At 43.9% G+C, this 144,179-nt stretch overlaps 2 protein-coding genes across 2 annotated transcripts; one reads left to right on the forward strand and one right to left on the reverse strand.

The window, feature by feature from the left end:
- Positions 1-310: 310 nt before the first annotated feature.
- On the forward strand, positions 311-75,332 carry LOC131294864 (neurogenic protein mastermind). The gene is made up of 16 exons (XM_058322916.1): positions 311-370; positions 60,597-60,978; positions 61,056-61,214; positions 62,435-62,842; positions 62,921-63,209; positions 63,285-64,873; positions 66,146-66,355; positions 67,097-67,186; positions 67,648-68,494; positions 68,863-69,456; positions 69,546-69,674; positions 69,866-70,230; positions 70,333-70,603; positions 71,103-71,252; positions 73,020-73,538; positions 75,115-75,332. The coding sequence occupies exons 1-16, from the start codon at positions 342-344 to the stop codon at positions 75,141-75,143; spliced, it is 6,060 nt and encodes a 2,019-aa protein (XP_058178899.1). The 5' UTR covers positions 311-341; the 3' UTR covers positions 75,144-75,332.
- A 12,732-nt stretch (positions 75,333-88,064) lies between these two features.
- On the reverse strand, positions 88,065-96,560 carry LOC131292994 (Krueppel homolog 1-like). Its single transcript, XM_058321074.1, has 4 exons — positions 96,398-96,560; positions 90,677-91,642; positions 88,863-90,024; positions 88,065-88,779 (listed from the first exon to the last, which is right to left on the reverse strand). Exons 1-4 carry the CDS (start codon positions 96,558-96,560, stop codon positions 88,065-88,067), a joined length of 3,006 nt encoding a protein of 1,001 aa, XP_058177057.1.
- Positions 96,561-144,179: the final 47,619 nt, after the last annotated feature.

Consider the following 144,179-nt stretch of genomic DNA (forward strand, 5'->3'; position numbering starts at 1 on the left):
TTTTTAGAAGTTTGCAATTGTTAGTTATGATCAGAAAGTCTTGTGGAAGGTGTTTAACTTTAGATATATTTTTACCATTTGTGCCAAGGCCTTAATATTTAAAAACATTCCAAGAAAATCCTGTTTGGAACTGGTTTCTTTTTTCTTAAATAAATACTTTTGAATTTGTTGGTCTCGAATTTTACTTCACATTTAAATTGTTTACGAAAACCACCACCCTCCACCGTTTCGCTTTTCCCTACTTCCAGGTGGCTGGCGTATCAGCGACCACGGAGCGACTCACAGCTCCCCCCGCGCCTCAACAGGGCCCCTCGCCCCTTCAGCTCTTAGATGAGTCTCACATGTCAATTGCTGCGGCTGAAAATGCAGGGTAAGTTAGAAAACCTCAATTTACGATCCGCAAACGGTCTTTTGGGGAAACTCTTTTCCATCGCCCCACGATACAATGTTATTTCACGCGGGGTGGTCGCCTACACACACACACACACTTTAGGTCGCGAACCAATTGTGATTGCTTCCGGTAGATACCTACATGGGAACTACTGTATGCCTCTTGAATATCCGTTCTATCGATCAAACAAATCGGCCGCCGAAAGAGCGATGGGCATTTTGGTTCGACACCCATCGAAAGGTGGGGCATCGGAATGCAACATCATAAACTACCCCCAAACGGCGGGATGGAAAGAAGTGCATCAAGGTTTATCCCTCCACCTCCAAGGGGTTGGGAAAATACCCGGAGTTCCCGGCGAAACAGCAGTCCTTCAGTCCAGAATACAATGTGTTTGTGGTACGCATTCGCCTGGTGGAAATTGAACGACATGTTGCACACACTTCCCATCAGGATCAATTTATCCAATTCCGGCCCGCAATTCCGGGCGCCGTAGCAATGGAAGAGCAGAGTGTTTTGTGGCGCGGATTAGATCAACAAGAACGATTAGATTAATCCGTTTTGCTCGCGAGCAGCAGGCAAGGCCGGGATGGATATGAAATTATAGGCAGTTTGCATACGAGAGCTGCAGGTCCATTTTCACCATTTGCGCTTCCGTTGTTTGCGCCTCGAATCGATACGCCTGCTCCATTCTTTGCGTTTGCACGACGGGTTGATTGCAAATCGGTTTATGGATCCGGGCGTCAATACCCATCAAGTACGGTTGCTGCTTGCTAATGCTTTTCCTAGGATGCTTCCGGGGGTGTTCGATAGCCTGTGAAAAGTGCTGTCAGTGCAACACCCACCACCACCTCGACAGCTGAGGGTATCGATTCGAAGATGACGCCATCATGCGCATTTCCATTGCGTTTGTGCTGCAGAGTGGTGCAAATTGTATGTCTATATTATTCATGTTTCTCTTTGCCCCAACACTGCTCTGCTTGGGGCACATTATGTGAGTATTAATTTAATTCCGGTAGACAAGAGGAACGAGCTTTGTATTTGTCAACGAATTGGATACGATGTTCGATGTCGATTCGGTGTCATCCTGTTTCAAGATGGAAAGCCGTCGTTGCACGCCGGATTACGAGTGATCTGATCGAGGCGCAACAAAGAGACACCCAATTCCCCCCCTCCAGGGGCCCTCCAATCTTCCGTAAACAGTATTGAGTCACATGCAAACTATTTATCGAAGCAAATTTGTCGTTGCGCCATGGCCCCGGACAAACAACTGGGGGTGGGCGTTTGAGAACGGGTTCGCTAGACGGGGAGACACTTGCATCCCCGGTGTGCATCTTTTGCCGACTATTGAGTTTGCGAACACCGGTGGGTGACTCGTTGGTTGGACGAGGGTGGAAAAGGGTAAACACACACACACGCAACAAAACCCAGTTGTTGCGATCCATTGCGGTGATGTGTGTCGCTGTCCGTCAACCGAACAGCAACCAAACCAATCAACCCCGAAGGAGGAGGGGCCCCAGTGTGAACGATAATTGAGTTGAGGCAGGTCATCTTCAAACATAAATTGATTTGTTGGCATTTATTGTTAGCAAATACCCACACGGACCACGGACCGTTTTTGTGTGTGTATGTGCGCGCGCGCACGATGGGGTGTGGATGGTGGTTTCCTTCCTCTCCGTCCTCACCGTTTTTATAGTCCCGGCCTGGAAAATGGCGAGGTGTATTTTATTAGTTTTGCATACACATCGGAACGATACGATGGGTGTGTGTGCGCAGGCCGTGGTTTCGTACCTTTATGCTGCTGGTTTTACCGTCTTGCGTTTGAGCGACAGTTCATCTGTGCACCACTGTGTTAAACTGCTGGTGTACAATCCCGTTAGAGATACTTAAACGTTTTGCCTAGACGAAACATTAGATTGTGCTTCAAACGAAATAAAAAAACACTTCATTTTACGTCTTTTCAACGGCATTTTAAGCCAAATGTTGTTTAGTATTTTACTTGCCATATAAGCGGATCCATATAGGCGGATTAATTTGAAATTAAATTTTCAACAATTGTTTTTAAAAATCAATCCCGTTAGAGTAACTTAAACGTGTTACCTAGACGAAACGTAAGATTGACTACGAACGAAAAAGAAAACACTTCATTTTACGTCTTTTCAACAATATTTTAAGCTTAATGTCGTTTAGTTTTGTTTTACTTACTATTAATATGGATTTACAAATTTGAAATTAAACTTTCATCTAGTGCTTTCAAAAAGCTGATTGCATTTTTGTCTTTTCTTCTATCGATATATACTATATTCAAAATACTCTACGATTGCCACCGAAAGCGAATAGTATAATATTCCTTATTCAAGTTAAAAACAATGGTAAAATGTTTGACTTCCAACCATTTCGGTCGGCATTGCATTTTTAATATGCTAAATGTTTGTGGTACCTCTCAAAATTATACTAAATAACAGTTTTGAAAATGATATAACATATGTTCAAAAGATCCATTCTATCAAATCAAAACAATTTAATAATTAATTGGCGATGTCCCTGTGATTGGATAAGAATCTTCGTTAAAAAATATTTTGCATCATAAAATGCAACACCAGCTGCGAGTGCTTCAATTTTTCGTTCCTCAGTACATCCAGGATGTACCCTGGTGGCACCAAAATGTCCACATTGTTTGCGTAGATGGTTTGCGTCGGATGCGTTTGTTGCCGGGGAGGGCGTTGATGTGGTAAGGTGGTGGTTAAATAGACCGTGTGTTTCCCAGTGACGGCCCAAAAATTACCACGATGGCACCATCGGCCGAAATCGGTAGATCGAAAGGCCTCCCCACCAGCTGCTTCTGTTGATTCAAGTTGCCTTTAAAAAAAAAGCGGTGTGTTTTTCTTCCATCACTGGCTTACTTTGTCGCGTAGCACGAATGCCCTCCGGAGGAAGCGGTATTGCGCTGACGAAAGCAGCTTTTTATTCCATCGTGCGGTTTTGAGGAACACCGTCGACACGGCACTGCCCGCGTTTGCTTGGGTTAATTATAGTTTTATTAAGTTTGTTATCAGCTTTATTAGGTCTTAATCGTAAGCTGGATGAGAGTTCACATATGTTACAAGCGCACTGGATCGGTTTTGCAATCGACGGGTAATAATCGAATCTGTCGAGAGCTTATCTACAAGCTCTAGCACATCGAAGGCATGAAGGGAGCGTAAAAACAAGAAAATGCCAATCCGATTAAGCGCAATAATTTTCTTATGCTCTTTCTGAATCGCCAAGAAACACAAAACCGCGCATGGCTTCCGCCGGTGGTAACTCATAAACCCGTGGAAAGAGAGAAGCATAGAGCAAGCCTTCCCTGAGGTGCTGCCTAACGGTACCGGTCCCAGTGCGCTATTGGACAAATGAAGATGAAGCAAGAGCCGGCGAATGCCATCGTGTGTTCCAAGCAGAAGCAAGTGGTTTAACATTACCGTCGTTGGCACAAAACCAACCACATTCGCCATCGCGTTTCTTCTTCTGCGTCCCCCACCCAAAGACTGAAGACACCATAGCCCGGGTGTCGTCTCCGTTGGTTGTCCCGGAAATGGAGCCTATCTCCGTGCGCGATCGCGCGTTCGCTCTGGTGTTGGGTTTTATTGTTCGTTTATTTCCCTCCTCTTCGACACAGGCCGGGTTGTTTCATTTATTGGAGTTGCCTTTTCCTAGTCGAACGATGTTACAACTAACAGAACACGGGCATTTCTGTCCAGCGGACAGCGAATATATTATTTAAAGTTTTTCCTTTTGTTTTTTTGTTTCGATCGACACATTTATCTAGTCGGACGATCGTTCTGTGTCACAGAAGTGTAAATTAGAAGATTTTTCCGGTTCGTATCGGCCCCAAAGTTGAAAGGAAACGAGATGATCTCAGCTTGATATAACTTCGATAGATAGTAGATTTAAAAAATAGCTCAATCAAAGGTTTTCATTGGTAGAAGATGGTTTCTTGTTTTTTGTTTTTCTTTTGCTTTTGTCATGTCCAATTTAATACACTTGTCAATGCCATTCTTGCTCTTCCCCGTTTTCCAATTCCAATCTCTTTCCGGCACCATGCAGACGATTTGCTTTGGATGATCCTTCTGTCGCTTGCCTCTTTTTTTGTGGTGGCTCATTTCGCTTCAGGGCAACAGACCAAGGCGTTTGCCGTCGATTTAAAACGGCATGGAGGCTGAAGATGTAAATGTTTAATTACACGCAATCATGTCGGCAAGTCGATGTGTCGCCGTGGCTAGTGTCGCCTTCGGGCAGAACTTCTCGAACCGGCACGATCATCATCATCGCGCCATCATCATTGTCATAATCGCACACACGCCAGGAGACAAGGAGAAGCAAAAACAAATATCAAACGGCAAGCGAAGGAGTTGGTTGCTCGGTTTCGGTGTGCTTCTCAGGTTGGTGAGCGTAAGACACCCGTAATCCGTGCCCCGAAGTACCATTTTATTACGCACCGTGCTGACAACCGACCCGGGTGAGGGGGTAGTGGACAAGTGCAGCAATTATTTCGTCATTGGGCTTGATTAAACCGTAGACAGTTTCGCGCGACAAAGTTCATCGCAGATTAGTGCACGAGAAGAGCGACACGCAGCGTCGAAGTGACGATTGGTTCTGTGTCGGCCACTTACGTTGGACGTGCTGAGCTGCGGATGCATTATTTTTCCTGCTGCACACCGCTCGCTTGATGCGCTCGATGACATCTGTCACAATATTTGACGGCTTATTATAGATTCGTTGTCTTCTTGTCTTTCTGTCTTCATTTGTATTAACCTATGCTGTACGGTTTATTTTACATCAAGAACTATCATCTTAATACATTGTTGACGGATGCTTGTTACCAAAAACTCGCTGCTGTCAGTACGTCTCTCGTCAACAAAGTTCAGACGAATGAGATATCAACAAAGTGTTAAGAAGATTTTTGTCTCAGCTTTAACAACTTACCATTTCTATTAGTTTTGTTATTCTTGTATGACCTTTTGTATTTGTTTATCATTTCGTTGAATAAGTTCTCACACTTCAGATACAGGGTGAAGTTTAATGGTTCTGCAGAGTTTTTTTAATTTTGAGAACGTCTGTCGTTGGTATTATCTCAACAGTGAGATAAAGTATGTGCTGCAAGAGAGATGCATAACAGTTACGACACTTTCCACCCCGTTACCGTAGAATGTTTTGCGGCAAAGGTTAACATGTCCTCCAAGTGTCGAGATTACAAGGAAACGAAAGAAAAGCACACACCAGCCGAGAGAAAGGCCTCGCTTAGGACGGTTGGTTACATCAAGCCGAAAAGTGCTGCCCACGACCGAGTGTGGTGCACTCCGCAGGATGATGAAAGTAAAGTGAATCATAACCGACGTAAGCTGCCCACAAAAACACGTGCCCAGCGCGGCCAGAATGGAAAGGCGGCTTTCTTTTCCGGCCTCCGGCTGGGAAACGTTCTTTCCCGTACTTTCACAGCCGTCCGTGTGAGTGTGCGAGAATGTTTGTGTTTATGTGCACCTGAAGCGCGGGCGGGGAGGGGCAAAGGTATTATGGTTGTCAGTTTCCGTTTGAAGGCTTCGGGATGGATGGACAGCTTTTTCCATCAAGCAGTTATTGCCAGCTCATGGCTTTCCGCACCACCATGGGGGAGGAAAGGCAGAACTGGGGGCTGCCAAGGGGAAAAAAAGTTTTGGCAACCCGCGCGGCGACGCCCGGTGCTGATGGCGACTGCTGTCTTCGCCCGTTTGTTGCATGTTGGGGCGGTCCTGCTTGAGCTTAGATGACTGCTCCGACGAACGAAAGTTTCCTCCGTTTGGCGTCGGCTCGGGTTGTAGTCTGGAAACCACCCGGGGCGGGTTTTAGTGGATAGTGTTGGTGTGTATTGGTGCGCATCGTGTTGCTACGCAAGCACTTTTCGATGGCAGAATAACCGCCTGTGGCCTCCCTGTTTTGCTCTGGCAGAATGTTATGCAAACGCTGATGAAAATTGAAGCAAATTATGAGAAATGCTATTTGCTCAAATAACTGCCGCATGATAACTTTTTTTTGCACTGAAATAAGAAATGGGTTTTATTTTTAGGCCCTGGAATGGTAACGGTTTAATCAAATTGCGAATTTTCCTCCAGTCCTCTTAAAATGTTGTACTTAAAAAAATTACCCTATGGTCTTCCCCTCAAAACGCTCAGCCGTTACTCGTTGAAGTTTTTAACGATATGTTCGAAACCAAACACCTTCAACGTTTCGTTTTGAATTTGAACGAATGAAAACTGGTATCGATTACATGCAGCTTTTCGCGGATTTTCCTGCTACTTAGGGTAACAATTTAATTCAGGTTGAATTTCAATGTTGTTTTACAAACCCCCGCCAATCCCTCGCATAGAAAAAAAGAGAATAGCTCAGAATAGGGCAATGACAATGATAAAAGATGATGGTAACAGTCATGATCGTGTGCGTGACATTACAATAAAAGCATGACTGTTGACTAATGCAACGGATCGATGCAATTTTAACATTCCCCTCAACCTGAGGTACCGTAACCGCACATTTCTTCTGCTCTTACCGTTCCACCGCGTTGTCGAGGTCATCGGTCTGTGTGCTTAGTCTAAAGCAGCTTTCGGATATTGATTTTAGATGGCTGTACTTACCATTCAGCAGGGTTTTGGTTGCCCTTTACAGTTTTTAGGATAGGGGAAAAAAGTTATTGAATTTGTTTTATCGCTTCTCAAACTCTTTTGCAAAGATTCGTTGGTTACTCTTTCTTTTTTTTGTATTTTTCTGTTAAATAAATCAATTGCCAAATTTGGTTGCATATGCTTGCTTTTTAGTTCTATACAATTTGGTACCAGGCACATCTAATGTACATTAGCATGAATTTAACTTACTGCCGGTTGCCTTGTGTTGTTACTTTCTTTGCTACTAATTCTCACACCAAATCTGCCAGAGATTACCATTTTTCACTTTTTTTTTTTGTATGTCATGCATATCGCGAGTCCAACAACTCTCCTATCGTTCAAATCCGACATGCATTCTCCATGTTTGCCGCGCTTCAGTTCCTTTGGTCATTTGTTTCATTTCTTTCTTACTCCTCTTACCACTCCTATTTCTATCGCCTGTTTGAGAGCTTACGTTTTTTTCCTGTTTTTGTTTTTCATTTTTGTGATACCCTCTTGTCTTCGTGTTTTCGCGTTTTGTTATCGAAGCGGAAAACCCGTCGTGAGTGTTGAAGATGAAACATTTTGATTGAACAACTGGTGCGCTGCCGTGAAGCCCTGGCCAATGCTTGTCCAACGAATCCCTTCTTAGTTTTCAAAATTTGGAAAATTTAATAATAATGTTCTAGTTTAGTGCTGCATTGTACTGATGTTTTTTTCTAACTTGTGCTTGTTAACTTAAACTTTAAAGTATCTATTTGGGTCGAAACTTTCTAGCAATAATTTTGTTAAATTTTTACTTTGTTTATACGATCTATTCCAGTAACTGTTCAGTCCTTTTGCACCTTCCAAAAGCGAGCGGGATTGGGAGCTTACCTTAACATTTTCCGTCGCTATTCGCGCTCGGGGCTCGGCTGTTACCGTTTGCGAATCTCTTCGCGGTTTGTTTCATTTTACAGATTACTGTTATTTGCGTTTACCAGCTTGCCATCATCTTCGCTAATTGATCATGAGCTCTTGTATCTCGGTCCTTTTGTTTTGTTTTTTGTTTTACTTTTCAAAGCTTTCAGCGTTGCTTTTCGTTTTTCCTTTGTGTGCAAGCTTGGCAGAACCACTTAAGTGAAATCCATCCACACTCTCGAGCCGTGGCTGTGGGTTTTCTCGTCAGTCGAACGCCTTCAAAATTTGCTGCTTTATGTTTCTGCGCGAAACCGAACGTCTTGTGAAGGTGTGTTGACTGGGGGGGCTCCCTTCACTCCCACAGTAGTGTGCGATGGCCGCCGCCGCCACCGCGTCCAAACTGTCAAGATGTTTCGGAGTGAGCAACCACGAGAGCCTGGCTTTGCCTTTACGGTATTGACTTTTCGCCGTCGCTAATTATCAAATTATGATTAGCGCGTTTTTAATCGTGCACATACTTTTACTCCTCCAGAGCATTGCGCTTCGGAGGGAGTTCGTACAGAGGGCTTTCGCGGTAACTTTCACAGCACTACCCCTCCGGTCCCTTCCCCCACCCGGTGGCTGTTGATTTTAAACTGTGCAAACCACTTTCATCTGTTTGCCCAATAACTCATGCGAATACTACTCTCCTCCGACCTGCCCTGCGATAATCGATTGTCGCTGACGGAGAAATGTTGAGAGGCAGAAGGAAAAAAATCCCTTAGCAACACACGATGGGAGGATATCGCGCTGGCTTGATTATACTCCGGCTCCAGACCGGTAGGCTCCCTGGGGTGGAAAGTGCTGCTCATGTGCAGTAAAATTTACTCCTCTTCTGGAAACTCCCGGTTGTTGGAACGTTATAAAAAAGGAGGCACCTCAGCTGACCGTGCTGTTTCTAGGCAGGCAAGTTCCTCAGATCAGTTTCCACCTAATTTTCCCGTTTTCTCCTTGCTACCCATCTTCCTCAGTGTGCGTCGTGTGCGTGTGCGGATGACTGCGACGTGAACTGGGAAGAACTTTTCTCGAGCGCTTTCTCCGAGAAGAGCAGCGGAACGAGGTTTTCAGGAAGGCCTGATAGTTCCGTACGGCCTAAGGCTCGTGTAAATATACGCATCATTGGGTGGTGTCAATTATCGGTAATTAAAATTTATGCTCAACCTTTTTTTTTTACCTCTCGGCTTTTGGGAACGTGCGCGTAGAAGGCCCCGCATCTTAATTTACTGCTCGTGCGGTGTTAATGTGCGGCGGCAAATGCTTCATTTTAATTTGAAGTTTGCCTTCGACGTTCGCCAGGCTATAATTCTTCCGAACTATGCCCGACGAAGAAGGGTTGGTAAGATTTAGAGCGATGGTGAGCAGCACGGTTGTTTGAGAGTAGGACAATGTTCACAACTAATGCCGTAGTAGGGCGTGGCAGGTTTGGTTTAAAAATTGATTATTTCCTACTGTTGATTGCTTACAAATTTATTATCAATTGCCAACAATTTGGAGATCTTGTTTAAAGTCGCGCTTTGTGTTATATTTGTTTTTTTATATGTACAACTAATTTTTCAAACATTATTAATGTTTGATTTTAAGTTATATTGAAGAAACGCTACTTCTTTTATCGGTGCAATATATTCCTTCATCTTCGCCTTCTTGAGGAGTTTATTGAACGTGATTGTAACATAAAAAAATAACCTCGACGTGTCGCAAAGGATGGATGAATAGCAGATTGTATCCTAGGGTTTCCTGCATTGGGGTTTGCTACCGGGTGTGATTGAGTTTTCCCGCTGCTGCTGCAGTCTGTCTCTACAGGTATTGCGAACGAGCGTGATGAGAAAAATAAGGTGTAACGTGTGTGACGATGGATGCGAGAACGTCGCGTCGCCGCCAATCATGGGTGACAGTTTTGACGAGGTCTTCCCGGGGCAAATTGATTTTCCATTCTCCACCGGTGGCAAGTGTGCGTTTCTATGCGTTACGATGTTATGAGATTTTCGTTCACTTTTTTTATCGTTCAATCATAAATGCTTTCATTGAACATAGGGGGGAATATGTTCAAATCCATTGTGTCGAACCTTTTCTAGGTGTTGTTCAAAATATTATCTACAAAAGAATTGTGTGTAGCGTGTACTTTTGCGGTTATATGAGCAACACCTTCGTTTTCGTAGCGTGGTAAATCCTTTTGTAAGGTGCTAAAATGCCATTACTCCCTTATTTTGCTGCCATCATAAAACGAAACCTCCAAATCATCCCTATTGATTTTTGTGTCGTAGTCTGTCCTTATAAGAAACTCTTCAAAATCAGGAAAAACCTCAAACCGTACTTGATTTGCGTTAAGATCAAGCTATAAAACACAGCCATCAGTGGAGTATCGGAGAGAACAAGGAATTAACCACCACCTCGCACCAGTTCAGTAACGAACGTCTCAACCACAGCATCGCACGTTTAGGGTTTTTTGGAACCCCGAAAAATCTGTTTTCCAGCAATCAACTGAGCAACAGCCCGACCAGAAGACAACCCAACCTGCCCCTGCGACGAGACCGCTAGCGAGAGTGTGAAAGAGAGATGACGAATGAAACATGAGACGAAAATTGAAACGAATGACTGACTTTAACTAATTATAATTGTGTTTTATGATGTGGTACGCTGACATTTTTATGTGCTTTTAAACGCTTGCTCCGGCGCTGAAGCAGGAGCGATGTGTTTATTTCCCTACTTCGCGAAGCATCTGGCCCAGCTGGAGCATATCTCTTCTTGGGATTCCGTTGCGCGTGTGCGCGTGTGGACGCGTACGGTCCGTGAGAGTGGCTTAGTTCGAGACGTCAGTCGTCTTTTCGCCCATCATCATCATCATCATCATCAACGCCGGCCCAGCGCACCCCATGGGAAGGGCACGCAGGGCAACATACACATAGAGGCACACATACACGCGGCCAGAACCGTACCGCCCATGGCGCCGCTTTTTGTTTCCGGTGTGTTTTCTTTTCCTACTCCTGCTTCGCCACTGACGATGCCACTAGGCTTATCTTGTCAAACGAGAAGTTACGCATGAAGCTTCGGCCGGCCGCTTCTTCTGGATACCAGTCGTGCGCCGACTGTCCGGGGTCCGGTGGGTGGGTAGCTGGTTTTTCGGCGATGGGTAACATTTTCATTAAAGCGAAAATTATTAATGATTGAGACTGCTGCCGGTGTTGTACTGTTGTCGTGGGCATTTTATTCGCAAGGAACATAACGCCAAGTTGGTGTGCGAGAAACCACACAGCGTTTGGTTGTGTAAACCAGTAGCCCAAAGTTATGTGCAATCGGAGGTGTTGTAATTAGTGCTGTAATTTCATTATAATTAATGGATCTATGATGCTGATGCACAACTTCATTTATTAACAATTAATGAGGCACGTTTGATTGTATTTATTAAATAACATTCCCCAAAATATGCGATGAAAACATGCGCCAAAACAATAAACACTGGTTTTTGGTAAGATGTTTAAGATTAATTATTGTTTACTGACGCCTACCACAACATAAAACTGAAAAATGAAATCTTACTCTTTTTTGGTTTTACAGTTTCTTTTGAAAAAAAAAGCTGAATAGATCAAATGAAATATACCCACCGAATGTCAAACCCCGCTCTAACGTTATCATCGAAGCGGAAACTATGCCAGTCTCGCACTTCTTCTCCTTCATCATCAGAAGTCGCTCTCTGGTTGACCACGAACCTTATCGGTTTTTGAGTTTAAGATAAGGAATAGCTAATCTCTTCAACGTTGTGCACCGCACATTCAAATCGTGCATGCCTGAGGAGGCCTGAATGATGATTGCATAGAACTTTTTTTCTTCGAGAGAAAACTGTTTCATTTTCCATTCCGGGGTTTTTGTCACTGACTGCATCTGGAGTTATTATGTTGACTAATTTGGACCGATCGTGACTCGAATCGGACCTTATGTAATGGATGACCACACTATCAATCACTATTCATTATCACTAATGTTCTACGTAAATAAGATATGCTAAAGGAAACATCGATCGTTCTCTCACTAGCATCGAATAGATACATCATTAGGGAAAGCGAAAATAATCATCTAAGAAATCTACGATCTGTACGATGGACAGGTCATGCCAAAAAAGACTGCTACGAAAATGTACATCACGTGAACCACGACGGGCTTACGGTTTGACCACCCAGCGATGCTAGGTATTTATGGGTGTAAAATGGTGTGCGCGGATACCCCCTTTCTGACATTGAACATATGCGCGCGCAATCCCGCGCTGGTGTGTGGTTTATTTTGCATATCTCTCTCGCGGAGAGCAGAGCTGAGAACATCTCGACCAACATACGCGCAATCGCAATCTGTTTTCGCAACAATCGGCGCAACCCTCTCATCGGCTTTTCATTGTGGTTTATTGTTAAACCTGTTGTGTTTCAATGTTGCCAGTTTATGTCAACACGATTTGCGGTTGTGATCTTTTTCCTAAAGTCCTTTAGCAATGTATTATTTGTATATTTGTTGGTGCCAGTTGAAAACAAGATCGTATGTTTGTGTTATTTCTTTTTTTTTACATCTTTAATAAGGGTTTTTGCGGATTCACTTGTTTTTCTATGTATTTTACTAGCAAACATTAAGCTTTTTCGATACTAAAAAAGTACTCATATTTATTATATTTTTATCTATTTTAAATATAAAAATATTGAAATACATAAATTTTCAACATAGTTGGAGTTTGCTTTGTTTTATTAGATTTCACGGGCGAAAAGCATAACAATTCGTAAAATTCAACCTCCCCTGCTGTATTATGCGCCGTGCACCGTTTAGTCGCAGTTCGCAAAAGTTTGCTTTGGAGGGACACCAAAGCAAACTTAAGCTGCATCGTGCACTTCCCCTCCTTTAACATTCTCTTCCTCCGCAACGATCTCGGCGATCTCACTGGCAGCGTGTGTGTGTATGGTATGCTGTACGAACCAGCATCAGCCAGCATCACCACGACCAACAGCCGTGCGAACCCTGGATCCGATTCGAGTGATTGGTTAATCAGGTCAATGTTGTAACATTGAACGAAAACGAAATTTATGTACGCGCGCCCGTTGCCGTCTGTCGCTTCGTGCCCATCGCAACACGAACTCACGCTGTCCCACTCGATTTCTATACACCTTTCTGTTTTCGTGATCATCTCAACTGTATCAAACCAACTCGATTCTTTCGTTGTTTGGACGAAAAAGGCTGTAATTGAAACAAAAAGGTGCAACAAATCACATTATTTTGACGCTTTTTTAATGGCTCAAAATGCTTTTTGTTTAGGTGTTATAAGCAATTAATTTTCATACTTTACTCTCCAGGTTTCTTATGCAGATTTCATAGAACCTTTATATTAAAATTGTAGGTAATGATCACTCAGTTATGTTAGGATGAATATAAGAATTATTTTATCAATTTCTTACATCGAAATGTATAATTGATTTGTTTCAAAATCTTGTTCAGAATTTGTTACATTTTTTAAAATTTATTCTATTACTACCAGTCGAGGAGAAAACAAGAAACGAAACATTTCTAGATAAGCGTCTATCGCAGTTCCAACGTTGTTCAGTTTCTATGCCTCGCGTACACGCCAAGGCGGTTAGGTTTGATTTAAAGCTCATCTAGTAGCACCCTGCTTCGTAAAATTATCGCCATTTATTTGGTTTTGTTTTACTACAACTTCCCGCACTGGGCATCACATCAATTAAAGCGAGACGATAGCCTGCGGGGGGAGTGGTGAGATTGGGAGTGATACATGGATGACTGATTTTAGATGACCATTAATTACTTTCAAACCGAACGACCTATTGATTTACGACCAACGTGTTAAGTGTGTGTTATGTTTTATGTTGACTGCTGCACCGCCGCCCGCATCGGTTCGTGTCGTAGAGATTGCATCGCTCCGAAGAGCAAGCGCCCGAGGGAGGTGAAAATGCATTCGGTCAACTTCGGTGGCTGGGGTCTAGCCAGTTTTATTTGCAACTTTATCACCTCCGTTTGACGGTGGAGTTTTGTCCGACAAGGCGATTTATTATTGTGTGCCGATGTTTGCTGACGATGATTTAAGTTAAACTCACGCAGCCCGACTGACCTGCGCCTCCCTAATGCGATGGGCGACTGATTTACTGCGCTTATCATGTTTGTTTTGTTGTGTAAGCAACAATAATGAACCCATAGGATCGACGGAACGGTTCCAAATTAGCTCTTCTTCTCGGGTTTGCGTGGAGAGGAGGGGATATATTTTGAAAGCAAACCACGTGGAAAAAGGTATTTTTCGCACCGCAAGAAAAATCACACCTCGGCCAAAGGGATCCCACCTGGGAGGTGGAATAAATTACTCGGCCCGTGATTGCAACACGATCTCCCTCCACACGGTAACTTTGGCTGGCCATCGACGCTTTCCTTGCACAAAATGTATCCTAACGAAACACCACACACACAGTGGCAATTTTACAATTAATTAGAAAGGATACCGAAGGGTCCGGTGGGTACCGCACGAGAAGGTTACATTGTGCCCTTTTTCATCCGGGGCACCATTAGACATAAATAATTGTGCCCACAGTTTATTACACTTTTAGTCTTTATGTGACAGTTAACTTCACTCCTATTGGACAGCGTTAACTGTAATGTTTTGCTGCTTTATTGCTATTGGGTTTTCGTCGCCACGGGGGGGGGTTGAGATCCGGTCGGTTTTCTCTAACGACCGACCGATAAATGGATTGTTTTCTAATTTTGGACAGCCCCCAGCTTTGGGAAGCGGTTGTCGTAGGTGGTTGTTAGCTGTTGATATTAATTGTCATATTAAGGAAACATGCACTCTAGACTAAGCGGTACAGGTCGTTGGAAATGGAACCATTTATTACTCATCATCTGCTAGAAAGTAGGAAAAACAAATAACAATTTCCATTCCTAGAACGAGCAATGAGTCGCTCTCTTAGAACAACGGCCTAGAAGGATACCAAACACTTACAAGAACGAAATTAAAGTGCACCTACGATGGAAAACCTAAGCTTTGCTTCGTGTGTTTTTTTCCCATGGACACACAACTTCGAAGAACTAGTCGCGGTATGTTTTGCTTTCGTTATGTCGAAGAAATGCTGAGTTTACAAAACAGTTTCATTGATGGTCAATGGTGGACGTACAACGTAAAGCGGTTTTATATGAGCCGTTAACGCTGTGTAACAAAGAGATAACAGGTCAACATGATTGAAGCTCTAAATTATATTCCTGAAACTATCATACTTTAGTGGTTTTTCCCATTGTCTGTACAATAAACAGTAACTTAATGTTACTTGTTACTTGTTATAATGTATCGTTATGTTCTCTCGAAGATTGTTGGACGGTTAACATTATTGAAACTTTAAATTATATTCTTGAATCTATCATATTTTACTTCTTTTTCCCATTGTCTGAACAATAAACAATAACTTAATGTTACTTATTATAATGTAGCGTTATGTTCATTCAAAGATGGTTGAACTGTTAATACTACTTTAATCATATAATATTCTTATTACAAATTGCCAAGCGTGGGAATTCAAATGTTGGACATGATTCTTCTATTAAAGATCCATGCTACCAGTTCCTTCAGCCCAAGACCGCTATTCCGATTTTAAATAATTTGACGCTCGCCAACATCATGCTGAGCTTTGCCACGTGGTCTATGCTATCTTCCATTCGTGGTTGATTTGATGTGCTGCACTGCACACTATTTGGTTCCGTTTGCCGAGCCGGATTATCGAAGATTGATACCCGGAGGTGTTCGGTGCGTCCGGCGGCGTTCTTCCACGTCGACCGAAGTCCATTCGATCGCGCCTCAAACACCCAACAATGATGGCCGGGCCTGGGTGATGGTGCTGGCGCCTAAAGCCAATGCTGTTCGATCGATAAGGAAAAAACATTGAATCGCGTGAGAATAGGAGAGTTAGCGAAGGGAGGAACGAGATAGAGAGTGTGCGCTGTACTTTGTGGCAGCCCAGTGTCGAATCGAAACAATCGATAGAGACCTGTTCGAGGAGGAGAAGATGGAAGGCAAGCGCTTACTGACTCTCGGGGCCGGCCGAAAAGCACAACATTATGTTCTCTTCCGAGCGTCTCTAATTGCTGCGGATGATTTGCACTTTCTGTTGCCAGCATTATTGCCGCTGACCACCACCACCACCACCACTACCATCGCCAGCACCACCACAGTCAGCACCGGCCGCCATTAGTTTCTGCAATCATCGCGCACCATCGCGCGCGGCCGTTGAGTTGTTAGAAAAGCAGCATAACGGCAGTGTCCAGAGTCCGGGGACTCCGGGAGAGGGTAGGGTGTGCGCGAGCGAAACAGCCTGCCAGGCCGCGAGCCGGTAACTGTGATTTTGTGCCAAGGTGGAAGGTAGCGATAGGAAAACCATTTGTTCGATTCTGTTCGACGGGTTCCGATTGTTTCCGACGAGTGGTGATTTTGAAGAACGGAATGTTCAATTTCGGTTTGCGCGCCGTCAAGAAGCAAACGCCGAGGAACTGTGGATGCCTTCCCGTCTTGCGGCCGGTTCATCGCACACACCTTCACTCTAGCTGCCTGTGGATCTCGTAGGCAGTTCGTTTTTTTTTTTATCTTTGAAAAGCTGATGATTATTTTTAATATTAGACACACCTCAGATATCGGTAGCTATATCTCGCCTTATCATTTTTATTTGAAACATTCTTTTTCAAAATCAGTTTTTAAAATTTATTTCTCACTTATTTGAAGAAATAATTTAGACCTTTACAATTTTCAATCTCTTTATTCGTATTTGATTTTGTTTTTAATATTTGTTATTGTTAAATAACTGCGTACTCTAGATGGAATATATAGCCAAAATTTTGATATTTGCTTCATCGTCTTTCGGAAACAATCTATTGCGTATCTTGTTCAATAAGGCACGATCTGCTGAACATGAAATTGTACTTGTCTGAAACAGTTGAAGGTTTCGATGTTCTATTTTACATTTCCTTCGAAACAAACCATTTACGAATTTCCGGTTTGGCCATGATGCCCGCTATAGAACTTTCTTTAAATTTTGTTATATTATTTTAAACGAAGCTTCTTCAAATGGAAAATCGTCCCGGTAGCGTGTCATTTTCTTTTATTACGGTGTTTAATTTAGTTTGATACACTTTGACCATGATCCTTGAAACAACTATCGGAAACACTTTTTTGGTAGGATGCGAGAGCCCCACGGTGACACACCGTACAATCCAAAACCCCCTCCCCGTGACCATGCAACAACTGTAAAAGTAATCAATTTTAACAGCTATTACGTGTACGGCACCAACCCTCGCAACCCTCTCACGCCCGGTTTCGCTCGGCAGTAGTCTTTGTTGTCTAAACCACGCCAACAGGTTGGTACGAAACCGATCTAAACCGGGGTAAAATGGATGAAACGGGACTTAATGTGCGGGTGTGACGGGGGAGGAGTGAAACACGCTTACATACCAGCACGGCAAGGAGGAACTTTTTTCCATAATTTTGCTTTAATCCTTGAAAGTTTCCGAGCTGGGGACCGAAATTCCTCCCGGGTCCGGGACGACGATGACTGGTCGAAAAGGGGAAGGGCGTGTAGCAAAGGAAAAGGGAATGAAAACATAGTTTTTCCGGCGACGACCGAAGACACCCTACTGTCAGCCGAGCAGTCGGTTAGTTGGTTGGTGGTTCGGTTGCTCCGGGAGTCAGACAGAAGTGAGCAACAAAGCGAACATGCAACAAGGCGTCCAAACGCTGCCGCGCGCACCCATATAATTTCCCGACCGGGTGAAGGCTGTGCAAGGAGAGAGTGGTCGTGTGAAAATGCGGCGGAACGCGCGCCGTCGGGGGAAAATTAAAAATCGATAAGGAACAACCCCCTGATGATGGTGGGGAACAAACGCCTTCTTTTTCGGGTGTTAATATATTTATGCTTCCAACCGCTTTGTGGAAGTACCAAGCTGGGTGCAGCGAAATTGTTTAAGTGAATGTGAACATAACTTAAATTAAACGAGTCCTTCGGTGTAAAACTCGTGTGCCTGGGAAAATAAATCAGCCCCTTTTGCAGTACGCCCGAAAACCCACTACGCTCTACAAGGATTTTCACTTACCGGCGGAGCGCGGTGCAGACACCGAGTCTGCACCATGCCGGGGAAAACTTTTTTCGACATGAAAATGCATGCAAGACACAACAGAAAAATAAAAAAGGAAAAGCGCAGTGCAAATGTACCTTCACTTCGTGGCCTGACGGTTGAACAGGTCGAAGGAGGCCTGAGGAAGGTGAGATTGAAGGAAGCTTTGGAGCTGGAGCACTGTGTCGGTTGTTCGATGTCGATATGAAGAGCTCCATTCAATGCGGGGAAGGGAAGGGCACGGTAGTGAAAGAAAGAAAATAATGAAACACTCCCCAACGATGGGAAAGGTCATGTTTCGATGTTGTCGATATCTGTTGGCGTTTCATGTTTTTCCTCCGTTTTGTAAATACATATATACATTGCACTGCACCACATCTGCTTGGCCGTCTGCTGCGTGTTGGTGAAGTTTTTCCTTGTTCCGCTGGTCCGTGTCGAGCCATGTTCGACTGGAAAATTATTATGAAGTAGCATAGCTTTGGTTGGTTATGGATGGGAATACCTTCATGTGCCCCAGAGAGAGAAAGAACCGAAGGATTGCGGTGTATTTGTTCGAATGAGCATGTTTCATCTGTTTTGTTGCAATGAAATATGTAACCACACCTACCAATGCACCACGTAGTAAGATAAATTAGAACCAATCAGGCTAGATGCTGAAAATGACATAATGTCCCCAGCTCAGGCAAAACTTTGGGACGGGTGTGAGGTCGGTATCGAAAGCCACCGTCTAGACGAGCGTGGAAAAAATATCGAACGGTCGTTCGTTCTGCGCTTCGTCGATCCTTTTCGGCTACCATTTTGCGATGCCGACGCTCACCGATGAGAGAGTTTTCCCGATTGTCGCACAACTTGCTCCTCATATTGTCCGAGGGCATGACCATTAGAATTAAGGGATGAATCAAACAGTTTTTGTGGATTTTTTTCACGAATCAGAAAACAACTCGAACCACTCTTTTTTAACTTTAAAACCTCAGTCAACATTGATTACGTTTCGTTATTTTCTTCTCTATAGAAATGACTTTATCTTTCAAATTTATTTTGAATGGTTAGAAACATTGTTATAAACTTATGGAACAAGTGTTTCGGTGTTTAGCTTTACTTTATGAATATAATTGTTAAGAAACATTATCTGCATCGAACGGAAATCCCATGAGTTCCATTTTCAAACCCGGAGATCCGGCAAACGCTGAACAGAGCGGAAAGGAACCCACCTAAAGCTCGCCCCTTTCTCGATGGTAAAAGCGTCGCCGAATGCGAACGCATGAGTGTCCCGAACAGAGCAACCTCTGCCTCCTTATGGATTGCGGATCATGGGTGTCATGTACCCCGCCCTCTGCTGCCCACCACCACCACCACCACCACCGTAACCTTCAATCGGCCGTCATTTTCCCGACACTTGACTCTACCGACGCCGAACGCAACCGCGAGCGTGAGCGTTTTAGTTTTGTTATTGTTGATGTTTGCAGTTGATGGCTGCAAGTAAAACAAATATCATATGGCAAACGACGACGCGGATGCGACGGTGTGATATGAGGAGGTGGAGGGAGGGTTGAAAGGAGGGTTGAATGTTGGGAGAGTGGAAAAATGACGGGTTGTCCCGTGGTGTTACGGTGTGTCCGGTGCAGACACCATAACACAGACAGTCGATCTGACGCGTTGTGCGCACACACTCCCACTTCAAACCGAGCGCGAACTTGCAGTATCCCTCCCACCCCCTTGAGTGATATCAACCCTTGCGTCTTGGTCGGGCTTTTACTTGCCCGTTCGTCCTTCGACAATCTTGGTGACTGTTGTCTGCTTGAAGCGGTGGGAGCTGAAGTTCCTTTCTTCCAGCACTCCATATTTTGTGACGTCACCGTTTCGATTCTTCGTAGATACTCAGTAGAACAATTTGTCTCTTTTGTCATTAAGTTATAAGTCTCCTTTTTTATCAACTTTCAATACGATTAATAATTTGTTTCCAGTTAATTATTACACTGGACTTCTATTTGTTGAAGTTATTGATCAACCAATCTTTTCTTATCATACTAATAAGATATATTTTCTTTTTCGTTTTAGGTATGTACACCATACATCATATTTCTATAATGTGTGTTTAGAACACTTCTATGTAAGTAGAACATAATTTTATTTCAAAATAAAGGCACAAAGTTCCAATTGATTGTGTTAAATAACAGTTTTGATTCGTTTCTGCTAAAGTTAGATTGTCTGCAAAATGAAAGGACGATAGTGTGTTGCATTGTCACGGCGATTTTCTTTGCCAGTTTTTTTTTTCAAACCTCGAAGGCAACAAGCTTATCCAGTCTGCGCTCCGAACGAGAATGTATATTACGGATGAATGCAGATTCATCATTTGCCTTTCATTATGCAAATGGCGCATGTGAAAAGCAAGCGGTTTGCTTCCCAAGATGATTTGCAGCATTACCATCCTCGTTGCTGCTCGGAAGGGAAATGACCTTTAATGACAAGAATATTTTAAATTGTTTAATCATTAAAGTGACTCTTCCAAAGCCAATACACTTTCTGTTTGTTGAGGAAAAATAAAATTATGCAAAAGCATCCTGCTCGAAGATAAATGAAAAACTAAAACAGGAAAAAGTTTTCCATTCGCCCTCGCTTTGGCAGCCTACGTTGTGGGTGAAGTTTCGACATTGTTCGTCGCATTTTGTCTCCAACAAACGCGTGAACGGTGCTTAAAAATAAATTCCAAACTCAGTGTTTGCAGCACGGGACAGGCCCCGGGGGGCAAGGGTGGCTGGGTGGGAGGATGCAGCCATCTGACGCGCTCGAATGTGTGTACCTCGTTGTCGTGTCGAAAAATCGACCAAAAGCGTTACCGTTGCCGACGTTGGCGTAGGTCATGATCAGGCTCCACACCATCGGCGTGGGGATCAATAAATACCAACAACCTTCCCGACGAAGTAGAGAGGAGGGCTATAGCAATGGGCAGGATGCTTTCCTGCACATATTTCGCTCTCCCTTACGCACAAACAATTCTCTCGCACCAAACAATCGCTCCCCAAACAGCATCATCGGGGTTGGTTTTCTGATTGTGAAAACGTAAAACATCGTTTTGCCCAGTTTTTTTTGTCCCAAAACTTTGGCTTTGTATGAGAGAGTGAGAGCGAGAAAATGAGCGACGAAAAACATTTCATTCTAATTTTAAAAAAGAGCTCCGGAGAGAATACACCGCTTTGGATCATATCAAAACATTTTGAAATGCTTTATAATTTGAATAAAGGAGATTAAAAAAATCATGAAACCCAAATATTTGCAAATGGAGACGCCTGGTTGTTTGAGTGGCGATGAGGGCGACGGTCGTGAGTGACTGGTCCGAAAGTTCTAGACGAATTTTGAGGATAGAAAAATCGTTTCGTAGAGAAACTCCGGCCCGCATGAATCATGGTAGTTGTCTTTTGCAGATCCGAAAAATATTACGAGATGGATGATGAAAGCTTTGGGCGTATCAAAAAGTATCTTTTTTTTGAGTGGCACCCCGGTGACATCGTTCACGTTGAGTTTGTCGTTCTGCTCATTCCTGCAATCTCTCCAAAGCAAAGTGAGCGTTTTCCCCTCATAACTAATGACACTTTGCCTTTCCAGTTGCACCAGGGGGTGGAAGGCTGGAGGAAGCCAAGATGACGGTTTGTGCACAAGATGTAGCTTTGATACATCCTCGCGTGGCGAGGTTATTGAACTTGCTCGTGTTTTGGGGAAAGAAGAACAAGGCAAACACTTCCACCATGTAAGGATAACTTTTCTTCAGTTTCGAATTTATTTCCTCTGAAACGGAAGCGAGATTGGAATGTTTTGTGCAAAAGCGATGGCGGAAACGAATGTTGCTGGGAAACGAGAAACGATCGGCTAGATTGAATCATCGACCGGAAAGTACGCTCGCTGGGTTTTGCGACCCGAAGCGAAGGCGATAATGAAATGGTAAATGATGGAAAGATAAAAAAGAAGCGAAAGGGGGGAAACATCAAGTGGAGTATGGAACGATAAGTATTTCTGCTCGAATTCCCGACGAACGAAAGACGTTCCTTCTCAGCTGTGCTGCAAATCGATACGTGACACAACCGAGTACACAGCGACACATTGAAGCTTGGCACAATACTACCAACTTCGGTAGAGTGTGCAGACGGGTTTGAACGCCCTTACCGGTCGGTCTCGCACAGTGTGACGTAAGCGTTGATGAAAAATTAAAAACCAAATGTCGGGAGACTTTAAATAATTGTTCCAATCACGTATTTCATCAACTAAAAATATAATTAAGAGTATTTAAGGAAGCTTTTCTTAGCATGAGAAAAATGATAGATTATCTCAATACAGCCAAACGTTGGTTAGAGATACCTGGGTCGGCGTTAATTGAGTCAATTTATTGCTCCTGCTATTTTATTATTAATTTTCAAAGGTCATTATTTGTCAATTCTTCAACACATATAGATTAAGCTTAAGACATCGATCGATTATCAGTATCAGCCTTTGTATCATTTTGATGAACAAACAGCGAAATGCTGAATATCTCCGCAATGATCTCCACACATTCATTCCCGCAGTCACTCACTGGAGATTTGTGTCATAAAAAAAAACCGGATTAACTTGTGAACGTTCACGAATGTATAGAGCGCCCGACCGAACACCGTGGAAGACCCGCTTGGCACTGCCAAGTGGAGGCAGTCAATAAAGCTGTGAGAAACACAATCTACATACGATTATCGTTCCGCTTAGTTGCCTCATCGGATCGCCGCTCGGTTCCATTTCGGTCGGCTGGAGTCGTCGTTTCCTTCGGCTAGTTTTTCGCTAATAGCGCCGCTATTGTCTAGTGTTTAAGATTAATCCGCGGGCCGGGCGCGCGGAGCAATGAACGGTGTGTATTATGGTGCAAGGATTTATTTCGGCGAACGCGCGACCTGGAGTCCGTCGGCCGGGACAGAGGGCTACCGAAAGCGATAAATTACTCCACGAGTCCCTCTCCGAGGTTCACTCCGACCGGCGTGATGGTGGGATGGGTGAATGAAGATATAGCGTCAGGATTTTATGGTCTTATCTCTTCGATTCGTTCGCGCTTGCCTGCCCTCGGGCATCGTTAGCTGTCAGCATCGGTGCTATCTTCGGCATCAGCTTCATTCTTGCAATTTTTCCGTTCCACCGTAAGCTCCTGGGACGACAAGCAAAATGTCGAGCAAATAACTTGTTAAGTTCGAACTACTAAATAATTATTTCATAAACACTTGAATATCTGGACTTGAAAATTGAGTGACAGCATTCTCTTAGGAAATAAATTCCTAAGGTGTGATTATTCCTCGGATGCATCACGATGTGTGTTAGTGTCGACGAACCAGCAAGACAGGCAAGAAAGGTTGGAATTAATTAACGTGCGGAAATTGAGCAATAATCACGCGACGATAGGGAGAACCGACCGCTCGCCCGGAGCTCACGCTGTTCGGTGGATTATTTCTTATGCTTTTTCCTTAAGCTTCGAAACGTTCCATCCTATCTGATGCCATCGTTTGACTGGTCTGAGAAAGTTTTTGAGGAGTCTTCTGGTTCCTTTCGGGAAGCGGCAATGGTTTGTGCGGTTATTATTTTCATTTCGTTTCTTTTCTTCAGTTTAAAGACTGCATTGGGTGTGTGAAGCGTTAGCCCCGGGGACGTTGGGGAAGACCAGTACGGCAGAAAGAGATCGGAATGAAATTTAACATGTTACGTATTAGTTTTACGAAAGGGCTGATCTAACATTATGTCAAATTAAAATATTCATCATCATAAATTCATACCGGCTAAAAGCGGGTCCCACTTGATTCGGGGAATACGACCAGGAATGTATTCCATTTAAATTGGCATCATTTCCAAGAAACATGCTGTTTCGGGACCGTAGCAAAAGGCGGAATAAAAAATCAGCCAAAGGAAAGATGAATACACGACAAAAAAAGGAACATAATACTACTCGAACGTCCAATCCCAGGTCTCCGTCTTATGTACCGTTAGTTTCTTTTCCTCGAGGCATAAAAATCTCTACCTTTTGTCGAACCTAAGAGGCGGCTCTAAATTGTACCTGCTAAGAACATGGATTAATCCTGTTGTTTCGCACGGCGTTAGAGATTACGGAGTTGACGTGCTTTTTGGGAGATGCTGTTTAATTTTGTTCTATTGTATGTTGTTTCAACCACTTCGATCTAAGCGCAAATTCCTTATTCAATGTATAGAATAGCCCAATCAAAATTGTATCATAATATTATGATTAAGAAGAGCAACATTATAAGTTTTTTTTAAATTATATAATAATAGTAGCAACATTATTTCTAACGGCAGCACATGCTATTCCAATAAGTTCAGTATATTTTTTAAAGCGATCATGTTTATTTTATTGCGTTGTCAGTAGAAATTATAATCACAGCAGTTGGTACCATAAATCCAGTACAGTAGCTTGAGCGATATCCATAACTAGCAAGCGTAAACATATATAACACAAATGACAGCTCAAGGTTGATCAACTTCTCAAGTGGGTTTATCTCAGATGAAGCTCTTTGATTTATTATTAGGGAGAATAATTATCTTGCGTTGTTGTGAGACTTGCAATGCATCAATCGTAGGATAAGTTTTAATTCAAACTATGATAGTAATTATTCTCATTCCGATTTGATTATACAGTTACCGAAGATAACAAGGAACAATATTCAATACAAGTTGACTGCAATAGTGTTTAGTTTGATAGTCCTTGTTTTGTGGTACCAAAGCAAAACAATTTTGAATGTTATTATTAAGTTTAGTTTGGATGACTAGGACGTATTAATGGAAACAATTTTGAATAATTGAATATAGGAGCTGCGAAATTAAGCTTGCCTTTGTAGAAGTGAACTGCAACCATATTCATACGTCAGTAAACTATTACCAACGTTCCAATATTGTTTTATCCATTTGGATAAACCTACAATTATCTAGTGTTGTGAAATGTCTACTCAGCTCCAATCCCGCAAACATTTTAAAACAATTTTATTGACAACCATTCGAACGTGGTGACGAACAAGACACAAAATATATGTTCCGGTGCTAAGAAACAGCGCCGTATGATTGATTGATATCTTATCGATCGCTTGACTGGCAAGTATAGATAAATGGCTACTCCAGGTACCGCCACCGAAAAACGCGTTCACACTTTGAGACTTCCACGCTGCCGGGGTTGTTGTCATGGTTTGATTTAATTTTCATGCCCGTGTCCCCTTCGCTTTGGCGGATGCATAAATTGAGCTTGAGAGTTCTTCAAACGCACACCCGAACGGTAGCCCCATGAGGTTGCAGCGCGTCGCGGCCATTCGGTTTGTCCCGGAAAGCGGCGAACCGTTTTGATATTTGCATTTTATTCTCGTCGTCGTCGTCGTCGACCGTTGCCGCCAGATGATACGGCGTCCGATGTCCGTTAGCACGAGCTTCCCTGTCGTCCCTCTTGTCAACCGTGCGCGTCCTGGGCGCGGGCTGTGGCCGAATCGCAGCCCGGAAGAGTCAGCCTTGAACTCGCATCTCGCCGAGCAATGCCCTTTTGGCTTCGATTGCCCATCCCGCTGACGCATCCATAATCGATACACACAACACTCCGGGCAGGATCGTAACCTCCGCAACAACGGGGCGTTCCTAAACTGGGCTAAACGCAAAAGTCACTGACCTGTCCGGGATGTTGGGGGAGGGAGTGGTGGTGGATTTTTTTTCTCTCTACTCATTTCGAGCAAAGGGACAGAAGTTATTGGCTTATGGCGATGGCGCCAAATATTTGTCGTATTTTAGTTTTTACGACTCACTTTGGAACATGCGTGTGTGTGTGTGTGTACGCGTGTGCATGGGTAGAAATTATGATTTTTCGCCCCACCCCTATCCCCGCCTCTCAATGAGCAGCGCTGCGTACGATGTTCAATGACCCTCCGTTGGGAGAGAACAACTCCCCCCGGGGGGTTAAAACCCACACACTCAATTTTGTGAAGTGTGCGGCCACGGCCGGTGATGCAGCGTCATGATGAAGTAGTACTACTTGCCCCGAACGCCCTGTGATAAGATACGGCACATTGACACAATCCTCCTCGCACAGGTGTGGCCCCAAAGTTGGTACACCCGGAGAAGAAAAAACGCACTAGAACGCCGGTTTTCTTTCCTTGTGTTTCTTCTCAATTAGCTCGTAGATAATGACGAGAGGTTCTTCGCTTTTGAAACTGATAAGATACTCAACCCCCGAAGGCCGGCGTGTGGGTCGAGGTGTTCCACCTCGTCAACCAACGGTATTTCACTACACCTTGGATAAATACGATTGAAAGCAAACAGTGAGTTTTTTTTGCTAGGATCAAAGTTGCCGTGGGACTGTTGCGAAAACGCACACGCGTTTAGTGTCGTCGTGATTGTTACATCATAAGAACCATTGGCTTTGTCAATCGTAAAAAATGCGTACTTCTTTTAAGATAATAAAAGAAACCCCGCCGAAGAAAAACGCTAACAAAAAATGGATAAACATATCGCTATCGAAGCACATTTTAAGTAAACTTTTCCAACTACATTATCATCCAGCGAACCGATACGGGTCGGTTTATGGGCGTGTGTAAACGGCAAGTTTACTAACTGTTTTATTGTTGTACTCCATTTTGAGTGCGCTCGCTTTTATGTACCATTCCGCCAGCCCGGTCCCGCTTATGGTAAGGGACTCTGCCCACGACGTCGTCGACGACGATGGAAAAGAATGGGCATTTTCATGGTTTTCCAACGATGTTATATCAGTCGTTAAAAAAACGGCAACAACCAACTTGTCGACGGCCACTGTCCGGCGCGGGGATTAATTTCATACTCCATGCTCGTCGAAGGTGCCTACTGTTATGTTGGAAAAGACTCGGATTTTGTCACAATATTAAAAGCGGTACCGTTGTGGATGCTGGGAGTTATCGTTGCATAACGTAACGCTGTGGTTTTCTTTACGCACGGGCCCCGGGCTGCATGCTTTGACTTCCTGTTGCTCATTGACCCCCAGGGGGGGATCGTGGTCGTCAGGCGCTCGGGGGTACGGGATTGCTTCAGCGCATCGGTCACGTTCCGGGTGGATTAACCTTGAAGCGTGCATTGTGCAAATAGTGCAACATAGTATGCTGCAATGCAACCCTCCCGGTGTGTGTGTCCAGTGGAACCGATACTCAAAAACAGCCGGACAAGATCCCGTAACGCTAACGGGGCGAGAGTACGTCCGGTGCAGGCTCCAGCTGGTTTCGTTAGTATCACGCAAATAGCGTTGGTGTTTTCCAATCAGGGAGACGAGTTTTCCATTAAAATGATCCTTCGGAATGACGGAAACAACGGCTATTTACTGGTCGAAGGAGTGATGAACCTGCTCGAGTTCATCGAAGAGTCCCTGACCTAGGCTATCTTTGCTGCGCTTTTCTGTTCCCCTTGACCCGCACCCCCGCGGATGGAGAGGAAGCAGGTGGTTAGACTAATCCAATCATACAATGTGTCCCTGCTCCCAGGACAATCAATCATTTGAATGTATTTCGAGTTAGAGGTTTGTATTGCAGAATAAATCAATTCTCCGATGACGGGCACTCGTTTTTTTTTTCAAATAATCTTTATAATGGACCTTTAAGACAGTTTATATCTTTTTTATTTCGAAATATATCCCTTATCGTTTCTTAATTCCATTTATTTGATTGTTTCCATGTGTTTCTTGTTGAGCGTCGTTCTTAAGACATACTAAATGGAAACACATAACTATTCTCATTGCTAACGCAAGACGCTGCCCGCTTTATTACAGGGTGTCGGCATTAGCATTCAAATCATACTTCTCGCTGCCGCCGGTTGAACGTGTTGCACATGATGCGAACACAAGCCAAACAGAGCCTTTAAATGACATTTAAAATAGCCCATCGGTATAATCCGCCGACACTGCACGACAGGATCAATTAATGCGAAGGCTAGAAGTTGTTCCCCTCTTCGTCGAAGCCGGCTTCGTAGGAAGGTTGGCTTCGAAGGACCTGTACGCGCTCGTGCCGAAGCAAAACATGCTCGAGTTATGCGTGTCCGCATGTACTTGCCTCGCAAGCTGGTAAGCAAGCTGGCTGGGCTCTGTTACAAACCGCCGCGAACGCGCACAACAATACCGCCTACATCCATCCGACCGGCACGGAAACGTGACCGGAATTGGAAATAAGGGCTACCGATTTGTCGCTACCGCCTGAACCTGGCCTGGTCTGTGGCCGCCTTGGGTCGTAAATCAACGTGAGGATTAAAACCATATTCGGTGCGTCCTGGTGGAAATATCGTGCTCCATGGCACCGCCACCGCCGATCGTGTTTCGGCAAAGGGAAAGATCATCTTGCCCGGCTGGGATGAATGGAGGATTTCCCCGATTTTTTGGTTGTTTTGCGGGTCCTAGGTTCGACACAGAAAACATTCCGACTTGATCGGAACCTAACAGAGCGATTGTTCGTTACACGCACGTCAATGGAAACCCTATGATACGTTACAGCGTGTTCAATTTACATAACAAGCAGTTTGATGTAATCGGATACACGATCGAGTTGATGTAAAATTGTTGTAAAATCCTGAAGTTCCTTGTATCCGTGATTGTTTAATAATGTTATAGAGTAGGAAAGAGAAGACATATAGACCTATAGGCCCTTTACACCTCATAAATAGAGAATTGTCTTATACATCTTTCAACGAGATTCGTGAGTCTACGGGGCATTGATCAATCTTCAAAAATTAATCAGTCCCAGACATCCACGGATCTGGAAACCAATCGATGGTGAATCTTTATTTGGCTATAGATTCAAGAATCCAAAGAATCAATCAGTCCTGTTAGTCATTTACAAGAGCTTTATAAACAAACTCCAGAGAATTTGAAGAACTGAAATTTACATTAATTCTTAAAATCATTCAATCTTTTATTTGGTTCACAATTCTGCAACCTTTTATAGGCACATTTTTATTTGTCTTTATAGATTCAAGAATTCAAAGAATCAATCAGTCCTGTTAGTCATTTACAAGAACTTTATAGACAAACTCCAGAGAATTTGAAGAACTGGAATCTTGCGATATTGAACTGAATTAATTCTTAAAATCATTCAATCTTTTTTATGGTCCACAACTCTGCAACTCTTATTCTGCACATGTGGTCGCGATGCAGCCGGAGGAACCGCTAGCAAAACTTAATCCATCAAGATCCCACCGAATTGGTTTGATGTCTGCCGTTGCGGATCAAGTCTAAACGACCCTTTTGGGGTTCGTTCTCGGCCGGATTAGCTATGACGACTGCAAGACACAAACCGGCCGGTTTCTCACACCATGGTCCTCCCATTCACTCGACCTTCCCACAGACGTCAGCTGACAGAGGTTCACTGTTCCGCTTCTGAGGTCGCCCGTCTCGTTTGCTCTCCATCTGTGTCTGGTCTGGTAGTGTTTTCCTGGTTTAACATTCATTCGTTCGTTCGTTATAAGTGCAAAGTCGAGCAAACGGTAACAATCCGAGACACGGGTGAAGTCTGTTGTTTCTCGAATGTGTGTTTTTGTTTTGGGGCCTTTTTGCTAATATTTCTTCCGCCCGGGCTTGGGTGACTCCGGTTTGAAAAATTCGAAAACCTCTTGCCAACACCGAAACGATCATCAACATTCAGCCAAGGGATCAGCCAGATAGGAGATAAAATTCGCCGGCAGGAGTGAAGCCACGAATTCGAATGAGTGTGCGGCCTCCCCCCAAAAAAAAAGGTTCTTCATTCGCCGGGATGTTCCATTTGTACCTCAAACCCATCCCAAAAGTCTCTGTCTACCGTCGGTCGGGCGAACGTGGGACGGTACCAACTTCTAAAGCAAAACAAAAAAGAAACTCATTTCAGACTTCCGCTGCGATCGAAGCCGTGCAATAAACCGAAGTGAGCGATCGTAGATCGTTCGCCGCTTCTTCCCGTCCTTTCGGACTTCTCAAAACTTCTCAACGCGCAACCCATTCGGTGAGCAGCAGCCAGCCCCCCTTTTTCCATTTCTAAGCTCCACATCCTCCCATCGCTGCTTAGTTGGTCGTCGTTTTCTTTCCGCTCGCCCAGGCAGGAAATTGAAAATACATTCATGCCCCGGCGCCCACACTCGTGCTGCTTGCTTTTCCGTTTGCTCCGGTGCGGTTTGGCGGTTCTCTACACGTTTCGGGGGAACCATTCTGCCGGATACGAGGGTTTTCGCTGGAGTCTAGTTCTCTACTCCCCCCCCGCCCAACTTCTGGGAAGTGAATTGGGGGGAGATGTGGTAACAACAGAAAAACGCGAACGGCCATTCTTTGGGCGCATCGTGGACCGTCTTTTCGTTGCACAGCGGATGTGGCTAATAACCTGGAAACATCCTCCGTTCTAAGCTGCAAGATTGAATCGATTGGTTGCAGTAAAGTGTTTTAAACTGATACTGGCCGCTTGTATATAATAGCTTTATACACAAATATTAGTGGGATGTAATAGAATAGAATAACGAATCTTGGTAGAAATACTCTACTAGAATATAATATTTAGAACAAAATGACGTTGCGTAATAACTTATTTTTAATATAACTATAATTTTTATGTTGCATTTTCTTTTATTTATGGGTCACCCACTTTTTAGAACTAGTTGCTGCTGTCACCCACTTTTGGGTGACGTGGTACGGATCGTGTAAATACAACGTCCAATATGTTTTTGCTCTTACATTTCGAAGAGTTGGACGTATTGTTGACGTACTAATGGACATTTGATTTTTGTTTCTGTTGAACTGTATTCTCCTTTTCCCTTTCAAAGGATTTGTTGGATTGAATTGCTTCTATTATATATATGCATTAATTTATGTTTTCTTGTAATTTTAGTATGATGCTCGAATTGACCGATTCCTAACGCCCGTATTCTGCTGTTGCATTAGAAAAATTGCTTCGCTGATCGGTTCCCAACCATCACAAACGTGCTGCTCGGTAGTGTGTGTGTAAAACAGCGGTGAAGAATCCGCCAAGATGCAAAAAGAGAAGCAACGCATTGGGGAAATCGCGTCTCGCGATTATAGAACGGAGCTCATCTAATGCCGCCGGCTTGCGGCGAACGTATACGGCTTGCTCACTCCGACCTTCTTCTTGCCGTTTCGTTTTCCCCCTTCAACGGGGGGACCAACATCATCCCCAAGGATCTCATCGCGGATATGCTTCGTTTTCATTTTATCCAAACCGGCCGGCAATCAACATCACGCGGATACTAACGATGCACGCGCACCAAAGGCGGCACTCACGAGGTTTGCAACGATGTGTTTTCATCGAGCATGTTGTTATTCGTGGTTCCACCGAGCGTTGCTGGGTGGGCAGAAAATGTTGTTGTTTTCGTTTTAGAAAAACATCATCCCCTTGCGCGCGCGTTCGAGTCGCGTGTGTTGGCGTTTATGCACTCACTCAACCCCCCCCCCCCCCCCCCCCCCCCCTCATCGTCCGAACACCTCCACCGTCACGTCACGGAAATAAAAGAATCCCTTTTGGTGAGATCCCACCTGCCGTCGTAGTGTTTGGCGAAAAGGGACTGATTCGCGCCCTGGTGACGCAGTTCAGTGGACGTCTGCCGCTATTTATCATCGGGCCGCCGTTTCGCGATCAACATTCTTATGCACCATGTCTTCTGTATCTGCATGTGCGCGTGTGTGGCGTACGTGCCTCGCCCACCGTCCACCGGTTCAGGGGTTTCCCTGAAACCCCGGGGATTGGATATAAACCTTCATCATCGGGATATACGGCGTGTGGTCATCGTCGCCGTGTTGCCGTGGTCGTGGTCGTGGTCGTTGCGTCGTCGTCGTCCAACGCAACGATGCAACGCCGAATAATGCAGCGAAACACAGCCGCAGCGCCGGGGAAAGAAAAATATGTGTGACGGTCAATCAACTTTAACCTTACCCAAGTGTACGAGGTGCGCGAGTTTTTGCGCGTCCCCTCCATCGGCTGTACTCGCTCGAGAAGCCGTGTCTCGTCGACGTCCGATGCGCGAAACCGTTCTCTTTCGTAGCGGAGACGAGCGAATCGTCTCTCTCCCGTCTTGGCTCGATTCTTGGATGGAGTCGCCCGCTTTTTCTTCGCCGCTTCGATGCAACTTGGCAGTTTTACTTTCCATCCAACACACGCCGCCGCACACACCAACGTAAAGCCGTGTCCGTGTATCGAACGATATAAAACCAACAGGGGGGGGAGGGGGCGGAGGGGTGGAAGAGCAGATTGGATCAGGTCCCGCGTGCTTGCTGCTCTGGCCAGGTTCGCGGTTCGCGGTTTTCGCACATCTTCGCGATGTAACGCAGGTCCGTACTTACACACGCACGAGCACGGCATGTGTGTTTTGTGTGTGCCTGCCTCCCGTTAGGGCACGTAGTGGTGGTCAACAGTGCAGCAAACTGCAAGCGTTTTGTTGTCGATGGTCGGTTCGGTTGGTTTTCTTCGTCTTTTTTTTTTTGCCATGACGAAATGTATATTTTCTTTTCCCTTTTTTCGAGCTCGAACGTTATCACACTTGGAGCGCTGTGGAGTGTCATCAATTTTATTTGGACTTTTCTTGCAAGTTGGAAAACACACACCCGAATCATAAACACGTAAACACTCACGTCTGCGTTATGCATCATCGCGTCGTATCAGCCGTAGCGAAACATCAAGAATTGGATTTTGGTTTTACGTTCCTCTATGTTTCGTCCAATAAAGCGGATTTACGTACAAACTTTCGAAGGAATGAAGGGTTTCATATTGGAGTTTCAACAAATCATGGAATTTTGAGAGGCGAATACCAATCAGCAACTAGAATTTAGTTGATTGGTACATATCATTGTAGTGTGATAAATACATCATTGAAATGTCAGTAATTGCAACACTCAATTAAATATGTTTAGCAGCTTCCAATAGAAAAGTGGAAGTCTTTTTGATTTGTTTTCGACTTTAAAAGAATATCAAAGACTGGAAATCATATTGAATCTACTTTCTCTGGTGGTTTTAAAATTGATGTAAAGTATATTATTAAAGTGTGATAGCATGAAAAATACTTTGGGGGGATTTTTCCCACTTTCTAATTTTTAAACTTTATAGCGAAACACTCTTTTAAGAGACTTCTTTAACAAGTATGACCCGAATATGTGTATAGCGATAATATTAAAGCCGCTTACGTGAGCATCCCCAATCCAGTGCTTTGTGCTCAAATCTAATAAAACCGATTACTTTTGTGCGGAGCAATGCATTAGCGATTTGCTTTTAACGCGCGTCTCCGCCCGTGGAAAAGAAAAGCTACACACGTGCAATGGCCGCAAATAAATCATGCTACTCATTTGGATTACTGTCAACCGAACGCGAAAATTCAATTCATCCGCGGACGATATATTATCCCCAAGTGCGCCCATGTGTGAGTGTTTGTTTGAACCGTGTATTTCGGCGTCATCTTCAGGTGCACCTTGGGTCCTTCGGAAAGAATCGCCACGTTCTTTTGCTTCGGATTCGAGTGCTGAGCAGATTAACTTGCGTCTTGAGCCGCCCCCCTCGCCTGCTGCCGGGATACGATCCATCATGTTAACGATATAAAAAGGCGATTAGGAAAATGTGCCACCCGATTTCCCCGGAACCGAGCGTCTGTCCGTCCGCGGATCGACGCTAACCTAAAGCAGTCGGGACAGCTGTCTGCCGTAATGGAATTGTTGTGTGGCGATGCCGCTGATGCCTTCGCTCTTTTCCCTTTTGCCTCGCGGTTGCCGAATTAGTCGCATAATCGTTTTCCTTGGTTTTGAACCGTCGCGCTCACCATCGTTCTGCCCAAGAAATGAAGGATGGCAAAGGACCCCAGCTGTGAAAACTTGCCCATCTTGTCTCTCGACGCGGTGTGTGTGTGTCGTCCGCGAATCAAATCGAATCAAATTTGTGCAACCATCGGGATGCTACAACACTCCGGTTTTCCTCCGTTTTGCACCAAGGAAAGGGAAGAGCAATGAGAAGCGAAAGTGAATGGAATGTGTGCTGTGTGTAGTAGCCCCGTTCTCCATGACACTTGGCGCAGTAACACACAGCACCGTTCCAAGCAGCGGGAAAGTGACACGCGTCATCAATTCCTTTTGGAGCACCACTGAAACACGCGGGACCCCGGTCGGAGGGCAGCATCCAGCGTAATCCTCCGCAGACATCTGCAAAAAACGTTCTCTCGAGTCACGCGTCTCGAAGGGGGGAGTGGCACAGAAGGGGCACGGAAGGAAAACAACACCCCACCACGCAAAATGGGTTTCCACTGGCGGCGAGAGCGAAAGTTTTCGCCACACCACTCTCCACTTGTACATGGTCTCTTTCGGAGACGCCTCCTTCGGCGTTGCCTGCTTCCATGGCAATTCGTCATCGCTCTTAACGTTCGTCCTTTTTTTTCCCCCGAAGGAATCAATTTCCACCGTCCACAGAACGGAACCAATGGCTTCTCTTTTCGCATTGGGCATTCGGCTGGGGAAATTCGCCCGCTTGCTTGCTGCTATCATTGCTCAGTCGAAGTGAGTGGCATCACACGGCGATGGAGTCGAGTTTTTCACCACACCACGGGGAGTTCTTATGAAATACTACCACAGATAAAATCTTCCCTTGTCTTAGCTGGGGAGGGCTGTTTTCACGTAGGATTGAATGAAGGTTTTATGTTTTATCTAATTCGTTTATTACTATTAGTAAAACCTCCAATTTTATTGTTCAGAAAGTTTATTTTTCATGTGTTGTAATCATTTCAACATTATTTGATTTGTTTTATGATTTAAATATATTAATTTAGAAATTATTTTCCATAAGAACATCTCTGTTTTTTTAGGACATTGCAAGTATTGCGTCTCCTTGGAATGCATTCCTCACCGTGAGTGGTAGGTTTAGCAGATCCCGAGGATCCCAATGCTTCCTAAGGAGGTAGGGCCCCTAAAAGCCTTAGTGAGAATATTTTCTACATCTCGCATCCCATCATCCGGAGAGCTGTTGCGAGCGAGCATGATGCAAGTTTTTCTTGCCTTGCTATTATTGCGGTCGTCTCCTCCGGTTCTGCGGTTGTGTGCGTTAGTTCGCGCGCGTACCTACGTCAGAAGACGGGCAATGAAGGAGCAATGAACCCGTTCTTCCGTAGCAGCGTTCTGTCGGTCGCTCGGTCGATGGGTTTTTGCGGCGATTGTGTTTTGGTGGAGTTTTTCGCTTTCCTTCCCTCCTGCTTAGTCCACCCTCTTTCCACAGATGGGCACCGTTTTTCCCCCCAGAGTAGCGTTTGTTTCCTCCAGGTCGGTTACTTAGCTTCCTTTGACTGGATCTTGCAAATGGAATATAAAGTTGACTTTCCATAGTTTTATGTTTTGATTAATTTCGACATCTTTACTATTTTTTAATCTCGTTTTAATCATATTAGTTGCCTAAACTTCCGGAACAAAACTAAAAACTATTCATCACTTCATGATAAAACATTTATTAAACATGATTTAAACCACTCTCTTCCATCGTCTACGTCGCTAAGTAAACCTAATTTATCGAACTTGTGTGGACAATCTCTCTTTTAACCTGTTAGTTTTTTTTTCTTTTTCCGGCCACTCAGGGCCAAGGACGGAGGCATAGATTAATTGGTCGTACAATTAATTATTTCCGAAGTGGGTAATTGCGAATCGATAGTAGTACTCTCTCCCCCCCCCCCCCCCCCCACCCCCTCCTTCCCGATCGAACCGAGAGAGGCCGTTCGGTGGCGTGAGCCATGCAAGGATTAAACCTTATTCGCATGTGTGTACCGTGTGCCGTTCTGGTCGCATAATGAGTGCAATTTAAATTTATAACCCTCATTGCGGCCATCGAGAAGCGTCCGGAGAGTGAACTGGATTGAAACTTCAATTAATTCCGGCTCCCCGCACTCCACCGTTTTGCTGTGTGGAACGCGCCTCGGGTGGTGGAATCCGGTGTAAACTTTTTAATTATGGATGTTTTTCTTATTATGATGTATTTTACATTTGAATATTAATTATATTAAATTGAATTTGAACTGTTTCAATAGTTTGGAAAACTATTTTTCGAATGCAACTAAGCCAATAGTTTTTCTTCAGGTTCAATTTACCTCTTTATTAATTTATTTTATTTCCTATTATTTACTCCATCTCTAATAACAGATGTTTTTATTCTGTTTTACAGGTAAGCAGCATTGTACTTACTGGAAACTCCTGACGAAATGCTCTTTTCCCTCGGGACTTACTAAACACAACTTTTCCAAGCCTTCACAGCCGTAAGTAAAACATCCACACCCTTTCACTGCTTGGGCTAACTGATCGAAATTAGCTCGACCCCGCAAAGAAAGCCCAACATTGCTCTACTTTGCCTACGACGACGTCGTCTACCGTAATTGTCTTGGGGATATTCGTTGGCTGGTGTGACTTATTTCAGTGACGACCAGCCGAAAACGCTACCGCGCCGAAAGTCGAACATCTCAAGTACCAATAAAATTGATATTTATCAGCTTTATAGCCACTTGACTATGACTTATTCAGCGGCGTGTTACGCACTCGGTGAGGTATTCGAGGGGTTTTGTTTTTCTTCGTTCCCCTATCCTCGGCTTTATCATGACAATATGGACGCCTACCGGCATTGGTTAATCGAATGACGCCAGGTTGTGGGAGGGAAGCGAGGCTATCGATTTATGGACCCTCGAAACTAAAACGAGGCAAATACGCATTCCAACACCAAAAATACTTGGAATCGTACAGGGAGGGAAAATAAACTCACAATCGACAACCGGCACACTTTCCACGAAGGGCTGAAGGAAAATGTAGGCCAATCGTTTTCGTTGTGTTTATTGAAGAAGAATTAATCAAACTGGTAATGAAGCAATTAATCCATACGTTCAATATTGTTTTGCCTAATATTAAAATTCAGATACAGGTGGAGAATAGCTTAAGCATAAAATACATTCTCTCATAAGAGCAGCATCCCTCGAAGCATGGAGTTTGGCCAGACATTATTTTGGAGCAGTTTTGCCAGGTGAAGCTAACTGGTCCCTTGTTTCGCGAAAGGTAGACATTTGTACAAGACTTGTCAATCTTTGGCCAAATCATTGTCGACTTTCAATCCACGAGTGTCAAAGGCGTCGCTGACACACGGTGTCTTGCGGCAAACGATGCTTATGCGTCCGCTAGAGACATCCCCAATGGTTGCGTCCGCATCTGTCAGTTTTAGGAATGGGTTGGTTTGTCATTATTCCACTACACGTAGCCGCAAAACCAGTAGCACAAGGATGGCAGCATAAAATGCGCACACAATATGCTCACCTCGACGACTGCTTATCACAGGCGAATTTATCACAGACCGATGGTGTGTTTGCTGGGGCGTCTTGTGGTTTGATTGATTACAGTGCGAGCCAAAATCCATCTTTGGTAGGAGCTTCTGTCCTTTCTGCTTTTCAGTAGGGTGATTGTTCGGTTCTCTTTATTCTGTTTTGTCGAAGGATATACATGAACGAAAATACACCATTATCGCGGAAAACCTATATAGACTCTTTTAATTTCGCCTCATTTATATTATAGTTGTTTGATTCTATTGCAAGGAGAATAGAGTCCCTTATTACTATTTTCAAAACGAATATTGATAACATTGAGTAATTTTTATCATTTTCCATTCAATTCGTTTTATGTTATTTTTGTATGTTTGCATGACATCTTCCTGCTTTCCTAACGCACAATTTGTTATGCCATGGAAATGTTTTTCGTTGTGAAAGCGCATACAACTGCAATTTAACATAACGCTCGGCCAAGCAAGTCCCAAGTCTTTCCAACAATTTTCTTTCGACGCCACTGCGCTGCTCCCCGGGAATGTTGCTCTCAAGTGATCATAAAACTAGACTTGCCATTTGGCCTCCGGCCATCCGTTTGTTGTCGGTAACCTTCATCTCGGTTGGCTAAGCCTTTCGCACTGAGTTCAGTCTTTGGGTGGCTAGAGAGTCGATTACTATTGGTACAAGTTTGGTTTTATTTCACGTCCTTTCATCCGGTTTGTAAAATGAAACAGAGACATTTAAGTGCAGCCATGGTGCTGTGATATGTTTGCTGGATACATGTTTCTTACATCCATTTCGTGGCTGTCGTTTTTTTTAATGTCAATAATTCTTCTATTGCAACTGTAGCCCAACAAATTGCCTTCTAATGGCGCTTTTCGGCAGTTTCTTTTGCTTTTTTTTTGCAGGCCGGCAAATTTGCAGTGTTATTTTTTCATCATTAGCACGCACGAGGTTGTGCGAGCTGAGCTGGCTTCATCGGGGGCCAAACGCGCGTTGGATGGACCCATAAATTTTATTGTTTCGCTTGCCGCGCTCCCCGTCCCGGCTTCTGTACCACTTCAGATTTTATTTGCGATTTTTGTGCAATCAGTTTTCCATTCGCGCCATTTTATCTGCCATCTAACGCTAAAGTTTACGCCTGCAGCGCCTGATGCTGCCCGTGAAGCACAACGGTTTTGCTATCGAGAACCAGTTTTTTTTCGCCTTTGGACACATAGCTATCCCTCGGCACTTTTTCCGGCGATTCCAACGGGGTGGACCCGATTACTACGAGGTTCTTAGATTCCATAAATTTTATCACTTTCTCGGAAAGCGCATAGAAAACGGAAGAAAACATATCTATTCATAACGGAAGCTTATAGTTCGTTTATGATGGTTTTGTCTTTTCGGTTTCCTTTTTGCTCCTCCGTCGAGCTTAATGGAATCCGTCATCGTTCGCTTGGTGGACAGAGAGTCGTGCGCGGTTGCTTTGGTCGTCCTCCCCGGTGAAACTTGATCCTGACTGAGGTAAAAAACGAAGGACTCGAAGGGAAAAGCGTGGCAGTGTGCTCTAACAAAAGGCTTAGGAAGGAGAAGCCTAGTCCTGCTGATGGTGATGCTTACTTGCCTAGTCCTTATGAAATCTCTCCAGCTTTTGACGTTGAAGAAAATCCCACCCCTTGTCCGTCTTGGTGCGCAAGTGGGCAACTTGTTTCTTGCGGAAGCAAAAGAAAACACGCCACAACTCCGTGGTGCTGCAGCAAACAATAGCGCTGGGATAGCATTTTATGTCATTCGATATCAGCGTATACAAAACGCACGTCTTGCAGCACCCTTCGGTGGAAGGATAATGATGATGATGACGATGAGAGTGATGGAAGTTCTTTATGTGATTATGTCCTTGTTCTGTCCTTTCATGGTGTCCACTGGGCAGGAATGTTCCGAAATATTAACTCACTTTTTTTCACTTCCCTTCGAGTTCCTTGTCGGTGGTCAGAATTTTGCTGAAAACATCTTAACCCTTGTTTAAACTGGGTTGCATTGAATTTCAAATCCATATTTAAAAGTAAACACGCAACAGTTCTAATTCTGTGTAGTCAATTACGAGCTACAAAAATCGCAAACAGAACACGATCTAGTTTACAGCATGCGATTATTCACATTCGACTGTTCATGAAAGGTCAACAAAGTCTATACTTAACAAACTACCGTTTGCTGGAAAGAATATAAATTACCAAGCAATCTGGTTCAAACGAAATGCAGCACTGCTCCATTACAATCGGGAGCTGTGCAAGCAATTGTTCATTATCTTCTGGCCATCAAATTGGAAACGAACTAAGCAAACCTAAGCTCTAACCCAATCACACACTAACCATTCCTCTGTTGTCCTCGCCGGTCTGTCTGCGTGTTCGCGTGCCGGCTCGTCGATCCGAAGCATCCGAAGGATCCCAGTCAGCGGTGGCTCGTACATGTGTCCTCATTTTCCACCGCAAGTGCTACATACCGCCGTTACGCGCCGTGCTGCCCTGGTAGTGTTTAATTTATTGCCAATGTTTTTAAGTTCCAATAAATCTTGCAAATAAATCTTCCAAGGATTGTTTGTTGCGCTTCGCCCGATAAAGCGTCGCAACTGGTGGACGTAAGAGAGAAAGAGAGGAGAAAAAGGAGGGGACTGCCAAGCTGCCTTTGTAGTGCCCTTTTGCACTATGTTAGGCGACGACGTCTCGGCGCTATTGCTTAATGCTCGAGCCCGTCCTTCCAAGTGTCGCGCAGGCAAAGGATTCAGGACACCCGGCAAACGCCCCGAGCGTGATCAATGGTATGTCTCCACCTAACCCGCCCGATCTGTCTTTGTGCAATATACCATTCATCTTCGAAGTTGGGGCACCTTCGGCGGGATCTCCATTCGGGAGATCGATGAAATTTCGTTACCCTAGTTTCTTCGCTTACGGTTTTGTAATACTGTTCTTTGTTGTTATAACAAAGTTGGTAGCTTTGTTCAAGCTGGTGAATTAACGTGCTTCCAACTTTATTGCAGTTAAGGTAAAGAAAATAAATACATTTTATTTGCTACTCTACATGATAAAAGCAATGGTAAAAAACAAAAGTAATTGAAAGAAAGAATGAAATACATTTTCTATAAATTGTCGATTGTGTTTTTCTAGAAACTGTTTGTGTGGCATTTTTTTAAAACGTGGCATGTCTTTGTTTATCGTTTTGTCCAAATGTATCCTTTCGGTCTAAAAATTCCATGTAAGGGAAATATATACGAAACCAAAGAGTGGAAAATGTTTCTGTGGAAACATTGTAAAGAAAACATCCTCCAGCAGCTTAGAACCATGATCTCGGATACAGCATCCCTCGGTGAGCAACAGTAGCTTATGAAATACATGAAGAATCTTCCAAGAGGTATTCTTTATTTGCCGAAACGGCGGAAAAAACGATCATAAAAGGATAGCGAATCACTGCGTTACGACAAACAAAACGAAAAAATAAAAGAACGAGGGCAAAAGCGTTGTTTTTCAATCCAGGCTCTATCGACAAAGAATGTCCTCTCGAGCAGGCTACGGGTTTTGTGTGCCGGAAGAATGGAATTCAGTCGACATTTTGCGGTCGCTAGACGTTCTCCCGATGCGGTTGTAGCTGAACGTACCTCCTCCGTACACCAACAAAAAGAAACCCAAACCAAAGCCCTGAACGTTGCTTTTAATGGCAATAAGACGCTGATAACCATCTGAAACTACATGTTTTATGACTAGCAGTTGTGTTACGCCGTAAAGTGTCTCCAAGAGATTGGATGTGGGCGAAGGAGGAAGCAGCGCGGTTTAGAGGACGAACTATCGTAAGGGTTACCGTTACTTCGCGGAATTGTCCAACCGTCTGCACGTTGTGAAACCTCTAATGGCAGATAAGCTCCGAGCATAATAATCGAGCGCTATTGCGGTGACTTTCGTGTTCAACTATTCGAGATTTGTCGTTCGATCATTTGTTAGATGTTTGCACTTTCCATTCCACGAATTTATAACATGTGAAACTTGATATTTAATACTGCTGGAGGGGAAGGACTTTATGTTTACACTTTATTTCAACTATTTTTCAATTATATTTCTTGATCGCCAATTATCGTTAACATTAAATCTTATTTGAGCTTTCTTTTACATCAACCAAACATTTGAATCGATAAAATGATTTCATCGACCCCACAACCCAAGTGACGGGAAGTTTGAAAGCAATGACAGTAATAAATGTGGACGAAAAACGCAAGCATCTCTTTGCACCACTTTTGTCGATGATGACACTGGTAACCCGATTTCATCTTAACCGTGCACCATGGGATCTGTGTTTTGTCGAAATGCGTCCCCTCGTACGATGGAGGAAAACACCGGGTGGAGGATCCGGACACGGCGGACTGTGCAAAGCGAGATTAACAAAGAAAACCGATACCGACATACAAGCAGCGGATGCACACGTACACACACACACACACACAGACGTACGCAAACCCTACCGTCACTTGACCTACGCCAAGGAGATTTAGGTTCCGAATCTTCTTCTACAGCATACCACCAGCCCACCCTCCCCCCGTTCCTTCCACCCTCGGGGCAAATGCAAATGAAAATAATTTCCTCGGTTGACTGTGAGTTCTATCAGGGGCAATGGAGGAGAAAGGAAATTCGTTGGCGACACAAAATGGCGTCGAGATTCATATTTTATTCCACGTCGATATAAACGGAGGGTTTCATGTTTCCTTAGTGGGTTGAGAGCACGTTCCTTTTATGCGTTTATACAATGGGAAATTCGGAAGCACGGAAAATTTGCGGAAGGTGGAAGCGTGGGTGGAACTTTGAAACTAATATTTTCCTGCCACAGTTTGAAATCTCTTTGTTTCGCCTTCGTGTGCTCTGGTGGACAAGTTTTCCCTTCGGTGTGTGTCTACGTTCCTTATGTGCTAGATGCATGTACGCTTTGTTCGCTTAAACCACTGACCACCACTCACATTCATTGATGCGATATCCTTCGATCTCATTTTTCTGAATTCTTCATTTGGTTCATCTGTGAACTTGGCAAGGTGCAAATAGTTTTTGGGATGCTTTGAACATCGAATGGCTCTATGGTTGGTGCTCAATGTAATCCATTTTCACCATCCATTCTAATCCAGTGTTTGTTTATTATCGTACATTCTAAGAGGTGAAATATGTATTACAGAAATATTTCTATTTGGAATGTTGTGTTTGCTCCGTTTTTTTTATCTTTAAGTTCCACTTCTCCATGCTCTATCTTGGAACAGTAAATGTTTCGAGTTCCCTATCTCCTTTTGTTCTACCCAAATAGTGTTTTAAATGTGCTTCGAATCACAGGTTTCTTGTTTCCATGTTTGGTAGGTTCGTTTTGGAATTTCGAACCGGGCGGAAACGGAAGTGCGATAGTGTCGGACTTTTGGTGCAATGTAGAATGAAATATGTCACCGAACGGTGGGCCTTGGTTGGGAACAAACCATTGCCCCATTAGGACGTTAGTGTGTATGTGCCCATGAGGGACCAATCAAAGTGATACCAACCTTGCCCTACTGCGCGTGTCAAACGAACGTCAAATATTACTAGGATTATTTATGGGTTTGTCTCAACCGCAGACGCTGCATTCGTATATGTTGTATAAAATGTATGAGATATTTAACTCGTTCGAACTCCACTGTTGTATTCCATTTAAGCTGTATGTTTTGCCCTCGATGATTCATTCCTGTTGGTCGAAGGAAACCCAAAATGCTTCAATTCTGTCAAAAACCGAACCCCTCCGAACGTAACTCCCTCTCCTTGTGGATGCAAAAGTGTTTACAGTTTGTTGAAATCCATTCTGAATTTATTTCGGTGTGCATTAGCATAACCTCTATCGCTCGCTCGCCGTGTCGGCTTGTGTAGTGTTAGTGTCGTATCCAACGTTTTGCCACGCCATACACCGTTCGGCAAGGGTTGGAATTTATTTTAACCAACCGCTCACAACCCCTTCACGTTTTTGGTTTTGCTCCACCTTTGGAGCTAAACCAGCAGCAGAGGCAGAGCCCTTAGCCTCGGAGTGACACACGGACGCGTGGTGATAAGGTTCCAGCCAAAAATGCACGATTTGAGCGACACGCTGCCGAACGAGTGTGTTGGTGTGTTTGGGGTGGAAATTTATATTGTTTTGCATCACTCCCTAAAACGATTGTCAGTGTCAACTGCGTAGTAGCATAATTATTAAACACAGCGCCTTCGCACGTATGTCATGTGCAGCGAGCGGCAAAACAACGAGGATTTTAGCATCTTACTATACGGTAAGACAAAAGTCGAATATTATTACAAGCTTCCTACACGAACACCAACAAGCTTTGTTTTAGCCGGCGGCGTAAGAAGGTTACAGGAGTGGGTTTTCGAAGCAAACATTTTGGCGTACGCCAACCATCTATAAAGATACTGTTTTTTTAAGTCCGGAATTTTTATTTTTTATTTTTGTTCGCATACCGCAGATTGAAAGCGTATTTATGTTTTAAGTGACGCCCGCAGTGCTGCCTCTTCAAAGAAGCGGTCTTTGATACTTCGGCACGTTTTACGTTTTTTTCCATGCTTTCGCTAATTAATTTTGTTTCCATGAAGACTGAAACCGGACACTTAAGAAGGTACAGCAGTTCTTGAAATTTGGGTTATCCTCGAACCTGTCACAATCTGTTGTGTTTATTTTCTATGCTACCAAAATCTATTATCCGTTTGACGTTTGACGTTTTAACGTTCTTCAATGCACACTGGGGAAAATCGTCTCCAGCATGTCATTTAAAAAGCCACGCTGTATGTAGTCTCGGTGACTTTCTTTCCCATGTCGCTACCGCAAGTATTTATGCCAGCAGTGTTAGGTACGTCAACGTAACGCGCGATAATGTGCGCTGGCGGCTCATTGCTATTCCGCACCCATCGGAACGGTGACTAGAAAACGTGTGACTAGAAACTTGTCCGCGCAATTTAGGGAGTGACGGCGAATGGTTGTACACTCTTTTTTTTCACTATTGCGCGAGGCCACCCTTTCGTTTAGTGCCGCAATTTTCTGTAGAGAGGGTGGTTTGTGAGGGTTTCTTTCCGTTTTTTTTTTATTTTTTTTTTGTTTTTGCGCACACAAAGTCACTTTATTACCACCTGCACACGGCCGAGCAAACCCCAACGGAGGAGGGCTGAGCATTTCGCCGCTCGGACAATTATTCTTTACGACAGAAACTGTTCAATCGTTACGCACCGCCACCGGGCGGCACTTTCCTTCGGTTTTTGGTTCCACACCCCCGCCCGAGCCGAACCAGGCGGAAGGTAGTTCCACCCCCCTCATCCAACCCTTTGGAGGCTGAAAAGCTGTGTCCTCTTTTTGCGCGCACTTGAGATTGGTGGGGTGGCAGTGGGAGGCCCGCGCTGGGGGTGGCGGATGTGGAGGTACATAAAAAGCAACGGTGGTTTCTTTCTCGCCACGAATTAGCTGGCTGGAATTCTAATGTCTTGTCTGCGTGTCGTCATGGTGGGGATGGCGATCAATAGGAGTTTGGAGAGTTTGATGAAGCATTGGTAGTTGTTTTGAAAAAGATGTTTAATTATACTTAAATAAATTAACATTTTGGAATAGTTATGGATCAATCGTTCCTTATGGCTAAATTTGTTATATGCGTCTTTCTTGGAACAGAATTTAATGATATTTATTTCTCTACTATCTTCTTCTTCTAATCTACCCTTTTTACATTTGTAAATTTACTTCATTCGTTTATGTGACAGGGTTGTGGAAGTTGTTAATAAATATGCCATTTTTACCCGATATGCTGATTCTGTCGTTCCGAAAACAATTAGCATAGTTTCTTCCATCCACACTAGTGGAAAGTGCAATGGTGTAACGGGCGCCAGTTTTGTTTACGTATTTTCTCATCATTTCTCAAACAAAATCATACGCCATCCGTTGCGAGTTAGCAACAAGTCGAGTTTCAAATGCAATGTGTGCAACACGCAACAAATTTGATAATGTATTTTTCTCCGAAAAATGCTCGTTTTCTTTGGAATGTATTGTATGATCTTAAGTTTTTTTCTGAAAAGTTCGACTTATCGTAATGTTCATGATTACTTTTTCCATCGTTTTCCAATTTTCAAATTCGTCAAAATGAAGTTCATCATACCATTACTCTCAACATCGGATGATTATTTTAAATGGTTTCTTAGTGATCAATACTGAAATAATATTCTAAGGAGCTTTTCCTATCCTCCATTTCTTTTTATACGATTCAAATGATTTTTCTTTTCCCAATGTGGCACCGGAAGCCAAACGAATCCACTGCCATTTACAATGGTTTTATTTAAATTGCTCGACACGTGTATTCCCCCTCTCCCTGAGAGAGTCTCTGTTGGCACTAAACCAATCAAATGATTCATTGCCATACCGTTGGAGGTCTCAGAACGTGGGGAATGCAGTAATTTCAGCAGTTGGCTCGTGTTATGCCCTATCTCCCCGCCCACCCAGAACAGCAGGGCACCATCGCGAGGAGTTGGTTTTTATTTGTTTAAATTTGAAACTCTACCAAAAGCTTACAGGGACGTCAGTGAGGCGGTGTAAGCCGATAGTAAACACAGCAACATAGTGTGCTAATCGACAGAAAACTAAATTACAGCCCAGCGACAAATGGGTACGTCGAGCTTTTCGGGGTTTTCGGGAGATCGAAATCAGTAGCAGCAACCTTGCTTGCTCGCTCGCTTGCTTGCCGAACCGTGACGGTTCGGAATCGGCTCTAGTTAGCGAGCTGGTGGAATGTGCATAAATCATACACGCTTGTTAGGTATGTCACAAAGGCGAGACCCTGCTGGTTCACCGGGAGATTCGCTTCCGGAGCATTTCAATTTGTTTTTCAATTCCGAACCAATCTTTTGCGGACAGTAATGACCAGAGTGTGTGGCTTGAATCGACTAACTATTTCCGAACAAAAACGAGGAAGGGATTGACTGTCGACTCCTCGCGGCTGGCGTTTGCTGGGGTCGCTGTTTGCTTAGGAAGATAACGATCTCGGCCACCCGACACCCGCCCCCGATACCTCCGCTAGGGTAGGCCTGTCCGCCCGATACCCATTGGTGCCGTTTTGTGGGATTGGCACTCATAGACATAGACACAAGCTCTCCTCCCAGGCCCCGTGTCCGATCCCGAACTTCCGCCACCGGCCTCCGCCGCCCGCTACGGCTCTAACAACTTAATTAGCGAACACTTAAATGGCTTTGCCGTAGCGGCCCACCGTTTTAAATCGTTCACGGTGGTGGTGGTTGGTACCGTCGTTCAGTGGAGCGTGCTCTGTTCGGGTTTGCCAGCTTTTCGCTGGCTGCCAACTTGCACGTTGATGGAGTGTTTAGTGCTTTCCGTTCACCCTTGGCCGTGTATACATATTTTATTACTACTTCCCCCCATCGGACCGTGCTGAATTGGAACCCAATTTTCACCAGATGGTAACGAGATACGGCGGATTTGGATAATCATTCTGTTAAGTTGAGACTCTAAATCGTGCATTGAGTTGTTCGAATTAAGCCCATATTATGTTCTGCTACTATTCTATAAGCTCTGGGGCTCTTGTTGGCAAATGGCTTTTAATTATTTAATTTAACATCGAATCTATACAAACCCGAATGGCTTTTCGATGGCTTTCATTTCGGTTTTTTGTTTCAATTCGGACCGAAACCACCCGAAGCCGTCCGGTTCCGGTACTCGGGCACTCGCATTGATTGTTGCGAAGATAAATTAATCATAAATCAAGCGGGCCCATTTTCGTGCAATGGACGGCGCCGCGGCGAACCTGTTGAGTTAAAGAGACCTTGGCAATCCACGATGAACATGATCTCGTGATGCGAAGAGTTGGTTGAGGGGTTTTCGTTCATAAGGTGGCTGTTTTATTTTTTTTGTTTAATTTCAAGTTGCTCGTTGAGTTTCGGAAGGACTCGCTCTGGCTGCGGAAGTGTGAGGGAACGAAAAATAATGGAATATATAACGAGCGGAAGAGAGACGTGGTTACTTTGTGATAGTTTTGATTGGTTTCCAAAAACGCGTTGTTCAAAAACCCAACTTCCCATGGGAACGGAAGGTGCCTGGGTGCGAGCAAAGGGACGGTGGTTTTTTTTTTTTTTATTTATGCAGAGGATTGTGTCAAATCATGGCTTCTGGGCGAACTAATGGTGGTCGGGTGCTTGCACCACAGCTCCGGAAGGGTTTTTGCCTAAAAGCTGGCGCGACGGATGGAGCGGAGAAGAAGTACACACGTCGCGGTGTCGTAAAACATGTCCATTTAATTGTGTTTGTTTGCCAATGTAAGGCACGTAATGGGATAAGCAGTTTAACGCTGTCAAGGTGAAGTACACTGCGAGCGCTCCGTTTGAAGAGAGAATGGAAAAGTGAACGATCATTTTGCTGTAAAAGTAAATGTTTCGGTCGAACTTTTGGACTCAGTTTATTTTTGTATTTTTGGACTACCATAATTTGATTTTTTTTTTATTTAGTTTAAATAAATATTGTTCAGTTGTTCGTGCAACTATTTACTTTGATTTATTCTTAATTTTATTTCTTATTTGTTCAATTTTTGGATGCTAATTTACTTTTCTTTTTTTTAATGTAATTATTAAAATAAATAAAGAAAGCAACTGATGTTTCGGTATACAACCTTCACTCTTTATGGAAGCAAACTAAACTACACTGTTTCATCTGAACCCACTCCAACCTCCTCCCGCATGACTAAGCGTAAGTGTTAATGTTTCCACCCGTGTTACGCCATGTTGAATGTAATAGTCGGTAGCAGCAAGGAAACATAGTTCTTTTTACCATAAAAGCCTTGCCGCCTGGCTACGGCGCCTTTTGTGTGTTGGCTATAAAAAATGCAAATAATTCTACCCCACTCTTTAATACTCACTGTTTCCTACTGTATAAGTTCCCCACCTGGACCGATAAACCACAGGTTCCACAGGTGGCGTCACCCTGCCAGGTTTTTCGAACTACATTTAATTTTCCAAATATTTGTGGCCTCTACGACACTAATTAAGTTGGAAAGAACCAGTTTTCTAGCAAGGCAAGACTTCGGCAAGGGTTGATTTGAAACTCACGAAACCTAAGGAAGCCCCATTAGACCATGGAAATCGAGTGAATAATGTTTTACAATATTTTTGGGAAAAACTTAGAGCTAGCGATTGACAGGGGTTTGTTTGTATCAATCGTTAAGGCGGTTTTAATTTGCGCCTACCTAAAGTCTCGGGGGAGGGAGGTGGGCAATAAAAGTGTACGGTTGTCCGAGGGTATGTTTGTTTTCGCCCTTCGCCGCGTGGATTTCACTCAAAAGCTATAGGGAACACGCCCGGTTGCGTGAAACTTACGCACTTATTTTCGTCCGCTGGAAAGTGTGTCCAAAAATAGGCGCACGGCACCGAAATCAAATGCCGCCCACCACTTGAGGCCGGTCCGAAGGTATAAAATGGTTCTTTAATAACGTAATGGCTGTAAAATTGACTCACTTCTGCGTCATTCGGAAGTTTGACCGTTTTGGGGAGGATGTTTGACGCGGATTCGTACGCCAAGACGTGCGCGCTGCGGTCACGCTGGGAAGCCATCACTTCTTCAATGCACCACCGGTCTTATGAGGTCGTGCCACAACAAATCACTCAGGTGTCATTTGTTCGTGCGTATGGTATTGAAAGTGAGCAGAAGAGAATAAAATTCTGTAAAACCTTGCGTAAAAATTGTAAAAATTGCCTTATTTCATCTGAAATTTATTAATTGCTTGCTAGGTAGTTTTTATTTAAAAAAAGCAAATATGACTCAAATCAACCTAAATCTTAAAATATCGTATGGTTTCGTAAAATTGATTGAGTTGATTTTTTAGCTTTTATGTCATTTGTAAAATTGATGTATATTTAATCCAAATCATCCATCGTACTATGACTTACCTACATTTTTCATCAAAACCATCTCCCGAACACCCATTCTACCATATTTTGAGCTGATTGATAAGCTGCTTTTGCTTGTTGGGCATTTAGTGCAAGCGCCAACCGGGTCCATTAAATATTTGTTTAGAACCAACCAGGCGCCTCCATCGGCACATGTACGTACTTAATCGGAATCAGTCTGACCTTAGCACACATCCACACGCCCCTGGCTGACGGTCACGCCTCCCTCGGCAATCCGTTTACGGCAACTGTTTGTGTGTGTGTGTGTTGGTTGACGAGGATGGTGGTAACAATTTCACCCTCCGTTCAAGGAAAGTGATGCGGCCCCCGGCGCGGCGGCGCTCTCTCTCTCTCTGTTTTCTCTCTACCATGGACTCGGACAACAATGTTCCGAATGGCTTTTTACGATCCTTTCCGATCTTTCGTGCTTTGTGTGTGTGTGTGTGTGTGTGTTTTCGTCGTTTCGGGGCACTTTTCATGCCCTTTTTTCTTCCCGGAGCTAAAATGAAAGTGTACCACCAGACGAGAGCATCAGCTGGCAAACACAAACGAAAACAGCACAACAATTCAAGCGGTGTGTGTGTGAGTGTGTCACTGTTTTGCGTACGCATTGCGGTTAACCTTACATTTTCGGGTAGTTGGCGTGAAAAGGGGGGTTTGATGCATATACAACGCTTGCATTTACAGACACCCATACAGGCCAGGAAAGGGGTAGGACCTGCATTGCCAACTGCGCTGTAATCTGTGAAATGAGAACTTGGGGTGGAATGTAAAAGAAACACAACGATATGATGTAGTACAACAAAACGAACCAAACAAAAAAACAACAATCAAAACAAAAGCTGAGTAAATAATCACACACACACGCACGCACGCGTTCCAAATGGTGTGAGCATTTAATCGGGTCAATGATGAACGCAACTTAAGTGGGTCATCATCATCATCGGCATCTTCTTCGGTGTGAGTTGGGTACGGACGCGATGAAATCATGCAAATTGCGGAAAAAAAGAATGGAAGCTGGTAGGAGGCGTCCGATATACTGACGAACAGAACGCATGATAAGTGCGTCCTGCTGCGAAGATCGTTCGGGAGAGAAAGTAACAAAACCGGATCCCCCTACCCTCGCCGATATCTCGCCCCGTGAACGAGGAGAGTCAATCATATTCGCAGAATGATGCTGGTGGTGCCGGCGTCCTTGGCGACTGGCCGTGAAAGTTTCGATCGAAACCGATTCGCCACATGATGTCATAGCTCATCTTTGGTGATCGATAATTTGTGATATTTCATTGTATAAGTTTCGGCTTACAGTTCCATCTGCCAGCGAGGGGGTGAAAGTGTTCGCACGAAATGAGATTGCGGCCGAGATGATCAATCTTCCGCTTGTCGACGAACGACGCAGCAACATTGTCGCCAATTCTGCTAAACTAAACCAAAGTGCACTCTCGTTCGCTCACTATATTTTTCAATCTCACTCTGCCAACGGATGAGTTACCGATCGTGTCAGAGATAGATCACTTCAGTTTCACTTTCCTTCGCAGCCGACCAAGAAAATGATCCTATTTATATGGCCCTACAGTTGGTGTACGCTGGGCGGGAGGAGGCAACCCAATTGGAACAGTATGCCAACCAACAACCATACACACACACGCACCCGCATCTCATCGCCGGAGGGAAAGTGATTGGCTGGCGGTGGAAAACGAAAGCGAAACGCGCGAACGGGGAGGGACGGGAGGGCGGTCATGGTGCCGCCGCAGTATGTCGTCAGGTCACCTTCCAATGGCGTTCCGGTGTGGCGACCGTTTTGACCACCACTACAACATTGTGGCTGAGATAGGGTTTAACTGACCGACTCGAAAAATAGGTCCCCCAACAAACCAGACGGATCGTCGGAACCGCACGACGAAACCGAGCCCTACCGCCAGACCCCCTCCCCTCCTCTGTTACTGCGAGTGCCCCCCGACGTTGGTTTGTGATGGTGTGTGCTTCACTCATTTTCTCTCTCTCGTGGGGTGCTGCTGTTGCGTTGGTCGCGCACGGAAAGTGTGTGGCCACTGTTAAGGGTTGATCTTGACGCCGTAACAATGGCAATGAGCCAGTTACGAAGGCATCCGCCGATGTAGGGGAAAGTGTTCCAATATGCACCCTCGTACGAGAAGCAATAACAAATGCCGATTTTTTTTGCTGGAAACATTTTTCAAAAACATTTAACTTCTTTTACAATTGGTTAAAAATTATCACAACACTGTTGTAATTTAATTGTTGAACAGAAGGTCCTCTTTTTCAACATGGGCAACCTTCAGAGTAATCTTTTCAAACTTATTTTTGAGTTGCTTGCATTGCGAAATACACGAAGGATTGTGCTTGAATTTGTGTGTTTTGATGTATGTGGATTGTGATGAGACGAATTATCTTTAAAGGTGCAGATACATGTCTGAAAGTTTCCGAACGCATCACGCGTTTACAAGACTGTCAACCGGCAATGATGAGTCAATAAAAAACTATGTAGAATTGTAAATGAGCTGTATTATTTAAAATATTAAAAAATAAAATTACTAATAGTACTCATTTAGCGTTGTGAATCATGCAAGTGATCTTAAATCGCATAAAACGACTTTGTTTATTTCGTTTAACGATCATTTTGGTGGTTATGGTTTATTTGGTGGAATGGTTTTATACTGTTGACGCCTTCTGAAGCTGTCAGAAGCAAAGTTGGGTTTCACATGAGTGAAATGAGTGTTTGATAGTTGCTGTTAAATGAAAGTTGCAATCGTTTAAAAAGCCGTTAAAATATAAAAGTTTTACACAAAATTTGACATTAAACCTGAGAGTCACACCAAAAAGTCCTGGTAGGAATGACCGGTTTCAAATTGCCAAATTAAACGTTCAATGCCATTCGTCTCTCGGAGATACATATTGGAATACTTGCTCCTAGTTGCATTGCTTTCCCTTTGGCAGTATTGTGTGATGTTTCTCCTCCTTTCTTGCTACTCCTAAGCTCCTCTCCGCTGTCAATTTCAACCAAAAATACTAACCTTTCAGCACGGTGTGGATGGAAGCTTTGAATGATCAAATTCATGAGCGTTGGTTTATGTTTCTCCTTGTGCGCTAACGCCTCACTAAGTTTTGGGGCTCCTTTTTTTTCGGCCACCCCTCTCCTCTTTCTATCCGAGTTTCGGTTTCTGCTTTCTGCGTGTGTTGTACCGTCGCCCATCATTTCCGATGCCGAGCCGAGAGGTAGCGATGAGAGGAGGGTGGGGGAGCACTGTGTTGTGGAAGTGAAAACTTTTAAATTCCGGGTCTTATGCAACTGTTGCAGTTCCACTTTTAGATACCACTCGACAACAGGCAGAAAGAGCAGAAATGAAAACACATAACCCACGTAACCTAGCCACCGGATTTCACCCGAACACCCGTTTGCTCTTTTACGCTGGTTTTTAGTATTTTTTGTTTTGTGTTTTGTCGTTTTAAACTTAGTTTTTAACTCTCTTCCGGTTAGGTGTGTAGGTATCGTCAACACGGCGGTTACAGCATCTCGCATCGTTTTGCTCTCCGCCGCTCTTTTCTGCTGTTACATCGTCGTCGTGTTCGTCATGAATTTTATAACACCGAACCATCACATGTTTCTGCATGATGCGAGTTTCGAAATGGCTTCGGCAAATTCAACGCATTGTGATGAAATTATGTGATGTTTTAATGTTTCCTGCTAACTCCTCATCTACGGCTCGTCGTAAAACAGTTTGCACTCTTTAGATTTTCCCTAAAACGATAATTCCCCGCCCTGGGAAGTGATGAATTTTTCCACCGGACTTTTCTCACCGCCCTTGTGCTCGATTGTGTACGTACGTGAATGTCTTTTTTTATCACCATTTGAAGTGTTGAAAATTTATGATCAACTTTCAACATCCATTTCTGAAGGTTGCTGGAAGCTGCTGGCTTAGCTGTCTGTTGCTCACAATTGTGAATTGGTTACCGAAATTGCCGAAATCTTGCCCAGCGGCAGAAAGCGTCCGATCGTGTTGCGACAGTAGAATTTTTTATCCAGATTTTTTTTTTTCATAAATTCTCCGTCTTGCGGTCGGTGGTTTGTACATTAATTTATGATTTGCCACAAACGACGATGGTACATTGCATCACGTCCCCATCCACCCGGGGCCATTCGTGCGCCGAAATTGAGCACTTTAGCGTGGGTAAACTGCGCCTTTCGATGGCGATTTAAAACGTCTATGAATGTTTATGAGTTTACTCTATCGACAGCATACAAAATATAACCATTTTCAAATATGAGGTAACTCTCTTACTGCGCAATGCTATCGCAACCTTTTATACAGAAAAGGTCTTCTGGTGAGTTCTAATTGAGTTTATAATGACCAGCTTTTTTGAGATATTGAGAAATTTCTGGAATATTCTTTCGTATTTTTCTTCTTTCTTTTACTTAAATCGTGAGATTCGGAGCTAAGAAAATGTGGATGTCAAACAGCTCATTTGTTAAAACTGTTCTCAAATTGAATTGCCACAACTAACGAAGAACTATGCCATGCTTCCTACCAGAACCATTTGTCATTAGCAAGATCCACCGTCTGCTCCAGTCATCCAAGCTTGAAAAGGGCCTCACCGAGCTTCAAGAGGATCGTTCGCAATTCTGCGTTCGAGATCGAGATGATTCGTGACTTGTCTCGCGATCCAAACGGAAACCGGTTGATTGTTAGTGTTAGCCAGCATCTGGAACATGATGTTTGGTGAAGGGAATGGAAGATGGATGGTAACGACTCGAGCAAACTCGAGAGGGAATGAAATCGAAAGTCATCAGTATTCCACACTGAACCGAAGCTTTGGCAGCGATCTCGTTGATTTTGATTTCCATTATGATGCTTCGCTTTGGTTTGTAAATGTTCGGTTTGTCGAAATAGAAAAATGAAGAGAAGCACATTAAAATTAAACCTTTCGTAGCTCAAGACTATCTTCTTTATTGTTGTATAAGAAAACTTTATTACTTTTGTACGAAATAAACGTTAAACATTAAATTGATTAGTTTGATCAATAATTAATTGTAGAACCCTTCAGCAGCGAGTCAAACATGGGAAGCCCGACTCGTTACAGTATGACATCATTCATCATAATTATTAGTTCCTTTGTCTGGCCGCAGTGCAACCTCATACTGCAGTGAAGTTAATGAGCGTCATAGTTGACAAGCAATTTTGGGTTGAATATTTCGTTTCGTATAGCGCCGAAAAGGCCTGGTTCGGTTTGACATAGCCGTTCTTTATTTTGTGTATTAATTATCATGACTGTTAGAAATAATGGAGCGTGTTAACTAAAAAATTGATCGCAACAATAAAAGGGAGAAGGAAATAAATTGAGTAGGAAATGTACCGAGTGCCGATACGGTGCCGGTAAAATAACGTACTGTGCTGTAGGTGGTGAAAAGGTGTACATAAATGTTGAATAGTATTAGCCCTTGTTAACATAACGGAAAGCGGTGCTATCGAAGGGAAAATTGAAAGGGGAGAAAGGGACATTTGTTACTCGTGTTTTTTTTCTTTCCTTTTTTAAGTGGTAGCAGTGCAATCGAACGAAATTTAGTTTATTTGTGTGCCACTGGGTCCGCCCGAAGGAACGGTTGGTAAACGTCGCACTAACCACCATAATTCGAACCCCTTTATCCCCCCCGCCAACACTACTCGCCGGCGGTGTTACTTTCGTGCCAGTGCTGGGAGAAACCCACGGAACTCATGGCGCTAGCTTCCGCTTTTGGGGGTTGCCATCGCCACCGGATTTGCATAACAAACCCCTCTTGCGCACGTTTACTCTGCGCCTTCCCCGGGGTTTCTGTTGCCGGGCATTGTGGATCGATGTTGCGGGCGCTTTGTTCGGTCCCAATGCTTCCAACAATTTGAAACTGTGAACAAAATTTACAACCATAAGGATAATGTCAAATTTTACTGAAGCCAGTTTCTTAAATAATTTTTATTTAGTGTCTCATGTTTATGTATTTTTCAATAGTTATACCGAACTGTTTTTGGTTTAATTTCATCAAGTAATATGGATGAGCATCCTTGGAATAATGTTATAACATAATCAACTAGTAACTACTAAATGATCCTGTTTCTCTTTATTGGTCATAATATACCTACCATCTTGGGTTTTTGACAACACACCACGTTCGCCGGAAAGGAATCCCAGCATACGTCACCAAATAAACCACCGAAACCCCCGCTGTCCGTGATATGTTCCCTCCCCCTCCCCTCATCAATAACAAATGATGTCCGTTTTTGTGCCACACAAACACACACACACACACCCGTAGCGCCTCTAGTGCTCCTTAACGAAATTAACCTCTGTTCGCATTCACCACATCCAAACGCACACGAACACCTATCCGCCGGGTGTCTGAATTTGGGCCCCAGCAAGTAAACTTGGCCCAGCAACGGCAACGACGAAGACGCCGGCGACGGTCACACGATTTGACTGTGACCCACTGACACCAATTTTCTGCATCCCACCTTACCCCACCCCAACCAACGCAGCAGAAGAACACCTCTGGCGGTGCAGGCGTATACTAAGAGAGAGAGAAAGAGAGAGAAGCAGGCAGGCTGCTGAACCAACAGCGTTTGTGACGCTGCGAGATTGTATAAAAAAATATATATATTTTTATATATATCGAGAAAAAGATTGAGAGGGAAAAAAATATGAAAATTTTTTTGGAAGAACAAACAATGTCAGGATGTGCGCAGCTGATGAGACATGCAATGGTAATGCGAGTTTTTTAAGGCTTCTCTTAATTTTTTTTTCGTTTGCTATCGAATCGGAATGATAAACAATTTTATGATTCCGCAACCCCATGGAATAACCCGAAGTAATTCATCCTTTATCTTCAGGTTCATCACAGGAAACAAGAAAATCGTTATTCTTCTATCGTTACCAACATGCTCTGCCTCTTTGACACTCTGAGAATAATTTTTAATAAGATTTACCTCATTATTTAATTTTAATATCATATTATCACAATATTTAACGAATATTTTGATTGGTTTAAAACCTTGATTTGTTTCAGCTACACTTCCATGGAACAATAGTATGTTCTTCATTAACCTTCACGTTAATGTGGTACACTTTTTAATTCCAAACTTGGCAATTGTTTGTGTTATTTTTTTCCAAAAATAAACCTTCTTGATTTTACCATGCGCCCAAAGGGAGTCATCGTGATCGCCGGCAAGACTTCCCCTGCGTCATCATGCATGACTAATCAACATTGTAGTTACTGCATGCAACAACAGTACCTGTTGCAGTCGCCGAATCCATCGTGTCTAGATCGAGGCCATCGTTGGAGGAAGTGAGCACCACCGAAAAAAAAACCCACCGAAGCCCGGAAGAAGGTGGTGCTGTGCAAGTGCATAAACACTGAGAACGCATACACGCCGGTGCATCGTCGGTGTCTGGTCACGAATACCAGTCGACGGAGCAGACGATAGCAGCACGGTGGTGTGTGCCCTTGTGTGTGCGTATATAGGCCTACGTGCAATTCTTCTCCATTTTGTGACGTAAACGACGAACAGCCGCCGCACGATCTCTCTGGTGGGGCGCTGGAATTGGAATTCGCATCTGAACTTGACCCACTTTGACGAACCATCGTAGACGGTGTGAAAGAGGGGGGGAAGTGAAGAGCGAGGGTTTGTAGTCGTTGTTGAAAGGTTTCTGTTTCGGTTTGTGATAGTCGTAGTTTGCAGGATTGTTGCGTTATAATGGATTTATAATTTTCGGGGTGTCGTTGGTTTCCATTTCCACCGGATATTGCTATTTCGACGTTTGAATTTGACTGTGTTAACTTCCCACGTTAGATAATCTTCAGAGAGTATTCGTTTTCTTAGCGACTCTTCGCCAGCTCGAATGAGTCTTCCTATTTATCACCACACAGCAACTGACTCAAAATTTAATTTTCATACACGTCAGGTGACTAACTCAAAACTTTGCCGAAGCTTTTCCGAATTTCACCATCGTAAGTAACGTGTTGCTTCATCTCATGCACACGTGCTTGTTGCTTCCACCAAACCCACCGGTGGACTGCGTTTTATAATAGAGCACGGAAGAATGGTTTTATGTTCAGTATACCGACAGTGGCGGGATCGGAAGGATTCGCGACCGGTTGTTATTCGTTCGATTTTGTTTATTTTTGTTTCCACCCTTTCTCTCACATTTGCTACCTCGTGTTCGCATGGAGTGTAGAGTGTAGCGTGTTCAATGACATAATTTAATTTAAAAAGATACAAATATTCTACGCCAGTTTTAGTTCTTTTTACCACTGCAATGAAGTGGTGAGTTTTAAAACAAATAGACTCACATTCATTTTGTTACAAGTGACATAAGTTTTAGGAAAAACTGTGTTATTATCGGAAAAGTGAATAGAATATGGATTGCAAGTGCAATACACAAAACAAACGTAAAAGAATATGAAAAATGACACATAAGTTTGGTTCAATTGTGTAAAAAGAGTGATGGAGATCCTCTGATTTATTCCGAATGAGGAGATGTTCTGAGAGAAAATAATCAAATTTCGTAAAATCATATTATTTCCGGACATGCGTAGTGATCAACGCAATGAATTGCAAGTGCAATCGGCAAAACGATAGATAAAAGTTCAAAAAACCATCGAAAAACCATGAATCGTGTAAAGAAGAGTTGAGCAGAACTCGTTAATTAGTCTCAAATATTCCTGAACAGCCCTGACTTAAGAGAAGGAGGGGAAATTGGTATTATATCGATATCAGTTTCTTCCACCATGACAAGCATTTCCTGTGAGCCTATCTTGTCCTTGTTCGTAACAGACGATCTCGTTCCAACAAACTGCATGGCGCTTTGCAAGCGCTTTTAATGCAATTTAATTCGAATCTTAAACGTCATCATAAAGAAGCTGGGATCGCTAGGTATAATGCCATCAATTTGTCTCAACGAGCACCCTGTGAATTATATGGCGCCTTCAATGAGCATGGACATCTGTTAACCAACAACATAAATGCATTAAACCTTTTATTAATCTACTCGTTCGTCGAAACCATGGTTCTTATTTGGTTGAAACTATCCATTCGCGCCAACCACACGTTGAAATTCCGAGATGAGTCATACGGTGCGAGCAAGGTTACATCTTTGCCGCAATTACCTACCTCCACCGACTGGCGTCATCGTCACCGTCAGCCGTCCGCCCGTCGCTCAATCTGTACCATGTTTGGGCCGTTTTTGTATTTGCTTAAGTGATGGTTTTTCAAATCATTGCTTCCTTCGCCGTGGATGGCGGGGCGCACCATCAAACCATCAAGCCATTTTTAGCCGTGGCTCCATTGTTGCCCAGCTGTTGTATAGCTGGGCTAACCGGAGGCAGTACCGCGAGGCTCTTGATTTATGCCGGAGTGAGACAATCGTTTTATGATAGTGCAGAAGAAGAATAATTGTACGCACAAACTACGAACCGGCGGTTGGGTTTTGCTTTTCTTCACTCACCACGACGTCGTATAGGGCTCGTTTAAACAAAGAGATCCAAACGGCGAACCTCAAGCGTGCTGAAGACCGATCTGGTGATGGTCAGCACAGGAATGTTAAGCGCGTCCGTATCTCCCAAGGAAAATCGCTCGCACAATCGCACATCAACTATCCAGATAGGAAATTTAATTCCTGACAAGCATTTCACGGAATTATGTTGCAAGGACTGACGCAAAGTTTACGACTTATTCATAACGGTTACGTCATACTGGAGGAAAAGATGCTTCTTCCATTTGCGGCTGAAGTATAGCTTCGTATGTTTTTTTCTTAAGATACTATGCAGTACCTTATTTCCTGCTGATAATAAATCTTTGGAATGGAAAGGCCTCCCTTCGGGTTTGGCGATATTAATATTAAGCCAAACATAATTTTTAATTTTGAACAAAAGTTTCTTTCCTCTTCTAAATATCAATTGAGTAGAAATTAAATTAATGAATGTCCACCGAAACGATACTTCCCAGCTGGTCTGGTGACTCCACCCGACAGTCTCCAACAAGCGTGGAATAAGTCTCATTATCAAGGTGTTTATCAAATCATCTAATCTCTAGAGATACCCACTGCGCCGCCACGATCGCAAACACTTCATGTGACAGCGTTCACTTCTCAGCCTCTAAGAAGGTGAAGGCGCATATATAAATGTGTGCCTGTGTGTGTATTTTGTTACGCACACAAGCCACAGGGGAGCCTCAAATGAAATAAGCAAGACTCGACACAACTTCATAACTGTGGTGCCGAACTGATAACAACACCTCAAAGGTTGTAATAAATAAATCGAATCTACCGTACGTCCGGAGGCCTCAGTCATCGTCGTTGCCTCGGTCGTGGGTGGTTCGGTTTCGTTCTTCCGCTTGGGTGTTGTGTGTCGAGTGGCCCATTTAGTTCTGGCAAGTGACTGTGGGTTTGATTCAATTTCTTGTTCCATACTGATGAAAAGGAGAGGTTCCTTTCGATCAAGTGCCGTTGAGTTTTTGGAGAAGTGAATGATCCGAACGAAGTAATGAATCGTCAGTTTAGCGCCACGAGTTTGTCGGCAGCCCCAGTGAGGTATACCAGGTAGGTTGTGCCTCCCAAAGCTTGTGCTCGATCCCGCCATCAGTGGGACGTGCCTGTTTATAGTTTTAAGAGAAGCAATCCAGTTTCAGATTCCAACTCACTCGTGCGTTACTTTCTTGCCGTGTAAGAAATTATTAAGGTTTCATAAGCGTATGATGGATTCCAACTGCTTCTTGGAATGTCCCACAATAGTCGGTCATAATCACCCGCGACAGGTGTTCGCTGGTGATTCGTGGGTCGTGGATAAGCCGTCGTTGATAACCCTAGCGATATTTCCCGTGCGTGGATCCGTGTGCGATAAAATGAGGCAGCAAAATGTGTAACATTGGTGTAAAGCAGCGTATCTTGTAGTTTTCTTGTGCGTATAGCACGTGTGTGGTTGTACAGGAAGGAAGGAGCTAAAAAAAATGGAAGAAGTCCGGTAGGGATGTGTTTTTACAATGTACAAAAGAAACTATCGGACACACACCACGCCGCCCACCACCCACTACTACCACTGACGAACCGAAAGGGTTGTGGGCTTTTGCCTGCTGATAACAGCTGATTGCGCAAGTCAATGATTAATGGGAGATACGCGGTGTGCGAAGTGCTTGCTCTGCCAAACGGTGGCGTTTTGATTGGCATCCATTCAATTATTTTCAAACCGCTTCTGCCAGAAATGCACACTAATCTGATCTTTTATTTTCATTTCGTCCCTTTCCGTCTTAGGCTTGGCCCATGTGAACTACCACTGTCGGACCAGTGGCTTGTCCATACACAGCTGTCGCAGTCAGCGCAACCGTCTCAAGCATCGTTCTACTCATCGCCCGCCGGTGGCCAAGGTTTGGGTGGACTCGGTGGACTGTCAGCAAACACCACACTGCCGATACAGCAACATTCCTCCGGTATTCAGCAGCAGCAGCAGCAGCAGCAGCTGTCACAGAACCAAATCGGTGCACCGCAGTCCGGCGCCGCCACCGCAGCAACATCAGGAGCAGCAGCCCCGGCATCACAACTGCAGAGTCAGTCAAAAATAATGAATGTCGTCGTACCATCCGTGGCCTGTCCGCCTACCGCATCGAAAAAGATTCGCCGAAAGCCAGACACGAAGGTAAGGACACTTCCCGCTCATCCTGCACTCGATCGGTGATCGTTGCTTACCAGCTACCGGTGATCTTTTTCTTGCAGCAGCCACAGTCGCAGATCAATAAGTGCAACAACGAGAAACGTCGCCGAGAGCTAGAGAATGAATACATCGAACAACTCGGCGAGTTCCTGCAGATTAAGCGGGATATGACCGCCTGCAAACCAGACAAAGCGGCGATATTAAGTGAAGTAGTACGAACGGTAAGGCAATTGACATCAAGACATGACTTAGTGTAGCGATTAGATTATGTAGAATTCAACCTAAGAGGAACGTTTGAGTAGTGAAAAGATCGATGGACAGAATATAACAAATTTTTGAATATTGCCCAAATCAAGTAAATACTGTTCCAGTTATGGCACAGCTAACAACATACAATCCTTGTATCAAGCTTAATTATCAAGCTGAAACACAGCCTAGTTGCGATGGTCATGTTCTGCAGTTGATTGTAACAATCTAATTCCCAGATTGATCCCTATTCCTACGAACATTTTAAACACCTGGTATGCTCTGTAAGAATAAGGACTAAGACACCCCGTAGCCAAACGCACAAGAATGTTCTTGTTTTGGGCAACGAAAGCCTGAGAATATCGATCCATCACCATAGATGGTGACAATTTACGCTACGATCGGAGCAGCAGTGATTTAGTTCACTCACACTGCAAGCCATTGGCGCTGATTCATCTGTTTTGCAAAGCGACGCGGAACATGGACCAGAGAGCATAATCGACAAACCACTTGCTCTGTCCTACGCCAACGAGTAAACCAGCGCAGTCACGTCCTTTCCCGCGTTCGATTGTCATTGCTCTGATCAAATATGCCATCTTCGTCGATCGGGAACATCGAGCGGAACCGAGTTCGCCTTGGAACAGTATGATCTTCACGGCTGTTTACGATGGATCCCCATGGATGGAAGAGCTGGGGATGCACACACCTACCCTACCATCGGTTTGAACTCGAAGCCGAAACGCATCCACGAAACGGAATAGGGATCCACCGGAATAGGGAGGTGCTTATTTTTAGCATTCGAACCTGTTCTTTCCACCAGCCCAGCCATTTTGCACGGTCGGGGTTTCTTTCTTTTTCCCGTCCCGGTAATGTTTTGCATCGGGTTCGATTTGTTTCATTTGACGGTACATTTTCGTTTCGTTTCCGCAAATAGGATTGCCTATTGTCAGAACAATGATGGTGCGGCTTCTTCGTTTGCATTGCGGCACTTTGAAGCACTGTGGCGCAGGTTCTAGCAAATTTGTTTACGTTGTTTTTAGGATGAACTTAAAGATTCTGAAAATGACCACTACCAAAACGTTTTTCTCTTTTCTTTTCGATGAGTTGAGCCTTGGTCCCAAAGTTGTCAACATTAGGATTATAAAAAAAAAAGGCTTAATCAAGTGTTATAATATCTATTTCGTCTCATTTCCAGTTTCGTCATATGATAGAGCAGGGCAACCCGAATCTAACTGGTTCGAGGTGCTCCAAATGCTCGCCGGATTGTTCCGCTTCCTGCAAACTGCACCCGGTGCAACAGGGGGAGGTATCGTCCACTGAACCGCCACTACCGGAGCCGTCGGTGAACGGCCACTCGCCGGAAAAGTCGGCCTACTTCGAGGCAGTGCAGCACTACATCTCGAACGTCGGCTGGGCCCTGCTCGAGATCAACTCGGAGGGTGTGATCGAATGTGCCACGGAGAACGTCCGCGACGTACTGCACTACTCGCGCACGGAGCTCCACGGACAGTCTATCTATTCGTACCTGCATACTGGTGATCATTCAAAGCTGAGTCCTATTTTAAATAAGAATTCGATTGAGCTAAACTGGGATCAAAATGAGGTAAGTTAGATGAGTGGCGCGCGTGTGTGTGTGTGGCCAAAGGAGTAACATATTTCATCTTCCACTACTTTTCCCCAGATGTTCTATCAGACGCCAAAGCGTACCATTCGGACAAAGATTCGTTGGCTACTAAGGGCGCCGGAAAGTGCGAACGAAACGATCGAGCAGAAGCAGCAGCGGTTGGAGAAGTACAAGGATCTGCTCATTATCTCCGCGCCGGTAAAGGATGATACGGAGGAATCGTCCTCGGTGCTCTGTCTAATTACACTACCCGAGGACGAACAGGCAACCATCGAAACGACCACAATGCCACAAACCCTCGACGAGCAGCTAACACTGAAGCTGGACATTAATGGTAACATAATAAGTAGGTATCAAAAGCACCTGAAATACGGCTTTCCTTTGATAAAAAAAAAAATTGACCACTTCTTTTCTGTTTTAGATTATGACGCATCGACGCTAAGGAAACAGTTTGCAGGAAATCTAACCAAAGAGACTATACGGTCAATATACGACCTCTGTCACATCCAAGACCGTACGCGGCTAATCGAGCACATCGGTAGCGTCCGGTCGGCGAACGGGACGCCTCTCGAGCTGACGTACCGGTTGCGCTTCGGCAGCCCGGACGTGTACGTGCACGTGAAGAGCCAGTCGAAGCTGTTCCGTTGCACCAAGCCGAACGAGACGGACTTTATTATGGCCGTCTGCACCGTGCTGACGGAGAACGAGATTGCTATGCTTTCGGTGGACAGTGGCGCGGCCGGTGGCAGTTTGGCGATGGGTGGCGGCAGTAACATTAATAGCAACAATAACACCAGCGGGAGCAACAACAGTAGTAACAGCAATCCTACCTCGTCCTCGTCGCTGGGCCTGCTGATGCCAAGCACGAGCTGCTCGGTGGCGACCGGTGGCCTCAACAACGGGGGCAACGACGTCGTCGCCCGCCATATGGCTCAAATCACGCAGGGAGTCAGCAATATGGGTGGACCACTGATGTCCAGTGTACTGAATGGCGGTGGAAATGGAGGACAAGGTGCTGGATCCGGGCATGCACCATCGGGCATGCTTGGAGCGGGCCCGGGAGGAGGGGGAGGAAATATAGCTGGTCCAAACATGGCGGGACCAGGTGGTATGATGGGCGGTAACAACACCCCTGGCACACCGGGTCTCGGCGGAGGGAACGGGGTCGGCGGCATGGGTAGTGGAATGAGTGGCAGTTCGACGCTCGCCTCGATTGTATCCCCCCGGAGCAACATGAACTCGTCCTCGGTCGTCTGTGGCCCGTCGTCTGACGGCTTCTTTTCGGCCGAGTTTGAACTCGAGTTTCCACATTCCACGTTCGAGATGGAGCAGGTCGGTGTCAGCTGGGATTCGCGACCGGATTCGCGGGCCAGTGTTACGCCGGTCAGCACCCCAAGGCCACCGTCCGTCAGTGCCTACAGCCCGGCGGCCGCACCCATGTGTGCCTCGCCGATGACGCCGTACTATTCGGGGAACACGATGGGCGGCATGCCGTCGCCCTCGAACAACATCGGCAGCAATGGTAGTGGCGTGGGCGGGGGAGGCGGACTGATAAATCCAACCATGTCCATCGGTAGCAACAACAACAACAACAATAACAACAACAATACCAACAACAACAACCACAACAACCCGGGGTCAAACTTCGGAGGCAATGCGTTTCAGTTTTCGTTCGAAGACAACAAGGACAAGCTGCAGGATCTGCAATCCCAGCAGCAGCAGCAGCAACAACACCACCCACACATGTCCCCAATGCAGCATCATTCACCGATGCCACCTCAACAGCAGCAGCAGCAGCAGCAGCAACAAATGGTGCAACGACAGCAGCAACAACAACAGCACCTGCATCAGCAACACCAACAGCAACAGCAACCTCAGCCACCATCGAATTCGCATGACTCCGAGCGATTACGGAACCTGCTTACAACCAAGCGACCTCACTCAAATGCCTCATCCTCGTCCGGCCTGGATCTGGATCACGACCATCGGAACCAGAATCGAATTCTAAAGGTACGTAGGCTTTGTGTGTGTGTTTTGTTCGCTTAAAATTAGCCTTATTTTGCTGCCAAAAACCGTGTGTAACTCTCCTCGGTTGCTCAAGCCTATAACAAACCTTTGTGGCGCTGGTTTTTGTAGCTTAGTTTGCTCATTAGAAAGTAGAATATTAAACAAAACACTTTAGCAGAAGAGCGTAGCAAACCCCTCAACGCACAGAATACAAAAACACAACACGGATGCAGGAATGGAATGGATGCAGTGGTATCTCTACGGTGTTTAGTTTGGATGTGTCCTCAAAAAATGTTCCTCCACCTTTCTGTATGTGCACTGCATCATCGCTCGCTTTTCTCTCTTGTGATATCAATTGCATACAAACATCATACAGTAATTGCCACATATCTTTGCCTCTAATCCACTCATAATTGAAATAGCTCATCCACTTTTGGTGGCAACGACTGTTAGGCTTCAAGCAAATTATACGATAGAATGCTTATTCCTATATTACTAACATGACATAACTTGACATAAGCTATGACATAACTTATTACAGCATAACAGATTCATTCCTTACATGTACTTGTAGCCTAATATAGCTCTATTGTATAAGAACATTATGGTACGAAAAGTGCTTCAATCAGCACGAGAAGATGTGCGAAATCATCATGCCCGATAAAGTTATCCTTAAGTATGCGTAAAATAATGTGTTGAGTTATGTATGGGTTTTATTTAACTAAACATATTATCTCTCGTCTCATTTAATGCAAGTCTCTTCTATGGAAGCTTTCTTTTCCATTTTAAAAATTCGCCAGCATGCGGCCAACCTTTATGGCAGACAGTAGTTCTTGTCACAATTTATAAAGTTCGTGTTATGTATTCTTGTTTAAAAATGCTAAACCATCGGGTTTTTGAAGTTTTAACAAAAAATTGTTTTATTTGGTTTTTTACATCACAAACATAAATGTAGTATAACAACATCATCTGAAACACATATTATAAACATTAGAAAAATACCAGAGCGACACATTTTCCACTCTGGTAAAACCCTTTAAAGGTTTGAATAAACTGTAAAACTCACCGCACACCATCGTTTCGTTTCGGAGGCTGCAAGATGCACAAGTTTACTATTCCAACTCTTCCATTAACTTTAGTTCTTACCTATCCCTCTAGCTACCTCTGCTACTCTGCTCCTTCACTCACGTCGCTGTATCGTCTTTATCTCATTCTCTTTTATTCTCCCTTTTCTCTTTTCTCTACTTGTGTATCTTTGTTGGTTTCCTTTCGTAGGGTTTGCTAAATTCGGAGGAAGAGAAGGATAGTCATGGCAATAAATTAAGTACCGCATCTCTTTCACAACGTATACCTCAGTCTGTTAGAACCCAAGCGCAGGGTAATGGTAGTGTTGTTGGTGGTGGTGGTGGTTTTGGCGGGCTGGGGGTAACGCTCCGTCCGGGGAATGAGACTAGTAAATCCGGTAGCAATAATATGCTGTTACAGGTACGAACACCTTCCTCTTACTACTATCAACCTTTCTTTTTTTTCGAACTGGATGTTTCACACTATAGTTTCGTAGTTTCGTTGTTCACTGTATAACTACGCTTGGTCGATATTCTTTCCCCATTTTTTTTTATTTCCATTCTCTTCCACACAATGAAAATGCACTGTTTTCACAAATGGTTTGCATTATGATGAACTTGAGAGTAGGCAGTCTCAAACACCCTTGTCCATTCGACAACTGTAGATGCAGCAGCAATTACATTTATTTATTGAGCACCATATTGGCTCCACTTGAGTGCTATACATATATTGTTTTCCCATCGGGTAGCATCCTTCTACCATGCCATGTGTTGTTTTTTAGTTTCATTTCATCCCATTAAAAACGTTCATCACTTCTCTAACCGCGCCCCCACATGTTGCCACTACCTTAAAACCACATCGCCGCAGCATCGCGCTGGCTAACCACTTTCATTAACCACTCGAACTCTGTTCGGACTTTTGGTTTCCATCGCACTACTTGAATCTTGTTTTGCCACTAAGGCTCCGTCTTTTGTTAACACACCTCTAACCCCATGGTTGCCCAGGTGGAAGTCAAAAAGGGGGATCGTGGGTCACCTCAGGGTAAGAACCACGACCATTAGTAGTGCTGCAACATTAACGCCAAACCAAAACTCCATGAAGAACACCTTGTACTCATGTGTTGAACGTTTTTCACACTCCAACCCATCCACATTTTTCCAGCTGCTCAACGACAAAAGCGACGATGACGATAGCGACATCCGCAACCGGCAAGGTTCGAGCGAGCTTCTTAAGCAGCTGCAGAAGGTGAAAGTAAGTTTCGGCGAAACCAAACACACACCACACCACACCAGCATGTATAACAACCTCCCGCAGCAACAACAACCGCATCCGAGGGCAAAGCGGGGCGCGAAACGTATCCTTCCTGGATCCAGTGTAGTTGATACCAGCAATGGGGAACCATGTCTTGCAACCTTTCCGTGGGATTTTTGCCTTTCGATGTATAGTGCGAAATTGTTTTATACCGATTTGTTGTGTGACTAATTGAATAATATGATCTAAAGCATTTGGAATTAAGATTTCCACTTGCTGCAATAGGAATGTTAAGTCCCTCCTCCATCCGTTGCTAATGCCAAACAACAGCTAACTTTAATATGTGACGTTAAAGTGTAAAATGTTAAAAAAAATATTTCACCTTTCCTTTTTTTTACGATGATTTTTCCATGTAAACTCTAACGTGTTATCTTCTGTCGTATTACTTTCTCCTTGCGCAGGATGAGCCAAAGGAGCACAATCCGGCGCCCCTCAACAACGAAGAGCTGATGCAGCTCCTGCGAGTGCAGAGCAATGACCGGAAGCGACCGTCAACCGAACCGGATGAAGGTTCCGCAGTTAAACGCTCGGACACGCGACCGTCGAAGTTGCGCGAGAAGAATAAGATGCTCGCGTCACTGCTGGCCAACCCGGCCAAAGCGCCGATGCCGATGCAAACGCCCATGCCGTTCAATCGCATCATCCCGGACATCCCGAACTCCGGCGTGGCCCGCCAGCTGGCGAACGTGTCGAGCTCGACCGCGCCACCAAACCAAACACTCAACAACAATAATCTGACGACGAGCAACAATAATCTAAAACAAGTACAACAGATGACCCAAATGCGCCTCCAACAGCAGCAGCAGCAGCAGCAGATGCGCAAATCAGCGATGCCTTCTCAATCACAACAGCCTCCAACATCCTCCGAACTCATCTACCTCAACCAGCAGCAGCAACAGCAGCAGCAGCACCACCATCAGCACCAGCAACACTCGCATCATCCGCAGCATCAGCATCACCCACAGCAGCAGCAGCATCATCCGCAGCATCATTCGCAACAGCAGCAGCATTCGATGATGCAGCAGCAAATGTTGGCCGCCCAACGGCAGCAGCAGAACTTCTCGCCGGCGATACAGGACGCCGGCATCGGTTCGGCCGGGGGTGGTGGTGGTGCTTTCGCTACATCGACACCCGCTACCTCGACGCAGCTCGCCTCCGAGTGGGACCCGGAGCTCAATGAAATACTTAATCATGTGATCGAAATTGCGCCGGATGATTTTGCCGAAAGCGAACTCAACAGTATCTTAGGCGAGTATCTTTTGCGACTGTCATCGGAAATGGGTGGGAGGGGGTGATTTTATTTGGCAATAATGCGCCAGAAAAATTGATATTCTTCACAGCAAGATTACAGGGTTTCAATCAATATAATGGAACATTTCAATGGTTTAAGGGAAAATTTCAAACGCACAGGGGATGTTTTCGATCGGCAGAGAGAACATTACAATCTCATAGGGGAATAAGTCAGATAGCTAAGGAAAAAGTGAAAACCCTTTGCACTCATTTAAAACCGGGCTTCAAATATTTTACCATCCATTGGAACATTATTTACCAACAAAAACAGGTCAACAGTTGTAGCATCATTTAACGGACGAATTTTACTATCTCTTAAATTGTAGGCTTAAATCCAATAGAATCGTCCACATCCTCCGTTGCACCATCGCAGTCCAGCCAGCCCGACATTCACGAAAAGCTCGCGATCAACGCGATCCAGAAGTCGCTTATGCAGTATGAGAACGTAAGCTCTCCAATGCAGCAGCCTCAATCGCAGCCACAGTTTAGTGGCAGTCCACCGGCGTACCCGCTACACGCGGCCATGGCAGGCGGTGCCGCCGGTGCTGGTAGTGGCTCCACGCCCGGTGGAAACAGCATGGGCCAAAGTGGTGGTGGTACGGGTAGTACAGTTGTTGGTGGAGGAGTGGGCGGCACTGGACCAGCCGGTAGCTCCGGCAACATGCAGCAGCAACCCTCACCGGCCGGACCGAATCAAAACTTTACACCCCCGCCCGTGTACACGCAGCGCATGCGGTTACCATCCGGGCCGCTCGGAACCGGTGGCAACGCAGGCGTACCGCCGAACGTACTTGCACTGCAAAAGCTGCAGCACCAGAACCGAGAACGTATCCTGCAGGAGCAGCAGCGAGCGCGGCTTCTTCAGCAACAGCAAAAGCAGCAGATGGTCGTGAATCCGTCGGCGAACTCTGATCTCGGTCGTAAGTGTTCATCGATTTGCTCCGACCCCAGTTCCAGTGGCTCGGATGGTAAAAAATTATTTTATTTTATAATTATACTGTTTTTTTAGCCCCAAACGTCACGCTGACGAGAGCAAATAATGTGCCCGACTCACAACTCAGTCCCGGATTTTCACCCAACCTGATGCAGCAACAGCTGAGTCCAAGCCAACGGACGCAGCTTAGTCCGCAACAGACAGGTAAGTTTGGTGCAAGAGAAGCGTACATATTTATTTTAAAATCATAAATTTAGTGCGACGCCTCTTCTTGCAAAAAGTACACAAACAGAAATAATTTCAACGAGGGCAATAAATATAATATTCATAATATACAATAATGCGGACAATTGTCAGTATGTTTTAACATTACAATGCGTCCCTTTTGATTCCAGGATTCCAAGGAAATCCGTTCAACAACAACCCAGGTCATCGACTATCTCCTCAGCTGCAGCAAATGGTGTCCGGTTTCGGTAACGCCGGCGGAAACGTTAATCAGCAGCTCTCTCCACGCCAACCACCGTTCGGCAGTGGTGCCATGGGGGCCGGTGTCGGTGGCCAACCGGGCAATCAGCCTCCGAACGTTGTAGCCCCGGGCCAATCACCTCAACAGCAGCAACAGCAGCAACAACAGCAACAGCAACAGCAACAGCAGCAGCAACAACAACAGCAGCAAGCACAGCAGCAGCAATGGCAGCAGAATGCAAACGCGAGGCTCTCCATTCAGCAGCAAAACCCGATGCTCAATGCTCAGCTTTCGGTAGGTGTAAGTGAACCGGAATGCACATTAATCGTTCACAATCGAACAGCACAACTAATCGATCGTTCGTTCATCTTCCTTGTCATCGAAACATTGTAGCAGTCCGTGGGCGGATTCAATCCGGCGGCAAATCGGCAGTTCGTGGGTCCACCGCAGCGGCAGCGCAATACGCTTAACAGTCCCGGAACGCCCCGGCAGCAGAACACCTTCGGTGGCACGATGGTCGACGGGGGTGGTTTCCCCGGTCCACCCAGCCCGTCGCCGGTCGTCGGCGTGTCGGCGCCGAACTTTGCCAACACCGTCTTTGCCAACCAGCAGATGAGGCTCCAGCGGCAGGGCAGTGTTCCACCGCAAGCTACCCAGCACTTGCCAGGTAGGTGTTACGCAGCGATAAGATCGGCCCACCGAATGTGATCGGATCGGTGGACAATTGATCGTCCATGCGAAGATAGTCGGGGGTAACTGTGTTTCGAACTTTCTTTTCTATTGATTTTGACTTTTCAATAAGACACCTCCAAACAAACCCCCGTAATTGGAAATAGGTTCACATTAGAACAGAAAATTTGTCCAATAATGGTCCCTTTGTTCTAATTGCTCCACTGTTTCTACTGTTTTAGTCATCGACCGTATCTCGCAGTGTGATTGTCGACTGTGATGACTTTCAAGAGATATTCGTGTATGATAAATAGAACCCCTTACAGAAGCGCGTTAAGAAAACCAATCGTTTTTTTTTTCATTTTCTACGGATGACTCTAAAAGAGTTAGAGTAGGGTGAAATTTTCACCCCTTAGCATAGACAAACAAAATCGAACGAACGAACGAACGAACGATATCAGAGAGAACAAGAACATTGCTAAAGCTCCTATACGTGCCGTTTTTCGCAGGATCGCCCCGTTCCGCGTACGGTGGACATGGGCCCGGTCCGGACGCCACCGGTTACGGTATGATGTTCGGCAATGCGGCAGCAATGCAGCAGCACACGGCGGGCTCACCAGGCGATTTCTTCAATCGCGGTCATACTGGTAAGAGACGCAGAACAAAAAAAAAGCGCGCGCGTGCAATAGATACCCACCCCCCCTTCATCGCACAATCATCCCACAGCCACCAACGCACACCCATGGACATACGCACGCACTTGCCCGATTGAAAGCAATCCCTGACGAGGCGGGACCTTTTCCGCTAAATCATAATCTTTTTCTCATTCCGTCGGGAACCGCACAAATTAAATACGCACCTTAATCAGCGCATCATAAAGATTGTTTTATTCCTGCGCCCTGAAACATTCTTCATTCAAATCATTGTAAAACCACACTTAGAGAATCGAACCTGCTGCCGTGCTATCATCTATAGTTTATTGACAGAACAAAATCACCCATGATATCCTTTTTCGCGCACGCCTTCTGATCATTACACACCATAGTTGGCCATGAGTGTGCGTGCGGGTGTGCGGGTGTGTGCGTGTGTAATTGTGTGTAAGTAGTGTGACTTGTGATTGCACCTGGTCCGTGGGAGTCCAAACACACCCCCTCCACGTGCGCTTTCTGATGTGTGGGATGTGTGGTGTGTCTTAACAGCATCTATCTTATTGTTAATCCATGTTCTCGGCTGTACGCCGCGCTCTCCTGCCCTCTGTGTGCTCATCATGTAATTCACCCTTTCCCTGCCCCACCCCTCGCACCCATTTCGCAACTTCATACTGTTGTGTGTTACTCCATGCTCATTTCCCGTTCTTGTTCTCTGTTGTCCGTTTCATCGCTTCATGTGCTGTATCCAACTATCTGTTCTTCTCTCATGTTATACATTCTCACAACAATTGTACCCGGCTACAGGCTTACTGTGTTGTGTCCGTTCGGTCCGGATCAAGTTCTGTCTCTGTTTGTGTTATGTGTGGTCGGGTTTACCTCATTTCTGGCAATGGGAGAGGAAAAGGGAACCGATCGGTTTGGGGATGGTTTAAAAAAATACCATGTGTTCGTCTTATCCCTTTGTGCAACTTGTCCCATGGGAACCACTGCTATCATTTGTAAAATATATGTTAATATAGTTGTATATAACTTCCTTGTTACTAACAAAAAAGTGTCGCTTGGTTGGAGGGATTTTTCATATAACAATTAAGGAAAGAAAAGCAATAACATAAAAGAAATGTATATTGTTACGAATTAAAAATGTTAGTAAATTATGTTAGTGGTTCTTCAAAACACCGTTTTGGAAATATGTTTGGCTCAAAATTACTCCAGTTTGGCTACTTTGTATATTCCGATCGATACGTCCGTTATGTCCATTCTGTTATCATAACTACCATTATAACCTCAACCACCACCACCACCACCACCACCACCACCTCCATCCGAATTGTGCCACGTTGTATAAATACCACGTCGTTGTCGTTAATGTAACACTTGTCTCCGTCCTCCACCACTCCGTAATTCTTACTTTGTCACTCTATATCTATTGATTACTTGTGTACGGTTTACTATTTCCATCCACATCACCATGCACCTCCATTTGTTGGGATTTCGTTGGTAACCACTGGCCCAATGTTCCGTTGTACAAAGTGTCCCCGACAAGTGTAACTTTTTGTTTCTCGTTGAGGAGGAGTACTGTTACTGTGCTCCCTCCCCTCCATGCTGTACAAATGTGTGTTCTTTGTGAGCGTCCAAAAAGGCTTTGGTGGGCTGTGGTGCATCCCAGCAAAATTGAACGCTTTTGAAACTGTATAAAGAAAGGGCTCAATGAGGATGGCGAGAAACAAGACACCGCTGCTCAATAAAAGCATTTCACATTCGCAGGTCTCAACGGTGGTATTATCGGTGGTGGAAATGGTATTGGTGGCGGCGGCGGCGGCGGCGGCAATGGTGGTCTCAGCAATGGTCAAGGGCTGAACCAGTCGGAACTGGTGCGGCAGGAACTGCGTGCGATCGTCAGTGGCCGTGCGCAACGGCCCCCGTCGCACGGTACCGCCAGCATGGGACTGTCGCCCCTCGGGGCCCTCTCCCTGGGGTCCGCCAGCGAAGGCGGTGCAGGTGGTGGTGGTACGGGTGGTGGCGGCGGTGGTGGTGGAGTCGGTCTCAGTTGTTCCACGATTGGGAGCAGCAACGGTGGGACGATATCCAGCGCCTCGACTATGCTCGGTAGCATCGGTGGACCTGGTCGGGGTGGTAGTGGTGTTGGTGGTGGTGGAGGAAGGTCCTCGGCAGCGGACCCCGGTGCGCCCGGGATGCTGGGACTCGGTGGTAGTAGTGGTGGTAATAGTTCCTCGGCTGATCTCGATCCATCGATGCTGTTCAATTTCCATCTCAATCAGAAAGGTTAGTGCTCCTCCAAAAAAAATGGCCCGGTGTGCGCGGCTTAAGGAGGGAATCATTCGCGCCCGGAAACGGTCGCTATGTTTTGCACAGACAAACAAAAATCGGTGCTGTTCAGTGAAAGTAGCTATCGTTGGGTTTGAGATATCGTGGAAGATAAATTCCTTATTTTTAAGTCGGAAGAAAAAGCAACTAAACAAACAATAATTTTGTATTGCGCCTGAAAGCGGCTTCAATATTGTACTGCTTCTAGAAGATAAATTGAATTTTATAAATTTCACGTTGATAACTATTTGTTATATGAACAATTATTTATCTTAAACATTTGCGTACGAAGTCTTAAATTACTTAATTCAAAAACTATTTTAAAAATGATTACTTCATAGTATTATGAGGGATTTGATAGATGTTTTTACAAAGTTGCAACTTTCCCTATGATAATGGTATGTTATCATATTGGTTTAATTGTAATATCTAACTGCCATAGACACGAAACAGTTTATTTTAGCTTTCTTTTTGCACAATTTCTAATATTTGAATGTGCTTTAATTACTGATGTGTTTTGTTTTCCCAATTATTGGTCCACTATCAAATTTATACAATCACAAAGAGAAAAACGTGGGGTTAAATGATTCACCCATCAAATGCTCCATCACGTCGGATGCCAACAACGGCAACGGGAGTGAGGATGATAATGATGAGGTCGGTAACCGAACGTTGGCCAACGATGCGCAGTCAAATCGGTACGACGCGAAGTCGTTACCGTCGACCGCGGACGAAACCTTTGAATCGTGCCCGGTTCTGGTGGTGGTAAGCAAAAGTAGTGCAGTCCATTGACTCGTTTTGACACACTTAGCGACGTAAAGCGAATATATTTCCGCAATCAATCTGCACTGCACACATTCCACCTCCATGGACCATGGATCCGCCACGGTGCTGCATCACAAGGCACTGAGTTTTTATCCTTTCACAAAACAATCCACATCTGTAGCTTCATACCCAGAATGGCACGAAGTTTGACTTAACTGTTGCAATGATTGATTTATTTCAATGTTGGGCGAAGGAGAGACCAATCTCTAACGGGAGGGGATTATTTTACAAGAGCATTCGCACTGTTTCGGAAAAGAAGGTATGGATCGGGTTTTTCCGACAAATGTAAATTAACAAGAACGCCCAAAATTAGTCTACAATCGTATCGGAGCTTGTTTTTGTACGTGCATCGATCCATCGGAACTTTTGTACAGCATTGAATAGTTGCGCTTGAATAGTTTTCATCAGAGGTTGTTGGTTGTTTATGTCCTTATCAGGTGCTACCCGTTGCTAACTCACACACAACTCATGCCTTATGAGATCCATTGTCAACCACTACGAACATCTTCATTATCACGCCGGCATTGTAAAGCAATTTGTAACGCATAGCATTTACCTAGGGCATGTACATGAACCAAATGCAACAATAATGTCGCAATTGTTAACAAATATTTGTTTCTTTTTCTTTCTTTTTCTTTGCTTTCTTGACATCCGTTTCTACCGCCCGCCCTGCCTCTCTCCGTGTATCGCTGGACGTACCTGGAAGTAGAATTTTTCGGAGGAAATACGAGTCGGTGACCCGAGAAATTCATCCCTTCTTCTGCAAAAACTTCTGTCGGACTGAAGTGATCGCGGCCCGGGAGCCCGCGCCGACTCCGGTGTGAAGCCATAGCTGCCACCGGCAGCTATCGGTATCCCGAGGCCGATAACAACACCTCTGGCTGCAGCGAGACACAAACAAACAATGAAGTGGTGCATGAGACACGGTTACCGTTTAAGCACTAGCCAACCAACACACCATCTAGCCTCCTCTCGGGTCCGAGAGGACCGTGCCCTTCCGCCAACGGGGAAGGAGCTTGAGAGAGGCGCGCACACGCTGCAAGATGGACAGTCTTAGGAGAAGGCGATACATATAAATATAGAAAAGAGAACATGATTGGCGAACGATAGAGAATACCAAGCAAGTGTACTGAAGAGGCTCTTCCCAGGGCAGGGGAGAAGAAAGGGATTCCCACGGAGTACAGAGGTGTTGTTGCAACAAGGTAAAAGGCACAATTCCTCTTTCTTCCTTTCCCTCACTCCCCGAACTCCGGGAGGGCAAACTAACAAATGATACAACCGATTTGTGATTTGATGTTGAAAACAAAGTAAAATTAAACTGTCGTGTATAGGACAAAGATTTAAAGAAAAAGAAAAGCTAGGATGAATTATAGAGAGAGAGAGAGAACAAAAACCTAAACAAAACTAAAAAAAAGGCAAATGTACGCGTATCGTGCATGTAAAAAATACAAACATACAAAGTGTAGAACAAACAAGCGGGGAGGGATGTAAAAGGGGAGCGCGCTATATTGAACGAGGCGGGTAGTTCTAGAGAGAGCGGGAGAGTTAAATGAGTAAACGCTAATGTATTCTAGTATGACTAAAGGCAAACAAACAAACAAGAAAAAATATATGTACATATTAGCCATGTATGTATGTAAACAGTAAAACACAGAAACAATAACCTAATGGGAGAAGGGGTTAATAACAAGCGCGCGCGCAAGAGCGAGAGAGAGAAATAACTTATCCGTACATAACACGGTAATGCTCCGGTATGCTTTGTACACCATATAGAAACATGTTAGAAAAAAAACGAAGAAAAAAAGTAACAAAATACATTAGTAAAGAAGGACAGAGTAGCCGTTGCAAGAAAAAAAAACAAACATTATAAGGAAGATGGACATGGAAACATGGAAGGAAAATAGAAATACCTCTAACTTTAGTTCAAAGTAAAAGTAAAACAAAACAAAACAAAACAAAAAGAAATGCTTAGAAACCTACACACACAGACACGCACACACATACAAATATGTCACAGACCAACAGACACTGAGAAAAGTAACACTTTGTGTTTCTGGGTGAAATAAGAATATCGGAGATATTCGTCGAAAAACGAAGTGCGGTTTTGGAAAACAATCCCTCTCCGCGAAAGAGATGTAAACCCAACACAAAAGTTAGGAAGCATTGGTGCCTACAACGAAGGTGACAGATCGAAAATTTTGTAGTAATTTACTACAAAACTGTTGCTGCCTATTTGTTATTTGCACGAGAACAAAGGACACCCAATCGGTTTCGCTTTTATGGCATGAAATGCATCCAAGCAGTCCTCAGTTTCTTGTCATAGACACACATAAAACACACACACACCCAAACACTGGGGAAAAGAATATAGCATGACCAATCGTGCAAACACACATACCGCACATACACACTACCGTGAAATCGGCCCAGGAAGAGTAAGTTCGTGTACTGTGATAATTTCTATTTGTTTTCGATACCACGAACCTTCCGATGCCGGTATTTTTAATTTTTTTTAAATTGTTTTTAGTTATTATTTCAAATTTGCGTATGAGTTTGTGTGTGCATGTGCGGTTGTCCCGGTGGTTACGGTGGTAATGTCTTTGGCAGCGCCGGGACGTAAGTGTCCTGTTTGTGTCCTTACCTTTCTTGGGGCACACTGGAAGAAACATGGTAAGGAAGTGAAAATGACAATGAAGCATTTCTCTTTGTTTCCGTACGTGTAAATTTGTCTGTGTGTGTGTGTGTGTTTGTGCATCTTCAATGAGTGCTTTTTATATGCGCGTTGATTTTTCGTAATGCAGATTGGTTGGTACAAAACTTTTTGGAATTGGAAAATGGTAGAAAACCACTCAAAAAAAAAACATAAAACAAAACATAACGGAAGCGAGCAAGAAAGAATTCAAGAAAAAGAAATATTACCTAACGGAAAAGGGATTAAATTGCAACGCAGGTTGAAATAGGCAGAGTTTGCAGATTTTAACGATAAAAGGTGATCGTTATGTATATATTATTTTGATGTGTAAAAGTTGTACAAGTTTTTCTTTTATAGTTATTATATACAATATGGATTTTTTTTACTTATTGCTCTTTGTTCATTTAGTTCGGGTTGGAAAGGCTTAATGTTTTAGATAAGGAAACAAATACACAAACACTACACATGTTCACTCAATCACCACAACCTCAATGTGTAACAATTTAATGTCCCCGTTGTTCTCAAACGAAACATCAAAGAGGGGTTAGCTTTGTGAGAAGAAAACAAAAAAACTAACAAAAATCAAACAAATTGAAAAAGTGATAAACAGAACCACATTGATTAGCCCCTATTATTATTATTAACGTTATTATCATTATTTTGTTCAAGGAAAACGATTTCCAATACAATGTTTTAACTTTGCCCCAAAAACGGTTGTTTCCGTGGTTCTGGAAAATAATGATGCCGCCGTGGTTCATAGTGTACTCAACGATTTTCCTTCCCATTTTCATGTCACTCACTCGCCCACTGTTCTACTGTAGATGAAGTATTTTGTCTACATTTTTAATTGTTTACTTATGTTTTCCCTTTTGTTTGAAACCGTTTATGTTCTTTTGCTTTTTTGTTCTCATTCCATACTCAATGAACTCCACAAGAATTGTTATTGATTTTCTTCTGATACTCTTTGTGTTGTGCGTCACAGCTGGTTAGCAGTTTGAGGTCAAGGCAAACACACACACTCATTAACACATCTACACATAAACACGCAGACCAATATAAAACCAATCCGGATCATAACGATTATTATTGTGACCACTAATGTAAAATTTTCGCTATGCTATTATATATTATTATATTATTATTATTATTAATATATATTATTATCATTATTATTGCTATTCTATTACGCAGTTTACATGTTGAGGTTAGTTTTATGTTTTTGTGTTTTATTACAAGGAAGAAAATCGGGAAATATCGTGCTGCTGAGAATGCGTGGTAACTAAAAGTAATGCAACCGGGGGTCAGAAGATTGTGTAAAGAAAACCACGTAAAACATGTATAAACACAACGAGACAGAAAAGAAAACAACAGCAACTACTGCCCCATAAAATCGGCAATGCAAAAAAGGGAATCACACACCATGGGTCTGGTAAAAGAATGAATTTTCGTAGAACCGGTAGGAAAGGTGAAAAAAGAGGGGGAGAAAAAATTGAAAAACGAAAACACATCCAGCCGAAAAGATATGGTGAGAATATATCATTTGTTATAAACATTGAGTAATAAACAAAACACTAAATAAAGATTATTATTTTCTTGTTTTAGTTTTTGTTATATTATCACAATTTATGTTTTTCGTTTCAGCATATTTTCTATCTTATTATCATTATATTTTGCATGATTTTGTTTTTGACCATATTGGTTTATTTATTTTTTCTTTTTCGTTCAAGTGGCAACCATCAACAAGGCAAGAAAGAAGGATAAGAAGCATAAAGCTAGTGTAAGAAAACATCATCAACGCTACCCATAGTACACAAAAAGAAGTGCATTACTGAGGAAGGAAAGTTTTTCAACTATTTGAGGATCTGTATCTTGTACGTAACGAAGCGAAGCAGTTACTACCCTCAAATAATAATGTGTTACCTCTAGCCGGTCGCAGCTCTAAGCTAGTCCCATAGCTTAAACACAACGACACACCACTTTGATTCTTCTTGGCTTCTTTCCAAACCGCTTCGAAAACTGAAATGGAAATCCTGAAGAAGAGGAAACCGGGCAGAAAATACAAATACGTAATCAAATGATAGCAGTATAGCAAAGGTGCAAACGAATCGTGCGCTAGGTTTTGTTCCTTTAGAATAACTTCTACCAAATGCTACGCACCACTGTAGAAGTAGATGTGATCACTCTCGTAAATCGCAGGCTTCCTCTTTGGAAATGGCATCGAGGTGGAATTTCCGATGCCTTCACCTCCTCACCACGTGCCCTCCTCCATATTTGACGAGCTATATACGAGAACAAGCCGATGCGCACAACCGGAAAACTAAACTCACGAAACTGTAAAGCAAAATGTAATACAAATGTAACACACTGCCCGTTTACAAGAAGCGATTAAAACGAACCAAAAATAGTGTAAAACAACTCCCCGGCATGTGGCGAAAGTAGCGCACGCCATCGAAACAAACAGAACCAGGTAAAAGTTGAGAGATAATTTCAAATGAAACGGTAGCTGCAAACACCATAGTTAAATCAGAACGTTGAAAAAAAAATCGGATTTTTGTTTCATTTTTCTCCTATTACTATTCAAAAATTCAGCGAATTATTTTAAAACTTCTCCTTGAAAACCAATCCTAAACAAAGTAAAAAATCTAATAAGAGATACCACGACAAACCAATAACAAGTTAAAAGCTAAGCCATACAATAACGATATTAAATTACAATATACCAACAGATGTGTGGTATAAACAAAAAGGAAACAAAACTAAAAGAGGCTCACGGACATAAGAGAATTGCACGTGCATACAACAAAACAAAACCGAACAACCAAACGTACAAAGCGTGTTTGCTTCTCAGCGATTAAGCATAAATTCGCTTGTTTGATAATTTATTTAACAACCGTATGTACACAAAAACAAAATAAACGGATCGATATATCGGATCGAACCGATTCATCTTCAGCCTGTTGTTACTTCGAACCAGGTACGAACCCGGTTACGTTTCAGAATTCTAAATCTCAGCTACGCAAGATTACTTCACGATACGTCAACTGTAAACTACTGTGCGGGAAACAAGTTAAAATATGGAGAAAAAACACCATGTATGCTTAAAAAGGAAAAACAAACATACAAACAAAAAAGCGAATGGAGCAAACCGAACACACAAGCTAACGAAACTTAATGTATATTTACTCTAGTTACCAGTCGGTGTAAAAGGTGTATAATCAATGTTTCTTCTTCACCATTTGTGTAACAAACAAACAAACATACAAAAATATTGAGCAAGAGGCAGACAAATCGTATTTATCATTCCCCCACACACTACGTCGCCTAATGTCGGTCCTGTGCATAAGCTGTTGTTGTTATACTTACGTACCGTATTACCTGACCCGAGAGCCGATAGTACTTTCCCGGATCAGCAAGATTAAATCCAACGTTACAGGTCTGTTTTGTCTCTATTGAGTTCCTTTGTTAGCGTTTTCTTTCCTACACGAAGGGAAAGGTTTTTTCTCGCACCTCCAAATCATTACCAACTTACCGTATTTAATACAATACCGACTGCAGAGCATTTAAAGCCTAAGGCTGTGGCATTTCTTCTCGTTGTTTCGCGTTTATATTTGGCAAACGAAAAGATTGCCTTCTTAAAACATTTGTTTTCTTTCGCATTTTAGAAAATCATTTGTTTCTTTCCTTGTTTGTTAATTTGCGAAAAAGGAAACACCTCCAGGGCATATATCATAAATCCGGTAGGTTAGAACGAATGTCTCATCGAAAACTTGAAAATCAAATCATTTGGACTGAAACAGTAGAAATTTGCTTTGGCAAAAACGATTGAACAACACATCCCGAAATGTGGATGATAACAGACGAACAAAACTCCCACGTGAGAAAATGATCTTAGATCTTGCTCTCCTCTCATTGTGTTTTTTTTCTTTTACGGACTTTTTATGCCTGCTTTCGGAACCCGAATCGAAAACCGATCAGAGACTGGTAAGCACACAACAAAAGACTCCAAAGTGTACGATTTTAAGCAAACGGAACCCACGGTTTTCGGGCGGATTCGGATGAGGGCGAGTGACTGAGCAGAAAAACAACAAACAAAAAACCAGAAAACGAATCAAGTGCAATTCACGGCATGATGCAAGGGACGCATGCATTTGTAGGGCAAATTCGATGGATAAAATCGTAGAAAAAATGTTATTGGGATAAGACAAGCGAACAAACAGAAAACAAATTTAGCACAACAACAAATAAAAACAAAGGTGTCATATGAAGACAGCACACCAGACTGAAGGTGGAAAGGCGAGTGGAAAGTGAAAATTTTTCTGGGGAAGAACATTGCAAACCAACGTTTTGTTTTTTTCATATTTTGCGAATCGTATTGAGCGATGAGGGTGAGAAGAAACAAGAAATGGATCGGAAAAAGGGGTATATGTTAGGCGATAACTATATAGTCAAAATTTATGTCACGAGCTGTATGGGTGTGTGGTGTCTTGTATGTCTTTTACGTTACGTAACACGGCACCGTTAACTTCGGGACAGTAATGTTAATGTAAATAGCAAGTAAAAACTAAGCGAAGAAAGAAAGCTAAGAGCTAATTGGAAGTAAAAACAAGGGTAGTTTAAAACACACACTGACACATACACACACACACGCTTTAGAGAACGGCTCGGGAGATGTTGGGCTCGCCAAAACACCGGACACTGTTTGATATCGGTCGGGGATTTGGGATGCCCATTTCGGATAAAATGAGAAAAAACACAATTTTAGCCTAAGCAAACGCAACCATTGTATACGAGAAAAAAAGAAAACAACACACGATCGAAATGTCCCTGAGGCGAGGAGAAGATAGCAAGCACACGGACATTAATTATTTCCCTTCAAGAATGAAGATTGTTTTGTTTCGCAAAGTGTGCGATCTTACATGTTTGGTTTCCCCCCGCCGGGAAAGCCGGAAAGAAGCGGTGCTTCAGTCTTTTATGATTGTTATTCGATTGATTTCGCTAACTACCCACGCGACCGTACAAATAAAAACTGACAAAGAGGGGACAAACATTCACCAAAAACGGGCATTGGATCCTTTCACCACAAACATGATGTTAGTAATAAAATTATATTTAAAACAAAACAACAACAAAAAAAACACCCCACATTGTCGTCAACTGCAAAATCAGACAAAAAAAACTGTAAACGAAAACCTTAAACTCATATACAAGACGAACGCGCGTCATCGAGATTGGAAAATAAAGGAAATTTAGCGTAGGAGCAAGTGATGTTGTGATAAGCAACGGTGGACATTAAAGGGTAGATGAGTGGCGATGCAAGACGGGGAAAAAATCAACATGCAGTGGCGTAAAATTGATGCTGTGTATTATATTATAAATATACATATATATATTCTATATATATTGATATATATATATTACTATATACACCGTATTGATACATTTATTCTAAAATAGAGTGCGCAGCCACAAAACGGCCGTTTGCAAAACGACAACTGCAGATTGCAGTAGGCGAGTAGTAACCAAAACCAACAAAGGAACAAACAAAGTAACCAACAAAATTGCAACCGTGTAAAAGAACACGGTAACCGCGTAGAAAAAAACTTTAACGGTGATCGAAAATATTGTAACAGATGAAACGAAAGGGAGAAACCAACTGAACGTTGTAACATGGGACAAGAAAATGAATGGTGATAAGAAGCGGAAGGAAACCAAGTTTAAAAGACACATACGAAACGACAAACACACAAATGAACACAGATTTAACTAGTGACAACCTGTAACTAGCTTTGACCCCCCCCCCCCCCCCCAACCCCCCCAAAACAGTCGAAAATGTATATAAATTCTACATATATACTGATATATAAAAGTAAAAATATATATATATTTCATTCGAAGACTCACCAAATAAAGGTAAACTGAAGTTGAATCATTGTCAAATTATTCTGTTTTGGGATAATATTTTGTTTGTATAAATCGAAAGAAAATCTGTGGGAACTGTTTAAATATTGTGCGTTGTGTTGATATACCTTTTTCATACTTAAAAAAATGAATACATAAAAACAGAAAGAAAATCTATGGATTTATTGTGGGTACACTTTTCTGAAGTTTAATTAAATTGAAAGAAAATCTGTGGGAACTGTTTAATTATTGTGCTTTGAGTTGATATACCTGTTTCATACTTAAATTTATGTATTCATTTTTATCAATAGAATGAAAATCTATGAATTTATTGTGGGTAGACTTTTCGGAAGTTTAATTACATAATTTTTATATCACGATATAATTGTTAGATCACAATTCTTCATTCATTGCAATTCGGTCGACTTGCTCGGCAAAACGTGCCAGACAAAATGTGTGTTTGGTTCGAAAATCTCTGTCATGCTGCAACAGGAGAGCATGACATACCAGGAGGAAGCTCCACGGACGCTCGATCACCGACGCCAAAAATCGGATACGAAAAATGAGACTCGGTTCAAAAATCCGACCTGCACAAGTAACAGGAGCGAAGATCGTGCAGGAGGACACCACAACTGGTATTGCGAGAAAGAGAGAGTAGCAGCATCCGAGAGAGACAGCATCTCCCCAGTGAGAGTGGTGAGATCACCCGATGAGATGCGAAAGCGAGACGACAACAAGTGTTTGGCGATCCGATCGAGCCGCGTGTTTATACTTTCCGAGTTGAGAAATTCACCACAATAACAGAACGGTGCGATTTTCAAACCAACCGTTAGCGTCCTTGAATTTCTCGGTTTTGATTATTTTTCTTTCAAACAATTCAATCATTTAAATTGTATTTAAACCCCTGTATTTAAAAACCGAACACACAAAAGTTATTTTGCACTTTTAAAATGTTCCAAATGGCGTTGATTTTATTTTGCTGTTAATTCTAGGTCATGAGAAGTTTTCGAAAGTACACGGATGAGAAGGGAAAACAAAAATAAAAGCATCATCATACTTTTCTTTAAGCAAACCTTCAACCAGAAGGTTTTTCTTCCTTGTTTAATGCGCTTTTGTCGAAATTAACTTCTATCCTCCTTTGTTTATTTTCGTTTGGCGGCTTAGGCTAAAACAGCCTATTGCGTTCGTTAAGTCCATTTCGTTTCCCTACTGCCTGACACCATTGCTTTTCATACGGTTTTGTCCCTTCGTTTCGTTTATGTTTCATTGGTTTTTGCTCGACTAACATTCTACCTTCTCCCTAGTCTTTCTTTTGATTCCAGCGATTGTGCCACCCAATTTCGATTTTATTTAACGCACGATAAATAGTTTTAGCAAACGTCACGTCTAGTTCTATACTTTTAGTGAACTTATAAGCACTTAACAATACAGCAAAAAGCAGAGAAATAGTTTTTTCGCTATCGACCCTCCGTTTCGAGGACAATCTCTAGTGTGAGGTTATTGTTCCGAGAGGCTGAGGAGGCCAGGGCCATTCGTAACGGCTCGTCTTTACTGACCGTTAGAACTTATTTCTTCTACTTTCTCATAACAACTTGATGCATTTAAACGAGGACAAACAAGAAGTGATCCGAATAAGGCAGGAACAACTTTTAATAAACGAAACAAAAACGCAATACACTGATGCATTATTATGATTTTGCAAATAAAAAAATGCAATTTATTTGGAACCGTTTAAGGAACTGAAGACTACACTATCGAATCCATATGATCGCGTTTATGATGTAATGTTAATTCGTTTGCATTCTATAATAAGGTACAGGAGATTTTAACGCAACAGTTGGTGGTGTTAAACGGTGAGTTAAACGCATAATTGGGTAAACAACAGAGGAGTATGCAAGGTTTGGTTTCTGAGTTTTCTTTTTTTTTTTTGTATAAAACAGAAACGCTACGATAAAGGGAGAGAGGCTCGCTTCAGGAAGCTTAGCGAAACACTATAGATTAATTACGATAACCGATACAATAATTACGATAACCAATCAAATGAATTCCCCAGGATTGAACCGCGGCAACATAAAACATAGTCGAGTCCTTCGCGCGAAAATCTGTTTCCATAGCGACTCAGTAAGCGAGAACTATAACAAAACAGCTATTTACATGAATGCGTTGGTGATGATCAGCACACGATGTTTTTTCATTACTATTTCTCTCTTTTTTGTCTTTCTCTGTTTTCTTTTTCGCCACCATGTTGGTTCACTGCTTCTTCATTAGTTTCTATGTAATTTATGCATATGTTAAGTTTTGCTCATTTGATACTCTCTGGATAGCACTGGATTTGTGGTGGTAAGTTTTACATCTCTTCCTTAGTAAGCCATGATACATGGACTCGGGTTGCCATGGCACATGGAAACACCGTTTCCCGGTTTCCGCCCACACAAAATGTTTGCCAAAGAAGTCTTCAAAATCGAGGTATTAGTTGTTGTTTAGAGAACGCTTTGCAATGTGTGATCGTTCTTACAAAATTATGTCATTTATAACCTTTCAAATCAAACGCTTTCCTCCAGTTTTTGTTTTTTCTTTGTTTTCGATACAAAAAAAAAGATAGTTCAATGAAGAAGTGTTTATGTTGCCATGTGATGAGACACGTGTGACGAAAAGAGATGGCTTTGATTTTTTTATCCATTTTCTTGTTACCACCCTCGCCGGTGCGCGTGTGGGCGGCAGCTCCTCTGGTTCCTTCTAGGAGATTGGTTTTTTCTTTAAATTGGCAAGGCAGAAGGCGGCCTTACGAAGGCTCTTACCTTACCGAGCGCATCCCGCTTTTCCCGCTTAACCTGAGTTTGTTAACATCTTCAGCCGCCAGCCTCTCTCACTCTCTCTCTCTCTCTCCCTCAGTCCCGCATAACCTAACCAAACTTTTTTCCTCACTTTCCTCTCCTCACACGCACACTCACTAACTACTAAAGCCTAACACGTGATATAATACGCGCGCGGTACGACGGCGATGACGACGAAGATTTATAATTTAGCATGGATTTGGGGGGGGTGCGCACTATTAATAAGGGTTATACCATATGAGGGATCCCAAAGGCCCTTCTTACATGTGTCGAAATAAATGCAATCAAACAGCCTTTTCCGTCTGGCCATAGAGCTTGTGAGGGGAGGGGGGGGTTAATTAATTTACTAATCCTTAAACATTACGGGGCTTTCCACGATTCGGTCGCTTTTGTTCAGGCTTTAAGTTTCCTTCGTTTGACTTTCATTTACCCTTTTCCCACCATTTCCACCGCTTTTCTAACACTAAGCTGTTTGTTTTTTGTTTTCTTTTCCGTTAATTTTCATAATTTTTCTTCTCGCTTCCATGTGCCACTCCTTTTTAAAGTATCAATTCTTACGTGGTAAATATTAAACGGCATATTTTTTATTCCATTTCTCGTTCTATTTTAATTTTGGGAAATCATCCAGTCTATTCTGTTCACTTTCTTTTTTCTTTTTATTTCTTACGTCCACACCTTCCAACTCCGCCCACCGTTAGCACCGCTCTAAAACTCACCGCTCTGTCCAACCGAAACCCCCCAATAAACACTAATCGGAGCTCCCTACTATAACTACGTTCTAGTCTTTTTGTCTTGCGTCTCAGAAATGGCCACCGGTTTTGAAGCGAATACGTGTACATACATAAAGATGCTGCTTATATGCTTACCCATTAGAATATGCTTACCGTTTGTGTATATGTGGATTTTGTTTTTCATGTATATATAAGGTATATTTATCTAACTCCACACAGTGTGCTCAGTTTTACTTCCCGGAAGCGGGGTTGTGTGTTTGTCGGCTATTTGATCCCCCCCGCAATTGAATTCTTCACACACCGCCTAACCTTAAACTGACAAGATAAAAAAACAAAACAAAACGCCCCCCTTCCTAAACCCAACCGACTCAACTGTCTTTCATTCTCTCTCTATCTCTCTCACTCGCTTCACCTCCTTCCTTCTAGCATAACAATTCCCAGAGCTGTCCATGCAAAATGTCCGTTAAATGGTGTTTCTCCTTTGCCTGTTTGGTTAATTCCTACACTTCTCGAAATGTTTTGACAATTATTAACAGTCTTAAATGATTCCATTGCTGGATCGGTTTTCCTTCCCTTTAAATTTCACCTGGCTCCGCAGCTAAGCTTTATTATTAAAGGGCACGGTAAACGAAGCGTAATCGCTGGTCTCTCGTGTATCGTCGATATTCTGGCCAAGCGCTCATCATCTGTGCTTTGTTTATGTTTTGCAAATTGATAAATATTACAACATTTCTTGAAGCTATGGCTATTACTTTGTTGTGTATTGTTGAACCTAAAAAAACTACGCTAAATAATAACAGAATATCGATAAATAATCGCGGTCGAATGAACTATTGATTCGTTTGTTTACATTCTGACAAGATCCAAAATTCTTTTTGACAGATTAAGCAGCGGAATTACATGATTACGCTAGCGATTACGCTTCGTTTCTCGTATCCTTTGCGGTTCACTGTCATCTCTCCCTTCCACCGTGTCCGACTTTCTATTCTTTTAAAGCCACCATAGACTTATAATATCCTAAATCTGACTCAAAAGCTTAAGGGGCGAACGACTAACGAACGAGAATGATTGATTCACTTTCAGAGTGAATGATAAGAGGGAACGGAAAGAAGCAATTATTACGGGAGGGGGAGGAAAGAAAGAAGGCAAAACTCTATTCTTTTCCCAGGCTCTCCTAGGTTTGCCTACCCCAGACAGTCTTACTCTTGTGTGTGAGTGTATATGTGTGTTTGTTGATGCATAAGTGTAAAATGTCGATCTAAAGTTACATGAGTGTAAAATAGGGGTTTAATTTTATTTAAATTTTCTCTCGTTACCTCTCTCTCTCCCTCTCTTTCTAGTAGTAAAATGGAAAGTGAAAAAATAAAATAATATTTTAAAACAAGTTGCTCATAAATAACATATCACTACATCCCCACTACGAGCGGGATGATGGTACTGGCTGGCTAGTTATTAGTTGGGTTCTGGGAAAAGGTAGAAACGGTTGCATTGGATCCCTTAAACTCTACGATGACTTGTTCGCGTACTGGATAACGGAGCTCATCCGAATGACGGAGGCCTGAGGTGGTACTGGTTGTTGTTGTTGTTGTTGTTGTTGATGCAGTGGTGGCGGAGAAGGATACTGACGATGATCCCGCTCATTAGCGTGACTAGCGACGATTGTTCCACCGTCACGGCCACCACCAGCAACGAAACTTTCCGATTTAACCGCAAAGTTCGGTTGCTGCTGTTCCTGTTGATGATGATGATGATGATGGTAGTGTTGTTGGGTTAAACGATAGTTTGATTCCGACTCATGCCGCTGATTGTGGAATAGTTGCTGCTGTTGCTGCTGCTCGAACCGTCCGCTTTCGGCAAGTAGTGATGGTTGATTAAGGGAGTCGTATTGTTTCGCCGGTTGTCGATGTTCCTGCTGGTGCTGCTGCTGCTGCTGCTGCTGCTCCTGCTGTTGGCCATTGTTTCCGGCAAAGGAGGGAGCCATCATCTTCGGTGCCGAATGCGGTGGCAGTTGTTGAGGCTGCTGCTGTTGGCTATCCTTGAAGTAAAGCTTTCGCTTGCGCGGTGGCAGCGTGTTGTTGTCCCGATCGGCCATTAATACTGAATCGGATTCGGGTGAGGAGGAACGATCGGGCGACTCGGGCGAGGAACGGGGTGGCGTTAGCAGATTTTCCGTACCGGCGATCGCCGCCTCCACCTGCCGCACCAGATCACTGGATGATCTGTGGAAAAGAGATGATATAAAAATAATCATTCTGGTTGAGAGAACAACATTCGATTCACTAAAGTGCTTTTGATTACTTACCGGAACTCTGTCACTTGCGAGGCGGGGGCAAAGTATCCGTGATGTTTCATGATGGATAGCGGTTCGTAGATGTACTGGGTCGGAGGATTGGAGCTGGCACCGCCATTCCTATTTACATTGACTGGTTCCATTAAACCGGCAGAAGAGATCATGGTAGACGTGGACGAGGATGATGATGGCGGACCCGCCGCAGTCATTACCGTGGCCGACGACGACAACGACGATGATGATGATGACGAGGAAGTAGAGGAAGGTGGTGAAGATGATGGCCCGATCACCGGAATCGAGGGTGGTGGGGTGATCCGCGTGATGGATAGCGAAGAAGCCGACGTCCGCACAAGACACGGAGATATCGATCGTTTCACCTCCGCCGGGCGGCAGTCGACGATTCCATTCTCGGCCGCAGCCGCAATCGAAGCCGCAGCAAGGAGAGCCGGATCTACGCCACCTCCTCCTCCTCCCCCTCCTGTTGGTACCCCGATGTAGGGTGGTGTGGTACGCCTTTCGTACTCATTGATTCCGATGTACTCGTCCTCCTCCTCACCATCGTCGTCATCGTCGTCCTCCGCTTCGTTCTCGACGACCGCGTTATTCCGACGCGCCCCTCTGGCGGCGGCTGCGACGGACGGATGGGCAAACTTCATACCCGCAAAGTGTCGCCCACCCAGCGCCACCCGTTCCCGCTCGTCCCCGGACGCACTTTCCGCGCCCTCGAGGTTACTCTGGCTTGAGGAGTACTCGAAGGCGCTGCTGCTGTTACTATTACTACCACTACCCTCGATGCTGCCCGCCACCGAACCGGGCTCGATGACGACCGCACTCGGAACCGACGGCGTTGCGGTTTCGTCCTCCTTCCCGCCCCCGCCACCCGCCGCCTCAGTCTCATCCTCGTCCGGCAGCTCGTTCGCATGGCCCTTGATGTGCGCCTCCATCTCCTTCTTGCTCTTGAACGTCTCGTCGCAGATCGTGCACTTGTAGCACTTGGCCCCATAGTGCTGCACCCGGTGCAGCTTCAGCACGTGGTTGTAGCCGAAGTCCCGGAAGCAGATATCACAATGGTACGGCTTCTCGCCCGTGTGTGTCCGCGAGTGCACCTTCAGTTGCTTGCTGCAGGTGAACCCCTTGCCGCAGCCCTCCACTGGGCACTTGTACGGTTTTTCACCTGTTCGGGGAGGAAATGGACGAGACGGTGGGAACAGAAAAAACCGTTATTATTAATTATTTCTTCCGTTTGCGAGAAGAGATCACATTTCCGGCAGCATCCCCCCCCCCCATAGATTTCTCATTTTCCACAAAACACCAGGCGTCTCCATTTCGAGGCGAAACTACTCGAAAACAACCAGGCGCCTCCTTTCTATTAACGAACGCTATGAAACTGCTGCAAACTATTATCAGTGGTTTCAAACTATCACCAAACATATCTTGATAAACCTTTGTTATTAAGTTCAACAACGAAAAACAAAAATCTTGATACGTAACCGCGACAAACCTCATCAATGCTCGTTAGAGCAGCTGTGATGGGATTTAAAATAGCTAATAATGAAGTGCATAATGCATTAGAGTTATCATAAAAAATGATAAAAAGATAAATTTATCCTAAACAGCTTAGGTAATATATTCATTTTCCTAGAGGGTCAAAATAAAAGTATTTTATTCCGATAAACAACTCTAGTTCTGGAACAGTTCTGATTGCAACTCGAATCGTTGTTCTAACCAAAATAATTTAACATACAATATTTTAAAAGATCCTTTTGCTTCATTTAAACGTTTACAGTTGTTTCTTCCCTCATCCTGTTGATTTTCGACACACTTACCGGTATGGGTGCGCATGTGGATCACCAGCTGGCCGGACTGGATGAACGTTTTGCCGCAGACGTTGCACTTGTGCGGACGCTCGCCGGTGTGGATGCGCATGTGCCGGTGCAGCTTGCCGCTGTGCTCGAACGCCCGCCCGCAGATGTCGCACTTGTACGGCCGCTCCTTGGTGTGGATCCGCCGGTGCACCTGCAGGTTCTCCTTCACGCTGAACATCTTGTGGCAGAACTCGCACTCGAACGGTCGCTCGCCGGTGTGCGTGCGATAGTGGCGCACCAGCCGTGCCGGCACGGCGAACGTCTTCTTGCACACGTCGCACTGATACGGATCGGGCTGCTGTCCTTGCGCTTGCTGCTGCTGCTGCTGCTGCTGGCCACCGGCTGTCAGGGTCGTTAGGGTCGCAGCATCCACTACCGCTCCTTTACCACCACCACCACCACCTTTCTCATTCGCCGATACCAGCTGCTGCTTGGCGTGAGATTTCATGTGGCTCGTGTGGGCACTTTTGCTGCCGAAGCTGATGTTGCACTGCTCGCAGCGAAACTTCGACCCGGCGGCCGGTGTCGAGGTGGTGCCTCCATGTGGGGAAGACACCGGCGCCGAGTATCCGCCAGGGTTTGGTTGTCCCTGCGACGCAGGTGGACTCAGCACGATCGTTAACTGCCCGTTAGGGGAGCCTCCACCTCCTGCGACATGGCCTGCTGGTCCTCCCTGCGGATTGCTTTGGATCGTCAGCCCATTGCTTAGGTTGATCGTGTGGGGCGGCGGCTGCTGGTAGCCATTCCGATGTTGCAACTGTTGATGGGCCGTTGGTGGATAGTGATCGGAGCCGTTCGACTCGCCGTAGCTCAGTTGGTGCTGCTGCTGGTGCTGCGGTGAGCCATCCGGACCGGAACCGGATTGTTGTTGCTGCTGCTGTGACATTAGCAACGGAAGGCCAGAGTAGTACACCATCTTGCACAGATCTAAGAAGAAAAGAAAAATTAAAAGGATAAACAATAAAATAAAATCGAAATTGATTAACCATTTTTGAATTTCATTTTATACCAACCAATGGCCAGTTAAATTTATAAACATATCTTCGAATAATACATTACTCCAACTCAGCCCATTTTTCCCTTTCTTGTGTTTTTTTTTTCATTGGCGTTTAATCTCATTTAATTTTATTACGCGATATCGTTATTGATTACGTGGAAACCAGAACACGGGATTAATGCGTTAGAAAAAAAGCGCAATACTCTAAAAAAAAAAAATCCTCCGTAAAAAAAAATGATAATATATCAGTTACAAAACTTGATAATTTTTTCAAACACAATCAGTTTTACTTTCATTAATCAAACATAAAAGAACAGCACAACATCCGCCGCGCTCTGCCCTTCTGCACTGAACCGCACATTAATCAATCCTTGGCTTGCGCGGTACGATAACCTTTACCTCTCCGCCCGTGCCACATGGCAAGGGTACCTTTCTCCCTTCCCTTCCCTTTTGGATGGATGTGTTACATTGCAAAAAAAAGTAATTTTCAAACCTCAAACCAGCAATGCTGCACACAATGACTTCACACGACCGGGGTCTCCGGGTTCTCTTCCTTTATCATGTGTGTTTTGTAAATAAAAAAAAGATAACCAAATCAATTAAGAAGCAGTTCGCGCATTCTAATTTAAAGTTAGCCAAAAAAAACAAACCATCAACCATCCGTGCAATCAATGCGTTGTTTCAGAAATTCACGCACACAAAAAGAACAAAATGACGCAACCGGGGAGAATAAACCATTATACGGTAGTAGTCCTTGTTATCGAAGTGCGGCAACAAAAACGAACAGGAAAATTAAAATGACCCGGCATCATAAATAATCCTGATCGACATGGTGAAGCATAACAACAGCTAGTAGAACCACATGCTGGAAGTGGCGATTACCGCGCAATGCGATGCTCCGAGAGCGTGGCCATGGTCGGTGGGGTTCTGGTCCGTCCTACAACACTCACGATGGTTCGGTTTCGAATTTTCGCTTTCGCGCAAATCGCAAGCCACCCCGGATAGGTCGTTCCGCTCGCGCGCCTACCACTTAAGAAAGCACCGTAAAAACCGCACCCTCCCCCATCGTCGCCACCACCATACCACCCTCTGCTGAGTGGGGAGGACGAATGAGTGAGACTCCTCCCTGGGGCATGGTCGTCCCCGGCAGACTCTTCCTTCCTCGTTCGTTGTGGTGAAACCCCCCTCGTCTGCAGCTGCTGATAGTCATGCATCGTTGGCGGCACGTGTACCCCCCTCCCGATCACCTTCTCTCCCTCTTCCTTTTTCCTACCACCAGCACCACAGCCCAACAAGCAGCAATCCGATCGTCGTCCGATCCTCGGTCGGAGTGCGAAACGAGATGCTTATTTCGGCAATTTTCTAGTGCCGCTTCAAGGATTTGATGATTGCTTGGCAAACTTTGTTTTTTTATTAATCATTCGATCCCGATTCGTGCGCTTGTGGCATCTTCCTTCCTGTGCCTCCGACAATATTCCGACATTGAAGGTCACCGCATGCACATCATTAAACGATGGGAGATTTTGCCATTTCGAACAGATCCTGCTCGTCGGCCAAGTGGCGATGATAACCACGCGCGAAGGCAACCGAATCAACACCTCCGGGTCCTCCCTCTTGCGATGTCTTTTTAATTGCGTGGTCACACTTCGCGAGAACCGGGATCGTCGGATCTGCTCGCGATTCGATCGATCGACCTCGTGCAACATTCTCCCCCACCCCAACGCACACAGTTCGGGACACTTCGCGTGCGCCGAGACAAGAAATCCGAATCCGCTGATCGCGAACGCGCGCCGCGCGCACGACGACGATGATCTGCGAGCTATTGGCGGCCCCGAGCGATCATGTCAATTGTTTGGGGCCCTTTTCTCGCCGAAGGAACGGCTGGCATAATCGAACTTTTAATCATGATTTGATGGCACGTTTGACAACCCGCTTGACACCTGGTTAAAAACATTCCTCGCTCGGTTCAAACCACAGGGGGGGGAGGAAGTTGTTTTGATGCAGAGCTTGCCAGAGGGGGCCCAAACATATTTCAGGGTCCTGCACAGTTCGAGTTACTTTTTTAATTATTGGGATATATTCGTTGACCGTGTAAACAAGAAGTGCGTAAGTATTACCATATAAATTTATTTCTTTGCTAATGTGGCTCATTTCTGCATGTTTAAAATTTTGCTGAACCATTTCGTCGAACAAGTCTTGACGAAACTTAAAAGAACAAAAAAATCTTTTTCTAAATCGCTAGATAAACCTGTGGAAGAAAAACATTTTACAGTTTGCAAAAAAACAAACAGCCAAATTAAATTCATAACTTTTAAATTTCGAATGATTCAGAAACAAAGTTGTATCGAAACACTGTAAATATAAAATTACAACCAAGTCCGTTACGAATATCTGGTAAGATCTCCAGAAGAAAATATGGAAATCGTAGAAATGCTTAAGAGAAAAATAAATTGTTAATATTGCAAACAATTGAAACAAGAAATAAGATCTGCAACATTTTCGATGCCTTTTTCGAAATGTGGCCTTATTGTGAGACAATATTTCTGCAATATCGTTTTTAATCTTGGCAAGACAATATCAACATTTCTCTTTCACTCTTACCAGGCGTAATGACCGTCTTCAGTCATACCTGCCCCATTAGGGTCTTACTAGACTTAGACACTCGGCGCTCGTGGGTCAATTTTATAACTTCCGATATGTAGATTTATGTTCGTTAATTATTTCGCACAAATCAATGCGAAAAACTTTAATTTACGAAGAATTTTTAATCGCGTTCAAAACAGTCCATTATTACACTCTTCTCGTATCTAAACCACATCCGTCTTGTTTTTGCAGGTATTTTTCATGTAACAAAAAATAAAAATACGACCTGTGAATCTTTTCCGTACAAGAAAACATATCATGTTCATTGAGGTGGAAAAAAATCAGCACAGGTTAGATAAAATCAGTTATCTTGATTTGACCCGCGAGCGGCACGTTTCCGTTTTAACTTTGATAAAAAATATTTTACAGTTCAGCTTAGGAAAAACGTACACCAAATTATTGATATTATCTACTAAAAGTCGACACCCAACATGGTCCCGGGGTCCATTGTACGGGTTTTTTTTTTTGTATTTAATGCGTTTCCACGCTCAATAGATCTCCTATATAGATAATGTTTTATCGGGTTTTTTTTCTTCCTCCCTTGCGTGCTTCAGTTTGATACCCCAGAGATAGGCTCCATCTATGGCCTTAGCGACACATGATCTGTATCTTTTGGGACAAAATGATCCAGCAGCCCAACCTACGACCTACGGAATAAACCGCCGCCGCCCCGGGGTTTTGCTTTTAGACGGCGAACCGTCAAAATCATGCACCTGACGCTGATGTTTGTACATTGAATCATGTTACTATGTCGTCGCCAAAACTGATAGACGGCGAATTACCAAATTGGCTATGCTCTGCGAGCCAAATGGCGACCGACTCCGGAGGAGACTTAGAGTCGAACAACACACACTTTTTGATTATCCTTGGAGGCCCCGCGCGCGTTAGCAGTGAAATCTAATACAGTGGAAAGATAAAAATCAGCCTTTCGCCCCGTTTTAACCGAGCCGAGGTGGACCATCGTCATGTCATGGTTCGGCAAACGCTGCTATAACACCGGAGTAATTTGACACCCAACTACAATTGGTGGAACATATATCCGTGTCAAACCCGGACGGACGGACGGACGGACGTCGCACGGGGTTGTTTGATTTTTGTTTACTAACCCCGCGCGCCAGGTGTTGAAAAGCTTAGTCCCCTTGGCTCGGCTGCTTAAATTACGGGTATACCTTGAGCGCTAAAATTCCCTTTCCTCGCCAAAGCGACCGCACCGAACCTGCGCTAATGTTATACAATAAACTGAACGATATATTTTCCTTTTAAAAATCAATTAAATTTTCAATATTGAATTAAGATCAGGGTTACGTGCTGTTTATGGAGAGCAAATAATGAGAATGGCTATTCGTTAATCGTTGAAGGACTTTGTAGAGCAACATCGACAAGGTTTAATGAAAATTCGTAACACCTGAGAAAAAATTGTATTAAAAAATCATATAAAACAATTCTTCGAAATTCTTTGAACCAGATAAATCAAATGGTATGATTTTACCCAGAGTACAAAAAAGACGTTATAAAACAATAACTGTGCAACAACAAAATAGAAGGAAAAAAGTCGTGGAATGAAACAATGCATTTTGGGTATCATTTGAACATTGATTCCTTAAACTCTGCAATAACCTTGCCTTGAACATTTGCGAGTAGTAAATATGGTAAAAGAAGGTGTGTATAAAATTTTCTCCAATTGTTTAAATGGTTCTTGCAAAAAAAAGGTTTCACTGCATGTAGTCATTCCAATTACTACATTTCATCACTACAATATCATTTCATTACTACAAAGTCATTTCAATACTACAAAGCACATGTTTGATTTATTTTTTTTTTTAATTAGTTTTTCCTGGTTAGTTTTTGTAAGTTCCAAAAAATGCCTTTCGAAATAGTTGAAAACGATCACATGGTACTTTGAAAAAAGCGAGGTATTTTGTATAAAATTCGCGCGATCATGTATCATGCATTTCCAAACCAAATTGCATCATCGTTCCCGTTCATTATTTCGACCTCCCCAAAAAAAAACCAAAATCCTCAGCCCCACCCCTGAGCGTTACCTTCCGTCGGGACCTCCTTAATTTCCGTCCCCGACTTGGAGAGAATGGTCTTAATCCAGTCCTGCTGCGCCCAGAGATCGGGCACATTTTCCACCAGGTTGGCGGCTGCGGCGGCCGCTGCAGCCACGGCAGCTTTCGTCGTTGCGTCCGTACCTTTCTTCATTCTGTGATTCACTTTTATTAAATAATGCACTCCTTTTTCTCGCCTCCGCAACCATGAACCCAGGGATTCGTATTGGCGCAACAGAACTAATGTTGGATCACCCACTTGTGCCGCCGTTTCACCTTTCCCAAAAAGGGGCAATGGTTAGAGCAGCCTTGCGGACACTTGCTTTACAAGTAAGTTTCGTGGCACTTGCTTCAGACTTTATCAAACATTTCGTAACGCACCGATTTGCAGGCGAAATGGACACTGCAGGAAACAAGGTTTACTTTCACCAGCAAATTCTTTTTCAACGTTGGTTCAATTAATTTTAATAACTACACTAAACTTTCGTGCTCTATTAACACATCGACCAGAATGCACTTTTTTCAATTTTCTCCACGCACAGACGGATTTTCTTTTCATCGGATTCCTCCACATCCAACTGGCTAAGTGTTGCCTAACGCTCGCTGTAAATCTTCAACAAAGTTTTCCCAACAAAATCAGCATCAATTGTGTCTCGCTGTACTTAAAAATTGAATCACCACCGCAATCCATTGCCGGAATGACTTTTTCCGTGTTTCAGGGTTCGTATCTTTTACCGGATTGAAGTTTTCCTCTACACTGCGCAGCCCTGGGAGGAGACTGCAGTAACTGATTCCATGCGCGACCGCGATTCCTACGTACCGACCGCGCCAAAGTGTGACCACCGACTGAAGGGAAAATCTTCCACAAACGTACCCCGGGCCGCGACCAGCGGAACCAGCGCCGCAATCTTGTCGTATGTCGTTACACGAACACGAACGGAGGGGAAAAAAGAAGAAAATTACATCGCTCGCGGCCGAAGCTGCGCTGCGTCGGGTTGCTCGTTCGGGCGATTATTTAAGGGGAAACAATCTCATCGCGGCCCGGACCTCGGACTTGAAACCGAAAACCCCTTCGGTGAAGCGCTGGTGATCACTCAGGCAGATTATTGTCGCGATCGTTTATTTGCTACAGCACAATTCTAACAGAAATTAAACACTAGGCCATATTCAATAATCGATTGGTGATAAGCGTTGTCTTAGTTTTCCAATGATTTTCCCCCAACAGCTAGATGTTTGGGTTAGGTCAGGGGGGAACACCTGCATGTTGCTAAAGGGATGTTATCTTTATTTGATTAAATACTAGTGATAGCATTTGTATTGTGCGGGTCATGTTGGGCCTTTCGCCACCGTAGGGATTTAAATTGGAAATAAATGTACCATATTTTTCCGTGTATAACCTTCTAAAAAAATTATAAAATGTAAATGGAAAAAAACATTATTATCCTCAGTTTTTTACAATTTTATTCCCGTTTTAACCTCAACCGTATGATCGTAGATCTGCTTGGAGGTGATCCAAAATGCTTCTCTGTCGCATGGTTTCCATTCACTTTTGCGTATTTAATCACTTTTAACTTTAAACTGGATTTATACGAACTTCTCTTTGTAGGAGGCTTAAATTGCGCGACTTTTAAGACGAATATCAAAAATCAATAAAAAATCAATCAGTTGTCAACATATCTGTGATACACAAAGTTGTCAAAAAAATCTCGAAACGTAAACAATTAAATCTACTGGTAATCCATTAAGCTAGAATCGAAAAGTTACCAGTCGTGTAAAACGACCCCCTTCTTAGGCTGACTCCCAAACAGAAAATTGCAGAACCAATCCTGTCGTTTATTTTCTAATAATTAGCATACCCCAATACACATGCTCGTGTGTTGAAAAGGACTGTTGAAAAGTTACGTCGGGTAAAACAAAAATAAAACAAGCTGCTATTAACTATTGCTGTATGTTTTCGTGTAAACTAATAACATTGGTCGGCATTTTCCCAGAAGTTTTGTGCTAGCATCATCACGGTTTCCGGAACAAAACGATCGCTTCAAAACAAACAAACATAACATTCTTTGCTCGAGACACTTTCATAATAAATCCTGCCGCTGGTAAGCAATGATCGCGCAAGATGAAACGAGGACCATTTTCACCCGCAAAAAAATCCCTATAACACGACAGAAATAAACGCCCGGATGATAAGTATTATGCCCGCCAATTAAATAACTCAACTGCCCCAGAGTCGGGGGAAGAAAATAATAAAAACAAACCAGAACAAATATGTACACCAGAGGCGCGAATATTATCATCAACACCTCGCATCCCCTCCACCCTGTTTTGTTTGTAACTTTCACGTCCTGCCATGAATTGCCACGCATTTTAAAGTTCGGCACGTGTGGCCCCTCGGGGTTGAGGTTGCATCAGTTTAAGATAGCGATGGTTTTGGAGAAGCTTCTTCTCCACCTCAAAGAACGTCAACTCGTCCCGTTAAGCCGGGCTTTTTCGCAGCGGAGCGTCGTCTTCTGGTGCGCAGTGTCAGCCAGTGTCAGTCGACAATCTCCCGGTCCGGTCGGTGTACATCAATCAAAAGCGCTGCGAGATGACTGGGACAAATGGAAACAACACCTCGCACGCCAAAACAAACCCAACAATAATGCTGGCCATGGAGTACATGCTTCTTGCCCCCTCCCCGTCTCCTGACACCCTGCTGCCGTCGAGATTGGGGCTGGGGGGGTTTGAGAACAGACAACCAATTAGCGTTCATTGGCGTTCGATGGAGCAGCAAACACCACAAAAAATAAGCAACATAAACGACATGCTCCAAAGTTGTAATATTATCTCCCAGCTCGCCGGTTTCGGCTTCTGATAGTGGGCAGCAGAGAGAAGCCACATAATTTTGACGCACCATAAATACACCCCTATGTACGGGTCTCTCAAACAAAGTACTAGTAAAAGCGTCCCAGTCGAGTAAACAGCAAACCGGAAGCTGAACGGCAAACACACAGCGACCACCGGCGATGGTGTAAATTTTCTTCCGCTCCGGCAAGGCAATAGCAATCTCGAGAGCCAAAAGAGCGGTTGATCAGGAAAGTGATCGACTCAAACGAGAGCAGCATCGCTTATCGCCATACTTAAAACCCCTTTCCCGCACAAGGCCGCACAAGTCCGACATATTTTTGGTGGCGCCGGGTGGTGGTGAGGTAGTAGAGGCCGTTTGCGAAAATCCGGGCCTAATTAAGGCAAATCATAATTCACGCCAACCCGCTTGCTTAATTTGTTGGGTGCGATTCTATCGCCTCGACACTGCCGTATCACATTCAAGTGCGCGTAATTGGTGTTTTCGGGAAGCACGCACAAAAGCTGGGCGCAGCGATCAACGTTTAGGCCGCGGGGTTACACGCTTGACACCTTCTTGAAGCGTAGTTTGCTTAGTTCCGACCCTTAGGCCAGCAAACGGACCCGACGTGATTGGCACTCTCGGTAAGGAGTTGAAATAGTAGAATCCTTTTGCCGCAACCGGTTGACAGACAGCTAACTCCTATCGCCCCGCACGGGTTGATACTTTGACTTTGGTGTGAGCCAAGATTTATGGAAGCGGCACCGCCCATCATATACTCCGTCATCATCCCTTTCAGTCGTTCGTGTACACTATCCCAAGGGACACTTGGAGCGCTGGACGGTTCCGGCAAACACTAGAACTGCCCAACAACCCGGACGACTCGCGGCGCCGTTAACCCAAAGTGACCTATGATAAAGTTGATTTATTTTAAAATACTTGTTAAATAAGTTGCGCAAGATGATGGAATTATGTTATGACAAATGTCTGGTGAAAGGCGCCACAGAAAGCTTCGTGAATGAATGAAGAAGAATCGAAGGAGGCGGAATTCTTCGAATGCAGATCCTGTCACCAATCCCGGATTTGCCAAGACTTGGTATTCCTTCGATCTATAAGAGTATTGTTAAAACCAAAATATATCTATATTCCACACAACTGCCCTTCACGTCGTCGATAGTTCACTTCCGTCGAAATGAGTTCATACGGGCTCGACAAAACCCTTGGCAGTTCCGAAGGCGATTGGCTATTTCTGAAGGTGTTCAAAAAGTAAAAAAAAAACGAAACATTTGCAGAGGAAGACAAAAAGCAAAGCGGAAAGAAATCAATCTACCAACCCCAGACAGCCCAATGGAGCATAAGCTGCTTACGAGCTCAAAGACCCGGGGAGCTATCTCTCCGCCTTCTTTTCGCAACGAGTGGCGAATCATTCACCGGATAGTTCCACTTTCGTGTTAGGTGGGCTTCACTCCACCGCGAGAGGTCACTCGTCGTTTCGCGCATTCCGAGAGGTCCATCGGGTGGTGGTGAAAAGCCGAGCAGGATTATTTTTTCTTTACGATTTGGTTATAGCCTTCATCCCCGTGCGTACAAGTAGGGGCTACTAATAATCCTGCTGCCTGCGAACGCAAATTTTCCCATTCCTGGTCACGATCGTACGATCGGGAACCGGTTCTTAAAAAAAACACACGCACCAAAAAAAATCCACACAAAAAAACCCACCAAACCACCCTTTAACAACGTCTATTAAGGAAGCCGACTTGGATGAAGTTTGATCATTTTAAAATTTAGGTGTCATTTTAAGAGGATTTTTACACATTTCTTTGTTGTTCTTAGATTGGGCCGAGGGATGGGGGTACACGCGCGGTTGCTGATTAGATAAAACCTACCTTCTTCATCTTGGTTTTGTTAATTTTAGATTAAGCTACACGTGCCATCTCCGAAAAGCGATTGCAAATTGAATGAGGATAAAAAAAATGACCCAGACACCCAGCGTGGTACAGGACACAATTGGCGAAAAATAAATCAGCAAAAAAGTATTACGATTAGCAATAATAGCACCAGTCATAAAAAAAAAACAGCTCGCAAAAAAGAAAGGCTCGCTGCGAGATGGAAAACGACCCAAAGATACCAACGCCCTGATTAGACAAGAGAGGTTTGCGCCTTCTTTCCCTGCGCTTATCTTGACCTATCACTTCAGCTGGTTTTGGCACCGGCTGAGAAACTCCTAATTCTTCGTGACATGTACAGAATATGTGTGTGCAACCGGTATGATGTGCTCGCGCTTGGGAATTGCTACGAAATCGCAAATAAAAATACAAATCAATCAAGACCTTCAAGGAATCACATTTAAACTCAAACCCCTCCCTCCTCCCAAACACCTCACATATGTGTAAAACATGCTTTATTTAGGTCCATTACCTAACCTGTTACGCAGGGAGGGAGTATTGCAACGACGACGGACAACAATAATCCAGCTGCGGTCTTTTTCGTCACTCTTATCACAAACGTACGGGGTTCGCATCAGTTTGGTCCGATTTGCGAAACCGGAAACCAACCACACACCGATGTGATTATTGGACGGGGCCAGAGAGAAAGAACAATTAATTAGCGTCATCTATGCACGGGACAAGATACACATTTTCCATGACATTTCTTAGACAAACTGTTACACGGGTTAGACATGGCTGCTGCTGCTGCTACTGGCGGTTATTTAGTTATTATTTTTCGTGTTCTTCACGGATCAGATTTCGCCATTTTGCCACGAGCACACACGCCGGGCGGTACAGCATTTATTTTCCATGCAACGACATTAGAAAGGGAAGCTGTATCTCATTAACGTCTGCTTTGTGTTTCGTCGTATTCTTTTTTTGCCACCGTGTTGTTGTTCGAATTAATAACGGTTTGGGCATCAATGTTATCAACAATTCTTATTGGTGGATTAAAAAATAAGGAAAGTCTTAGTTGCGAGGTGGTTGCGTTGTGTTGGAACGTTTTTCGCCCTGTTTTTGCGCCAACTTACTGCCACGGATCGACTGGTTCTTTTTCCTTGCGTCCTTGCGCCGATCCGAGTGTGTTTGTGTGCGTGTATGTGTGTCACGCCATTCGCCAATGGCCACGAAATGGAAACGGAAACACGACATGAGGTCACTTTATTGCACTCCCCCCCGCAACCCCCGACAGAACCACTGGCCGGTGTTGTGTGCCAAAAACGCCAAACGCCAAATGATTTTGATGTTTTGTTGCATGCAGGCACACGGACCACCGGGGCACACACACATACACCGAGTAAAGTTAACATTTAATCCATCACACCAATCATTTCCGAATGGTCCATCGTGTGTGTTGCCAACAGGAACCTTTTTTTTAGTTTTTTTTAGTAGTAAACACAACTTAAATGGTCGAAAAGGTCAAACCATTTGTAACCGATTTCCAATGCCTCACTCAGTGCGTTGTAATAGGGAGTCTCAAACGAGTCTCTGGGACGAATTCCTTCCTGGATGGTAGGAATTAATTAAAAAAAACAAGGAGGAGATTTAGAATGGAACCAAATACGACCAAGTGCAACTAATATTTCGCAAAATGCTAAATACCCTCTCGTCGCCCCGTTTTGGGTCGAAATGTTTGACAAGCAGAAGTAAGTACAAAAAAAACCCCGAAAAACCCGTCCGCATGGTTGAATGAATGCCGTCGAAAGTTGCCAGAAGTTGGCACCTACCAAATAGCCAAACCCTTGATATTTAAAAGAAGAAAAAACAAGCGATCGGACAAAGAAGAAAACCGACAGTTTGGGTTTCAACTACCCAACAACGGCGAAGAAATAATACCACACGCAGCGCCCAGAAGAAAACGCAAATGAAATGTTTGCAACAGCCAAAAGACACAACACCAAAAAGTCGGAAAAATGAAGATGTGTCCGGTGGACCTTCACCGCGAGCCGTCAAAAAAGAAATATAGTGTACGAACAGCATTGGGCGAAAGAAAAAAACAAAACGTTGTACAAGATAGAATTGAAAATTTAACAAACCCAAAACACAAAAAAAAAACAACCGAGTCACGCGCCGCCAAATGCTGCCAAAATGTTGTACCGTACCTCCGAGACCGGTGCCGACCGACCCGACCGACAACACCGTGGTCGTTCTGGAATGGTCGTGGTATCGCGCAGGAGAAGAATTTGTGACCCGCGGGATTGGGGCAAGATAGATAGGCGAGCACGCTGCTCAAGATCCGCGATCGGCTTCGACACACACGCACACACATTTTGCCCCCAAAAAAGCAAAAAAAAAAACCGAGAGCTTCCACCCCGCAACACCCGGCGGCTGCTTCTGCTGGCGCCATGCAGTGAGAACGCTGCGCACACACAACTCAACAATGGCCACGACTTCGGGACGCAAAATCGCACAATTCGCCAGAATAGCGAACTGGCAACGATGCAGCAAAGGGGGCAGGAAGCAGGCAACCGACCGGCAGCGGTGGTGGAAGGAACGCGAGCAACATGAGCAGGATGGAGCGAGCGAGCGTAAGCGCGACAAACAACAACATCGCGGCACGCTCGAGGAGAACGAACAACACGCGGCGAAGAAGAAACTCGCACTCGCGCCGAAATGTTGTGCCGTACCTCCACGTGCGAATGATATTTCGAAGCAGTTCACCGATCCCAGCAGGAGGGCGAGTAGAGGTGCGAGCGCGAACGAGCGGTGCAGCGTGTGATGCGGTGCGCTGCGGCTCTTCCTTCCACTCGGGGCCCCCTCGTCCTTCTCCTCTCACAAGCACTCTTTCATAGCTTGCTTGCTTGCTTGCACTACCCCACACTACATGACACTTGCCTGCACTTCACGGCTAGGGCTCGATGCCAACGAACGCTCGACGTTCCCCCTAACGACTGCCGGGCAAACACGACGAACGACAACACACCGGGCCATAAAGCAGGACAAAACAGCTTAAATGTTGTCAAATATAAAAACGTCTAATAGCTATTTATCGCAAATAGTTTATTCCCATTACTGAACAAACTTCACAAACTTTTTTACAAAAATGGTCGATCAAAAAAGTTATTTGGTAAAATAAATTTTCAAAAAAAATATTAAATTTATTTTAAAGGCATGTTTCTTCGAACATTAGTACAACACTAGAAGTACTCTTTTAATTTTAGTTACGTTTTTATATGCTAGTTTTTAGGGACAGTTTGTTTTGGTTTCCACGCGTTTTTATTGCAAAGTTTAAGTTTTAATAATATCGTGCATTTAAGAACGATCAAAAATTTTGGAATCGTCAAGACAACAAGGTGTTAAGTGAAACTTAAGAATGTTTAAAATATCTTGTCGAAAAATATTAGTTCCCATCGAAGTATTGTGTTCATATAGTGAATTGTTCAATTTGCAAAACATATATAAACTTAGCTGACATACACTTTAGCTGGCATAGACTAAAGCAATCATATAAAAATTAAATTGATAAATTCGCTAGACTGTTTTAGACATATGGTTAGTAACTGTTTAAATACTTCTGAGCCAAAAGTATGCACAGCCGTATCCCATAGTGCATCTTACCAAATCATGTCGTTACTCACAACAGTCTCACCGTCCGTTTCGTTCCCTCATTCGCTCGTACCCCATCTTACGATCCGCGATCCGCACTTGCCGGTCCCGCTCTCCCTCCTCTCCCTCTTTCCCTGCCACACACACTCCGCAGGCTGTACTGCACACGTTGGGCCTTACCGCTAGCCCCGCTCTCATCGCACCCTTGAACCCTCCGCATTTCGCGGCGCGATAGATAGACGAGGCCGCCGCTGCGAGCAGATAGGCAATCGAATATTTCTCGACCTCGTCCAAGTTAACTCGCGGTAGGCCGTTCATCGTCGTTGATGCCGATTTTTTTTGTCGGTGCTGGCCTTACCAACACATTCGATCGTTCTTTTTTTCATTTTCGCAAGATGATGATGTGTTCCTTTTCCCGCGTCCCGCCGTTCCCCGTGCCGTAACAAAAAGGAACCGCACTTCAGGCTCCTCGTACGACACGCGAACGCGAGCGAAGTAGTTGTTGTTGGCTGCGAAGCTGATGATAGGACAATTTTTCGATGGTTTTCCTGCTCAGGTCGTGGTTTCCTACTACGGCCGAGATAAAGTTTCGAACTGGGCGGAGTGTTCTGTTTGGTGGCTGATACTTATTGAAGCATAACGGGTCGGTTTAAGTTGGGGACTATTTATTAACGGATCATCTCATCAACCCACAACGACACGCACGACAGTGTGACAAGGTCTGTCTGCTGCTGTCTGCTGCTGGAAGATTTTTTTGAAAATTATTTTGTAATTATGGGCAGCTCATGGTTTTTTCCCTGGTTTTGCTGATTTGGTTTGGCCGGGTCGAAAATGGTGTCTAAATTAGAAGTAGGTTTATTATTCTGTTTACTTCCACGTTAGCGCTGATATTAGGGGGTAATAAATCGTACGAGAAATAGCCCGAGAGCTTAGCTAATCATCACACTGGGATTTTTTTATTGACATTTCGATCGAAAAGGCCCTCGAAAACATGATAAGCAATGTGAAAATGCATATCAAAATATTGCTTTGGTGATGAAGAACCTTAAATCACATCGAAGACCGATGCAAAGGGTAAGGTTAAAGTAACGGTGCCCTCAACGGTTCAACGACCGCAGTTTGGGCCATTTTCCACTGGGTCTAAAGAAAAAATGGTTACGATCGATCGATCGATCGAAGTGCGGGACACGCAAGCCGGATCCCCACAAAGGGTAAAAGAATTCGTCCAGCAAACGCACGCACGCACGAATTTGAGAAGAAAAAAATCTGATCGAAGGAGCCCGCACGCATTCCAACGAAGAGTGGACACGACACGGCTCCGGAAAACCTATCACAACGTTTACCACAGTAGGCCTGAGCATGGTGAAGATTCGAGATGGAGTGAAAAAGACAGAAAAAGAAACAGTGAGCCGAGAAAATTGAGATTCGATCGGCACAATGGACAACACAACAAGAAAAAGATAAAATTGCCTCCACGCTCCTGTGGTGTGGAGTGCTTTCACCGAAACTAAGTCCTAACCAGCATGTTGGCCTCCCCCACCAATGTCCACCCCCTTCGTTCCTTCAATCCGAAAAAAAGGTAAGAAAAACGAAAGACCGACAGAGACGGCCTAACGTCCATAAAACAAAACTGACCAAACCTAACGAAGCACATTTTTGCGTGCGCTGCTTTGGCTGTGTTAGCCAAAGTTGTGTCTGCTACCATTCGAGTGTCTTTCGTTGACGTCTAAGGCAGAGGCAAAAAACCGAACCCCGACCGCCAGCGCATCAAAACTCGACACCTCTTCTTTCGGTGTGTGCTTCTAAAAACGTTCAAAAGGTACGCGCGAACCGCGAATAAAATGCCGCGTGTGTGCGTGGTTTCGATATTGGAGCGTCTTCACACACGATTTTCTCGCATTCTTCCCCGAAAAAAGATCGGCGACCACCGGAGCGAGGCAGCGAAAGAGGGGGGAGAAGACGCGGTACATCATCATCGCGAAAAATACACAACCTTTCCTAAGCCTACTGTGCTTAGGGCGCGCCAAACCGCGTTTATGCGCCTACCCGGCGTTGTATGTGTGTGCGGTGTAAAAGAAAATGGCAGATGTGATGTGACAGACCCAGGAAGGGGTATCGGGGGGGGGATTCAATCGGAGCTCGTGGAGAGGGGATGATGCGCTCTTCCACTTCCAAGCCGCACAAAAACACTAAAACACGCTACAGGAAGATCAACTTATGCTTGGTCATATGTTGCTCTCTCGCTCTCGGTTTACAAAGGAAATGGCCAAAATAACAAAAAATAAAAACATCCCAAAACCATCCTCTTCCCTCTTCCTTAGGCTTCAGCAATGAGCAAACCCGGAACCGGGTGCGAAGCGGTAGGGCCTTCTGCTGCCACACACATTAACCTAACCTAACAAAATCGGCGCTGACGAGGCGGCCTCCCTCCAAAATTTATGCTTCGCCCCAAAATACACTCACACGCACGGGCCAGCCCAGACCCGGGCGGGCCTGTGGCGTAGAGGGCAGGTCAGGAATGGGCCCCCGAAATTGTTCAGTTTCGCTCAACCATCAACCCCTGGAAAAGAAGCGAGAGAAAAAAGGAAGGTGAAGGGACCCCCCCAGGGGGGGAGGATGGCCGGACAAGGGAGGAGAGTTGGTATGCTTCGATCGTTTTTCCCTTTTTCCTCCAACCTCCTCCTCCCCCTCCCTGTCTGTGGATGCTTCAGTCAACGTATGTAATGGCGGAGGCAATTTTTGGGCAACTGCGACACGACAGTTAACTGCCGCACACCACACCCGTACCGACCGCAACCCTCAATCTCCAACCGAATTTGGGGGCTTTGTGCGACTTTGAAAATGACCTCCAGCCGGGGTTTTTTACAGGCACAGGGTGGACACACACAAGGAAGAGAATCATAAAATGCCTCTATGTTGCAAAGCGAAACCCTGAGAAGGCGAGAGCTCCGGGAAAATGGATGATGGAAGGATAGAAGTGACGGGAAAATAATGGCATGTTCCCCCCAGGGACCTTCTACACCAGTCCCTGCCTCTCCGATCGGTTAACAACCACAACCACACACAACAGTGAATGCGTTGTAAAAGGAGCACGCTGAGCATTCCGGGGATACGTAACGTTACAGAGTCTGTGCACCGTACGCGGCCGGCCACCCCGTACGTAGGCCTAATGCCACGGCGTGTGGCTGCGTACTTTTCCGGGCAAAAGATGGCGTTACGAGGACCTGCAAAGGAGTCAAGGAAGCAGGCAGGAGTAGAGTGTCCTGTGGACGAGAGATCGGATAACATTTTCTCTCGAAAAGCATAATGCCAGCAAGCATTTGGAGAGAGTAAAAGAGCATTAATGATGAAAACCACACAAAAGGGGATATTTTTCTGGGATCTGCATCATTCACAAACACCAACAGCGACCTTGAGTATGCGTTCTTGTTAGGCAAGAAAAAAAAAGCACACCTATCCCCGAGGGCACTTTACTTGTTGAAGAGTCTTATCTCGCAGATCTTTTCGTGCTCCCGAGTGTAATGTTTGGAGCCAACGGGACGGGAAAATGAGAGGATTTTCTTTATCGATCGATTTTTTCTCTCCCAAAGTTGACCGTGAAAACTGTGAACGGTGGAGGCCACTTCCGACCCCTTCTGAGGTGGTCCAGCCGTTTTCGTGTGCTCTACCCAAGCTACAACGACGACAGAATAAAATAAATGCTACAAAATTAAGCCAATCGTAAGATATTTTTCCAAATTGGGTCCATTTGCGTGAGAAAAAAAAAGTTAACCTTTCCTCTCGGGTTGCTTGAGATACACGGAAAAGCAATAACTTTCATGGAATAGAGCTGCATAATGTTAACCAAACCACCTCGTTTGAGGTCCTTGAGATTTAATCTCTTTTATGGTATTTTTTAGTTTTTTATTGCACCAAAATGAAGCCAAACTATTGCACATGCGAAAAAAGGCGCTTGCAATCGGACGTATCAAAACCCATTCCAAACGCTAAAAAGCCCAACCCACCGAACCGATTGCATTCTCCACAGGAGGGACACAGAAAAAGCTCGCGTGCAACAGCCCTCGGGCAAGCGCAAAGCAACCAAGACACAACACTGCACACAGCAGCGTTCGTTTGTGGCGTGGAATTAGAAAAATCGCCAAAGCCCGTTCCCACAGACGTAAGAAATGGAGATTAGCGTCCAGCGACTGAGACGACAAATGTTTCCGTGTTCTTACTGTGGTGTGGAGTTGTTATAGTTGCAGTTGCAGTTGCAGTTGCATTTGCATTTGCACCATCCCACTTTTCTTGTGACACACGGAGGACACGGCGAGGAAAAAAAAGATGTCGACGACGATGCAAGGAGCGTACGAACGATGGGGTTAGTTTCTCACTCCCTCCAATATGCACAATCGTGCACTCGGAGACCCGGCGAAGCATAGAGGATGCACCCGGCGACTGCGCAGCATAAATAGTGGTACGAACAGTGTAGAGCTCGTGGACTGCACCGCTTCGACGAGGACAATTGGTACTCTCTCCATTCGCGTGCCTTGCAAACGACCTCTCGCCACTGCGATGCACTTTTCTGCATACAAGTGATTTCAATGCAACCCCGTTCGGGAAGCGCCATCAAAGCGGGTAGCCCGAATCAGCGAAAGAGCAACAATTTAGATTTTTTTAAATTAGTTTTCAATCATCCCTATAAAATCCACCCCGTAACGTGTAACGGTAACGCTTGTGCAACGTAACACGCCCCAGACGCGTAATCAAACCTCACAATCTAAGCTGGCGGTGATTTTTCGACAGCAAAACACAACCGGCTGGCCGCGGGGCAGTTCGCAGCGTGTGAGCGTTTCTCATGTTTTTTCGCAGAGAGATAGGTCACGGTATAGGCCGTGTGTCGCGATAAACCTTGCGCCGACGAGAAGAGGTCCTTCTCCACCACTGGTGGCCTACTGCGTTGTGCGAATGTTTGTGCTTGCAAAAAATTGCCATCCGGCCCGCAGAGAGGATGATGATGATAGTTGATGATCCTGCCGATGATGCTGTGGTGATGTTGCGCAAGCAACGAGGAATATATGATGCTGCTTCTACAGCCCAGAAGTTCGGTGCTTCGGCAACGTTCGGCAAACGCTTCCGAAACGCCAGAAACGCAAGCGAGATGAATCCAAGCCCAGTCTAGTGCACTGGAGTGAAACGAGAGGCACTACACGGCGGCTTTTCTCGGCTTCCCCGATACAGTATCCACTTTTTCGGGGAGCCAAGAGGAAAATGCTCGTGGGTGGCAGAGGACGGATGAAGAGAATAGGAGTTAGAATCGGTACACTTCCAGCACAGGCCTGGTGGAATTTCTACTAGCGTCTGTGCTGCGTATGCGCAAATGCCAAACAAAGACCAGGGGTTTGATATGACGTGTGTTTTTTTAAGTTTTCAAATTGACATCGAGTAAGAACTTCTGCTACGTCCAGCAAATCAAATATTTAAGACTTCATGTTTAATTTATTTCGCCACAATGTGATAAATGAGTTAGGAAAAAGAAAAGTCACGTGAAAGTATGTAAAATCATATTCTATTAAAATGCAAACATTCTTATTCATTCAACAACTATTAAATCCATCCCACAATAAGGTTTAAATTTCGATAAAGATCCACACAAATTACGAAACTTCCTTATCAAACTCCTTCCATCACCAAAATTAGCACAGTCTACCGAACGTTCGGCTGCGTAATATTTGCCAAACAACGCCACCGAAACGAGTCACCCTGTGCCGCGATACGGGCAACCATTTTCAAGGTTAACGCGAAGAAGACACCAACCACCGATACGAGGAGCAAGCAGAAGCCTACCGCATATTCTACGTGCGTGACAGAGCGGGAGAGAAAGTGCGAGAGCGCAAGTGTCGCTTCTTCCTTCTGCAGCTGCACACATGCCACTTCCGCCCGTCCCGGCCCTACATCCCAACCATGTTGGAAAGTGTTCTTTGATTCATCGGTATGAAAATTCGTCTTTTCGTCTTTCTTGCTTCGTTATGCTGAATTTCTCGCTTTTATCTTCCTGCTAGGGTCTCCGACAAGCCTAAATCCGCGTTAACAAATACACACTTACTGCTTCCCTGGTCCAGCAATGGAAGAAAAACACTCCCCGCGATATCCGACGAAAAGAAGATTTGCATGAGATTGTGATAATTTGCAAGGTTTATTTTGCATGTGCCCAAAATGTTGGAGTCTTTGTGGGCAGAACCAACCAACAGAAAACAGCATAGACTTTGCTAATTGTAAATTAGCTGGAACAGAAAAATGTTCAAAACTGAATATGATGAAAGGAAGCGCGTATTTGAAGCAATTTTTAGTTCTTCTCTGCAAATTGGTTGGTTTAGTTAGAATGTAATTTGAATTTACGTAAACTCACCTGGTTTTCTTCTTCACGTGTGCCTGTTCTTTGCCTTCTTCTTTACTTTGGTATGATGTTCCGAATATGTGTAAAAGCGATGTTTAACTCATCGGTTAAAATGTTTCTGCTTTCCACAGCCCTTTTTCCACTTTTACTAGACAAGATGCCCGAATTGCATCTTGCAACACACTTTTTTCGCACACTGGAAACGCACTGGGGATGCACTGCACTGACGCACAATAGCGGGCTCTAGCACTTCCAGCACATTTCTATCGTACTGTGTTGTCTATTTTTGCAACAAACTATCGCAACGACTTGCGTTCGTTTCCCGTAGGATTTCGAAGGAACGCGGCGCTTACTGGGATTGATGTGTTGAAACTACTCTAACGTTTGCTGTACGTCAACAGTTTTTGAAAACACACCTCTGTTTTAGCCGGTTTGCGTTGCGATGAGAACATCTAATCATTCCCGGGGGTGTCCCCTCACTCGCAATCGCACACTAGTATCCCGGTAAAGTTCCGCGACCACCGCGTATACCAGGCGCAAACGGTCTTGCACGAATCAGCAATCCCGATCGCACACACTGTTGGGGCACCGGTTTTGTGCATATCATCCGAACCACACGTTGCTGGGCCCGCGAACTCTAGCGCAATTAAAGCAAGCGCCGCGCGCGGAAAGTGAGAATGAAACAACAACAACAGCAGAAGGGTGGGGGAATGAAATGAAACTGCCCAACAACACGTCGTCGCCGCCGCACATCCACTAGATTCGCTATTGACCTAGGCTTTCTTGCGGGAAATGGTCGTTTAGGAGATTACTTCACAACAGCACCCCCTCACCGTAACACCATTGTACCTGGTGCCCGTTACAACCCGTTAGCCGTGACGCTCGCCGGGGCCGTATCGCGACGTAACGTTTTCACTTACACCGTGCTACTAGATCGTGTTTTCCTCTCATACGGCGTATGCCATCCAAGGAAGCTGCTAATTCTGGCGTCACTTCGTTTGTGCTTTTCTTCACCCCACGCTAGAGAAACACTTGTAACTCAAATCACCACATTGGTGCTTCTTTGACCGGTACACGTCGCTGAACTGAAGTGAATCGTCTAAATTTCTCGCGTTCACACATCACACAACCAAGCCATTTTTGGGTGCTTTTTGATAAGAATTCTAACGCAATTTGGGTTTGCCACTGGCTCTGGGTTCCCGGGTTTGTGTCCCCATCAACCAAACACACGCGTCCGAGTTGTTGTCGATGTCCGGCAACACACAACACGCGTCTCTATGCACGGGTGTACGGGTTTTTCGAGCGCACGACACTTCGAACCAGCGCGCTGGTCTTCGTTCGAATGATAAATTTTGCGCTCACGACGCGTTGTTCCGTCCGCTCATCGTGCGATTTTCCGTTCGCGGGGATCGCATCTCACTCGTGCTCCCACTGTGAGTCGTACCGTCTCACTCGCCCAGCTTGTACTCTAGGGGGACCACGACTGACGTACGGCGGTGAGGAGCGTTTGTTTTTTCGGTGAAATTGATGCTCCTTCTCACACTCGCTCCGTCGCATCTCGGGCGGTCGTAAACATCGTCGTTGGTTTGGCGTTTTCTGGCGAATTACTTGCAACTGCTGTACACCGAATTTGTCTGCGTAATGAATCGTTGTTTTTCAGGCTCCTTTTAAATTGTCTGCACACTCTGCTAAGGAATACTTTTCCAATTCCTGAAACAACCAGTTTCCAACGCACTATACTTCAATACGTAGAGATTTAAAACTTTCATTCATTCGTCGCTCGCTCGACGTAAAATGGCCGTACACTCGATGTCCTTTAAATGGTCACAAGGAAGTGGTAAGTTCTGGTTGCCGACTTCCTCGCCGACAGTCAACGCACACAGGCGCATTTCCCACAAAAGGCCCACTTCCTACCGACGTGTCGAAAAAGATCTCGCCAGTGACGGAAGTGTAGCACCGAAACCAGCCTATGCTTGCTGTGATGGGAGGCTAGCAAACGAAGGAAACAAAAAATAAACCGTACATAAGTTAGGTCGGGGTGCTTTGTTGTAATAATGGTCGAAGAGATGGCCGTCCGTTGCGGAGGGCAACATTAGCAGCTTTCTTCAGGCTGCAACCGGCTTCACCATCCCGCGGGGGTCGCTCGATGGAGGATACCGAGGGAGGGAGGCTTTCTACACAACCTTTTTCTCGAAATATACCGACACAAAATACGACGGGCGAAAACATAGGGCCTCCGTGAGAAGCTGCGTCGTTTTCGTCTTCGTAGTCGTGTTCTTGTTCGCTGTATTTGTGGAATGAATCAAGCCTAAGCAAAAGGCGTTTCGGTATAATATCGTAGCGGGATCGAGTGAGAGGTGTACGGATCGAAACGAAAATCAGCCCCCCACCCAATCCCTCCCGAGAAACCCCCCGCATCCGACTCCTAGCCCGGCGAACCGAGCGCGACACACACGACGCGCAGGCCAGAAGCAGAACCCGCACCATCCAACCAACCAAAACCCCAACGAAAGGGAACGAAACGCCGAAAAGGGTCGGCTGAAGGCGGAGTGCAGACGAGTGCGAGCTGCCCCGTCACGCTATCCGCAACAACCCACTTGCGCGCCGGCGGACAAACCACATTTTTCTAGGGCACGTGGAGGTACGGCACAACATTTCGGTCCGCACGCAGCACATTCTGTTCGTGGGTAGAGTGAGCGCGGTTGGTGGAGGCGCCCGGAGGATGGGAAGCTCGGAGGCAGCGGTTTGCTGACGTCACGCGGAACGTTCTTTGAACGAAGAAGATGCGAACGCCGATTGGGTTGGCGCGCGGCCCCGGCGGAGGGCGCGAGTCCGCGGGGATGATACACCCGAACCGGGGGCACACGCACGCGCACACATGTTCACACATATGCACACGAACAGCCGCACGTTTCGGCTGCCGAGGGTAGGTTCGGGTTCGAGTTCGTGTTCGCGTCGCCGCCCGCGATGCATTCGGGGAACCGCGAGCGCGACAGATGAACTCAGCGGTTCTCGCGCACAACGACTGGCCAGCGAGTTGCATCCAGATGCGCGATGCACCAGCGACCAGCATGCATTTGATTGTATTTATTGTGGTGGATGTTTCTTGCGATCGCTGCGAATGGTTTTTTTTGATGATCTTTTTTATGTTTTGACACGATGGCCGGTTGGTAGATGAAAGAGAATTTCAATTTCGTTTTGCCACTTTCCCAACATGCAAATAGTAAATTTAATACTGCTTAAATGTACTTTTCGGATTTCATTGAAAGTCTAAAAATTGATAATGAAGCTGGAAACTGTATTGCATTCCATAAAACAATAATTGAAATATGATACTGCATTGCATTGTAGTGGTAACTACAAATATTAAACATTTATGTAGTTTGACGTTGGCAATCATCGCAATTAACAGTTTAAAAAAATATGTGGCCAAATAAGTAACAAATGTAAACTTTTGATCCAAATAATAGAACAGGTACAAACCTTTCACTTTTCCCTATTCATTTTGGAGATCATGTTGAAGTATTTGTCAGGCAAACTTTACCTTCAACATTGAGGCATTTTTTGAGGCAGCAGTTCAAAATGATCATTATATCAATCCGGGTGTCATGATTAGTCCAAGTTTATGTTAGTTTGAACGATTTTAAACGATTGATTGTGCAATTTTGTGGATGTATTAAAAGTTAATAGAAATGGCCTAACAGTTTTCATTGGCGCAAAACGATTTAATCCTTTAAAAAATATCTCACGGAAGGAATGTTTTGCGCGCGAATAATGCTTCCGTTTGGAGATTTGATTAATCATTTCCCCGATCGTCCATTACTATCGGCAAGCTAGTTTGTTCGTAGTTTTTTCTGCTGCTTCAGATTACATCTTTCTATTTTTGTTAAACTGTCCAGCAATAAATACTGCTTCTCCAATAAAATTTCGATTAAATCATTTGCCTTCCGCTCAACCCCCATTATCAGTGCCTGCGAGAACAATAAATCACAGCAGCATAATTTAATGATCGAACAAAAAATCGATTGTAACAGTTTTTGTGACTTTTCTCGTAGCCATATGAGGAACATTATCTATTGGAGTTAATAAACGGTTCGGAAAGTGTACGTCGCGTATGACCTACCCTTATCTAGGAGCTATTGGCAGTTATCTGCCACGCGCTATTTGGGTTTTAAGCTACTGGTATTCGCAGCACCTATTAGCAGTGAGCAATCATCATTGTTTTGATGAATGCTATGCTTCAGTTATGCATGCGACCATTCTCAAAAAACCCAACAAAATAAATGGCTTGCACGCTTAGGAAAAACGATTTAAAATTCAAAGTGTTATTGTAGCCTAACTCCGTAGAGTCAGTAGAGCGGGAAACAACCGTTTGCAAGCAAACCAAAACATATTCGCAAGGTCATCAAAAAAGGAGAATCGAAAAGACTTGTTGTTCATATCGTTGCCACGCTCAAGATTACTCGGTCGCGACTGTTCAACAAAGTGGAAAAGGAAAGAGGTGGAATCCTATGCGATGTTCGCTTGGCCAGAGAACGGACGGCAGTGTCTAGATTTGCACGGACGCGCGTGGCGTAAAAACGTCATAACGATCCACCCGAGAGTATGTGTATCAAGGTTCCTAATCGCCAAATTACTTCATTTTCGTAACCTTCTGGCCCCGGAGATGCCTTCGCGCCACGAGGAGGCTTACCATTTCCTTTCGCGTTTATCTCGAATTGTTTCTTGGAGGGACAGCCCCCCCAGGTCATCACAATGACCGAGAGCCAGGAGGTTGGGCCGTGTGTGATTATTGCCTTGAAACTTCCGCAAATCAACTCTTTTGTTTTGTTTGGTTAGTTCGTGGAACAGTTCCTAGAATGGGTGTTTGAAAAGGAAAAAATCAAATTCAAGAAACGGAAAAACAGGAGCTGATCGTGATGCTGAACAGAAGAACGAACGAAATCATAAATACCAGAGCGAACAGATGTAGGGGAAAGTGTTGGAAGATTAAGCTATTAAATGAACTAAATTAACTAAACGAATTTATTCATTGGCGAGTCTAATACATCTTTTGTGAAGTTCTAGACTTTACAATAAGTTTTAACGCAAATAAAACTAGAAATAGCTAATTATGCCTGAAATCATGTAAGATTTCTCTACGACAGTCTAAACTAAAACAAGTGTTAAAATAAAACCATGGAATCAAGCGGACATTCATCAAGTACCTCAATATGTTACTAAACGAATAGTGAAAAGAACTGGATTCATTATTATTAAATTCTGGTTGTAGAGAGATACATCAAAACATCCTAATTAGGGGGCAATATGGACTGGCAGATTGTACTGCTGTAAATGTTAGGGTAAACACTTAAAATTCCGTATGGTACTGTTCCAACTAAATGAACTCGAGATTGTACCTGTTCTGGATCCACAACTCACAAATGAGTAATTATCGTTGTTTTATATTGAAATTTTTTATTTAGAGTTGGAATCACATTTATCTAGATTTGTTGAAATTGCAGATACTGTAAAAATATTAAATTTCTATAAATTACTCCAATTACTCTACTTCACTATTTGGACCAAATATTCTACTTCACTATTTTGCTCTACAATTTTAAATTGCGCATGGTAAAAAGCGCTCTTAAAAATCTTCGTTTTAGTTTGTTTCTGCATGTTTTAATGTCGTTTTATTATGCTTTGGTGGTCGAAGAGAAGGTAGAGAATCGATCGGGGAAGATTATTACTATTTTTCTTGACTGAATTGTGAGAAATAAAAGTTTTCCGTTAAGGGGGGAATTGTTTTAGCACATTACTTTACTCCTGGAATTAGGTTTGAATCGACGATCTGAGAAGTAATCGAAACTTCATAAATCTGCACATGTTCCATGCACGTATCAAGTCGTACGAGTTTTCTACCAGCTCCAAATAAACCGCCTCCCAGTTTGAACGGGTGCGCGTGGACAATTAGCGCGCAAAAAACCAAAATTAAGCCGTCCGGAAAGAACACAGCACCCTCCAGGACCGGACCAAAGTCGGTTTCTAGACCCACCGCACGCAGCGTGAATGCTCCGAGGGAACCGCGAGTAGCATTGGAAATCAACAAATCTACCGAGCAGCAAAAAAGCGCTTCACAAACCCAATCTTCTGGGTTGCACATTTTGTTTTGTTTTGTTTTGTTTTGGGGTTTTGCCTCTATTACTTCACGCTAATCCAGCGCGCGCGATTGCCGCTGGCGTATGTAAGAAAACCTCGATCGTACGTACGGTACGCGGATCCTGCCGGGCACACTTATGCCGGTTGGACCGGACTGGTTTAACGCACGCGCGGGCCGAAATGATCGATAGCATAACACGAGCGCTACAAGAGTTGGACGCGTTCGGCCAGCATAATGTGATGATCGTTTGATTTATTATACACTGCTGCACGGGCTTTTGCAGTGGTTGTGGTTCTGTTTTTGGTCTCAATACTACCCCCTTTTCCCAACCGTCGGCCTTCCTTCGCCCCCGCCAGCGTTTCCCCTTTCAGGCATCAATACATTGTTGTGAGTTTCGGTTGGTCGGTTGGCGACGCGTGGCGTAAAAATACGTCGCCTGCGTAATCCTGATATGACCTCTGACCACTTATCATGCGACAATGGGGGACCTTGACGGGGGTGGGTGGGTGGGTGTGGGCAGTGGCGGAAGCGGGAACATAACTGCCGGCGTGAGGCTGAAACTTGCCTAATTTGGTCGAGTAATGAAGGTCGTAAACTTTTTATTCGCATTTTATTCGAATCGGACTAAGGCTAGCCACGGAACGCATCGAACCGTTTATTAAAACAATAAACCGCAACCAGAAAACCGGATTAAATCGTGTTTGGATCTAGTCGACTAACTTCGTTTTAATTTATGTTATGTTCAAGGTTCAATGCACATGTCAACGAGAGTAAATTTTAAGTTAATTTTGTCCTGAAGTAAACTATATATATTTTTATGTATATGTATATTTTTCGTAGTTGTTTCATCACACTTATGTCTGTAGTTTTGAGCCGTTTTCCACCGCCGATATTTCTACTTCAGAACCCATCTTAAAAAAAACGATTTAAAAACTGAAGTGGTTTAATGTTTTTATCTTTTTGGGGATTCTCTGATTTAATGATCCAAGGGTTGAAGGGTGATTTTGAGGAAGTGGTTTGTGTCATGCTTCTATAAGCATCCTGCAATGAGCAGGATGAGTTTAGTAAAAGCCTTGCGGCTCGCGCCAAAAAGTGGTGAAAGGTGTACTTCAGGATAGGGACGTAACCTTGCGCCCTCCTATCGGTTCGCGCAGTATAAGATCGCTCGGAGCTGACAGTTGGCAACAATGAAGGTCGAAGGGAACCGCTCATGCCAACCAAACGATCGGATAGCTACCATGCGGCTTCTACGGGGAGACCTTAAAACCGATGTTAGCCGTCGGGACCATTCTCTTCACGAGAAGCGTAAAAAAAAAAAAAATAAAAAAAACTCCTGAACAGACCAAACCGTGAGATCAGACATGACCGCCCGATCACGACCGTCGTTAGCTGCGGGCTGCTGTGGCGCGTGGCATTAGACTGACGGCTCGTGGAGCACCGCGAAGTCGCGTGGCATGATCGCGAAGGTTGCGATCGCGAGCAACTTTTGGGCCACCGGTTTCACGGCACACGGTCGGCTCCCACATACGGAGCAATACAGGTGGAGATTTATGGAAAACAATTCTTCGTCATATTGGCTGTCAATTTTCAGCTTAACGATGATGTTGACATTCATGACGTTAAATATTCAGACAAGTGTCACAGGCGCAATTTGTCGTATTGATCATACAACATTCATAATTTTCTGATTTTTAGGCACAACCTATCTTTCCTTCCTAGAGCCATTTGCTATTTTTATGTTCTTTATTAAATTTGGTGCCTTCGAGTAAAGTGGTCTTTAAAAACCGAACGATGTCGGTCCGTGACCGGGTTAACCCGCCTTTTAACCATCCGTGCTCTCATTGATCGCCCGAGGCGATTAAATCATGCGAACCGTGTGCGTATTATAAGGCGTGATTTCGCAGCAAACAAATGGCAAAACAGTTCCACCGAAAAACCTTGGACACTGGGTGCATTCGAAACAAATATTGTTAGCAAACAGTCGTACCTGGAATCGTATCGGTAACAGTAAAAAGATTTCGTGGTTTAAAATATATCGGATGAACATGTTTTGGAAAAGAGATTGAAATATCATTGAGTATTCAATGCCTATCAATAATGAAACTTGTTACTAAGCTTTCAACCCGACCGCCTTTAATTATTTAATTTCTAAATTACCATTTATCGAAGCGTTAATTTATTACTCAATTGATCCAATCTAGTCATGTTTAGGAAATCTACCATAAAAAGATGCCTATTTGGTGCCAAAAATTAAAATACCTCAGGGTATAACAAAAAGGACGAAAGAATGTGCGATAAAAAAGAGAGTATTACAACATAGGTGAAAAGTGTATACTTGCCCTGCGTGGCGTAGGCTTTTAAATTATGAACGTGTAATACGTTTATAAAAACAAAGCAGTTGCAGGAACTACCTACTAGTACTACTAGTATTTTAAAAATAATAATACAATAGTATATAGCCTTTCCAGTTTCTTATACAAAAAATAGCTTTTACAGCATTGTTTTAATGACTCAAATGAATTCAATACAAAACTGGATCATGGAGCTGTTTTCTGGCCCACACCCCGTCAGCGTGACCGAGAAGCAAATCGTTTGATTTGTTCACACTCAGTCAAATCAAAGTCAATCCAATGTGTTAAGAATCGAGTAAATAAAAAGCAGACATAATCCTCTCCATGTGATCTACAGGTTCCGGAACCGGTTGTACTGTCGGTGTTTGTGGCCGAAGGCTCGATGGCAGTTTTGTGCAACGTTAATTATACCCGGTCGCGTGATAAGTGTTGACAAAGCGGCCCACCGACCATACCATAGCTCAATATCCGACTGTCAGGTGGTGGTTGTAATCCTTTAATGGTATTAATTGAACCTTCGGCGACCATGTGTGCCGGCCTGTGGCCTAACGTTGGCGAAATAACAACGCGTGCGATCAATAAATCAGTCAACAATCATCATTCGAACCGGCACATACCAGCAGCTTAAGTGATAATAGATGTTTGTAAGCACGCTCTCGAATTGTGGTGTCTGTTACAGGAAAAAAAGGGACATTGATAAGACGCAGTACGCGAATTGACTTTCCTGTGCGTTGTGCGTAAATGTACCCTTTGCACAATCGTTGCTTAATTAAGAAACTGCTATGGGCGGGTTATCACCCGGTTCGCCCGGTGGATGGACGATAATACGATGATTAATTGCATCATTCGGTAGCACCGATGGGATGATGTCATCTAGCGAGATGTAAGGAAATAAGATTGTTTAACTCAACTAAAACAATGGCGAGTTGAAACGGACTTGTTTTTGTTTTGACTAGGCCATCCAATCAAATTTCCAGAACAGAAAGGATCGTCGTTGAGGCCGGTGAAACCCTTGCAACCACATTCAACACAGTGTGTGACCTATTTTTGCCCATCCTTCGACCCCAGGTGTTCCGCTTTTCGCACCTCACAAGAAAAAGTAATGTGAAGCCCTACCATTCCACCATGCATGGGGCGTCTCCATATTTTGCATAAATCACAATTGCATTAACACCTAGTGAGTATAGCATACAGGACAAACATTACGTTTTTCTCATCTTTCTCCCTCTCGAAGGTATCGATTTTTCCATCGTACCACAAAAAGTGACCGAAACGGCTTGCATTGAAAGGAAGTGAAAGAGGTTTCTAGCGTACTGAACGCTTTTTTAGGTACAGCCGGTCCTAAATCAAGGTGAGCTCGAATATCAAGCATTGTTGTCATTGTTGTGCCATATTTTAAATTTTTTAAAAATTTTCTTGAATAAATATTCAGATACTAACGCTAGGATGCTACACAGTTTTACGAGGTGAGAATTATGGGAAAGCTAGATCTCTAATTTTTCTCTTTCCCCAAAAGTCTCCTATTTTTTTTAAACAAAGGACGGTTTATTTGTTTCTTCTTGTAGTTTATATTTATATTATCCTCCTTTTTCAGTTTATCTGTGAGGTAGGCTTTTCATCCAATTACATGCATGCACATGAGATGAAGCTGCTCACAAAAAATGGCAACAGAAAAATGGAGAATAAATTTTGAGAAAAATATAATTTCATTTTTATTGTCTCGAATTTACCACTACTATTGCGTTATCAAATAATAATTGACATAAAATAGTGTTTGAAGCAAGAAACATTTACAAACAATCTTTAAAATAGCTCCGTGCCAGAAATAGCAGCAAAGCAGCGAGAAGAAAAGCTACATTTTATGGTCTTATCGTGAGAAATCGGTCCCAAAATCGAGAAAGACTCGATGCGCGACGGAACCGGTTGACAAAAAAAAACGACCACATCCAGAAAGCGACCGAAGCACTATGCTCAACAACTCCCGCGATGAAAGTCGAGAAAAGAGGTGCTTCTTTCTCGCTCGCTGGGATAAAAAAGGAACACCACCAAACGATAATCCAAGACTCATCATCGCCATAGACGGTCGGCCGGCGACGGTCGAGGACAGCGGAGTTGGCCGGAGTGTCGGTGGCGGCGTGGATCGTGATGCACCCGACAAACACACCGGCACACCGGGGTCCCGGCGCACTCTTCACAAACACGACACCGGCCCACCAACCCCCCCGGGAGACCCGGAGGGGGAGGGGGAGAGGGGAGGTTAACGAGAGAATAATAAAAGAGTGTGTCAGTGAACCCATTCCGTCGCTCGAGCTCGAAAGCGCGTGCACGTGCCGGTCGTCGTGGTCGGCCACGTTGTGCCGTGCCTCCCGCGCGATGGGGAAGGCTGGAGGGTCTACCCACTGGCTGGGAGGGGGCGAAGCAAGACAAAGAAAGGGCCGCACAGGGATCCGCGCAGCATCGCGACCCCCGGCCAGAACCTCTCGCTCGCTCGCTCTCTCCCTCGAGACGCTGGGGGATTCGGATTTAGCTTCGGGTGTTCGACTCGGTGTTGTTGCGCGCTCGTAGTGGTGGTGCGCTTGATTCCACGAGCCGTCTTCCCGAACTGCATCCGAAATGCAACCGAGCGGTGCAGTATGCACTGACACGACCGTACGCCTCATATCAGCCGGGCAGCCCACCGAAGGCGACCAAGTGCATCGCAGTGTCGCATCGGCTACGGGTCGATGCAGTTCAGATTGCACCAGAGACAGGATGCATACACAGTTGCAGTTTCATGGAATGCAGCTTGGAATGCCAATTGTTCACATGATCTTGTACTTTGATCTCCTTTGATTCGTATGCACTATACATTAATATTCGTGTACTCACTTGTTGTAATCAATCTTGAGACGGAACCTGTTACGAACGGACGATATGTTTCGTTCATTTTTTAGGATTTCGCTTAACCGAATTATGCAAGAAATTAAATTTGAAGGAATGTAGGTAGAATACCCCCTTTAAAGTGCGACGAGATCGCCAGGCGCAGAAAATCGCGCCGGAAACATATTTTTTATGTTTTACGATAGGGAACCTTCGGAAGAACTTGCGCGCTTAACTGAAATCTACAACGATAAAGATCGTATTTCCAACGCCCGTTAGTTTAGGACAGCGCGAAGGATACGAGAATAAGGATAAGCGGCGATAGCCGATAACGCGGTACCAGCCGGACCGCCCGTAAACCTAACTAGGTTAGATCTTAAATGTAAACTCTCGGTACGTTCGCGATCGTGATCCTAAATAAACACGATAAGGAAAGGATACGACGCGTCGGTACCAAGAGGTTTAGGCGATGCGTGTGGTCGACTAACGGAATGAAACGAAGATAAGACCCACGCAACGATGCGTTCGAAAGCGAGATCAGGCTAAGATCATAAACATCGAAACTCGCAAGGATTCTAGAAAGACCTAAGTAAACAAGATAAAATCTAGGTCGCGCTTTCCACGCGGAAAGAGTAGAATAGAAGATTGCGTAACGAGGATCGAACCGTACCAGGAAATCTCGCGTGTTAGAGCGAGATCCTCTATCTCGCTTACGTTCATTAGAAGATAAGGAGCGTTTTAGTATATAAGCGCTCAAAACTTTGAATAAATGAGTTATTTTCACCAGGACACCTACGAGTAAAGTACCCGAAATTCTTTACTCCAAGCACCGAAAATCCGAAATACCCTGAAACCCTTCCAAGCTTACGCTAGATTCTGCTCTGTTCAGCGGCACGTCACGCTGCAGACCGGCTTCTCGTAAGAACCTTCCTAAAAACTTAGAGAAAATTCCGAAGGCTTCTCTCCGATGTCGGCACGTCACGGCTCGGACGGAACTTTGGAAAATTCGACAAGTTTCCTGCTTTCTGCGTGGTCCTCTCCGTTGTCGGCACGTCACGACTCGGACCGGTCATACTAAAGCACCCCAATTCCTCGTCCAAAAAGAGTTAGGATAACTCGCGGAACACCTCTCCGTTCAGCGGCACGTCACGCTGCGGACCGGGTTCTCGACTTGCCCTAACTTCAGATCTCCGTATCACACGTTGTTTGCACCGTTGTTGGCACGTCACAACACGGGCCGAACACGTTGATACGAGAAATCGACGGACCTCCAAATCCGGCGAAAATTCTCGCGTGAGAAACGACGACGCACTCGGTCGGGTTCACCTTCGCGCCCGCTCGGACAACCGCCTCGTTACATGGTGGCTCCAGAGAGGAGTACAACATCGCGCGGGTTGTACTCGGAGAACGAATTCTCCTAAATAGGTGTGCTGTCGCCTTAAGAACAGTTTAAAAAAGGGTGTGCTGTCGCCTTAAGAACAGTTTAAAATAGGTGTGCTGTCGCCTTAAGAACAGTTTAAAATAGGTGTGCTGTCGCCTTAAGAACAGTTTAAAATAGGTTTTCTGTTGCCTTAAGAACAGAAGTGTCCGTAGTTTCAAGTGAAACAATAAGTTTGCCGTTGCGTCAAAGGGAATGCCCAAAAAAGGCCGTCGGCATACGGACACATAATTTGTCGTAAGAGGCTCAATGCGCTTGGCGTCAAGTGCTATTTAAAAGTTCACGGAGTGTAATCGTCGTTAAAAAACGGCATGTTTAAAACGGGCAAATTAAGCCCAAGTGTATCTAGTGATTAACAATTCAAGCGAGTGTTCAGTTCATTGGTGAAATAGTCGTTAAATAACGACACATTAAACGGGCAAAACGCCCAACGAGGACCCAGTGACAACTCGAGTGAAAAGTGACTCCTAAATAAAAACCCGTGAACTAATAATGCATTAAGCCTTAGGATAAATCAGAAGTGATTCCTCAAAACGTGAAAAATTCGTTACAAGTTACGACAAGGGCTGCTTATATCCAGAACGGAATAAACCGCCAACAGGTTTCATAAATTTGAACCTATTAAAACTCTCAACTGAGAGGTCGACGACGCGCGTAGTCGATACGCAGGTACTCCTGCAAGAACTGGCTTAAACTTAGGGCTAACGCGCCCCAGTAAGTGTTAACCAGTTATGTTGAAGAGTGAAGTGCGTTTAAGTAAGACTCTCTAAGGAGAACTCTTACCGGTGTTGCGTCATCACGACGACGCAAAAAGAAAATATCTTCGGTCAAACGGACCGCACCACTGCCATTAGGCAAAAAGGCGGCTGAAGTGTCCGTGATTAAACACGGACAAGTGAATGAAGGTTCAACTCCTCTGAATTGGATGATAACTTCTAATTCATTAATAGAGAGAGTTCGAATTAGTAATTCCTTCGGCGTGATAATTATCACCAATGCCAAATTATTATTATAATTTGGCTAACGTTGCCATTTAACGCACAGTAGCATCAACAAATAGGGAATTGCGATTATCGCACCCCTAAAAACGATCAGAACATTGATCATTAATCTTGTGAGGAAAATTCCTGCAAGGACTAATTAACCTAGGACTAGTGTTCCCAGTGTTATATTATAATTCGTGTAACAGTACGCGATCATCTTTAAACAGAGCGGTGGCGAAAGCGCGAAAGGCGCCGTTCCAATCAATTATCCGGCGGAGTTTCCACACCAATTGCGGCGCAGCCCTCGGAAGTAAACCCACGCTCCCAGCAACGAAGGACGCCCAAAAGGAGGAAAGTAACGGAAGTTATCTCAAATTCACCGGAATTTGAGTGGCAGGTACGTGGGTTATTTTTCATTTTTTCTCTGTCACTCATTCGATCCTCGAAATAAGGATCTAAAGTCCGAACGGAAAAAAAAAGGGAACCAAAAGGGATCCCTAAAATATTTACGTAACGCCAAGAAGGGCGCGTAAAAAGTAACGAAAGAGGGACGAATAAGGGTATCATTATGCCTTCCCCGGTTTTCGTAATCAACCCGTACGGCAATTGCCGTTTATGTCAGAAGGAAGATTGTGAGGATTCCGCAATGCTAAGTTGTGATCATTGTGATCATATGTTCCACTTAACTTGCGCAAGGAAGACTCGTAAGCCATCGGAAAATGAAGCATGGCTATGTCCAAGATGCCATGCCGCTCAATATAATACCTATAGACTCGAAGTTCGAATTGAAGAGCTACTAGATATTATTAAAAGAATTCATACAGTAGCAGTCAACGATGAGCAAGCGGAATCTTCAAAATCTCCTTGCGCCGACCAAAACCAAGCGGAAACCGCTTCAGTAAAAAGTTCTTCGGAAGCTCAAATTAAAGAGCCAGTGAAGACGAATTCTCATGCACCCTCATTGGACGATGAAGAAGTTGAAGATTCACTATTTGTACGAGGCTTGGTCAGTGCTCAAGAAAGAGCAGCAATGGGAACAATGCTAAAGAGACAAACTTTAGCGCAGTTACCCAAATTTAGTAACTTTAAAGAATTGCCAATTTTTGAAGGGACATACAATAAAAAAGCAAATGAGATTTTAAAGAACACTTTAGAATTCGTTGACGGGCATTATCAAGTTGGCCAATCGTGGAAACGAGATAATCATAAATTTCCCGACAGGCTCCTTTACAATATAAGTAGGTTTGAAAACCTTGAACACAAGATCCGCAAGGATCCTGAATTAATTAAATGCGCCATTTATACAGTGAAGGATAATGTTGAGAAGGGATGTTCAAGAAAATTATCCCCAGTAGAAGTCATAAAAGATTATAAAACATTGTTTTACCTTCCCACATTCATCGTAGTTAACAAAAACAAAACAGATGGTAAGAAAAAGAAAAACGAAAAGGGCCCTAAAATCAAAATGAAACAAACAGGGGTAAACAATAACACAAAAAATTCTGAGGTAAACGCGAAGGCGAAAAATACGACAAGGGTAATTGTCGATAGTAAAAGTGAAAAATTTGTCGCTCTTCACGCGGAAACTCATAAAAAGACCACCCTTGAAACAACGGGCAGAAAGAGGTCTAAATTAAATTCAAGCATCAATCCATGTTCATGGAGAAATGGAGAAATTCAAAATGCCACGAAACATGCCAAGGCATCCAAATGCAAGGCGGACCCTTTAGAAATCGATTATGAACGCCACGGCAATAATCGAGGATCAAAGGTATTTTCATTGAATTAAAATCACTCGTAATTTGACATTGCCTTCCATGATTACGAAGGTTTTAAGAATATCTTGCAAGGATTAATTGCCTACCATTGCAATGATATCAATATTAACAGCTACTCGTTGATAGGAGTAGCGGTTCGCATACAAAATAAAATTGGTGACTCGGGTTTCGGCACGAGAACATGGAATAAGATTCTGAAAATTACACATGATCCAAAATAAATAAACTAATAGAATCTGCTTTCAAGAGATTTAATTCCAGGAACACACCTCTAGTGCAACTACAAGTAACTACATCGACCATGAAGTACAATTCCCAGCCGGTAACGGTAAAGGTAAGAGCTGAGACGCAGAATGGTCAAGGCAACCGGCATAAGGGAAAAGGAAGGTTAAGTATAAACAAGCTCAATCAGTCAGGATTGAGAAAACAGCACCGGCTTAACCGGTAAAATACCTGCCCGTGCTTAAAATTCTTGCCAAGAAGTTTAGAAAGGAATTTCAAACAAACTAAAAAAGATAAATAATTAAAAAAGGTAGTTCACTTATAGTAAAAATGCAGTAAAAATTATTCTAAATACTGCATACAATTAATCTTCGAAAATGATTAAATAGATAAAACATCGAAGAAAGATAGGAAGATCATACGATAAAAATATGCCAAATATAAAGGGCATTAGAAACAATTCTTGAAAGTAGTTTAAAGGGATTGATTGCTCACGATTGTACGAATAAGAAGTTCATCACATCGAGTTACTCACTGGACGACGAGGGCCGCATCAACAGCATGTGCTACCATCAGACATCCTGGACACGACGACGCTGAAGTCAACTGGCGACTTGCAGCAACATTCAACGGTCGGTCAACCTTTGCGTCAGGTCTTGTACAATACGTGATTCAGAAGGAGCAAAAACTTGTATGGTGCGAAACATCATCTCAGCAAAAATTTGGTACCAGAAGGCTGCTCAATAGATGACGCAGCACGCTATCAACGGAGAAATGTTCCATCGCAGTTATCGGTTAAGGACGTGGTGGCCACACGATACTTCAGCCGCGAGCTTCGAAGAACCTACACCCGTAGATGCACATCAACGTTCGCGACTTCCAGAAACAAGAGATCGAGAAGAAGTTTCCATCGAGACATCTTCGAGAATCGTATGCAGCAGACGACGTGTCAAATTATGCAACGGCAGTGCCTTGACGACATTGGCATTGCATACTCAACAGGAGATGGATCATCCGCTATTTACATCCATCTCGCTGATTCCGACGACTATCCACATACTTCATTATGGATGCAACTTACCTACGAACCGATACAACGATGTAATCGTATCAAGTATGATGACTTAGATACGCTACCCACCAATCATCCGGTGAGCCGTACAACACATCCGGTTTCGTCGAAAGCATCCCTTGAAATCATGCATCCGCAAACTCGTTGCTTCAGCTAGCACAACGAAAGATTTACGTCGACGGCAGCAAAACAACTAGTCGAATTGATTATCGGCGTCCAAGATCGATAGAGGCATTAAAGTACAGTCATCTACGATCCTAGAACAATCAATCGACGTTAAATACATTCATCAGCATACGACTAAAAAACGCATCAAGCATCTGTATCGACGGGCGGAGGAGACAACGTCACGTCTCCTTCCGGCATCTTCGAACACAAGAGACGACGATTAGACCTGCCAGCAGCAATATGTAATTGCAAATATTCAACTACAACCGTGTATGAATCGACAGCTTCATCTCGGCAACAAACGGCGGGTACCAAAGAATCACGATCAACCAGCTCCATACGTGTAATTCATCAAAAACCAATATTAAAATGACCTGACGCAGTAGCTCAAAGGTTCGCAACGTAGCGACGTCTTTAGCAGAACGAAGACATCCAACTACACAGCATCGAAGCAGAAAATGTACGAATCAAAACGAGAATCAATCCCTAGATAAGTTACAACCAATTGAATAATTTAATATCATAAATTGAGGAATATTTAGAAACATCGTCCTATTTTTGCGTAAAACTTGATGTACGCGTTTTACGAGGGGCGGTGTTACGAACGGACGATATGTTTCGTTCATTTTTTAGGATTTCGCTTAACCGAATTATGCAAGAAATTAAATTTGAAGGAATGTAGGTAGAATACCCCCTTTAAAGTGCGACGAGATCGCCAGGCGCAGAAAATCGCGCCGGAAACATATTTTTTATGTTTTACGATAGGGAACCTTCGGAAGAACTTGCGCGCTTAACTGAAATCTACAACGATAAAGATCGTATTTCCAACGCCCGTTAGTTTAGGACAGCGCGAAGGATACGAGAATAAGGATAAGCGGCGATAGCCGATAACGCGGTACCAGCCGGACCGCCCGTAAACCTAACTAGGTTAGATCTTAAATGTAAACTCTCGGTACGTTCGCGATCGTGATCCTAAATAAACACGATAAGGAAAGGATACGACGCGTCGGTACCAAGAGGTTTAGGCGATGCGTGTGGTCGACTAACGGAATGAAACGAAGATAAGACCCACGCAACGATGCGTTCGAAAGCGAGATCAGGCTAAGATCATAAACATCGAAACTCGCAAGGATTCTAGAAAGACCTAAGTAAACAAGATAAAATCTAGGTCGCGCTTTCCACGCGGAAAGAGTAGAATAGAAGATTGCGTAACGAGGATCGAACCGTACCAGGAAATCTCGCGTGTTAGAGCGAGATCCTCTATCTCGCTTACGTTCATTAGAAGATAAGGAGCGTTTTAGTATATAAGCGCTCAAAACTTTGAATAAATGAGTTATTTTCACCAGGACACCTACGAGTAAAGTACCCGAAATTCTTTACTCCAAGCACCGAAAATCCGAAATACCCTGAAACCCTTCCAAGCTTACGCTAGATTCTGCTCTGTTCAGCGGCACGTCACGCTGCAGACCGGCTTCTCGTAAGAACCTTCCTAAAAACTTAGAGAAAATTCCGAAGGCTTCTCTCCGATGTCGGCACGTCACGGCTCGGACGGAACTTTGGAAAATTCGACAAGTTTCCTGCTTTCTGCGTGGTCCTCTCCGTTGTCGGCACGTCACGACTCGGACCGGTCATACTAAAGCACCCCAATTCCTCGTCCAAAAAGAGTTAGGATAACTCGCGGAACACCTCTCCGTTCAGCGGCACGTCACGCTGCGGACCGGGTTCTCGACTTGCCCTAACTTCAGATCTCCGTATCACACGTTGTTTGCACCGTTGTTGGCACGTCACAACACGGGCCGAACACGTTGATACGAGAAATCGACGGACCTCCAAATCCGGCGAAAATTCTCGCGTGAGAAACGACGACGCACTCGGTCGGGTTCACCTTCGCGCCCGCTCGGACAACCGCCTCGTTACAGAACCCAAAGGCGGATGAAGGGTTCTGAGGGCCCCAAGGAGCAATAAGATGATATTAAATTAAACGACAATTCTCCTCAATTATATTTAAATATTATGATTCATGAAAATATTTTATGCGAGCTTTTTCGGATATATCGCCAATACTTATTGTAAATCTTTTGAACAATATTGATAAGAAATTTGTTTTTCATCCACATTATTTCTTAAATAACTTTTCGGTTGTTTCAAAACTGAAAAAACTTTTCCTCTGAAGCGGGAAGAAAGGCAGAGTGTTACAAATGTTCAGGATTTTTTCCATGTTTAGAAATATGCAAGAGATTTCGCAAAATTCATATATTCCCATAGTCCTCAAACCATTCTCAGATTTTCCCTTTTCTTTAACGGTTTCTCGAAAGTGATATCTCTAATATACGTCAATGCTTTGATCTTTTCTTCTTCTCCCAAAAAAACATAAAAGGGTTCTTGGATTGATCAATGGTTTTGTGTTCGGTGTTTCAGGTTACCACTTTTCATTTTGTGTATACAGTTAAAGAATTACTTTCAAACTTCGTCTTGCGACATAATTAGAGTAAATTGTCATCATTGATATCCGTTCTATATCTTTTCAAATTGATTCGATAGTAAATCTTAAATGAGATTACAGAGATGAGACAAGTAAAAACCGCTTGCAAAATAATAAATAGATTTCATATGTTTCGTTTTGTTTGTAAAATGTATTAGGACATGTGTAATATGTTTGCAAAATGTGTTAGCCTGTATAGTATTATCAGAATTTAACCAAGTTATATTCATAGACAGATTTACAATAGTTTGATGTTAAACTATGGATTATTCATGTGCAGTCGTTTGTAATTGTTTTTACTTACTGAGGGTAGAACCACAGTTCTCAATCAAGCCACATAATGTTTCTGTTGCTTTTTCACTGCTATAATTAACCAATATGATCGCTCTGGCACTTTATTTTCGTCAGCTTAAATTACCTTGCGGTCAAAGATCTTCCTTATCAAAACTTTGGGGTTTGTTTGGGATTTGGACGATGGCTAATCAATAACACGTTGTACTTTTCTTTCCGCCTGTTAACGTATTAGTTTATTTTTTGTCAAGTTTCCGTCAAGGAGTTGCTACAACATGGGGAAATGTTTTGGCTACATCACTGGGGTTGTATGATAAGGGAGACTTTCTCTTTCCTTTTTACTGCCTCGCAAGCCGCAACCGGAACAGCTCTGGCGTGGGCACGCAGCTGGCAATGGTCCCCTGTATCATTATTGTGTTGGGTTAGTTCTGTGTCTGATAACGCGTATCGCTTAAATGAGAACGGACCCAAGTGGAGGATTTTTTCCGGGAGCTTGTCGATCGGTCGTTTGATCATGAAATATGAATGAATACAGAGTGATTAAACGTAAGTTATGCCACACGAAATGTGGAAAAAAAACGCCTAGTACATATGTATACATCAGACACTTTGAGGTGAGAGTTATTTTTATTTACAGTGTGTTAGCTTAGGATTGCTTATAAAAGGTTTATTAGCGAGATTCCAAGTTTTTGACTGTGTTTGATCGTGTTCAAATACTTATTGTGAGAGTTAGACAACCAACCGGCCCGTGTTTAAAATGAGGTGGTAAAATATTGTCAAAATATTACCACATTAACCTCGGCGACCGGTGAAAACATAACCCACCGCAAAGAGCGTTAAAAAGGAAAGGCGCTGGGATATAAAAATGCATTACCCCAGCGATTGAGGCGGCGCGACTGGAACTGATACCCGATGTTCGCTGTGCAAAAAAATAGAAAGGGAATCTTAAAGACCTCACCGATCGGTGTTGGCCAGGATCGGGATTACTATGTGGGACTGACCTCTAGCAAACCGGCGTCCCAAATCGTTTACGTTTACTGTCCGGTGTGTTACGTTACCGGGGCAGAATATGCGGAAAGCGTTTCCCGAGCCGGTGAGTTGGACGATCGACGAGCTGCGATCATTTTATTCGCACAAGTGAAGGGCGCGCACGCGATCCGACAACGCCGATCGCCGGACTGGACGAAACCTATGCCAATATGATCGAACGCCAGAAATGAAAGGTACGGACATTCGGAGACATTCATCCGTCCATCGGGCGGTTTTTGGACAGGTGAGAATCACTTGTAATCCGGTAAAAGTGTTGCGTATTATACCGATCGAAGCGCCGGCAACTGAAGAGAAAATACCGCAAATGGTGGGAGGTGATGGTATTTTGTTCAATTTATTGCCCAAACGCACCCGGGAAATCATTAAATCGATACTGCGACGGGTTATGTGCGTCGTTCTGGGCAGGAGTTACGCAAACACTCCAAAAGAAAAGGTGCATCTTATCCCAAATACACGAACGAATTCGAAACAAGGCACCGACGACCTGCTTGCGGAGGCACGATCTTATGCAATTGCACTTTTTGAAAACCCACGGGCAATGAATGTAATGCATCCGTTCGTAGAGTGAATGTGGCCGGGGTCATCGAACTCCCCCACGAAAGCACCCTGGCAGCGTACTTTCCCATCGTAATCTCCTTTTTTTGGTCGTTGTTTTAAAAGATAAAAAAAAAGTCCATCCGCTGGGAAAAGGATATTCACTTTCACGGAACAAAGGAAACGCGGGAATATTAAGCGGAATACCAGGGGTTAATAACCGAATAGACGAATAGGATCGAGCCAGGAGCCAATGATTGTTGGGAATTCTCGAGCCCTTAGAGAAAACGGCCAGCACGAGACAATGCATTTAAAAACCAAGAAAAGGAGAAATTATCTCCATTCTTCGCTTTCTTCCACCACAGTTTAGTTTCACTATCCCACGATGTTCATTTGAATCTAGCGATCACTTATTATGCCCTTTTTTCCTTCCTTGTCTGTTGTTGGAAATCGTTTTCAACTGCATTACAGAGTTCATTGATCTTGTTGAAACCTAATCAAGTACAACTGAAAAGGACGTATTTTGGAAGAAATGTAATATGTGAAGATCGATGAAAAAACGTCCGAAACCGGAAGCATCTGTTTCGCAGGCTATAAAAGTATGATTTAAAAAACTGAGTTCCGAATTGGGAAAGGAAGTTCCGTGGGTTTCAACCAGAAAGGAGCAATCTAAACACTTGCACGGATGACAGAAAAGGATTGGGGGTAAAAATTAATACGATGGAGTAAGTAATACTGTTTTTCGTTTCCTTTTCAATTGCTATTCAGTATTTATTACAACTCAATTTTGTTTTCTGTGAAAAATATTGCCAAAAAAACGGGAAATTTACTTTTCCACGCTCACTGTGGTTTTGGTCTGGTCAAGAATTGGGTCAAAATGTTCGTCACCATCGGCATCTCTCGCAAATCGCACAGGACAATTTTCAGTTTTGTCTCATCATTTCAAATTAATCTCATAAAAAGTTTACTTTATGATTGTATAATTAATCTCTCAAGCTGAGCGCTGCTGACCGCAGCAACTAATTGTAGTTGTTTATTTATTGTTATTTTACTTTTTTGCACAAAGAAATATAATTATATTAATCAGCTTACGATAAGCTTCCGAGTTAATTTCATTCGGTTGCAATACAGCAGTAGCAGCCTGACACTCCGGATGTGTTTGCGAAGAAAAACGAAGAGTTCCTCAAAAGTTATCAAGCAGCGAAATGAAAATCTTTTCCGCTCCTGACACATGACGGGTTGAAATTAAAAACAAAATCCGCTAATCAAATTTGGCCACCCGGTAGCAGCGCCACTGTGACAGCTACGTGGTCCGGATTTGTTGCCAACACGGTCGAACGATGAACTCCAAGCAATCAGATGAAAAGGTCAGTTGATATTATTTAACCCTGGTAAATTAACTGTATGGGGGTCCGCGACAGCCGAGCGGTAGCGCCGGTTAGAAAATCGGCTCATGAGCGCCGGGGCTCACCACCTCGACGGCGTGGGTTCGAATCCCAACCGAGACCGGACCCTCCCCTGTACGAGAGGATTGACTATCCACGTACAACAGGGAAACAAGTCTCGTAAGCCCTTAACGGGCAGGCATGACCAAGAGGTCGTTACGCCAAGAAGAAGAAATTAACTGTAGTGTGTCATACCTATTTTTGATACTGCCGGTGCCACTGACAAGTATCGTCCGGGTTTATTAACGGGTAATGGAGATCATTACGGCTTGTGCGTTTGAGATAAGTTACGTTTCTTAGCCCTGCGCCTTATCATGGCTTGCGAAACAATAGTTCGTGTAGAATAAATTGTTGTAGTACCAAGCGACTGGCGAGAATGACACTTGTGAGGCGTGCAACAAATTGCTGATTGCTGGAATAACGTTCATGGTTAAGAAGGTTTGTTCATTATTTTTCATTTTCCTTGAGAATAATTAGTCTATTGCTAATTATGACTGATCACTTTACACTGCCAGGTTTTTTTTACTACCATTTACATTTTTGCTCCCTTTTTTAACGAAGTAACAGCATGTCAGCCAAAATATTCATTAGTCATAGCAAAACCCTTTCATCACTTCTTCCCGGAAGCCGAGCCACCGGTAATCTATTTGAATCCATTTAATGCGACCCAACCAATTTAATTGCCATTAACCGCTGCTACTGGGAACCATGATCGTTATAGTAATCGAAAACCCTTGTCTTTGAGGATTCGATGACCAAATTATTTGATCGGTATATGTTTTAAGGTTTTTTCACCAGCGCATCATGTAGCAAGAAGAAAATCGAAGCAGTTTTGATTAGTTTTGTTCTTTTGTTTAAATAGGAAGTAAAGGGTATGTGTGTTTGCGATCAACTCTTGGTTACAGATAGACATATTTTAGACATAATAAAATCTACATGATTACCCTTTCGGCTCCGCGATAACGGCAGCTTGGGATAGTGAAGACGTTCCGTAATCCGGCTCGACAACCTTCCCCCGGGGGGCTTCAACGACCAGGAAAAGTCATCTTCGACACGAAACGATGGCGCTCATAGATCTTTTTCACTGCCGCCGTGATGGCCAATCAATCGGGCTTATCAGCGGCACGCTTTTTGGTGGCCGGGTGCATTCCGGTGCCCGAGATTTGTTTACTTTCGACTTCCACCCATCCGTAGGGAAGGCTAATGAATTATTATGAAACATTAATCGACGCCAGAACGGGCCTTAATGAGCTGGCTTTGATGATACTGTCATTTCGGGTGTTTCGCTGTTACAATTCGGACCACAAAAAAATGAAGATCTTATACTCGGTCTGCACGTTGTGAGAGTCGACTGGTCCAAACATAGGTTTAAGGCCGATTCGTAGAGCATCGTACGATTATGTACGTAATTGGAGTCTATTAGTTTCTCTCAATTATTTGTTGGATTTCCTTTCACATTCTACACTACTGGCATAAATCACATAAGTAAAGCGTTGTAAAACATAACACAGCCAAACATAACGCTTTTTAATGTTTAAAATTTGCCTAATTTACTTTTGTTAAGTACATTTTTTCTTTGTTTTTCCACCATTTCTAAGTTCCTCGTTAAAAATATAATTTTTGTGTTCTCCATACAACAGATGAAATGATGCTAAAAATTTGCTCCAGTTTGAGCTATCGGTTGAACGAGGAAAGAGTAATTCTTTATGAATATACAAGTTTTGTTTCTGAAATTGTTTAAAGTCGTCCAGTTGTAGTAGTTTTCAAAGATTACAAAATGTATTTTCAACAAACTTGCTCGACGGCTATTCCAGGAAGTCTACAAGTTATCTCGGTAGTAAAAGCTGAGTCTTTTTGATCTTCCCGGAACGGTATGATAGTAAAGGGCGGCTAACTAAAACAAAACAAAACGGAAAAGACCTATTCGAAGCATTCATATAGACGTTAGTGTAAATTTTAATGGCATTCGTCTTGACTTTCCGTTCAAGGTTAGGATTATGTTTAATTGCCTACTGGGGCCGCCTGTTCCAGGGCTCCCACTGACCGTAACTATAGTTTTCCTCCTATTAGGATGTCTGTTTTGGGGTCAAGATTTAAAGCACGGCTCGCTGATTGACAGCTTGTGCCCCAGAGCGGGCGAGTTTTCGTGATTGACATATTTTCGTTCTGCCTCTATTGCTATCAGGCCAACACGGATGGCAGTGTGGTATGATTAATGGAACGCTTGCGAGTGAGGGAAATGATTAGTTTAATATTTGTTGAACGCCCGAAACACTCTAAGCGAAATAACAAAAAACGAAAGCCTTCCTAGTTACCAATCAATCGGCCATCGGGGGTCAAGATTTATGGGCTTAAGTAACGCTTGTAATAGAATAAAAATTATAAAGAGGTAATTTTTTTAGTGTTACTCTTTTTTTGGTTATTCAACAAGGTCCTTTTTGTTTATATTTTGTTTCAATTCCAGATAAGAGCTAGTTTTTGACGGCGTAATAATGGGAATAGCTGATGTTACCGCCAAGATTGCTTTTTTTTCTATTGTTGAACTAAAGTTAACGTATTGAACTAACAGAACTGAATCCTTATTCAATTGTTTGTAAAGGATTTTATCCCATTTTTTATTTATCAATCTGAAATGATTGTCGTTTGGTTATTGACAGGTCCAGTAAAACAGGTATTATTGCTGTTTAAACCGACGCTTTTTAGACATGACGATTCCATAAAGAATAAATTCTATCTTGTTCTAATGGAAGAATCATTTCGGTTAAAAACACCCTACAATGATCGTTTATCACTTTTTTCCCGACAAATCCTTCGATTTGTGGCAAACTGCTCCAATCCGTGCTGGAAGGAAGAAAAAAGGAAACCCCATTTTCTGTGGAAAAGTCCTACGTGAGTTTTAGCTGGTACGCGAAAATTCGTTTGCTCCCCATCGGAAAAAACGACCATGCGCAATAGGGACGACAGTACGATTCTACCAATAAAACACGACGTGAAAATCGTGTGTGCGCACTGCTTTCGACGAAACGCGATGGTGGGGATGAAAGCCGATGGCGCCACGAAGCTGTCTTGGCGATGTTTTTCGATGTCTTCAGCGCACCCGCGAACGTCGTGAAGTTGTTCGGTTTTGTCTGCTTTCTCGTTTCGGCTAATGCTTCTTTCTTCGCCCGAAATCTTCTTGAGCTGCTGTAAAACAATTCCAAATTTGGAATGCGTTGCGTTGGTTTTCGCTCCCCGCGTTGGTTTATGGTTATGCTCGTTCATGGTGATGCTGTCGGGTCGAGGCACCACGCACTCACACTCCCACCGGTTCCTTTGCGCCCGCTTCCGTCGTTTCCAATTGACCCAATTCTGATCGGTCCGAAGGAAAACGCGCCGGCCAGAAACGCGTAACACGAACCGGTGAGGGGTTTGAGGGGAGTGAAAAACCCCGGGCAACCCTTGTTTACGCGTGTATATACCCCGAATGGGTAGGGCGCACCCCCGGAGGTGATACATAATAAGGTAGTTGGGGCGAAGATGGGGTGCCCATCCATGATCTGGTGAACGACAAAAATAACGAAGCAAAAAAAACAACGATCCAAACATCCCCCACTACCCCGGGACACTCTCGACGCACAATATTCTTTCCCGAGTCCCGTTTGCCGTTTGGGAGGCGCAGTTTTCGGATTTTCGGGACGGTTTGCCTTCCCCCGCGTCCAAGAGGGGAGTTTGAGTGGAGTTTCGGGAGTATTTACAGCATTTTATGTTGGGGATCGTCATCGTCCGCCGCAGCATTGGATGGGCGTGTGGGCCGGCATTCCGGGGTCAACGGCCTTTTCGCTTTCGACGCGCAGAACACGTGTCAGGCAGGTTCTCTGCAGGAAATGGGGCATGGTGAGGAAACGGGACTGTGAGGGTTGCAAACCGAAAATCTAGAGGAAGTGTGCGCCTATCCCAGTGGCATAGAGCTGGCAGTACGAGTTTGTGAGGCATTTTCCTTCTTTTTCCACTATCGAAAACCCAGCAGCATATATGCGTCGCTATGACGGTTTTAGAATGAGCAACGCGTTTGCCCGGTTTGCGAAGGTATTCGGGGCTTGTATGGTCAAAAATAAAATCACGAACATACATAAATTCAGAATACGAACCACTGAAGAGTGTTGCGCAAAACGCTCTTCAGGGAAACGGGTTTTGTTTAGATAGGAACCGGTTGGGTTGTTCTATCGTATTGCTCCACCATTATGGAGCGTTATATTGTGATCGATAAATGCGAACGAGAAGCAACTCGGGTTCGAGAAAATTTCTTTTAATTTTGGGGAAATGCCATGGAAAATGGAATTGAACCAAATGGAACACTTAAACCACTTGGACGAGATAACAAGTGTGTTATCGACACGATCCCAAGAGTTTACTGGATTGTTGATGTTGATTCATTTCGAGTTCTATTTGAATTTCCAAAAGAATAAAACCATTGAAATATAATTTATACAAAGAGAAAGACATCAATAACATCTAACAAGCTGCATTGGTAAGCGTATGGAATGTTTCTGAAACATAAATTAGAACCATTTTTATCATGTTTTTAGTTTATGCTTGTTGTTGTTCCAAATCACTTCCCGCCTTCGTGCTCCTAAACAGTTTTTTTTAAATCTTGTTTCATGTTCCATTTCTAATGGATCTATGTGTTTAACCAAATTTTATGACGACCAATTAAGCACCATATTATATGAGGTTCCATGATTAACGATGCTAATAAACAGTATTTTCTGTATATTCAAATCTGTTACATTATGGATTAATTTTAAGAAAGCATGAATTCTTCAATGTCTAACCTCTGCCGGCCTTTGATATCCATTCGTCTTTAAATTTATCATTTGGAGAAACACGCGTTTGTGCCGTAAAGCATAGATCTTCAGATGCCTATCTAAATTTTTTATGCCAAGAAAATACATTACTTTACCTACTTTTTGCATGAAAAACTTCCTGTTTTGTTCATCGTTTATGTAATGATAATAAACCATGTAATGTATAAAACAAAATCGAATGAAAGAGCAGAATAAGCAGTGCATTATTATGGAGCATTAGGACATTTCGCAACCATCCTCCGTTGGTCAACGTGGATGGGGAAATCTGTCGCCACCCGTCGCCAACATGAATCGATCAACCAACGAAGTGCAATGACCGCAGCTACGCACATCCCCTGGAATCGGGGTGACACGATAAGACAGAGCGGCATAAATATCACGACTTATCCATTGCATCATTATATTGTCTGACGAACCAACTTTTGGTGTCTTTCCTTTACAGTGCGTTTCTAAGAATCATTGTCCTTTGCCTCTCTTCTTGATGCGAACACGTTCTCTAATTTTTCCCATTGCGCAATACGGCGTCTTGTCGAATTTTTCCTGCTTTCTGGTCGTTGGCACACCAGAGTTAGGCCGAAAATAGAAGAATACGTAGATTTGATAGCTCGATATGGTAGCATAACAGACCCTTTGAGATTGTTGGGGTGCATAAATATGGTTGTGTGCGTGTGAGTTTCTTCTTCTTTCTTTCGCCTCACAACTATCACAACATCAATGAAAACCACTTCGCACGTAGTCTTGTGACGATAAAAACGCAACGGCGGAGGAAAAAGATGCGTGTGCGTAGCAGTTCGTGGTTCGTTGTGTTGGTGCACGTGTCACGGGCGGCGGCTGGCTTGCTTCCGCCGACGGTTCTCTTCTCGCGGGGTCACTAGACCAATGAACTTTTACTTTTATTTATCACACAGCATGTGCGGGAGGGTTGGATGGGACACTGGGAAGCATGCGGGGGAAAGAACGCATGCTCAGAAGCGGCGAGTAGAGTGCAAGTGGCTGGTCGGAGCGGTGGAAAAGGCATTTATGCTGGCCATGCCTATATGAGCATGTATGGGGTTTACTCGGCGTTATTGTGAGGAAGAAACAAAAATGGGCAAAGGGGAAAACATGTGCAATAGAATGCCATCCAAATCCGAGCCGGTACGATCGGGCGATACGATTTCATTTAACGTTGTTTTCCCTGTTCCTGCCCTTTGCATTCGCCCTCCCTCCTCCCCCGTGGTCATTAGGTTAGCAAGTTGTTATCAAAACTAAGTCTTATCCCTAAGACATGTTTATCTCCCATCAATCACCACCTAATGGAACCGTTCCGTGGTATGTTCTTAGCATTTGACGCTCTCAGGCATGCTTTTGTTACATAAACATAATAGATTGGATGGGTGTAGTCCGTGCTTTTCAAGCATAGTCCAACTTTATTTGTGTGATGTTGTGGAATGCAATTCACAGTTTTATGTTCAAGTAAACCGAACCGGCCCTAAATAAGCCTGCAAATATGGGAAAACACTGTAAAATATGTGTCGTTGAGATGTGGAAAGTTTCTAAAACTGTTTCCACACCAATTTTATTTGTCTTTAATACTTCCTTTTAAATTATTACTTTAATACTTCCTTTTAAATTTAAAATAATTTCATTCATAATTTTCAAGACTTATAATATTCATATACAGTCGTCTATATTTTGATAAAACTCAATCGATCAATTAAAGCTGCATTGAATACAAATTTTAGGTTGTCGATAAGACATTCACTTGTAAATCATTGAAAAGTGTAAATAAAACAAACGCCAGCAAATTGGTCGTGATGCTTTATAGAAGTGGTTCATTTTTCAAATTATTTTGTTTGGAATTTAGCATCTGTACACAAAATAATAAATGAGTTTTTATGTAAGAACTATATGAGTACATTCATTATTTCTTATCTTTATTTTGTAACCTACCTGCAAGTTTTGTGGGAATTTCTATCAGCAGAGCTTACCGTGGTTGCACAAAATTAAGATACTCCTTTACATCTTATAAATAAACAGTTCATAACTTGAAAAATCTAGTGTGTTTTATGAATAGGAAAATGATAGCAAGATTAGTATAATATGAGCAGAAAAGTATTAGAATATGTTACCAAACTCTTCAGTCTTATTGCTTTTTAAAGGAAACTTTGTAATTGAATATATTTTCAAGAAGAAAATTAATGCAATTCGGCTAAACAACAGCCGAGAACCATCACAAGACGTGTTGCGGTTTTTTCACATCACATTATGTACTAGCAGAGCAAATTAACACCGAGTCGAGAAGATAAATCCTACAGTTCATTGACCCTTTGCAAGGATATGTTCAGAATACGGTTCGTAGCTTTCGCAAGAGCCAAAATCAACGGTTTGGCGCCTGGGCGATGCCAAAGTGAGCGAAAAAATCGATAGCACACGAAGCAAAGCTGGATGCGGCAAAAGAACTACAACGATGGTACAAGCAGGTGTGCAAAAATTTGCATTACTATACCTGATACCAAACTTGTGTAATTTCATCCCCAGTTGCTGTTTTGCATTTGATATTTTGTAACGTGAATTGAAATCAGTCTTTTCAAACATTAGTTTAGTTTTTCCGTCTCTTTTTGGGTATTTTGTATTTTTATACCACGCTGTATATCAATGTAATGAACTATTTTACTTAAAAGAAATCTACTAAGTGTTAGAAAAACCGCTCAAGTTTAGTTGCTTATTTTTTTTCTTTTTTTGATAGTATCTTTAGAAAGATACTTGTGAGTATTTTTCTCATTACTTAATCACTTTCTTATTTTTACGATAACATGAAATTTGCTAGAAAACATCCTATTTATTTGTTTCATATTATCCACTTGATAACATAACATGGCCGAATTTTTCTTAGGGTGTGCCACCAACCCATATTGTTCGCCCGGTGGCCCACTGATACTCCCAAATTTTGTCGGAAGAGGCTTTTATCGGTCAATGACCGCGCGGCACGTGTAGCAGCGCAGAAGCGGCCGGGACGGAGGAGCTCGTGTATATAGGATCTTAAATATCTTTCCGTACATAGACCATGGTTCCGCCATTGGGACTTGGAACGAATCGAGGATGTCGGTGGTAACGTCTTTTTTCGTTCCAACAAAATTCCCTAACCCCGCCACCCAGCTGCCAAGTGAGGAGCGCCGTTGTGCCATTTCGGCCGGCACCGAACCATCCCCCATCCATCCCCCACGAAGCGGTTTCACTCAAGTTTTGGATCTAATTTTATCACATCAGCAACGTTCCTTCAGATTCACCCTCATCTCGCCTGGGAAAGCCAACAAGCGCGCGTAACCGGCACCTTCGGCCGATCGATCGATCGATTTTGGTTGCCTAGGTGCCGAAGAACTCCAGGTCTTCATCCGGTACTAGGGGTGTAGTATTCTTCTCGATGTTTTTTTCTTACGCGTCTCACGAAAAGTACCAGGCGTCCGCTTCAGCCGGGCTCAATGGTTGAACATGAGTTAAATAATTCTGATTGTATGAGGGGAATCTACAGTTCTGTAGCATCATGTAGATCAACAAACGAAGTATTCATGAAAAGGTTATATTTGAGGAGCAAAATTTTTAAAGCAGTTTCTACCAAAGAAAATTCTTATACGTTTGTAACACGTTGCATAGCAATACTATTTCATTTGTTTGCCAACTGAAGAACGTGATTTTGATATATTATTGAAACTTTATAACATTCAAACTCACTTTACTTTTTCATTATCATGAAATAAACTATAATGTAAATTTTAAGCCTGAGCGTCTCCGAAAAATTAAGTATTTTTGTAATAACTACTATCTTTATTATCAATATTTTGCCGTTTATGAAGTATAAATGAAATAAACTTTGAACGCTTATACCCTTATTAGACGTAACTTTTTACTGTTATCCGTGTCTAGAAAGTTAAAATCGCGTGCGACAAAATAATTCCTACCTGAAAACCCGAAACTTGGCATGCCTCACTTCTGAAGGATGATTTGTTGTTTTTATTAATTTATCTTATAAGCTGGATCTGAATTTGATATCAAGAATCATGCTGAAAATGTTTACCATTTAACTGGTTTGTAGAGTCCAAATATGGTAAAAAACCCACAAACCATTTTATACTTTTGCTTTTGCAGAGCTAGTAAAAATTTTCAAACTTTGGTTTCAATTTTGATTGAAATATGTTGTGCATTTGATGATTTCGGTATTTCTATTTAACGGAACAACTAGCATAAATCATCATTAAAACATATCTGAATTAAATAAACGCAAAATGAAATCCAAATTTGTGCATATTACAGAATGTGGTGTGCTGAAAATAGTACCAAAACTTTTCGGTATCTAATATAAAATACACAATTTCTTGTTTTTCAATACTTTTTTTTTAATTCCTTATCGACAGTAAATTTAAGTCCAAAACTGAGTAATAAGTTGAGCATAAAATCAGCTTTTTACCTTTTTTCTGCAGTATCCCTATTTACGCGTGCACGCAGAACGCAGCCGCAGCAAGCGTGTGCCGTTGAGTTCAACGACCTTCCGGTGCGACTCCCGAAAAATCCCCAATTTTGGGACTGTCTTCGGTGGGTTGACTTTTTTTTTCTCCTCCCCGTGCCTTCCCGTAGACACGCACAAACCTACGCGTTGTGCACTCCCGTGGCCCGTACCTAGTGCCGCATTCAATCCCAGAGCATCAAATGGAGCGATTCCCCCAGCTCCCGACAATACTTCCCCCGCCCTGCGCCCGCCGAAAACCCATGCCTTCGCCGGAACCGATGCCCCAGATGTACGCACGATTTTTGCTGTTGGGAAGCAGCATGTTTCCCTAGCACTCGAGGGGGCAGTGGATGGCCCAGACCGGCGCACTCGTCACACCGCCTGCCCTGTTCTAGTTGTAGTATCTTACCCACTCCCAAACCCGGCCAACCCAGTGATTCCATTCTAAAGTGCCCTTTTGCTGTTGGTGGTTAATGGATCCGGGTGGGCAAGGGGGCACCGGATTCATCATCGCACATAAGCCTCAACATAAAACCCTAAGGGAGCGTAATGTAACCGCGTCCCCGGCAGCGTCGCTGCGGCGAGAGTAAAAGTATATGTTTAACCTAGTTTCGGCGTGGTGCGTTGAGCCAGGAGGAAGCCGTCGGTTTTTTGGAGGGATTTTAGCAGCCCCGGGTTGTGTTGCTTGCCCTTCCTTGCCTCGAAGCTACCCTGCGCCTGCCAGCGAACGATAACAGAACCACCCTTCCTCCCCAAACCCGGGGACCGGACTGGAATTTCTGCTCGAAGCGAAACTGTTGCATTGATCGGGCCCCGAGTTAGGCAATGGGGCGGATGAGCTTCACGAGTTTATCGAGCGGCAAGTGGGAGGAATTATGCCTTCTAAGCGGGCTGACACTG

The sequence above is a fragment of the Anopheles ziemanni genome, chromosome 2 (genome assembly GCF_943734765.1).
Source record: "Anopheles ziemanni chromosome 2, idAnoZiCoDA_A2_x.2, whole genome shotgun sequence".
Lineage (NCBI taxonomy): Eukaryota > Metazoa > Arthropoda > Insecta > Diptera > Culicidae > Anopheles > Anopheles ziemanni.

Coding starts and splice junctions, on each gene's coding strand:
- LOC131292994 (XM_058321074.1), bottom strand. CDS start 96,560: ATGAAGAAAGGTACGGACGCAACGACGAAAGCTGCCGTGGCTGCAGCG. Junction 91,643..96,397: donor TAAGGAGGTCCCGACGGAAG/GTAACGCTCAGG, acceptor TTTTCTTCTTAG/ATCTGTGCAAGATGGTGTAC. Junction 90,025..90,676: donor CCACATGCGCACCCATACCG/GTAAGTGTGTCG, acceptor CTCCCCGAACAG/GTGAAAAACCGTACAAGTGC.
- LOC131294864 (XM_058322916.1), top strand. CDS start 342: ATGTCAATTGCTGCGGCTGAAAATGCAGG. Junction 371..60,596: donor GCTGCGGCTGAAAATGCAGG/GTAAGTTAGAAA, acceptor TTTCCGTCTTAG/GCTTGGCCCATGTGAACTAC. Junction 66,356..67,096: donor GCAATAATATGCTGTTACAG/GTACGAACACCT, acceptor ACATTTTTCCAG/CTGCTCAACGACAAAAGCGA.